This window comes from Battus philenor, unplaced genomic scaffold (assembly GCF_028537555.1).
Source record: "Battus philenor isolate CCGP_79_NKW_IND1 unplaced genomic scaffold, ilBatPhil1.0.hap1 SCAF_17, whole genome shotgun sequence".
NCBI lineage: Eukaryota > Metazoa > Arthropoda > Insecta > Lepidoptera > Papilionidae > Battus > Battus philenor.
Window position 1 is genome coordinate 8,111,994 of NW_027181679.1, and position 125,753 is coordinate 8,237,746.

The 125,753-nt window shown below is 34.4% G+C and overlaps 6 protein-coding genes across 8 annotated transcripts; 3 read left to right on the forward strand and 3 right to left on the reverse strand.

Annotated features, from left to right (window-relative positions):
• Nucleotides 1-208: 208 nt before the first annotated feature.
• On the reverse strand, nucleotides 209-20,835 carry Naa40 (N-alpha-acetyltransferase 40). Its single transcript, XM_068763044.1, has 5 exons — nucleotides 20,602-20,835; nucleotides 20,190-20,446; nucleotides 19,647-19,802; nucleotides 2,711-2,869; nucleotides 209-1,225 (listed from the first exon to the last, which is right to left on the reverse strand). Exons 1-5 carry the CDS (start codon nucleotides 20,605-20,607, stop codon nucleotides 1,087-1,089), a joined length of 717 nt encoding a protein of 238 aa, XP_068619145.1. The 5' UTR covers nucleotides 20,608-20,835; the 3' UTR covers nucleotides 209-1,086.
• LOC137919836 (UDP-glycosyltransferase UGT5-like) lies at nucleotides 6,823-18,919 on the forward strand. The gene is made up of 6 exons (XM_068763043.1): nucleotides 6,823-7,031; nucleotides 13,055-13,522; nucleotides 13,998-14,168; nucleotides 15,382-15,613; nucleotides 15,771-15,990; nucleotides 18,526-18,919. The coding sequence occupies exons 1-6, from the start codon at nucleotides 6,858-6,860 to the stop codon at nucleotides 18,878-18,880; spliced, it is 1,620 nt and encodes a 539-aa protein (XP_068619144.1). The 5' UTR covers nucleotides 6,823-6,857; the 3' UTR covers nucleotides 18,881-18,919.
• A 480-nt stretch (nucleotides 20,836-21,315) lies between the features above and the next one.
• LOC137920079 (1,5-anhydro-D-fructose reductase-like) lies at nucleotides 21,316-24,653 on the forward strand. 3 transcript variants are annotated; one of them, XM_068763312.1, is made up of 7 exons: nucleotides 21,316-21,428; nucleotides 21,498-21,665; nucleotides 21,958-22,161; nucleotides 22,634-22,884; nucleotides 22,964-23,114; nucleotides 23,769-23,951; nucleotides 24,289-24,653. In XM_068763312.1, exons 1-6 carry the CDS (start codon nucleotides 21,363-21,365, stop codon nucleotides 23,940-23,942), a joined length of 1,014 nt encoding a protein of 337 aa, XP_068619413.1. In that variant the 5' UTR covers nucleotides 21,316-21,362; the 3' UTR covers nucleotides 23,943-23,951; nucleotides 24,289-24,653. The 3 variants fall into 3 exon arrangements, with proteins under 3 accessions (XP_068619413.1, XP_068619412.1, XP_068619414.1); XM_068763311.1 differs by having other exon boundaries at nucleotides 23,769-24,653; XM_068763313.1 differs by having other exon boundaries at nucleotides 22,964-23,042; nucleotides 23,769-24,653.
• Mcm5 (Minichromosome maintenance 5) lies at nucleotides 24,489-33,330 on the reverse strand. Its single transcript, XM_068763310.1, has 13 exons — nucleotides 33,113-33,330; nucleotides 32,883-33,030; nucleotides 32,404-32,511; nucleotides 31,328-31,500; nucleotides 30,701-30,779; nucleotides 30,021-30,179; nucleotides 29,113-29,350; nucleotides 28,847-29,040; nucleotides 28,317-28,457; nucleotides 27,480-27,656; nucleotides 26,302-26,546; nucleotides 25,512-25,654; nucleotides 24,489-24,981 (listed from the first exon to the last, which is right to left on the reverse strand). The coding sequence occupies exons 1-13, from the start codon at nucleotides 33,265-33,267 to the stop codon at nucleotides 24,752-24,754; spliced, it is 2,190 nt and encodes a 729-aa protein (XP_068619411.1). The 5' UTR covers nucleotides 33,268-33,330; the 3' UTR covers nucleotides 24,489-24,751.
• Nucleotides 33,331-33,785: 455 nt separating this feature from the next.
• LOC137919923 (dynein beta chain, ciliary-like) lies at nucleotides 33,786-98,788 on the forward strand. Its single transcript, XM_068763145.1, has 82 exons — nucleotides 33,786-33,794; nucleotides 34,069-34,173; nucleotides 37,101-37,271; nucleotides 38,526-38,696; nucleotides 39,054-39,142; nucleotides 39,642-39,745; nucleotides 40,524-40,712; nucleotides 41,724-41,897; nucleotides 42,677-42,812; nucleotides 43,515-43,743; nucleotides 43,825-44,016; nucleotides 44,511-44,645; nucleotides 44,754-44,887; nucleotides 45,201-45,390; nucleotides 45,919-46,020; nucleotides 47,903-48,056; nucleotides 48,743-48,938; nucleotides 49,712-49,802; nucleotides 50,377-50,626; nucleotides 51,004-51,149; nucleotides 51,764-51,884; nucleotides 52,547-52,687; nucleotides 52,764-52,858; nucleotides 53,139-53,306; nucleotides 53,755-53,924; nucleotides 54,209-54,428; nucleotides 55,135-55,299; nucleotides 55,748-55,921; nucleotides 56,017-56,165; nucleotides 56,960-57,083; nucleotides 57,801-57,931; nucleotides 58,758-58,872; nucleotides 59,798-60,022; nucleotides 61,014-61,200; nucleotides 62,285-62,463; nucleotides 62,970-63,165; nucleotides 63,844-64,054; nucleotides 64,394-64,535; nucleotides 65,653-65,809; nucleotides 66,308-66,548; nucleotides 67,289-67,490; nucleotides 68,134-68,358; nucleotides 68,570-68,908; nucleotides 69,896-70,044; nucleotides 70,778-70,996; nucleotides 71,704-71,941; nucleotides 72,624-72,816; nucleotides 73,330-73,507; nucleotides 73,590-73,718; nucleotides 74,077-74,296; nucleotides 75,193-75,354; nucleotides 75,889-76,088; nucleotides 76,616-76,782; nucleotides 77,328-77,506; nucleotides 77,692-77,769; nucleotides 78,559-78,720; nucleotides 79,834-80,082; nucleotides 80,766-80,877; nucleotides 81,585-81,847; nucleotides 82,450-82,530; nucleotides 83,029-83,244; nucleotides 83,660-83,808; nucleotides 84,272-84,431; nucleotides 85,104-85,270; nucleotides 85,949-86,150; nucleotides 86,538-86,668; nucleotides 87,129-87,413; nucleotides 88,048-88,303; nucleotides 89,135-89,316; nucleotides 89,846-89,977; nucleotides 90,448-90,580; nucleotides 90,810-91,036; nucleotides 91,340-91,463; nucleotides 92,265-92,401; nucleotides 92,604-92,799; nucleotides 94,393-94,566; nucleotides 95,284-95,352; nucleotides 95,619-95,801; nucleotides 96,101-96,274; nucleotides 96,848-96,996; nucleotides 97,561-97,755; nucleotides 98,673-98,788. Exons 1-82 carry the CDS (start codon nucleotides 33,786-33,788, stop codon nucleotides 98,770-98,772), a joined length of 13,764 nt encoding a protein of 4,587 aa, XP_068619246.1. The 3' UTR covers nucleotides 98,773-98,788.
• A 2,105-nt stretch (nucleotides 98,789-100,893) lies between these two features.
• LOC137919939 (uncharacterized) lies at nucleotides 100,894-117,307 on the reverse strand. The gene is made up of 8 exons (XM_068763162.1): nucleotides 117,080-117,307; nucleotides 113,221-113,500; nucleotides 107,663-107,796; nucleotides 106,580-106,752; nucleotides 104,826-105,091; nucleotides 101,768-104,474; nucleotides 101,305-101,699; nucleotides 100,894-101,212 (listed from the first exon to the last, which is right to left on the reverse strand). Exons 1-8 carry the CDS (start codon nucleotides 117,305-117,307, stop codon nucleotides 100,917-100,919), a joined length of 4,479 nt encoding a protein of 1,492 aa, XP_068619263.1. The 3' UTR covers nucleotides 100,894-100,916.
• Nucleotides 117,308-125,753: the final 8,446 nt, after the last annotated feature.

A 125,753-nucleotide genomic window follows, 5' to 3' on the forward strand; every position in this document is an offset into this window, starting at 1 on the left:
CCTTGCTACCTCGCTCGCCTCATCTTTACGGTTTAAACAAATACATAATAAATACATGATTTGTATTAAATAGCTAGTTATTAATGCTATAACTATAACTCTCCCAGTGAGATATGCGATCGCATGATATGTGCTATGAAACCTTGTTTGTAAAGATACTTTTCTATTTAAAATTTAATATTCAGAAGAAAAAAGAAAGCCATTTATTAAAAAAATGTTTATTATTCAATAAAGTACATTATCTTTGTTTCTTTTCAATAATATTATAATAAAAATGTCCGCCTTAAATAAAAATAATTTGATTCCGTCTACCGCCACAGAATAGGGACATTCTAGATGCAGGCTGTTTAATGAGGAATATTTTTATACTAACGTGTCAGAGAAACCGATTTATTAGCCCAAAATTTACAAATATAAAATCTGAATGAGAAATATTAATTACATAAAATGTGTACTGGAAGAAGCAAATTAAAAATAAACAAGAATAGAGATTAAAAGATAAAACATATACCGCAATCGCGCTGTAAAATCACACAATTGAAAAAAGAATTGTGGAGGGTAGAAATAAAAATGCCCCAACACCAACCGCACAGACTGACAGTGTTGCGGGAACTGCCGGAGAGTTCTGATTTCTTAAGACATTGCTACTCAGTTAGTCGAATATACATAAGATTTTCCGGAAGTGCGCTGAATTGAAAGTATATTATAATCACCCAAATTGTTAGTGATTTGGGCAAATCTGACATCTCGTTTAAAAACACTACTTAGACTCTCTGACATATAAATAATAATTATTTCAACAAATTAACTAGTAAATTAAAGTAATAATATCATAGAATGAACAGTTTGAATTGGTAATTGACATGATATTAAAATAGGAAAACTTTTATGAGGTGTTTTATATTTGTTAATATCCATTGAAAGCATGTAACTCGATTTCAATTGTAAAATGTAAAATAAAATCTAAGCTCAAAAAAATTTGAAATCGATTTTTTAATTTAATTCTATTAACATCAATATTTCTAACATTAAAAGTTTTGGTGTTGTTAAAAAGGAATTTTAGAGTTATTTATAATCTATATTTAATTAGGAAACTTCCATCTGTACTCGGGTCTCGGTAGGCTCCTTCGTATTAATCGCTGTTTCATGCTGTGCTGTCGCCTTACTGAGGATCTCGTAGTGAACAGCTTCTTCTTTAGGAGGACTGGTTTCATCAAGACTATACCTGAAGAAACCATACAACATATTGAAAAAGGAAAAAAACATATAACATAATAGTAATGTTGCCCGGGATTTAGAAATAAAATTCTGCGCATGCGCATATTAAACATTACGATGTCACGTCTCTAGTCCAATAACTTAACCACTTATCGGCAAAAATATTCTAACTTGTAATATATTGTGTTTATTAAAAATAGATAATTAGCGCAGTATATATATATATATATATATATATATATAGTGTTTTTTTTTTATATTTAAAGGTTACTTGTTAAGCCTGTACCATTCTAGGTTGACTAGCAGAGAATGCCTTTAAGGCAATAAGTTCGCCAATAAACAATGTTTAAAAAAAGTAAATAATTGAAGTAAAGTAAAAAAAAAGTTATCGTTATCTAAAGGGACGCGATAGTCGTGGAGATTATTGAATTTTTATAATAATAGGTTTAAGTAATTCTCGCTAAAATTGCGAATCCGATGTTGTATCATAATTGTACTGATCCAATTGTAGAACTTGTTCAAGCCTAATTTCAACAAACTCATCAAAGAAATCATGTTTTTTTGGTCGTTAATTTTTTTTAATTTTCATTCTTTCCTCTAAATTTTATCACATTACCTTTCATTACTTTACATGCTTTCCTTCTATTTATCGCCTTACTCCTTTCGCCTTTCATCCGAGGTTCTACCATTTTACATTTATTATTGTTATTTGTTTATTCTTATTATTATCTAAATCATGTTGAAAGGGTTGTGGGCAAGTGGACTAATGGCATATTTTCAGCAAGCCATAGACTATCCCCAAAGATGGGGGATAATCCACATTCGCCACGCCTTGCGAGTTGGCGATTACAGTGTGGTATTATGGGACGCAGAGGCCACTGCCGTCAATCTTCAGAAAACTCGTTTGTGAGTTGTGACAATCCTATATAATTAATGCACAAATTAATGCATAAATAAATTGTATCCTGGGAATCGAACCCCCGTCCTATGATCACAAGTCTCAGTCCTCTACCGCTGTTCTACCATTGCTCAAGTAATGGTAGTGGTAGCGTGCTATTTTAAATCCAATGGTTTTGTAAAAGCGTCTATTCCCGGTAGAAGCGCATATCAAGCCAATAACGTATTATTTACTTTTGTGGTAGACAAGGGAGTTAACTGCACTCCTTACCTACTATTTAACTATATTTGGTTGCAGAACTATAAATGATATATATGTGACTGGTTGCCATCGTATGCTTTACCGAACTTAATGAGCGGTTCCTCATCCCCACATGCAGGTGGAATTTCGAAAAAATTTTGTTTTTACATACCCAGACTTTTTTTTTGACTTTTACATACCCAGAGGAGTATTCCTACTAAATTTCAAGTCTGTTAATTTTAGGGTTCCAGATAATTAGTGATCAGTCACCACATAGTTAGAAATCTCTGATTCCTTCGTTGTTGACAATTGAATTGCTAATGATTATTATTACGAAATTAATAATTAAATTACCCGCAAGCCTTAAAGAATGCTGAGGCGGACGGATTGTGCGTCAAAGCCGTGAGCCTCACGCATCGCATACGCGTCGCCTGCGCGAGCTTCTCCAGAACTTTCAGAACGCGCTGACCCAACCCACGGCGGCGTCCCTCCGCCTCCACCTGCACCTCGTAACTGTAACATAACAGCAAAAATGGAACAAACAGTCGCGTACATCTTTGCTGAGTGTCCCGCATACAAGACACACGATTTAAAAAATAAAATTTACTGAATTAAACGATGTTTTTGCAGAATTATTTACAGATAAGGAAACTAGTAAGTAATTTGTAAAGTTTTATATTGTAGTAGCAGAAAACTCAAGAAAAAAAATCAATATTTAATCGTATTGAGGAACATATTGTAATAGAAATATAAAGTATAATATAAAGAGAAATAATCAGAATCCAAGTTGGTTATAAAAATAAACAAAACGTTGTCAGATAATTAATATATAAGAGTAGAAAAACGAGATAGACTTTTAGAAAAAGGAATGTATAGTAAAGGGGTGGCCAAGCTCCTTGTTTGATTGCACGAAATTTGAAAATTTTCGTGAGCCGCAATTTAATATGAATTTAAGACACGCAAACAAATATTGCGCTTACAAAAACTGTATATCAAAAGTTCAAAACATGTGTATCCAGCACTCCTAGTAATACTAATGATGCCGGTTAGTTAATTATGATCAGTGTTTTTATTCCGCTAATTTTATGGTGGAAAAATAATAATTATTTTCACCAGTAATTTGTTTCTATTTCCCAGGAGCTGACATAGGTTATATAAATTTTAATATTGAAATAATTCCACAAACAATCGAAGCCATAAAATAATCGTTCAAAGAGCCGCAGTTTATCCACACCTGGTATAATAGAATAGTAAATATAGTAAATATACAGAACGTAAAAGTAGAAGTCACGATGCAGCAGATACATCAAGTGTACTGTGGAAACTGATACTACACTAAACAACACATCTAAACAGAGAAATTAATTTATTTGTAGATTGCAATTGTAATATAGTCTCTTAGCGAATGTACAAGTAAAAATGTATATATACAAGATCCGGTTAAATGTCATAGTTGTTAACAGTAGGGTAGTGATTTCAATGGTTAATGTTCTTAGTAATCTAAACCAGGAAAAACATAGCGTAAATATAGTTCTCGATAGTTGCGTATATTAAACGAATTATCTTATTCCAGTAATAAATTAAACAGTTTGTTGATTGTGTAAAGGAACATTGCGTAATGAGATTGCATTAGTACTTTACGAGTATGCCAATGTTAGATATAGTTTATATATTAGATTGTGATTTTGTATAAATAAAATTTAAATAAAAACTTTACAAATATTATTGTATGTAGTACAAGCATGAAAATCTAGGTTCAACGGTGACGCAGCCTGAAGCCTGCTGGTCGGAATGCTAGGCAGGTATTACCGACGAATGAAATAGCTTAGCAACCTAAAAACAGTTATTTAGTTGCGGCTCTCACTGCACCCTGCCGTTTCTAATCTATGAAATCTACGAATGCCATCTGGGCAGCAGTAAGTCTGGTTCAAAATTAAAATTAAAAAAACTAATGCCTTAGTTAATATTGCACCGTTTTGGTAACTTAACTATAAGTAAATTAATTACTTAGTTTGTGGAGCTCAACTTTTCTCAAAATACGCCATAAAAATAAAATTCCAAAAATAATATGAACGCCCCATGGTTCATGCGTACGTTAAAAGAGGACATCATCAGACATGTCAAGTCATATAAAAATAGAATCTTCATCTATTTGACCATACTTGCGTTAAAACTAATGTACAACCGTCAAGTATGACGCCGACTGACACGTGATATTTCACAAGATAGGCTAAAAAATAAAGAATTAAAAGCGCATATGTCAAATTGGAACGGAAGAGTAATCATGCTTCTAATAATGACCTGATATAACGTTATACATACCGCAGAATGTCCCATAGTGGCGATAGATCGTAGTATTTAAAATGATTGGTTATAGGTGTAAAACTATAAATGGGCGAATGTATCGTTTGCTATTGATTAATGTAAACACTATCCAAAATCAATGGTTTTAGAAATAATAATGATAACATAGTGCAAAATTGTTGTAATATCTCCAGCAAACTTTGTACTTACTTACTTAGAAGATATTGGCTAGTCATATTAAAATTGAGAAAATAAATTAATGTAGCAAATTCCGGAGTGGTGGTAGCTTTATAAATGGTGTTTGAAAATAGGTGTAAAAGTTTAAAACTTATTGCTAAAATGAGTAATACATTAACCCCTTTTAAACATATAATTAATAAAACAATTTATACTAAAAAAAAATGTACAACATCGTTAGTGCCAGGTGTAATCTGGACCGTTTCTTTTTAATGAAATAATGTATATAAATCATTTATTGTCATCGATTACCGCTTGCGATAAATTATTCTTTAACATAAATTATTTACCGGATAATAAGGCCGCATAGCATTTAGTCGATCGGGCGGGCGCTTTATGGAAGGACAAGTCTCCAGGGAGGACCTCGGCTTAGACAGCTACTCAATACGCGGTTGGAATTATGATTTTAAGGATTTTATAATCCGTTATACTCCCAAAACGTTTTTCTCAATTGTATTGGACTCTTTCTATGACTTTTTTACATGTAAATAAAATTTTCAATTCATTTTTAACTATATATCACAAAGAATTGATCTCGGCAGAGTCATTATTAATTTCGCTTTCTACTCAAAGTCAAACGTGTACCCAGCATTTGAGAGTAATAATATTATACTTTATATTTGTGAAAATTATATAAATTAATAATATTATGTATTTGTGAAAACACTATTGTATAACATTAAAATGTATTTATCTCAAATCATATGAAATGTCACAGGGCAATGAACAATAGAAAATGTTTAAAAAGCGTATATATATTCCGTTCTTAGCATACACTTAACACGTTGACTGGCACGACAATTTTCAGAAATTTGACCTTAAATGACAATTTGATTTAATAATATTATATTATTAAAAACTCTAATTCTTGTGTATGGTTATCATGAAAAAGTATAAAAAATGTCTTTTTTTTAAAAAAAGGTCTTGCAAATTATCTGGTTAATTTATTTTATGTTCGTCTTTTAATAAATTTTCTGTTCGTGAAAGCCAGCATTGTTTTTAGTTCTTTTCCCATAAGCCGTCTATCGATATTGGCACTGATATACTTTGTGTATAATCGTAGCTGCACAAAAATGGCAAGTAAACACAGGACGAGATAACTCGCAGTTGACGTCCTAGAAAAGAACTAAGTCAACGTCAGTAAACTGCGATGTAATATAGCCAAATATCGCTCGTTTCATAATAAATATTTTAATCTATTTTATTTTATATAATCGACTTTGATTCTACATAAATCGATAAAAAATTAAAATTATGAATAAATTAGACGATAAATTATAAAATGGCATAATAAATATTACGTAAATTTAAAAACTCTATTATATAATTACAATAACTTTATTTTAAATTTTTGGATAACTGTATAATGTCAGGTCTGCCTTTATATTGAAGTACATACATTACGAATTTAATACAAGAAGTGTTTCTATTCTGGAGCTGTGAATATATATCCTTGACTGAATATGAATTTATAAACCAACTACGGTTACTTATATGTAATATAAAAATTCGCAATTTAGTTAGCATATTGTAAAGTTATTAAGATTTTTGTACTTACATTATTTATAACTATTTAGACATTAAAAGTTAAACTTCACTTATAAGTACAAATCAATATGATCCGCGCTCTACGCAGTTTGATTAGGTCAACGCAATAATTTATTGTCACTATCGTACGTTTATTTAACTAAACAAATATCGATTAAACATACATCCAATTAATTAATATGTACATCGTCAGTTCATAAAGAATTAAGCTCGGACATCAACTAAATGTAAGGAACGGAAAATAGGGTATACTACTAGCCTACACTTTTTAAGATCGTTGGAAGTTAAATGTTAGGGGTTGTTACAACAGGTTAAGGAGCGTGTGGCACGTCTCCGGGGTGACGTCAGCCCTTATCGTTACTAGCGTTTGTGGGTATCGCGAGGCGTGCAATCTGCGACAGACGGCAGTGAGATGCAGGCGCGGTTGCTCTGGCTGGTGGCTTTCTGTGTGGCGGCAGCGCATGCTGCTCGGCTTCTTGCAGTATTGCCCACCAACACAAGAAGTCACTACGCAATGTATGGCCGTCTCATCGAAGCCCTCGCTAAGCGGCAACATCACATTACAGTTTTGTCCCATTTTCCAATGGTATGTAAATTTTTATTTTATTGCATATAATTTAGATATTAATACAGCATTGTGTTCTACGGGTAACTAGTATAGGATTATGCTGTCGATTCCTATACTATTTTTCTGCAAGATAAGATACCTGTTTGTAAGTAAAATCTCTAACATGAGAGCTAGATTCGCAGAGAAAGTTTTAGTAAATAAAATATTGTCACAGTATATAGTCGACATATATACATAACACTCTGGTCTGTGTGCATATAAATAAATATAAGAAAAATAGGGCTGTATATAAGGTTAGCACGCGAAATGATGATAAGTTTGTTATATCTTTCTTTACGTTTCAGAAAATCAGTCATTCATTTTTGGGCAACTGTGTACGATATTACAATATACTCTCTCATGTGACGGATGCATGATTAAAACTTGTTAAAAATCTTAAGATAGTATGAAGAATTTTTAAGTGATAATAAAGCTTGGAAATGAATTGCTCCGCCACTATATCAAGGAAATTATAATAATGACCACAAAAAAACCTTTTTGAGTTTGTAGAAATCTAGATGAAGGCACTTTTGGAACATTCGTACCTCTAAGTTGATATTAGTAAGGTGCTATTTATATGGGAACTAAATCTAACTCTAGTTTTGGCCAAATTGGGTTTTTTTAGGATTTCTTCTCATGACATAAAAACATGGATATATGAATAAAAATAAAACTTTACTTTAAATAAATGCACTACAGTAAAATGCCATCAAATTTCAGTTTTGCTTTCGTCATGTCAGCCGATGCCCTCTGTAAGGCATAAGATCGCTACAATGATTGGTAATGCGCTGATCATTCAACCACATCCCGGGATTCCCCTTAACTTTGACTATGTCGTCGGTTAAAAAAAAAAGGTTTTAACAATTAATAGTTTAATGAAGTGAAATTGAGTTTATTATCAACAGTCGATATTTTTCAAAATTACTTAATTAATGTATATTTATGTTTTTTCTCTACGCTGTGGTGTTCAAATATATTAAACTTTTTTAAATGACAGTAAACCGCTGGATACATTTGAAACATAAATGCAATATTTACTTAAACGTCAATAAATAGAAAACTAATGTCATTTATTGTGTTTTAAAAATTCTAATTCAATTCATGATCTATGAGATCGTGAATGTGTGCAGCGCGCTAATGCAGCTACCATAAATGCTTGTATGGCAAGACTTTGGAACTATCGAAGATATCTGGTTAATGAGGAAACGTCTAATTATTACCCAATTGTCGAACTTTGAGGGTGTCTAGCAAGGGGTTGCCACGAGGTTAATTGCCTGGCAATGAATTCGTCAATCAACAATGAAAAAATCAGTTTATAATTTGACGAAAATAGGTCCGTGTTTTATACACCTTTAGTACCGTTTACCTACCAAAGCCACTGTGATCTAAATTTCATAATGACGGATCATTATGAAAGTCTTTACCTGTTGGGAGAATGCGCTGACTTTTAACTTTTATAAAATGTCGAAGGTCTAGTAGGGTTTTCAAGCTCTTGCTCTATTATATTTAAGAACAGCAGTTAGTTGCCTTTATTAGTTTCAAAGAGAAAAGTTGGACTTGGGGTTACACCGATTAGTGTAACATAACTCCTGAAGATGCCCCGTGGAGGGGTGAAACACGTGTTGAGTAATTTGGCGGTGGCGGTTGTGTGATTCGCATTGTTTGCCGCATACGCGTTTATCAGCGGGCTGGCGGGCGGTGCATTTCATTGCACGACTACCACTGCATGTGCGGAAGTGGCTAAATATTGGTCCTTTTCTTACTCCTTGGGGAATGTCCTTGGGCGTTGACCCTGTGTATACGTCAAGGAAAAATCCCAAAAACCAAAAAAACATGTCTAACTTTAACGTGGTTTACTGTAGATATATGTGAAAGTAGTACAGAATAAACGTCAATGCGTTTATTGGTATGGTATTTTGACAAAATCGTCATCAGATGTTATAGCATAATTACCAAGGTAAATAGGATCAATCGCCCGGAAATTATTATTGTGAAATAATTAAATTCGTAGTCATTGTTCTTGTTATCGAATGAGTGTTTATTTAATCCATATTCCACGGAAAATGTATAATAACATTTTTAAACGAATTTTGCACTGTAATCACGTCAGTCCGGTAGATATAAAATATGATTTAATTATGATACGGATATGTCTTATGTTACAAGTATATTACGGTTATGCTATAATCATATACGGAACCAATGCTGCATACATTTTTTATAAGAATGAATTAGAAGCTACATGTAACTATATATCTTAATTTTAATCTATCAAATGAGTTTTGTAATTCTGTTTACCCGTTTACGCGTTGCTGTGTGATACATCTAATTAAAATTCTGAACAAAAAGACAATTTTTATACCTCAAACGTAAACTGACAATTTTTTTTTTGCCAAAAAAGTTTTCACGGCGATTGGGTATATCGTTTTTAAATCCATCGAGTACAGGCAGATGCGCATTTATATATATATATATAGATTATGACGCTCTGATCAGTTGATCAGTTGTAAAAATAGGCATGCTTCTTTAATTAGTCAGCTATTCGGGATGATTGGTACTAGATGGAAAAATTTTAAAATGGTGAATGAATGCATGGATCATTAACCAGCAACAAGCTTTAAAGCTTTTACACCTATTTCCAATGAACCAATGTAAAGATATTTTTTGGATAAGATGCATCGTACATTATTTGATAGCAAACGAGTTATACACTCAGCCCTTAGAAGTTTTTACACCTATTATCTATCATCTTTTATACGAAGGATGTAATCTATATCAAGTTTAATATTTAAAATAACATAAAAAATTGTTCTTTTTTTTCGGAATTCAGAGTTACAAGGTTAATCTTGAGCAAAAATATAAATTTAGTGCAAACGCAAGTTATTCTACTGCTTTCTCTCTCACATTGGTCCATGTTGTAAACGCAACTGTATTATCATCAGCGCAGGAGTATGTCCCGGCTCCGTTTTGGTTGCACAAACCATTGGTCTATTTTAAACATTAATGTACACCAAGAATATAACAGGACCAAGGACACTACTTTGCGGAACCCCAAAAAATCTGTACTTCACTAAATCTTGATATTTGTGTAGTTAACAATTCTATCAATTAATGTTAAGATAAACGTTACACTTGGGGATAATTATTATGTTTATTTTCACACAGTATGAAATAGTCAATGTCAAGTTAACAATAATCAGAGTTCTCGTTTGCTAACCACAGAAACTATAGCCGATAGACAGTGGTATAGGCATGGACGTTACACGGACGAGCCGACCCTTGCTGCATAATCACACTAAGATAAATCTATCTGCCTATAATACATATGTAAATAGCGTGATGATTGCTAACCTTGCATATAGTTGGAGGTTATTGCAGAACAATCAATAAGATGACGATTCTATTATTAATACAACATATATTATATATACAACTACAAAATTACATTAACAAGTATCGTCAAGATGTAAATATATATTGATTTAGTAATAAAATGATATTAATCACATAATCGGGCGTATAGTAGCGGAGTAGAACGTCCATTCATTTGGTGGACATCCGACCTTGCTAAGGTCGGAAGACGCTGGATGTGGGGCTTACAATACAAGATTCCGGAAGATTTTTGTCCGTTATTAAAAATCGGTATTTTTATATAAATACCGGTATTTTGGTATAACATTAGTTGATCAAAATTTAATTTATGCACAATATAAATCTAAATAAAAATAATATTAGTTAATAAAAATATTTTTTTTGATCATATACAAACAATTTCATTGTATTAAAATGTATATTGAAAGATGAGCCGAGTATGGCACCATCAAGAAGCGGCGGTGTCGGCAATACAAAGCGATTGTTTGTTTTACGTCTACTGCCCAATGAATAGGTCCCGTTTATACAAATATATAAAGTACTAGCTGATCCCGCAAACGTTGTTTTGCAAAAAAAATTAAAGTTTTTAATTAACAAATGTAAGATAAGGCTTGATCGTAGAGGGGTGAAAATTTAGGTTTGTATGTATTTTTGTATGATGTATCATAATAAAATAAAAACCAAAAAAATTGTCTAAAAAATTAAAAATAAAATTTAGGGGTGGACCACTCTTATAGAGACAGACATACTGAATACGCATGTAAAATTTGGTAAAAATCGGTCAAGCCGTTTCGGAGGAGTTCAAGTTCGAACACCGTGACACGAGAATTTTATATATTAGAAGATGTAACACAAAAATTATTAAACAGTTTAGATTAGACTGTTTAACTTTGCTAATACCGGTATCCGGTATTAAATGGGTTTAAGTTCGGTAAATTTAAGTTCGGTATTGTACACCCTAGCTGGATGCAAGCCTTATCTGTAGAAGACGTTTATATCCAGCAGTGGACTTTCTATTGCTGAAATAATAACGTTAAATCATATAACTAATTTTTGTTAGTCGTTAGAGTAATCCTGTATTATCTATTAAAATGTTTAAGTTGAAGGGCCGAACTACACAATATTTATATTAAGATCGTATAAATAAAATTGCGTTTTTTTTTAATTAACATTTCGATGTAGACGAATTAAATATACGATGAAGTTTAATGTCCATTAATCACGTTTCAACTCTATTGCTGTAAAAATAATCTCCTTTCGTTATAGCTGATAATAGAGACCGCGACTTATTACTTCTTCAAAATTATTTTTTTCGCGATTTAAGTTTTTTTGCAATTTGCTTGTTTCTTAGACTTGAATAGAAGAATGAATGAACGAACGCATGATTATATTGCGTAGCCATTCGTTACGATTATTAGACGATGCAATAGGAATTATAGTCGTGATAAAAGTGATATAACGATAGCAATCAGCCGCACATGCAGCGGTGACCCGGGCAGCATGTGCGGCTCCCATGACACGCGTCCTTTAACCCTTTGTCTGCGGACCGCTTATCACTCGGCACGCGCTGCGTAAGTTCTACACTGTCTGCCTATTACAATTACGACGTATTATTATACATACAAAGTTCTATTCATACATTGCTCTGACTTTTATTAAAAACTAAGTTATCATTAGAACACCTGATTACATCATCATGTCAGCCGATGTAAGCCCAATACTGATACAGATACCGGTCAAGCGCCACAAGCATCCATTAACTTCCACCACGTCCACCTATTGGAGAATCTACTGACACTGCGTCTACCGGTTCCAAGTCGCCACACAAGAACAATTCGGTTCCAACGGCCTTCGGTTAATATAAACATAATAAAACAAAACATTGTTTTTATTGTTATTTGGCGGAATTCCATTCTGATTTAAAAAAAAATTGGTAGTCATTTATCTTTGTATACGTATTTGAGTCTATTAAAGCTCGAGCAAGGGCTTGGATTTCGAAGATCTCTTCTTATTTAAAAGCACTTCGAGTAACAGCTCCCATCTCTCGGCATTTGCATCTAGTTACATCATGAAGCATCCGCCCAAGCGACTTTGAGTCTGACCATTCTCCAAGTCTAGACTCGAAGGAGCTTTCGTACTCAGTTTTATATATATATGTATATATGTATATATATATATATATATATATATATATATATATATATATGTATGTATATATATATACACATAGATATTTGAAACTAAACTAATATATATATATATATATATATGCGCTAGCAGTATATTGTATCTCGTTATCTTTTGACGTCGGTAAGGCACATGTAAGGGCATCGCTCGATTATGTCAGAATTAACTAATCAATGATGATACAATATATATATATATACACATATATATATAAAAGTCTTCAGGGTTCTGCCATTACAAACCCATGCAAAAATAGCTAATTATTATATTGCTACCAAAACCGCTGTACCATATCGCACAAAAAGAGTATGAGCGCCGTCGGCGCGAGCGTTAGTGGCAGACTGTTGGAACGGAACATGTCTCTACGAATATACCCAAGGTGCGATACCGCGGTTTCTATTGCACTATAGTACAAATTAAAAAAAAAATGTTTTTTGTTTCAGAAAAATCAACCACCGAACATAGAAGAGATAAGCCTAGCCGGAACGATACCAGAAATAACCAACAATCTAACGAAACAACATAACAACTTTATGCCGGACTTTATAAGCAACTTGGAACAGATCATGAAGGAATGCGTGCACGCATGTGAGACGGTGTCACAGCTGCCCGCTGTGAAAGCTCTTACAAATTCAACACTCCGCTTCGATCTGGTTATTGTAGAAGTGTTCGGAAGCGAATGTTTTCTTCCTTTTGGTACAATATTTCGAGCGCCGATAGTTGGCATCCTGTCAAGTGTTCCACTGCCGTGGGTCAACGAACAGTTAGGAAACCCAGAGGCCACTGCTTACGTGCCAGCGTATATGATGGGATACGGACAGCATATGACAATATGGGAACGACTTGTGAATACAATTGCAGTGATATGGGCAAAGGTTCTGTACAAGTACAAGTCACAAATACCATCACAGGTAATTGATTTAACTTTATTGAGAAATACTATTGAATAACAGCCTATAGATTAATTGTAAAATATTATTTATACATGAATAATATTATTTGACTGAAGGGTAACTATTTTCGTCTTGAGGCTCTAGAAATATGAATTTTTTATTTTCCTTTTATTTATTGTGTATGGTGTACAAAAAAGTGTTAATAAATAAATAAACAATGGAGACCAAAGATCGGTGATCAGAGGATAAGACGTCCAATCGTAAAGTGGACAGAAATTAAGGTCATCGGAAGACGATGGATGCAGGCCTGTTCCAACCTGTCCTAAAAAAGTCGGTCTGTCCTGTAAATCTTTGGGGAAAGCCTACGTCCAGCACTAGTCGTTCTAAAGCTGAAATTATGATGATGATGAAACATACATGATTACAGTTGTTCACTGAAAAATTTTAATAGTATTTAATTAAAACCATTTTCATAATGAACCATCTTTCACAGGCTATATCGGATCGTCTATTTGGACCGGGACCTAAACTGGATATCCTAGCTAAGAATTACAGTTTAGTTTTGTCAAACAGTCATTTTAGTATAAACGACGTGCGGCCGTTAGTGCCCGCCCTCGTGGAAGTCGGAGGATTGCATTTAGATAGCTCGCAGACAATTTCAAGGGTGAGAGTTTTTTCTTCAAGATTACTTAATTATTTTTGTCAATAAGGCATGAAATTTTAAATTTTTATTATTTTGGTAATGGAAATGGACACGATGTGTTTATAGTGGGATGAGAACAGGCACCGCAATAGAGCGCATTCCAAAACAAGAAATAAACGTGTGACAACTCTATATAGGTAGATTGGAAATAGAATTAAAAACTTTAAAGTTTTTTGCTATGTATACCTATACATTCACTCCTTTAAAGTTCACCCTTATAACTAAGCATCATGTTTAAAGAAACTCTGAAACCATAAGGCATAAGGATTTGAAATTTGGTACGAATATTTTTTTCAACAAGTAGAAATCACCTAAAACCGTAAAAAAATTGGCCAGAATATTTTATGCAGATTAAAAATTACAAAGAATGAATTTTATGAAATTTCAGCCATAAAAGGCAGTGCGGGCCTCGCGAAGCGGATGGGGGACAGATAGTTTACGTTATATCATGATATTGGTGTAGGAATCGTAATTAATTTAATTATTTACATTAGGAATTATCTAATTGTACAAAATAACTATTAACCCACATAAAACATGCAGTAGAAGGGAATCCGACTATCGCATTGACCTACGACCTTTGTGCCCATCGCAAAGAGATAATGCAAAATGAATTCTATTGTTACACCCAAATTGCATTGTTTACTTCGAGATTTTCGCAATAATATACCCTGACCTACTTTTAAATTCATCAATGTCAGTCCAAATGAGGTTTTATACTTACATAGAAACACAACCATAGGAATTTTCCTGAATATTTAATACATTCGAAAAACTTTTGACTTTTTTCTGATTAATTTTTATGGGCGTTCGGAGTAACAAGATACGCATATTCAGATTGATCGGTTATAAGAGTAAAAGTTTTAAATGGGATGCATATATAGCTTATTTCTTTTCAATCAATGTATAGTATACTCTACACAAAAATTAAGTTTCAGAAATAATAAATAACGTAATGATAATGTAGTTATAAAACGTCTGTAAAATTCTGATTACTATATATTAAAATGAATTATTGTTTACTATCTCCCCCTGCGTATGTTTTACTGCCAGAAGTAATTAGCCTGACGCATTCTTATATTAATAAATTAATGTAATATATTTTTTTGCTGACAAACAAGCTATGTAACCAACTTTTCTGTATATTAGTAATGACGATACATTTATTTACCAGGAGCTGAAGTCTCTTCTGGACGAATCCAGCAATGGTGTTATTTATTGGAGTTTCGGATCGATGTCGCGGATAGAAACTATCCCTTACGATCAGTTGGTGCAAATTTTTGAAGCCATGTCCGAGCTTCCACAGACGGTGTTGGTAAAAATGAATAGAAGATTGCTTCCTGGAAATCTAACTGTGCCTAAAAATCTTTACGCATTGGATTGGATCCCGCAATATAAAACTTTATGTAAGACCTTATATGAACATAATCAAACGTCATTTTATCCATCGATTTTAATTTATCAAAAATTATTTGTTTCATAGTTGTATCATAATTTCAATAAAGCTTGTAGGTAAATAGGTAAATATATAAAAGGTATATGTTGTGGTTACGTGTCTTATAGGTCATCCAAACGTCGAATTATTTATTTCGCATGGTGGTCTGTTGGGAACCCAAGAAGCTGTGGCATGTGGCGTGCCCATGCTAACTGTGCCCCTGTATGCTGATCAGGCCCTGAACGGTAGAGCCATGCAGGATCGCGGCGTGGCCCGTACGTTGACTTTAAAGGATACAAACAAAGAACATTGGAGGGACGCACTTCGAGACTTACTACAAAACCCTATGTAAGTACTGCAGTTTTAAACACAATTTTTTTATGAATTGAAGATGGCGGATGTCAGAATAGCCAAGAATTTAATTATAATTGTTTTATGAGGATTTTGTAGATCTGCGAATATTTTTATATACTATTTGCCTAAATATTCTGAGTTTCTTGTGACTCGATTCTTTTTTTAATTTAATCATTTCTAAATTATACTATTTATACAGAAAAATCTTTAGACATGATCTATAAAGGTGTTTAATTACGTATAAAATAATTAAATGAAGAGTAAAGAGGCGTCCATATCTTTATAAAAGGTGATAAATAAAATGAACAGTGGTAGTTAAATAGAATAGGATTGAGAATTGTCATCGCAGGTTGCAGGTTCTATTCCCGGAATTCATACTTTGTACATTAATTATATAGAATGGCCACAGCTCACAAACAAGTTTCGAGAGGACGGGCAGTAGCGTTCTTTGCGTACCATAATAACACACGGCCATCGTCAACCCACGTGGTCAAGCATAGCTATTATGGTATATCCCCCCATATTTGAGAGGCTTATGCCTTGCAGTAGGCGTCTATGGCATGAAAAATAATAAACAAATCGTCGTTAAAGGGACTTAAGTTTCATTACTCGTAGACTTTTTGTTTAAAAAACAACGAACACTATTGATATTTTATAAGCTGATTTTGGAACTTTATCTAATGGAGAGCGCCCCCTTTTTAGTCTGAGCTAGAACTCTGGTGAGGACTGATTACCTTACGTTAAAACTACAGCAATCATCATCCGATGTCCGTCGGGTTATTAATTTGTTCTCGGATAGGACGTCGGATATTTATACAATCTTATAAACAGCTTATTCGATAAACCGAAGTCTAAGAAATATATTATCTCAAACATTAAACTTTAATATGTTTTATTATCTAATATATAAAATTCTCGTGTCACGGTGTGCGTGATTGAACTCCTCCGAAACGGCTCGACCGATTTTCGTGAATGTTAGCGTGCATATCGGCCAGGGTGGAGAATCGGACAATATCTATTTTTCATCACCTTAAATGTTAAGGGTGGTTCACCCCTAAATGTTTTATTTTTATTTCATAGACAAAATTTTTTATTTTTATTTTTTTATGATACAGCATACAAATATACATACAACCTTAAATTTTCACCCCTCTACAATCAACCCTTATTTTTTATTTGCTATTCGAAGACATTAATTTTTTTGCAAGAATTTCGTATATAATTTTGTCATGACTTAAAATAAAAAAAAATATTTTGACAAAACAACGTTTGCGGGATCAGCTAGTATACTATAAATTTAGGATTTTAAAGGCGCTACCAGGCCGAAAATGACAGTTTTGTGATAGCCTATTGTTACTGTGGAAGCTTCGTATAATACCTTATGGCAATCAATCATGCGAGAATAGACCGCTTTTGATCTGTATTAGAGGAATGCCTCTAATACATAACGATGTGCCGTATCGTTCCTAATACGGCCATGGTATGGTACGTTGTAGTGGATAGACTTTTTAGTTACAATCGTAGATACCCACTTCGATTCCTAGCAAGCACACATTGGGTGTTTTATTACTGTCTTTGTATATGGAGAAGTAAAACTTAGTAAGGAAACCCTCGTATACCTGGACTCATATGTAATAGATGTGACATTCAATGACTAGCATTAGTTACATGTTGTTGATTATATTAGGTAATCTATTTGTGATAGAAGGTCGGTGTATGAACATTACGAGGCCAGTTTACTCTTACTTCATTAGCCAGTGATACTTCACATATTATACTTATATAATACTTCACATATATTAATATTTACATTTAAAGTAATATAATATAATATAGTACGAAATTATTTTCTCTATACGTTAAAATGCCTTTATTCTACAACAGAAAAAGAAAGTGAGTTTGTTTGGTTTCAGTCCTGTGTCACCTAAAATGCGGAGAAGCTGTAACTGCAAATGTGCAAGCAGCATTAGTGAATGACAAAATCTTGTAATGAACCACTGTACCGCGTCTATGGTAAGCGCGGGGAGGTGAGGGCCGAGGAAAAAGAGCATGAGCGGGAACAGAGCGGCTTACTACAACCGTCTCACCTATAATGCGGTACAGACGTTCACTACGAGATTTTTTTGTCGTTGACAAGTGCTGCTTGCTTTTTACAGCTTTCCCAGCTTTTAGTTTGCAGTGTACTAAAGGTACTGCAAAGAGCACACAAGCTTAGACTTCTTTGCAGTATTTAGAATGAAAGATTCCCTTTAGAGAATCGGTATAGGCCGCTATGATAAATAATTCGCCAAATTTGAAGGCAGTCAAACACTTAAGTCACTTAGATGCATCCTTCGTTCCAAAATTCTATAATCCAACTTTGGATATTTAAGTGGTCAGTCCACACCAAAAATATAATGTCTAACAAATAATCAACTGATATTTAACTAAATTTGATATTCAATTAAACTAAGTATACTGTCTCTTTTATAATACTTATAGTAATTTATTCACTGTTACTGTGCCTGAAACCAATTTTTTGTTTTACAGGTACAAACAAAATGCAATAAAGTTGAAGGAGATGTTCCTCGATCGGCCACTACCACCACTAGAAACAGGGGTGTACTGGATTGAATATGTATTAAGACATCAAGGCGCGAGTCATTTGCGTTCACCAGCCATAGATTTATCATATCCTCAATACTTATTACTAGACATTGTAGCAATCAGTATAGCAATAACATTACTAACAACATTTATTCTACACTTGATGTTCAGATATCTTTGCACAAGATGTATTCGGTGGTGGCCAAAAGAGAAACTTGTCTTTGAGAAAAAATTGTTCAAAAGAAATAGGAGTTTACTTGATTGTTTTATCTGGATACACAAATTTAAGAGTAATTAGTATATGTGTAATATATAATATTTGTTATTATTAAATGTAAATAATAAATGTGTAAGATATTTATTACGTTTGTTATTACTTGACTTTAAAATTTACCATACTAACAAAATTTCTGAAACTGTTTATTTATTACGTCTTCACTATTTTAATTTCAAGGATCAAGAGTTTCATAGTAACATCATTAGGTTTTTATCAAATATAGTTCAAGAAAAGATTTGGCAGAATACTTTAAGTTAGGCTACAACATGCTGTGTCATATAAAAAGGTTGATTATAAACACTTTTATACATAGGCCCTAAATTAATTGTTCAATATCTATAAACTGTAATGAAAAATTTTAATACTGCATTTAGCAATATTTATACAAACTTAAATTCATTAATGGATGTTAGTGTATAAATTGTGAAAAGAGCTTTATCACTTAGATGTGCACAAGATATGCTGCTCTAAGGTTATATGGGATTCCAAGCCACTAAATTTTGGACACAATTTTAGCACAGAGGATAAGACATTGGACATGCTCTGTGCCCTTTGCAGTGGCACCACGATTTCCTATGAAATATGTTGGTGCTTCTAAATAATACTGAGTAAAGTATATCTCCCTGGCGCCCACACTTTGGAAGCCAGCAATACAATACGACTCAGTATTGCTGCCTCAGCCATGTTCACTTTTAACTGTTTACATAAACATCTAATTTAGTTATAGATGTTTTATATTACTACATTTTATAATCATAATAGAACTGATGATCTTACAAAAACTTACCAGTATAAAACAGGTTCTCCAAAATCCATGTCAAACCTAAAGTGTGAGAATGCAAGAAGTTTATCTTTTTCTTTTGCAATCAAATACCAAGCAGAATCATCTGTCATTTCTTCAACCTTTCGGTCACGATTCCATCCCCAAGCACATGTTTCATATCTGTGAATTAAAAATAAGTATAGTTTATCACAATGTTAAAGATGTTAATATGTCATAATATATTTGCAAATTAATTTACTATTTTCCAACTTTGAAGATTTTTCATAATTTGATTTATTTGTCACATATTTTATTGTGGAAGGTGGCAACAAGATTTTATCAATTCATTCACAAAATATTGGATATTTAATTATACATCATGTTCTTATTCATATTACAGTTAGTTGTCAAGTTATATTAAGTATATAATAATTAGCTTTACACTATTTATTTCCAACAGTTCCTTTGAATTTAAATCAGGAACATGTTAAAAATTACTGTTTCTATAAGTTGTACAAGTTAGCCATGTGAGAAACCAAACAGTTAATAAGTCATTAAAATTCTTACAATTTCTTCATATTTCTCTCTGTTAAATTAATAGCCCATTCTAGCACATTCTTTTCAAGTTCAGTTACCCTTTGTATGTACATGTCCACTTCTATCTGTTTACTTCGGAAAACCAAAAGCTCTTTACACAATGATGCTAAATCTGTCAACTTATTTGCTGAAGTCACGTAATTCATTCCGTCTGCTATTCGCCGTTGTTCTAGCTTCCTGGCCTGTCTTTTCTCTTTGTTTTTGGTGGCAGACGCTGATGATTTTTTCTGAAACACATGATGAGCATCGTTTTCGTTTAAATAGCATGTTGTACATATGTATAACTGATATTTTATTCTCAAAAGCTTCTCAAATAATGTGCAATAAAGTTTAAGTATGATTTAACATTCGGGTGGTATTTTTGTACAAAACCAAAACTTACCCCCATTTTTTAGACTTTAAAGTTGATTAGAAGTTTTCAGTAAGGATTTAAGTAAATATATATTTATATTTACTACACAGAATTTTATTAAGTATCGGCGGGAAATAATCCAAACAATACAATATTTGTAAATCTTCTATGGTTATGGACGTGTTTGACATTACAGCAGAATTATGATTGGCTAATTAATGACTGTTATTGTTTAATTCACACAATTCGACCAATAAAAATATGTATCTGAATTCAATTACTCAGTGAGAACATATGGAATGTATCGACTTATCAACGCGTTTTTTCGTTTATAAACTTACTCTGCGCATTTTTTAACAGTTACAATATCATTTAATCTAAATTTTACTAAAATAATTATAAGAGTAATAGTAATTGATAAGCATTAAAAAAATAAATAAATTAAAAAATTAAATTAAACCTATAATTTATTTTAATTTCTAAACGAAATAATAGCGCGAAGTTTAAAAAATCACATTGTTACATCATAAAAATCAATATACGATAGCAAACCATTGGGTGCAATATTTACAACTTGTAATGTGATTTCCGACTTAGATTGGAAATAGTAAACATTAGATGTTGGTTTGCTTTTATATTTTAAAGAGTGTTTTGTAAAAAAGTATCTTTGGCTGGTTTCCAAAAAATCAATGTTTGACAGATTGCCCTTGAACAAAAAGGTTTATAGCAAAGCAAAGGAGTGGTACAAGTATAAAGTTCAGTTCAGGCAAACTTATAGAAACCTGAAAACCATGAAATATGCTACACTTTCTCAAACTGGCGATTTAATGCCTACATTAGGTTTAGGCACGTGGCAGGTTTGTATTGAAACAAATGAAGTCTGTATTCATGGACAAGAATTATAACTACAGGGGTGATTTTTTCAGGCCCCTCCAGATGTTATAGAATCTACTGTTTATAAAGCTCTGGATTTAGGGTACAGGCATATAGATACAGCCTTTAACTATAATAATGAAGAAGCAATTGGCAATGCTATAAAACAATGGATAACAGATGGGAAAGGAACCAGAAGAGACTTATTTATCACCACAAAGGTAAGTTATAACCGATAGTAGTGAATCTGCGAATTACTGAACGCATTTCATCAAAATTATTTAATAGATTTTGCTCTTAAATATGAGGAATAGTTCAAGGTGAAATTTTGATCGATTAAGAGTAGTTAATAATAATAAACGTAATAAATGCCTACATATTTTCGTAAATAATTTGGGTTTTGTTACTCTATCAAATATTTGTTTCTAACCATGAAATATATAAAAACTGTTTTAAATTTGTTGGACTATACCACATTGAACGTAAATTATTTTTAAATCTTAATATTTCCAGCTTCCGCATGTTGGAAATAGAGCATCTGATGTGAAAAAATTCCTTAATTTACAATTGAGTCGATTGCAAATGGATTATGTCGATCTTTATTTAATACATGTTCCATTTGGTTTCCATTGCAATCTCGACACTTTGACGCCGGTAGTTAAAGAAAATGGGGAATATGAACTTGATATGGACACCAATCACGTTAGTACTTGGCGGGTGAGTGAGAATTTAGTGCATTATTAGATGTGCTTTATATAATTTAAATAGATAAATATGAAGCTTCAGTCTCTCATCATTTCTGCCGTAGGAAGGCCGCTGCTAGACGCAGGTATCCCCTGTATATTTCTAAAGAGGCCAATTAGGCATCCAGTGTTTTCGACGACCTTAACAAGGTTACGTTTACATAGTGGGTGGACAGCCTAAGCTGCGCTTGCTGATCTGTGGTCTCCACTTCAGAATCTTAAAGCTACAGCAGACATCTGTTCTGCGAGCCGTATTTTCTGCTCTCTGTTATTTCAATTTATTAACCCGCCGGTCTATATCGCTTATTTTAGTTCGCCTACGTGGCTCGATAAACAACTGTAAGCATGCCAATGATGCCCGAAGTTTCGATATTTTTTTGGTAAGATGTATAAAACCAGTGTATAGCAATAATAAATAGATAATTTATAAACTATTATATTTTCAGGTAATGGAGCAGTGCCAAAAAGAAGGTCGGATCCGTAATTTGGGTTTATCAAATTTCAATGAAGCTCAAATATCAAAAATAATTAAGAATGCTACACTTAAACCGCAAGTGTTGCAAGTGGAGCTCCACGCTTATTTTCAGCAACTGGAACTTCGGAAGTTCTGCGCCGAGAATAATATAGTGGTGACAGCATACGCGCCATTAGGAAGCCCCGGTGCTAAGGACCATTTTGTTAACAAATATAATTACAAGTACGCACCTTCCATGTCTAGTCTTCTTGCGTTGGGCAAACGTAAAATGTATCTTTAATTGTACGCGTACATTTTTCAGCCCAGATACTTTTCCGGATTTGTTAGGCCACACCGAAGTGATGGAGATTGCGGAGAAGCGCAACAAAACACCAGCACAAGTACTGTTAAATTTTTTAGTAACTCAAAAAGTTGTAGTCATACCAAAGAGTACTAGTGAAAAAAGATTAAAGGTGTGTACACATTATATTTACTTTGCCTTTTAGTGGCCACTTTTGAAGTACCTAGTGTATTAGTTTTTTTAGGTTTTTAGCAGCTTTCCTGAAGCTTTCATTACACTTTGTCGTATTCGTGCTACGGTGTTGGCGTCGGTAATGGTGATTACAATCTTTAGTCGCGCGTCCACGGCTCGTAGAATTCATTATATTTGTGATCTATCGTGTAGGTGATCTATTCTTATAGGAAAACTCCTTTATCATATTTTCTCTTTTAAAAGCCTCGCGCTCAAATTGATCTCTATTGTTTCGCCTCGGTTCCTGAATTTAAATGTGTATTCATCCGGAAACAGTACTTTGTTCAAATGAAACGTGTCTGATGGTCGACAATTCATGGACTAATTTTAATACAAAAAAAAATAATTTCTAAAAAATATTTATCCTTTGTGTTGTGAGTCTGACAATTACCACAAACAAAAAAAAATCACTATAGGAAATTATTTTTTAATATATATATCATGCCAACTAATTTTGTCAAATGGTTTTGTTATAGGTATATAACCTTATACATATAAAATTAGGTCAATTCAATAAGACCGCTAAGGATAAATATTATTTTACAATATGAAAACTTTCTTAAGTCAATGTGAAGAAAAAAATATTTTGTTTCAGGAAAACTCCGATATATACGATTTTGAATTAACACCAGCAGAATTGAATCGCTTGAAGAAGTTAGATAAAGGGGAGGACGGACGTATCTTCAATTTCCTTTTCTGGAAGGGTGTGGAGAAGCATCCGGAATACCCTTTCAATTTTCCTGACACATCAGAAAAAACTGCAGAATAATTTCTAAAGGTTGCTTAATATATTCAAGCTGTTTTCGATACATGCAGACCTTGTGATAAACTTTTATGCCTATAACATTTAAATTACGATAGAAGGGTTTGCAACTGATTTCATCACATTAACCGTTTGACAGCTATCAATAAAAATACATTGCGAAAGTGCTATTTATATATAGATGTAGCATGCTATATACCTATATATAGATAATTTCGGTATCATGAAACAATGTCTTTTTTAACCCCTAAAATTTTGAAAACTATGTGTTTAATTTGGCTGATTTTATGGAAAAGAAGAAAATTTATGATTTAAGATTCATTTTCGTTAATTTTTTAATTTCGTTATACAGAATCGTAAATGACAACGCGATGGCGCCGCTTAGCCGTCAAACGGTTAAGAAGCAAAATGATGCAGTAATGTGTGGCAGGCACTGCGAATAACTTCCTGATGCAATGTCTCTCTCCTGCTAAAAGCGATTTTAATAAACATTTAAATTCATGCATAGAAGAGTGAGAGACTTAGTATTAAATTTTAAACTCGAGGGTTAATAAACAGTTGAATATGACCTTTGCCTGATTTTTAATGTTTTACGCTTATACCTAATGACCACCGAGTAGCTTTAATTCTATGAGTCAGTGTGACTGACTAATAAACGATTCTAGTAGTGCCCTGTGCATCTTTAATGTATTTATTTGCCAAGATTAGACTAGCTAATGAATGTAATTATGAATAATTGATAACTCAATAAATGTTATAAAAAAACTTTTTTTCTTTTATTTATTGAATCCCGCTATTTATTGTTGTTGAAGGATTTAGGAAAGTCTGTAGAGCATTTTCCTTTGTAATCGGTGTTGAAGCTCGCCACGCCTTATCATTGTGTGTATAACTTTGAGTATAGCCCGCTCTGGGTACTTTTGTCGTACGAAGTCTTGTATAATAGTTTGTTCAGACACTTGAGATCCGACTGCAAATCTACGCTTAAGTTGTTTCTCAATGCGGGACAACATCTCATGGTCTTCTTCGGTGGTGAAACCTTCGGCACCTAAAGAGAAAATGATATCAAATGAAAAAGTCAAATTATTTAATAAAACTATTAAAACGCGAAGCAGAATTTTAATAAATACATTTTTAAAACTAATAACAATTAAATTTGGGACGTTCAAAATTAGAATAATTTAATTTATTATTAGCATTTCGGTTGTAAGAAGTTCACTGCTGGACATAGGCCACCTCTATAAATTTCCACTAAGATCGGTTAGAAGCGACCTACATCCTGTGTTATATGGCGACCTTAATAAGGTCATCTTGTGTAAATTATTATGGACATTTTGGATAAATAAAATTGTTTTTATGAATTAGCAATACCATCAATAAAGGAATTAAAGAAATTTGATATTAATTGAATGTTGTATATTATTCTTTTTAACTACATGACCTAGCAGACTAAATATAGTCATTGTGCTCATTTTCATGTCCTTGTCTGCCACCATCTTTGCTTCACTGAGGAACTTTACACACAGTCTTGGGTTTGGATTTCATTAGCTTTGTATAAAGATGTAAAAAAATGATTACCTGCAAGGCTGCCAGTCATAGCAGCGTCCAATGTTGACACTTGGAACAAACGCAATGCTTCTGTAACATGAACTTCTGTTGCAAATGGCTGCAGTTGCATTTTGGCCAGGGACTCTGATATTCTGACGATGGCTTCGAGTTGTCTGTAAATTCAACACATGTATAATTAGCGTGTTTTATTGAGATATTTTGTATGAACTAAGCAACACCAGATTTAAATGAAAAGAGAGAGACCTTAAACAATTTAATTAAAATTAAAAAACAAATATTGGCTTTAATTTATATATATTCAATACATTGGTAGAATAAACCAAATAATTTGCATTTAAACTTAAAATCAAGATCACAAAAATTATATTATAAAAGAACTGATATGGTGAAAGTGTATATTTTAAACTGAATAGTAGTAATCTTTTTACATAGAATGCTTCAATAAGTTCATCAAAACCTATATATGTTAAGGTCTCATTTTCAAACAGCTTAAAGATTGACTACAAAGAGTAACAAAATACACCTAATGAACAATTTTTATCCTAACCAATATATTCTTATGTTTGTTTATTACATGCATAGAATTTATTCTTATTTTTGGTTCATAGTTTTAGTCTCACTACTTTTAGAATATCACTGTCGTTCAACGAAATATTTTATTTGGGATGTCTCTATAAGATGAAATCTGTAATGAAGATATCCATAAAGGAACAAAAGTAATCAACAGCCTCGAGGATTGATAAGCCCAGTAAGTATATAGCAAAATCCGTCCCTGGAAAAAGAACAGGTATTTATTTACCTCACAGTTATTGGTATGGAGAGTCGTTTGTCCGTATGCCGCTCATGTTCCAATGTTCCGGTGCGCATGAGCACATACCGCGCTTGAAGGCGCTCCGCGGCTGCCGCGGATAGGCGTGGCCCGCAGCGAGCCCGGCAGTAAGCGCTGTAGCGTCGCAGCAGAGCTAGCGGCAGCTCCCCGGCCACTGTCTCCCTTTCCACGCTGTCGCCGCCCATGTGCACGGATATTATGTGCTTCGCGAGAGTCTATACATAAGATTAATTAATTGACATTTATGTAATGGTCTATCCATCTTTATGTATCAAGAGAAGAATCCTCTGAAAGCCCTGACTCCCCCTGCAAAGCATATCTTCCAGAGATCGCCAAAATGTTGCAACTAGCCTTGCGCTGCCTGCATACATCGATATTGGCTGTTTTTTTTGTTGGCCCCCGTTATTGTGGATCTACTTTGACTATGTTGTTGGTCCACCTTTAGTCTATTCTTTATATTATTTTAGAGAATAATACTGGTATAGCTAAATTTAATAATTAACAATTATCAAATTTATTACTTTAATAATGACATCCTAACATAAATAAATCCATGTGTGTTGCTATCTCAAACAAAAGTTAGTAAACAACTATTTTCCTTAGTAGCTTAGCATCCTAAACCTAGTTTGTAATGTACTTCTGGGTACCCGTCGGAAGCCACGGCACAGGCTATTAGATAAATCTTTTATCAGATAGAGAAACCAACAAGCGGTCTCATTTGAAATGGTTCCTATTCTGAGACGAATTTACATCAAACTCGGATCAGGGTTTTATCATTTTCACGAACATCGTTAATTTAAGTTTAAAAGCATTACACTCTATGGTGTAAATATTACTATTAAATTAATTTTAGTTCAATAAATTTTTAATATTTGTTATATAATAATTCACAAATTTAGAATATTGCACATAAATGTGTAATTAAATTTTCAAAAAAAGAAAAAATTAATATTAAATATATTCAATCAATTCGAATCAATAATAATACTATAAAGTGTTATTTAATAATGAAAATTTGATAAATCAATTTTGATATTAATTATAAAATTATGACTTCTTTTTTGTGTGCAATGATAATAATGATGACTAACGTTATGTAACGCCGCTTATAGTAATAAATAACTAGAAATATGCGTTATTATACTTACAATATCTCTGTTCTGGTCATGTTCATCCTTTACTATGAAGATCATATCAAATCTCGAAAGGATGGTGGGCATAAAGTCAATGTTGTCATCAGCTTTCGTATCATCCCAGCGTCCAAATACTGAATTTGCGGCCGCTAATACTGAACAACGCGAATTCAAAGTCGTTGTTATGCCTGCCTGGAATATTTGATAAAATATTTTTCATTAATTTTATAACTCTAGTGCTACCGAAACCGCTGTACCGCGCTTTAGGTATGTGCGAGGGAGGAGGGGGAGGGTGTTTACTGAATGCTCTGTTCCGTCAGGCCATTGTCAACACGTTGTCGCACTATGATTAAAAATTGTAAAGTATCTTGTATAAAGGACAGACTGAATAATCAACGTAAATGGTTACAACGTAATGCTCTAAATCGGACTAACTAATTTTTCTGGATGTCATTCAACAAGAAGTCATTATTTATTGTGAAATCATATCAATTTGATGTAGCAATTATAATTTGTTAAAACATATTTAATAAAATAAGGTAAAATAATATGTAAATACACAACTATAGAGAAAATTGCGACATTACAAACTTAAATATAAACTTTCATTTTTAGGATTATATAAAATGCAAATAGATAATATAAGACTACACATACAGTTAAAACTGCTTGATTGGTTATGAGAAATCCTTACAGGAGACATGACAAAAGCAACAAAAATTATTAAATAAAATGCAGCTGAATAAAACCCAGAGAGGAGCCATAGAATCATGAGTGCTGATCACTAGAGGTATGGTATGTAACGGCAGGTAAAAGGAAGCAATTAAAGTTAATAATAAAAATGTTGTTTACCTTAGCAATGGAGATGGTCTGTTGTTCCATAGCCTCGTGTATAGCGACGCGATCGTCTTCACGCATTTTGTCGAATTCGTCGATGCACACCACACCGCCGTCCGCAAGTACCATAGCGCCGCCTTCCATTACGAAGTTCCGCTATATTTTTAAAAAATTAGTATACACTCATATTTTTTTATTTATAATGTCGGATAGTGAATGAGTTTTTCTTAAATATATATAAACATTAGCTAATACGAAATGAATGATATAGGTCAGCAGATTGGCTAGTTAAAGAGGCAGTAGCCGCATGATGAGCAGAACAGATTGCCGCCGAGGTTGTAAGTTTCTGGTGGGGAGACTACAGACCAGCAAGCGCAGTGTAGGACATCCATGTACAAGGTGGACAGATCTTAATAAAATCATCGGAAAACACTAAATGCAGTCCACTTCCAAATATTTTTATTGGAAAACTATGTGTATTGCCATATGTTCAGGAATGGACCTCCTAAGACAGAAATGATGACGGTCAGCCAATAATTACTTACGCTTCCCGGGTCTCTAATAACAGATGCTGTAAGTCCTGCAGCACTGGAGCCCTTGCCAGAGGTGTAGACACCAATAGGTGCGGCTTTTTCTACAAATTTCAACAGTTGGGACTTGGCAGTTCCAGGGTCACCGAGTAGCAAGATGTTGATGTCACCACGTCGTGTAAGGCCATCAGGTAGTCTCTTGCGTGATCCTATAAATTAATTTTATTATTAACACAAAACAATACAAGATTGAAGGAATGATGATTAGATATTATATATACCTCCAAATAACAAGCTGGCAATAGCTTTTTTCATATCAACAGCACCGAAAACACTGGGTGCAATTGATTTGGAAATTCTTTCATATATGTCAGGGGATGCAGCTAATCTGCGGAACTGTTCCTCTTCATCGGCGGTGAACGGACGGAGGCCTCCCGTGACGCCCTCTTCCGCTGTCAGTCCAACAGCGCGCAGGTAAGATGAGCGCACACCCACCGAACCTTTGTCGCGTCCCTCTCTCTGAAGAAAAACATGTGTTATTACATACAAAATACTTTTAATCATAGGTAATAACAGCATTTGGTGAATAAAGTGATTTCTTTTTAAGTAGTCTAAATATTAGAGCATTAGAGACCAACATAAAGGTTACTAAAAAACTAGGCTAGCTCTCATATCCAGCTCAGTTATTAGCATAATAATTATAGCAATGAAACAACATAATAATTAAAATATTAGGCAAAACATATTTCCAAGTAGAAGTGGAAGAACAAGCCAGGTTTTTGTACAGCCACCCATTGGCTGTACTTTTGCTACTTGTATTAATTTCCATTCTGTACATGCTCGCTTGCATAAAAATAACTAAATATATTTATTACTTATTAATTAATATTTTGAATATATTTAATTATAACAAGTAGTAACTTTCTTTTTGCATAAGTTTTATTATTAACGCACAGACATTTTTAGCCAGTGAATGTTTGTTGAGCAGCGGAGGCAAAGTAAAGAATCAATTCCTCTATTAGAAACTGGTATGACTTTGGCAGTTCCAATCGACATGTTGGTTTTTGTTGCGTACATACCAAGCCCAGTGCAGTGAGGTAAAAGGTAAAAGCGAAGAGTTCTACCCCAACCTAGTTTTTTATGTATTATAAAAAGATGAATATATTAAAATAAATGGTTAGGTACCCACTCCAATTTTGGCTATCTTCTTAATGGAATATATGCCCAGAACGGTGACGCGGGCGCCTGGCGCAACGCGCTCGCATAGCACCCGTTCGCAGTACACCGTCAGGTGACGCGGCATCTCACCCTGCGGGATACTCTCTGGGCTCTCTTGCAGCTTTAAAACCTAAAAAACATTAAATATGTAGTATTTAAAGAGATAGAAATGTTCAACCCTCTCTGGCGTCGTTTAATTGGAATCCTAAATGCTTTGAGTGACAGACCAAGTGGTAGTATGACTAAAAGGGACTTCTGTACTCAGTAATTTCATGAAGGTTCCATCATAAGGTGAAACAAATAATATGGTAACGTAAGCAAAGGCTCTTGTTGGAATTGTCTGGCTTAAATACTGCAAATAGCTCTATACTAAACATTATTAACAGACTAACAAGATCATCTGTGGACCTTGTGGGTGGATACCCTAAATTTTAATACTTATATATGAATATATATACATTTGCTGATTAACAAGAAAATTAGAGTGCAAATATAAAGATTAAAGTGAAGTTTCATATTTTTACCATATTAAAGATAAAAAAAAGCGCCATGGTTAGCAGAATTATATTGTTTAATTACTAGTACTAAAGTAACAAAAGTTAACATGGAATATTTTAATCATTTGAGTAAAGTATTAAAAATTTTTATTACCTGATAATCAATACATTTACATTTGTCTGGGATAATGAAGTATGGGTCCAAAGGGCATTTTGGACGACCAGCCTGTTCTCTGAAAATATAAAGATTAATTTAAAAGTCATTTTTGAGTAATAAGGTACACACTTTATTTATTTTAGACCAAGATCTAACAACTCTTTATAAACTGTTAAGTGTATTATATATTAAAGTGAAATGAAGTTATGCATTATATCTATAAACTAAAATAACCAACTTCGCCCAGCAGATTAGCAAGTTGTAGTGGCAAGCAAGTAAATGGACCTCAAGGTCCTGGAGTGACCACAGACAAGTAAGTATAGTTTGGGTTGTTCACTCACAACTCCATCACAAGGTTGTCAAATGATACCAGATTGCAACTGTTCCTATTGGAAATCTGTGCGGAAGACCTATGTAAAGTACCTTCCTCCCACACAGCTGAAATAATCGTGATGATAATGACTATGGTCATTACATTCTCAACCTCCAATAAATAGATGTATGTGAATTGAAATGTGATAATCTTTTTAAATAATAATAATACATGAAATTTTGTATTTTATTTTATATTACTACTTTGATGTATGCAGCGATAAATTTTTACCAGCAGTATTATATACTTACGTATTACATTTCCTTGGCATTACATAGCCTTCAAGTCCAGGCTTCACTGGTAAATTTGGTATGACATTACGGCACGAACGGCATTGTATTGATATTTTTGTAGCTTTTGCTTTTATTGCTGAAGTTGATATAACAATACCTGGTATCTTCACTAGCCTTGATACAGTTTCAGACTAGAAAATAAATGAGTAAAAATAATTTCTTTGTACACTAGGAGTGAGCAATCTTTTTAACCAACATGCCAATTTAAATTTTTATTTTTTTTTGTAGGCCACACATAATGTAACAGTTATTAATAATTTACAAAATTATATTTTTATCTTTAATAAACATTAGAATAAGAAAACATACTAATTTTAATGTAAAATCAAAATAAACAGGATAACAAAAAACAAATGTACTTGAAAGTTTTGATGGACCATTTTTTTCAATACAATCATACATATATAGCTTTTTAATTATGCATCACATAGTTTTATCAATGGCTACTATTAATTAATCGTTTCGGTTTAGCATGTACCACTATTTTAGTATATTTTATTTATAACAATATATTGATAAAAGAAAATCAATTTAAGAATTCAATTTCAGAAATGCCTGGTAGGCTGCATAAACATGTTTATGTTTAATGGGCCATGTGTTGCTCATTCCTGTTGTACACTATATGTTACTTTTATTTCTATACAAAGTTCTAGTATGATAGATATGTTTGATGAAACCTCAAACAAAATTTAAATCTATTGTCAAAGAGCAAGTTCTCCATCATGATTATGATAGATGGCTACTTTTAATTTTATAAGAAAATTATCTTTAATTTTGTTCACTAATTACTTCCACTCCTTTAAGTAATACATTAAAATGTTTGAAAAAAATAAACTAATTTAATTACATTTGATAATTTTAGTATTACAGTGATTTTATATTTAATATAGCATAGGAAATAAGTTTCTCCTAAGACAAAATTATTGATGTATAAACACATAGGTAGTATTGCTCCTATTGGGACTCCATTAGTTGATCAATCAAATGAATTCAAACAATAGGATTTTTGGTACCATTTTTCTATTTCAGCTTACCTTAAGTTCTCTTAGATTGGATGGGTTTGCATCTGATGACAATAAAACCTGGATATCTTCAACTTTTTCCTCCCCCTCAGGTCGAGGGGCAGTCAGTTCATCTGCTAACTAAATGAAAACATTTATTTTTGTACACATTTGCAGTTGAATTTTAAATATGTAAACACATCTTTTATAAAAATCAAACAATAGGAAGGGTAAGTTATGTACTTATAAAATACATAAAAACAATATCAAATGTTTTATTTGGAATAACTTATATTAAATTAATCACTAAAATACTGTGAAGCCATGATATATGGTTAGTTAAAACAATGACAGAAAATGCATAGAAAGCCGAAGCAAAATTTAATATATTTTTTTTAAATTTGTGACTAAAGAATTAAGCTAGCTAACTAAGTAATTAAATTATAGATGATTGAAAAGTACAAATATAAACTAACAACATTGTAAATATTTGTATTTAAAAAACAACTTGCCTCTTTAGCTGCTTCTTCCAAGATGGGTAAATGTTCGGTTGGTTTTTTATATAATTTCTCTGCCAAAATCTCATCAAAACTTGACAAATCTTCTATGTTTATTTCAACCCAATATTGGTTAAGGTTATAATTACGTTTGAGAGCATCCCTAAAATTATCAAATAACAATTTAATACGCACATTATAATGTATCTTTCAGTAAAGATTTTGAACGAAATGATTCTAGGTACCTGTATTTAAAGTTAAAATTGCCGGTGTGAAATTGTCGAATAAATTCCTTAAACTTTTTTTTTACTGCTTGTAGATTAACATTTTCTTGAGATTCATTTTCATCAACGCCAAAATTGTCGGAAAAAAAGACTCCAGGATCATCAAAACCTTCCATTGCGATTCTCTAAGCACTGGTGGAAAAGATAAATTAACTTTTTTAAAACACACTGAGAGTTGATCAACAAATTTTGGCGCGTAATTTGACAAATGACGTACATATCTTGCCAGTATTAAACTTACTACCATAATTATTTAATTTTTGATGTTAAATCACTATTGTAGCTTTTTATTCTCATTTTCTTAACACTGTTATTTTCAATTAGCAATGTGTAGTTAGCTATTTTGGCAGTATTTTATTTAACATCTTAACCATGTGTAACTTTTTTTTCAGGTATTCTAAACTCAAAGAATTGGTTGCTATGCAACATGTATCACATTCGTCAAGCTTATTTAATAACGATCGAAATGAATAATAAATTTATCAAATAAAGGCAAAAGTTATCGTTTTGCTTTGATAAAATTATAATCCTTAATATCATAATAACTTTCAAGGACATTAAAGTTGTAATATATATTTTAAGAATGGTTATTAAATATTTTTTGCACTAAACTGTCCAGTGGTATATTAACGAAATGGGCGATGTAAGTATATTCAAATTTATTAAAGTTGTTTTTTTTGTTTATTAGTATTATTTAATATTTTTATAATTACAGCGTAGCTCCTTTAAAAAATTACTTTATGTAACATTATGTTTTTAGACCTTAAAGTTACAAAATTTTATTACTTGGGGTGTAATTAGCCATGGCGCTTTCCGAAATAGAACGCCATAATAGCTACAGAATAGAATTTTGCGAATAATAGTAGGATCCTCATTTATGTTACCTTAATTTTATTGTTTTGATTTATTGTTTTCAGAAAGAAGATGTTGATACTAGGCTCGAGTTTCTGAGTGAATATATAATGAAGAGTTTAAAAATAAAGTCCGAAAAATGGTCAAAGTTTATAACTGGTGATGAACGGGTACTAAAGTTGTAGTTTTAATTTTTTCCCCATTAATTTGAATCTTAAGACCATATTTCTAGAATTTTGTTTATAAGTTTCCTAGACATATATACTTAGTCTGGCCGTAAACACTGTTATAATTAAAAATAAACATTATATTACTTTTGTACCTTTAGAATCTGTAATTTTTTAATAAACAGCGCAGTGTTTTTTAATATTCACGCAAATATGTTGTAGAATATTTTGTGATTTTAAAATGGAGTGGGGTGATAAAGATAACCGAATCGCTGTGCATTACAGATTGCATTACAGAAAGCAGGTATGGTGCGCAATAAAACATTTAAAATCCTCCATACGCCTGATATTACTGAAATGTTTCTGTACCGGGCTATTGATAGGTACGTACGAAAAAGGTGGTCAAATCATTAATAGAAAGAATACGAAGATATTATGTCCAAAAGCACAAGATTTTCACTCGTGTGAAGACGATAGCACCTGGAACCATGTCGCGCATATATTAAAAGTTGACTTTGGACTTAGTCTTTGGGAGATGCTCTCGTCATTTCTTAACAGATAAATTAAAAAATAATTGGGTAGTAAAATCGAAATATCTAATGAAGCGATACGGAAAGAGAGTGAATATAAAAAAAATGTTTTTGAATAAGAAATTTTTACAATATGTTGTGCAACATGACAAACAAAATGGCCATATTTATGGACTCCACTTCAAGCTTCATATATTTTTAATCCTTTATACGTGTTAATGTATTAAACTGACACTCTGCTTTAGTAACAAATGATTCATACAGCGAGACCCGCTTAACGCTGTTTCGTTTAGCGCTATATCGGTTAAGCGCTCTTTTATTTCAACTTGGGGCTTCCCCGAAGTTGTGCATAGCGTTAGCGTGCGTAGGTTTCCAAACATGTACATAACATTTTCAAACCAGAGGTTGTGTTTCTTGTTTTATGCGGTGCTGTGTAGACGCATTTTTATCATTCGAAGTTTTTATTGACATTATTGTAAGTATAAATTTATAATAGTATATTGATATAGTACAGTACTATTGATACAGTTACGAATATTATGATCTTTTGTTTTATATCGTGGGTGACAATGAAAAATAAGAAAACAAAGCAACCATAAAAAGCATTTCAAGATTCTTGGGAACGTCAGTTTTAAATTTGTGCTGCATTGAATTTCATGCTCTGCACCTAGAAATACCTGTTCTGGAGAAAACATTATAGAAGATGAAAAAACGACAATATGGGATAGGGGACGAAATAGAACCCAATATGCCTTTAAGTCGTAATGGAAAACGATTGAATGAAGACATTTTAATTAAATTATGGCTGCGGTAAGTGACATAAGTAAAACTTTCGTTTCTAGTCGGGAATGGTTTAAATACCGAAATAATCTTTACGACACAAAGATTACAGGAGATGCAGCAAGTGGTGATACGAAATCGGTTGTTGTATTCCCAGCGATATTAAAAACCATAATCAAACAAGGAAACTATCCTCCAGAATAGTTTTTAAAGTTGAGGAAACAGATGTTTTTTTTTTGGAAAAAATGCCAAAATGAACATTTCTATCTCGTAAAGAACAACGGGCACCAAGTATTAAAGCTACAAAAGATCAAATAACATTGCTACTGGTTGGTAACGCAGGCGCAGGATTTTAAATTAAAACCGCCATTAGTTTATCACTCCAAGAACAATGAAATGCATGTCTATAATCAACTGTACCTGTGATTTGAAAGGCTAGTAAAAAATCATGGATAAATATGAAAATTTTTCGGGTAGGTTTACTGAATATAGTTTTTCCGTCTGTTAAACGTTATTGCAAAATAACTAAACTCAAAATAAAATAAACTTGAATAAAAAGCACTAGTATTAATTGGTAACACTCCAAGCTACCCAACAAATTTATCAGAACTAGTAACGCATTCCAGTTGAGGTGGTGTTTTTGCCATCTATCACCAACTCAATACATGGATCAAGGCGTTATATCAATGATAGACGATGAAGATAAGCAATTAATAAGAGAATTTTGCAAAAACTACGTCATGAATGCTGTTGACCGATTTGACATTGATTGACGATATAGATGAAATTCTGGAAAATATAGCGGAAATAGCGAAACAAACCCGCTTTGATGAAGTATATGTGGAAGATTTCGAAGAAAAAGTTCAAGAAACAGCGGCTAGTCTTTCTTATGATGAACTCAAGGAATTAACTAACAAAAAGAAAACAAACATATTGATAGTAGTGATTTTGAAGAACAGCTAAAGTTTTGGAATTCGATGGCATTTAAGAAATAAGAGTTTGACCACTATAACTAAAATTATGGATCATTTTGTTGAAAATGATCCAAATTTCGACAGAAGGTCAAGACGAGACAGGTTGTCTCTTTTCGTATCTGCGTTATCTACTTAACAACTTCTAACAGAACGCAAAAGGAAAACGTGAGTTACATTAGGTGTCTTCTTGACCAAAAGCCTAAAAATTGGAGACACAGAATAGACTGAATAATCTGACTTGGAATTTTATTTTTTCTAATAAGTATATTCATTTAAATAGTTTTTTTTTGTAAACAATAAATGTTTGGTTTTAGTTTTATTAAAAAAAACATCATTTTGAAATTTAATACTTAAAAAATTGTCTATCTATTTTTCCTAACTCCACTATTTACATGCGTAGTTTCGCATAGCTCTCTACTTTGATGGAACGTATTTTACGCGTCAAGCATCTTACTGTACTATACAAAGTTTTTTGTTTGTAACAATATTTATGGCAAGACTAAGTAATGTTCGGTTATATATTGCTGTCGACGATTGTTATTTTTTTCTGATAAGATTTGCATATACATTTTAAATAAACCGATCAATTAATTCTAAGGAATTTAATAATATAATACATATTTGCTATATTTTATTGTCATTACAGCATGTCTTATTTAGATTCTTCGATTTACCTAAATACGACATAATTGTATTCCGGATGAATACCGCAGGCCAACTTACTTGTGCAACTCAATTTCCCCCAATAAGCAGAGGAAAAATGGTATATTTCTTAAGAAATGAAAGCCATAAAGTAACGCAGGCTAATGCACGTCAGGTCTGTTTTCAATTGATATTACATATTCATCATGTTAACTGTAGTTCATGAAAATAAATTACGAGACAATGAAATTTTTGTACCTGACAAATATTCCTTTGATATTTACAATTTTACGAGGTTGGTGGTAGTAGCGAACTGGAGTAATTTAGCCTAGAGGAGATCGACCTTTGCGGTGTACCATAATATGACTTTAAAACCGTAGCAGGGACGTAAAATGTATAGTAGCAGAAGGCATTTCTTTTTCTCGATTGATGATGATCTTTTTCTATACAATTCTATTTTCTACTTTCTTCAAGAAAGTAATAACAGAGAGTCTAGTCATTGATTTCACTTATCAGACAAGAGAGTAGGTGATCGCTCACGTGGTCTTTTACCGTCTACTTTTCCTATAACCAGTAGTTTGTTGAAGTCGTCCAGTTGTCTGCGGACGATGTGTGCAAAATAACTTAATATTATGGAGAGCCTGGTCTTAATCTTGAACCGGTCTAGGATGGACGTATAGTTCCCCTATGTATTAATTCATCATGCTGTTCATTGTCGAGATGTTACTATAATCATTAAAATGCTACTCGTATGACCGTAAGCGGAGTTGCGCGCTATCAAAACAGGAATAATTTACTACGGTATATTTTGTTGATTTTATCGCCCTATATCGCCTAATTTTAAAACTAGTTAAAAAGTGAAGAAATCTGCAAAATTCAAATTTTTTAAGCTACTAAGCACTAGCTACAGCTTGCAATAAAAAAAGAAAAATATCTGTCGTTCCATGAGTAAAAACCTTATCCCTTCCGTTTCCGTTAGGGAAGAGGTATTAACAGGCGTAACAAAAAGTGTTAATCGAGTTCGAAGCGGTCTAGCGCATATGGTTTCATTTCTGTACAAGAAATATGTTTTGGTTTGCTTGCTGTTAGTTTGAATAAAAGCTTGTTCAAGTAGAGTATATTTTATTTTAAATAAAACAAAAACGTTCTGTGCTACCTAGTAAAAATGGTCAAAATATGTTATTGGGGATTAATATCAGTCTTGCTGTTTTACGGCTAACATAATTATGAATTCAAAAAGGTTTTATTAACATTTTATTTCTAAATATTTAGTTGACGTTACACCGAAGAAGTTAAAATTTCTTCGGGGAGGTATTTAGTTGTTTCGTAGGTTCTTAAAGCGCCATCTATTGTCTTTTCTAGTTGCAGTGACGTGGTCAATATTCCAGATGACGTAATGGTATTCGTTATGCTATATTTTTAATTTTAGATTTTGACTATCGGGGAGATATCGGGGAACGTGCTGATGGATCTCACCGTAATGGCAAATGACGTTATTGGTCCGTTACTCTGTAATCCGGAGAATCAGAAGGGTTGGCCGAAAGTTGTGCAGCAAGACATGCGTCGACACGTTAATGACTTGAGGAACTTGATGCATCAGGTTTATAGAATTTTCAGTTTATTTTGTTATCGAAATCTTTTAGTTTTATTTTCACATGTTGAACAAGAATAGAAATAACACAATTGTTTACACTGGTTTTATATAATTTAAAATATTACTGTTAATTACAATTTTGTATTCTCCATTCGTATTTTAATTTAAACGGTTATTATCCATCATTTAAAAAGTGTATCAAGAGTAAATAGATTATTTTGAATAAAGAATAACGCGCTGCGATTTATTTTGTGACAAAAAGAAGTATCGTAAACATTTTAAAAAAGTATATTTGCTTGTACAAGTTTTATCATAATATTTTAAATTAATGGAATATACTTTAATTTAAATGTTTTTTTGTAGCTTAAAGGTGAGATGTCTAGTCAAGTAATGTTGCCGATGCCGTCCGGCGTGGAGAACATTTACTACGCGGAAACCAAGATAAAGGAAAGGTTTGAATTATATATTTTTCATGCAAAAAACAATCTACAAAATAAATAATATAGCTTTATATTATATTTAATATATTATATATATTAAAATAAATAATATAGCTACAAAATATAGTATGAGGGGCGACTCTAACATTACTGTATGTATGAACTTATCAGAAATTTATAGGGTCTATGTCCTGCTGTGGATGTTATATGGCTGAAAAGGTAACCAATACTTACTGTAAAAAAAATATGATAATAAATGAAGTAAAGGACTTAAAGTGATATATATATATATATATATATATATATATATATATATATATATATATATAAATATTATAAATGGGATGGAATGGAATTTACATTAATACTTTAATTAATCTCACTTGTATAATGTTTACACTAGTCCTTAAATGAACATAACTGCATTTTAATAAAAACCTTTTTGTTTATTGTAGTGTAAATAGTGAATACGTATAAATATAATCAATTCGGAATCCATTCCTATTTTTAGTGACGGTGAAGACGTTGATTTAGCCTTAAAGACAAATATAGAAGGGGCTGTAATTAAATGGGCGCAGCAGGTTCACGACCTGCTCCAAGAGGATTCGTACATCGGTATGTTTGCAATACTTGGCTTTATTGTAGTTTTTTTACTATTGTAAATATTTACTTGTACGTTATTACTATTGTAAATTCCATTTTTTAGCCATTATTACTGACAGAAGCACTATAAAAATTCATATTGCTTTTGTCAGAATAATATTTGCTATTTGCGAAAGGTAACTTTGCAATTTATGTATATATTGGTAACAATTTTAAAAAACATAAAAAAATGAAAAAAGAACTCTTCAATTTTTTCACGTTCATTATCACGTCTTCTAAGATTATATAAATGTCCTTGTTAAAAAACAAAACGAATAAATAAAAATATTCACTCGTATCCACATTTAATTTTTTCGTATCTATTTACTCGTAATATTGGATTCCGAAAAACGTAAAAACAAAAACCAAAGTTCCAGGCAAACTGACAGTACGAAGTCTGTCCAAGCAACTAGATCTAAATAAAAACGTTGCATTGAATATGTGAAACATTTTTAATCGAACAGTAATATAGTTATTTATTTTAGCGATCACAGTATATCGGTTAATATGTAGAATTACATAGTTTTGATATGAAAATTTGAATTAACATGAAAAAAATAAAAATGTCAAAATATTTACGTGCACATAGCAAAGGAGTAAAAACTGTTGTAACTAAAATGTTATAAGTAAATGTTACTTTGATTTTATCACCTTAGTTTTACTTTACTTTTTTTGCACTGTAGATAACTCATAACGAGAACTGCAAATAAGGGTGGATGTTACGTGGAAATAAACATTTTTTCGCTTGTAGTGTTTAAGAAAACGAAGCTGCCGCTACCGATCGCCGATCTCGAGTTCTATTCGCACCGACTCCGAAACCTGGAGGGTATCTACGCGCAGCTACGCGACCCACGGGTCAAGCGCATGGCTCATTATCTCGAAATGACGAAAAGCGTGTACTTAGATTGCTTCAAAAGCATGCTCACTAATGTCGTCGCTGGTAAGAGAAAATTTTATATGCCTTTAACATTTTGTTAGCAATCGTTAACATTACGCGGTAATTATATATTTAATACACAAATCGCTAATACAAGGTTCCGCGGGTTAGAAGTAGCAGGGCTCAGAGGGCGCCGAAAGGAGCCTGAGTTCGGGCCGCTACATACTACTATTTTACCATTATTGTAAGGTTATCAGGATGCGCCATGTAGTGATTAGGATCAATGGCCTCCACAAGAGTATCTCAGTTTGGACAGTCGTTCGTCGATAATACCTGCTTAGCATTCCGATACAAGGGCACCCATGGAGTCCGAACCTCGATTTGGTCGGTTGCTATTGCTTAGCTAATAATACGACTACCACTTCGGAAACCCTTAGTTCAGGGTGAAGTGGCGGAACAATCTCTAGCACCTGTTCTATCTAGTATATCAGGCATTGGCGTCCCCTGTGGTACACGATTATGCCTTGTTTTCAATGAGACCGGTCTTATCAAATGGCGGTGACTATTTTATATGAATAGAGCGGCTTGTTTGCGTAAGCGAGTATAATAAGTAAAAAAAAGTTTTGTCAGTTTTAATGATTTACTAACGGTATGAAAGTGATGATTGAAAAATATATCTATTTGTCATTGTGCCATAACAATAATTTAAAATTAATTTTACTGAGGAGTTTAGTCTTTTTAATGAACTATGGTTTATTATTTTTTTGTATTCAGGAACTGAAAGGATTTTGATTTAGATTTCCGAAAGAGTACCCTTGAATGGCATTCCTAAATCCAGCCCAAGCTGTGGTCCTTTCTCATGCGCTTTTCGCCCCACCACTTATGGAGTTTTCGCCTAAGTGATTTAAGAACTCTCAGGTTCACTAACAGCGAGCTTAGTTACTGTAAAGATATTTAAGCTTAACAATTTCAAGGTTCCGTCTTAAGAGATGCTTTGAATGCGAATCAGCTAATGTTTGTTAAAGGCAAAAACAAATTGTGTTTTATTTTAACAATAAACTTTTTCATACACAGCTATAGTAGAATGTCGAGACATATACGTCTATCAGAAGCCTCTACAAGAGCAGTTTGAAGGATTTGAAGGCACCGACTTTATTGACGCAAAGCCTTTAATTCGGCCGATGTTCCATTGTATCGGCCTGCTTTGGGGCAACTCTAGATATTATTGCAACGTTGAGAAACTAATACGTGAGTAACTATAAAATAGGATACAATTTCAATTAAAATGTCTAGAATATATTTATATATTAGGTCAGGAAAAGCATTTTTGCAAAAAATGTATGTATAATTATGTAAAAAGTAGTATTATTTATACTTGGCTGGTTTCGATAACATTACAATTGTGTTGAAAATTATATTACATTTGTTTTTCTGTCAAAATGAGTGAATCTAACGAATAAATGTTAATTTATCAAAAAAGTTTTGTAACGCTTATTCAGTTAGAGTAGCATAAAGTTTATTTGGGCGTTTTCATGCCGAATTTTTTATGTAAAACATGCACCTTGTTCTGGTCGCTCAATTTTCAATTTTAAATTTACCACAAAACCGTTCAGCCATTGGAAAAAATCTCGTTATTTGGGTACGCCACGAGCTCATTGCAAAAAACTTTGTGTATTGTGATAACCGAACAGTTTATGAACAAATTGATAACTGTTGAATCTCGAAGGACAAGAACGGCAAGAAGAATGATTTGTTGTTTTCAATTTGCAATGGCGTGTCGCTTTATTCCAATAATCTCAATCGTTAATATCTTATCAGCTAACCCACTGCAAAACATAAGCATTGTCCGTATCCAGTTACTTCCGGTGATCCTTACTATGCTGTCGGTCTTTTTAGTGAGGACCTACCCACGCTGCAGTAGTAATCTAACACACACATTTGATTCTAAGTGATAAAGGCTTATCCTTTACCCTTACCGACAATACGGTCTTCTGCAACCTCCATCTACTTAATCATTATTTTTGTAGCATTGCTTCGAGAAGTTTGTAACTTAGTGATCCAGCAGTGTACGAATTCCATCGACCCAATGTCTATTTTCCAAGGGGATCCAGATGAACAGTTATTAAAAATAAGAAAGGCACTTGATATCCTTAATCATTTTATGTAAGTTTTGTTATAACGAATAATTTATTTCTTGGAAAGTAACACAATAGAAATTACTCATACGAGACATATTTTTCAAGAATTTTCGATAATATAAAATGATGGTAATAGTCGAGACTAGTAATACCTATGGAATTACAATAATTATTTCGCTACACTTTTTGTAAATGTCGGTGCCTTAGCATGTCAGCTGTTTGACGCCAACTGCATGACATAGGTCTCGACTTAAGAATGTGACAATGACACTGGTCGAGCTGCCCGCATCTATCTGGTGACCTTTACTATGTCGACGGTCTACCTATCGGGGGCTTACCTAGGCACATACCAAATGTAAATGTAGAGGTATTTTTTCGATGCCAACTAGCCATACCTACAAATTGTGTGGAAGGATCTAATTTAAAGTTTATATTGAAAACCATGAAAAACAATAGCCTCCATTTTTTCACATATCGTCTGTCGTATCATTTTTGTAATATTTTCATATCTTAAAAGTAAAATGATATGCCAGTAGCCACAATGAATAAAATAAATTACTTGAAAATTTAACTGTATTTATTCATAATGACCAGATACTGATATTGTTAATTTAGGACAATTAAATTTTAATTTTTTGTTGATCTTTATGCTGTTTAACTCAGTTCTATTACACAAGTTGAGTTCTATTACACAAGTTGCGTAGTAAATAAATCGTAATTATTTCAGTGAAACATACTCTATGAACCGCGAGAAAGTCAATTCGTTCTTCCCGGGAGGAGTGATGGCAGTGCCGTGGTCTTTTGACTTTGACCGCGTGTTCATGCGTTTTATAGCCTATATGAAACGCCTCACAATGATCGAATCTATATTGGAAGCCACGGTGGAGATTTTCAAGTTGGAGAAAGTTGAGTTTTTTGGTTTGCGAGGCAAAAACCTTAGCAATGAATGCATGAAGGTATGAATTTCTGTGTACTGTAATATGTATTTATATGTCATTCGTTACACGTTCAATTCTTATAATCCTTCGGTGTTTTAGGTTCTTGATGAGTACACGATAAAGTATCAAAATATTGGCAACATCACATATGATCCAGCTGATCCGGAAGATCCCTCGTTCTTAGCAGATTATGATAAGCATATGCTGGTGCTTGAAGATGTTGATAAGAGACTAGCGTCACTTTTTTCACAGAGCATGGACGAAATCGAAAATTTGTCACATTTCTTTAAAGTATGTTTCTTGTTTTACCACATTTATTTTGTTTCATTTTTTATCTACTTTATTTTATGAAATATAGAATTTGGCACTTCTATTTAGCTATTAGACTATTGTAGCCCTACAAAACTATGAGAGTAACACAAGTCTGTTCTCATCATGACTGACTTTATTATTAACAAGATGGCCCAGAAGGGGACAGAATGATTATGTGAGACTAATACTCACTTAAGCCTCCTCAGTAGTCGTTCGCTGATAAGGGGTTGACAATATGTCTAGTATCCTCATGTTATACCTCAGCCGGTTGACGCTAGTGAGAGTTAGGGCCTAGAGCCTAAACACTTGCGACTCGGAAGGTCTTGTTTTTGGTAGGGGAACGCAATTCTAAAAGTGACGTCCTAGATGCGCTTCGTAAGCTGGCGATAGCATCTCCGAGCGGGATCCGTTCTGTATTTACTTTTTAACTTTTGATACAATTGTAATGAAAAATGTTGGTACAATTATTTCAGTTTTTTCAAATAATCGGCGACCTTTTTCATCGGCCAGTCATTAAAAATGAGTTAAAACCTAAGCTGCCGAAGGTTCTGGACATGATGCATGCTAATTTAGATGATGTTAAAGAAATCTTTGATGAAGAGATGTCGGTATGCTTTCTTTAGTCACTGGAAACATAAATTCATTAAACTTACTTTACTCATATTATTAGATTTATTAAATTAAACTTAGTATGAGTATATTATTTGTTATTTCAGAAATTGACAAAGGGTCCACAAAGGCCGATGGTAGATCCATTTCTCCCTCCAGTTAGTGGAATGATATGGTGGGTTTACAAATTAAGGAGAAGAATTCAAGTACCGATGGAGGATTTCATTATGTTTGAAGATCCGTACGTATTTCTTAAACTATTGAGGTTTATAAGCGCATTAATCATACTCAAACTTTTAAAAAATACCATGACAAGTTATTTTGATAATTCGACAAACTATACCCAAGTAAGAACAATGGAACACACCGTAATTGTAGATGTGTAGCAAATGGCATCAAGTCTACACACATAATAAAAATAAGTCTTTTACATAGGCTTTTTAAAAACAATATTAGTAAATGGCACAAAAATAGACACGTAGTGACCATAGCCGTGTTATAAATCGGGAAGTTTTGCTTCGTTTAATAAAGAGCTTATTACATATATTATCCAGGATTATTACCAGTGACTACGCTACTTACATGAAACAGAAGCACAACGAGATGCTTGGCTACCTGAATGTTGTAGAAGACAGACAGTTCAAGCAGTGGTCAGCCACAGTCCCCAACATTTGTAAAGTACATTTGGTTAAGAACCTCATCTACCGTGATCCGCCCTTTGTGAGGAATAATTTCAGTCCTGAGGTACGTTTCAACGATATAACAGCCGATCAGGTATACTTAAAATCCAATATTTTAGAAGTCAATTATTACAGCGGTAATTTAATTCATTTGCATAAAGAGTACATAGAGTACAGTTTGTAATACTCGTACCGTTTCTGTAGATTTGTAAAAACATGTCTAAAAGATGTGTGTTTGATGTGTGTTTGTTGTGATGTGTGTTTTATTGTAATACTTTTAATAAAAAACCCGTTGTTATGAGCTCTTCTCAGATTAAGACGCGTTTGGTATCCTCGTAGCTTTAACGCAATGGATGCCAGTATAGGAGAGCTTAATCTGATTGTACTTTCTATCAAAATAAGCTCTTCTAGCATTCTTCTTATTAGGCACAAATGGCCAGTGTAAATGAATAAATTGTGGAAACTGTGGATACAGAAAAGATAAATTTTCTGTTCTAATTTATGAATTGAATTTCTATTTATATAACGTTGTACAAGTTTATTTTATTATGTTACGAGTGTAAAGTATAACAAGTCTGCTCTTTTGTCCCAGTTGGTGTTGTTACTGCGCGAGATCCGGTACTTGAAGTATTTAGATAAGCAAGGCATCCCGGCCGACGGCTTGGAGTTATACGCGCGTAATGAAAAGCTTCAGGTGGGTGCACTACTTTTTTACTTAGTCTGGCCACAAATACTGGTATAATTAAAAATAAACTAAATATTACCTTTGAAAACTGTCATTTTAACATGATTGTTCATACTTTTATTATTTTCGTGACAAAATTTTGTGAAATATTTTGTAATATTAAAATGAAGTGCGTGATAAAGAGAACCTGCGCTAAAAGCTGTGATTGATTGCATTACGTAAGGTAAGTATGGTGTCAAATATAATTTTTAAAATCCTCCACACTCTCGATATTAATTAAACGTGTGTGTACTCCGAGCTATTGACATGTTCATTGAAACTTCCTCTATTTGGGACAGAAGAAGATCTGGTTGTCCACGTAGTATTCGCAAGAAAAAGGCGTTTAATGCGGAAAGAGAAAGAATTCGAAGAATCCTGCTGAAAGCAAAAGCACCTAGAATCATGTCGCGTAGGTAATTTAAAAGATGACTAAAAAATTGCCGCCTATAAGAGAACCACTGTTTATTTCTTAACAGATAATTTTAAAAGAATATGGTGGTAAAACCAAAACAACTACTTGAGCGATACACATTGGGAAGTAAATAGAAAAATTCGGATGATTTTTTTTTTAAACTGAGCAATACTTTGACAAACAAAAAAAACCGTATTTATGATGAAAGCTCTAAAGAAGTTTCCCAGTGTACAACGTGTTTAGTGACGTGTTTAGTCAACAGTGTACAACGTGGGCATTATCCGACGTCGATGATGGTTTGGTGGAGTGTTAACATTGAAGGAGTAATAGCCATACTTTCGTGAAAAAGTTATCAAAACACTTGCAAAATTGTATCAAGGGACCATTCTTGTTGTGCCCCATAACAACACCATGTTGTATAACGAAGAATGGTACTTTCATCAGGACTCGGCGCCGGGTCATAAAGCTTTATTCACCCAATCTTGGTTAGCAACGAAGGTTACGGATTTCATCAGAGCTGAAGACTGGCCGTCATCTAGTCTTGGTCTTAATCCACTGGATTATAAAAACATGGAGCCCCTGAAGCAATATGCACGATTGGCAGTGAAGAATTTTCTCATAGAATAATAATTTAATAATAGCAATAGCGGTACGCACTCTTACCGCTATTGCTAACGGGCCTCAACGTTTAAAGGAATGTATTGCAGCCAATGGAGAACACATCGGATAAGCTTTGCATTTTTTTGATAGTTTTATATTAATGTATTAAATTAACACATTGTAATTGTAAAAAAATTTACGTACAATCAAAAATATATTGTTTTTGTTGGTAACAATGTTTACAATTTAATTTTTATTATTTAACAGTCCAGATTTTTTTAAGTATTAAAGCATTATATTTATCACTGGAACAAAATTATCATTGAAAACATCAGTCAATCCATGTAGAAATTTAACTTAGGATTTTCAAATTCACACAATCATTTCATTAATTGAATGTTCAACTGTCAACTAAGTATGAGTCAAAAGTCAAAGTAGCTTTATTGTAACATCATTACAATTCTTTACAATCGTCAGCTTTAAGTGTTAAGTTCGTAACGCGCCACCTACTAAGAAGAACTGACAAGGCAACAACGGTGGGGACGCTCATACTCATTTTTTTCGGTTGCATCCTCCCCTCTCTTTCCTAAATCGTGGTACAGCGGTTGCGGTAGCACTTAAATAAAGATTCATTTTCACTATATACAAGAGATTACAAAATCATAGTAATAGGTTCTCTATGTTCTAAATGTGTATTTCCATACCTTGTTATTAGAAAAGTTGTAACCTTTTGAAACATGCATAAGCTATACCACGTTTCTTAATAACTAGATGCTTCTTTAAAAAAAAAACTGTGTCTCTAATTTGAATTTGTTTGTAATTGTAAATAATATGATACAGTACGACCTAAATCGACTGAATCGGGCGATCGCCTGGTATAACGCGATTCGTGAAGGCAGCCATGAAACTGAGGTGGCACTCATCGAAAAGGAGATTTCAGCCATTGACCTTTTGCTGGGTAGGGGAGTGGAGGAATATACCTGGAACGATGATTGTAAGTATTCATTCCTTTAGGTCATGGATTCCCATATTCCTGGTGTAGAAATAAACGTGGACTATTATTATGTAAACAAGGCCCGAAGTATCGACCCCTCTTAATTATAATTAGTATAAGTGGTGTTATTACGAGTTGTAAGAATAAATAATATTTTAGTATGAAGTATTATATACCTTTAAAATGATGATTTACCGCACTGTAGCGCTGTCTTTTATTTTTGGCCTAATTTGTGATTTCTCTACTAATTTTGTGTAAAGTAATTTGGCTATAGAGGATTACTTCAGTCCTCTTTCATTGGTTAGTTAAGGAACATTAGTTCGAAGATATCTGCTGTAGGGCAGGTAAAGGTTCTCAATATTTAATGGATAACCGTGTCCTTAACAAGGAAAACAATTGCAAAGCCTAAATTAGTTATAAGTATAGCAATAAAATATACATATTAGATTACATGTTATATTGATTACATATTAGAATTTTAAATAGAAAGAACTGCACACGCCAAGCGTGCTAATCGACACATACCTCTCATACGGATGTCATTTGTTTGATATGATTTGTTAAACACTATTTGATATATGTTCTGCGTTAGACGTTGTTTTTAGTGCGATTAAAATTAAATAATGATATCATTTTAAAAGGATAATTAGATATAGTTACTGACATTAGCAAAATTGTCCCTTCAGTCACAGATTGGATGGCGGAGGTGTACACCGCAATCAACACTCTGCAGGAGCGCGTGTTGGCCGCTCAGCAGAATGTGCGTCGCGGGCTGGACAACATCGCGGCGTGGGGCGACCAGCCGCTTCACTCGCGCAAAGAGAACCCGGAACGACTCGAGCTGCTCGCCATTAACGAGCGACATCGTCGTTTATTAAAGCGGTACTAATCCTACACATTTCATTTTCTGACCTCATTGGCAAGGACATAGTTGCTCAACGATCATCCATGGAGAGGTTTATGCTTGGGATTTCTTTACGAGATCGAATCGAAAATGATATCTGTAGACAAACAAAAGTACATACTCCAGCGGATTATTCAGTTGAAGTAGCATTGAGCAGAACACATAACATGCAGAATAGACTAATGAATCTATGACTCAAATGATGATAGATTTTTTTCAGTTCTCTTGGTAAAGTTGCCGTGATTATAGCGGTGCGTTGCGATCCTTTGCGGCGTTTCTCATATTCCACCATATTTTTCTCTCCAATATACTTAGTAAATATAGATTAAGGCGCAATTTTTTGGTCATCACCGTCATAAGGTGGACAGACCAGCCTACTAGAGTGAGTTGCAAGACACTGGATGAATGTAGCTTCCAACAGATACCATTAAAAAATATAGGCAAAGCCCTATGACCGGCAGTGATCTTTGGCTGAAATAAATGAAATGTTTTTGATCGATTTTCTTAATTTTGCAGAAGTTATTAACAGTATACGTTTTCAACGAATGTAATCAGTCAGTGCTAACTAATTATAATATTTCTTTTAGTATACTGCGTGTTTGGAAATAAGCGTTATAGATTTAAAGCTTTTCACTGACAAATAAGCTAAATATTCATCCCTTTTGCATTTATTTATGTTCAATTTAAATGACGTCGTTCTTTGTTAGCAACTTAACTAGATTAAACATATTTTAAATTTCTCTTGTTATAGGCGAGATAGAATTCTTGCAAGTCATGATGAATTTGAAAAAATTCTGGTCGACAATTATAAATTATTTTTCAACATTCAAGAAGAAGAAGAGGTAAGTAATGATGTTTTTTTCCGACTACATATGTACACTAATGTAACATCATGTTGAACTATACAATGACATGCGCAATTAATATTATTACTACTAACATAGTTAACTAAGACCGAGTCGACAAAACAATTGAATATTTTAAGATAAATTAAATACCTAGATTATTTAAGATATAACTATAGAAAGACCTTAAAGTGTAACAAAATTAAATCGACTATCAGTGGTTTTTAAAGTATGCGAGCCACTGTACATTAGTAACGGAAAATTGATGAAAATAATTTATGCCGATTTCAATGCAAATGAATATTTGGTATTCATGGATGTTTTGTTAAAATATATTTTGAAATTACTATTGTGATCTGTAAGTCGCAAAGGAAGTGGTAATTCTAATTCTATTGTTATAAATACTTGATGTGTATTATTAAACACGTAAAAATTGTTTTAATACATTTTTGAACTGTCTTTCAAAACTATCTACTGATCATGCAATTGCCTATCTTGAGCATAACGGGCTCCTTTATTAATTTATTCTTATAAAAGAAAATAATTGTTATTTTCTTCGGAACCTCTTTAGTCTGAATCCGAGGAAGAGGAGTTAGAGGAAGTTGACGAAACTCTACTCGACGAAGACGAAAAGTTAGCAAGGCTAAAGAAAATGGAAGAAATAATGGAAAGACGCGAAGAAAAGCGTTTAATAAGAGAAGAAAAAAGACAAGAGAAAGAGGAAATTGAAAGAGTGAAGTTTGAAAGAAGAGAGGCCCGTCGATTGAAACGAGAAGAAAAAGAGGCGGCTAAAAGAGAACGGCAGGAATTGAGAGATGCAGGTAATTGTTGATATTTAGTATTTAATTACCCAAGGTGTAATCTATTTCACGTCTATGACTCAGCGATATACCATATATGTGTTATTAAATCATATTAGTAGCTATGCCTTAATTCGAACATAGTATCCCCTAACGATGCTTCACATATTGGTGGAGCCATGGTACCATTCCGCGCAACCTCTAGCAAAAGGGATCAATGAAGAAATCCAATAAAATTATGTCTGATATAATGATTTATAGGAGAGAAATTCTATTGGAGATGCAAAGAAATGGTTATAATTGTATTTAATTAATATATTGGTTGGACAAAATTGGTAACTTAACGTAATCGTGTCAACTTATTAGTGTAGACGTATTTAAAGTGTAAATTGGTTCAGGTGAAGAAGTTGAGTCTCCAGCGGAGGAAGAAGAAGAGGTGGACCCGGAGGAGCTGGCCGACATAGAAGCTGAAAGAATTGAAATGGAGGAGGAGGCGTTTAGATCGGCACGCTGGCCAGCTTATGTAAAATACGTCGATAGTCTTGTGAGTTTCAAATTAGTTCGTTCCTTACATTTAAGATAGATTTTTGATACGAAAGTGCAAACTTGGGTCTATAGATATCAATAATGGCTGGCAAACGCTCGTAATTTAATTATGCATAAAACAAAGAATATTTCTTATGAATGGTTGCTGCGTAATTTGGTTTAAAATAATGAACTTTTAAGCAATATTTTGTTAAATTCTTTTTTATATTTTCTGCAGAACAATACAAGTCAAATCTAGTTATTTCTACGCTTAAACTAGCAATTAGTATGTAACTCATGCTAGCCATAACATATAAAATTCAAGTTATTGGAAATGTTTGTCATTTATGAGAAAATAAAATACATACAGATTTATTTACTTATCAGTTTTATCTACCCTGAGTTTTACAATAAAATTAAGTATCATTTAATGATGGATTTGATTTAAAATATGTTGCTAATTTGTGTTTATTAAGTTAAATGTACAAAATGTTCAGGTATATTAAATTCAGTAATCAGAATATTGTTTAAAAATTTTTGGCCAATTTTAGGAAGTAAAAGAAAAATAGGTTTAATTTTGGAATCGGTGTATCTTAACGTATAGTTTTTTAATGTATTATAATTACATTATAGGTTTCGGCACAAGTAATGAAAGCAATACAAGCGAGCTTGGATCTTTTCGAGAAGCAAACTGATTTGGAAAAAGGTCCACGAGTTGCCTTTGTACAGGTCATAGCGGAGCTTAAAGATCCAGGTACTATTACCTTCATTTTTCACTAATTTGAACATTACCAACATCTAAGACAACCGGGTGGTAATTTTTAACATTGTTAAAAATCGATACAGTGATTAGAGATAGGTGTTATAAGCTTTGATGGGTGAAAGTATAACTAAAAATCTATGGTATCAGAAATAATGAAAAACGAAATTACGTAAAGGAAAAGCGTTTTTAAACTTCGAATTACGAAATATTAAAATTAAAGATTATTTTTTATCAATCTCTGTAGACTTTTTACTGCAAGAAATTATAGTCTTATCGCATTCCAATTGAAAAAAACGCATGTCACATATTTTCAAAATGAACATAATATACAGGTGATTAGAGATATTGATATAAGCTTCAAAGCTTTTTATTGAAATCAAATGAAGTATACAATCACATCTTCAAAGGTTTTACACCTGTTTTAATTTACCCAATAATGCGCACAAGCGCAAGAAAAATTTTTACCGAAATCGTTGTTGCTATTATAATAATACACCAATCTTGTTATAATGTAACCGTTGAAAATATTTATTTTTTAATGTTTTGACACTGAGTGGTCTTATTTTATTGGTGAGTCGGTTTTGTCACGTTCTCTCTGTCACTGTTCATGAGTAGTCATAATAGTATACAGTTCATGCTTTTTTAAATTACAGACATAGTCTTCTCTCCGTCGCTGGAAATCGAAGATAATTACGGAGTTTATGATACTCTTAACGAAATGATGAAAGACATGTTTCTGCAAGCCACGCTGTTTCCTCGAATTGACCCAATTGTACCTATTGCATCTTATGAAGGTAAATAATTTAGTAACTCGCAGTTTCATAATGGTTTCATCGACTATTCAATTTCTCACAATGTTTGAATTTCTAGATGATATAGCAAATGAAGATGCCATGATCGATCTTTATCATGATATTTTGAAGAGAATTGAAAATAGCATCACTGACGTTTTGCAGTATGCAGGGGTTAGTGGTTTTAAAAATGTATATATTGATTTAGTGTCTATTCATTTACCGTTTACCTTTAGTTAGTTTACAAGATCGAATTATTGGTATATGAATTAGAATGCACGACGCTGTTCTTTTTTTAACTTTAAAAATATTAATTTTTTTTTCGCATTCACCTCGTTACTATGTACAATACAAATTTAGGTACAGACCACTTTGCAATACAACTTTTTATAACGAGAAATTTTAGTTATTCGCAATTGTTTATTTTAATACTTAAGTTTTAACGTATTATCAGAAATATGAAAAGTACACGCCTCTCTGGATGGAAGATAGACAAGAAGTGCTAAATAACTTCCTTATGTATGGACGAGTTATTCCACCGGAGGAATTCGATAAATATAGGTTTGAAAATGGTGAAGACCCGCCTACAGCGAAACCTACTCTCGAAGAGTATCAAAAGGAGGTACGAATGGTTGTTACGAGTAAATTAAATTAGTCTTATTATCCCCGAGAACTGACGTAGATCGATGTAATACCGCTACTAGAAATTTTATTATATTTTGTACAAATATAATTTAACATCTGCAATTTGTCGTATTCTTGATTGGCATCGGTAGTTTTTGCCTCTTTGTTTTTTACTTAGTTGCAACCGGATGTCTTGGCACTTTACTGAGTCTACACTTCGTAGGAGAACCGGCCGCTTCTCATCAAGGGGTTTTAGTATAGGTATCCCATATAACCTTGTACAGGATATTTTATGTATATATAGAAGCCTTCTTTGTCGAAATTTAAAAGGCCTTTGTTGCAATGCAAAACAAACGACATATTTTGTGTACTTATTTTTACGCTCATTACTTTATGTAACATTTGAAACAATTACCTTAAACATTTCTACTGTTGTGGTTTCTCAGATTGATAAATTTAACGCAATGTATGACGAAGTGGCCGCTCTCCCTAGCGAGTACCTTTGCAATGGATGGCTGAAGCTTGATCTCAAACGTCTTAATCAAGCAATAATGAACATAATCTGCAAATGGAGTAATCTATACAAACAGAATTTGAAAGATCATGTACACACCAGGTTGCTATTTAAATTTTTTGATATTAATTTTATTTTTAGTTGAGACATACAATCTTGAACTAATAATAATAATGTTTTATTATTATATTTAACCCATAATTAAAGATATTTCAAAAGTTACGACAAAAAAATCAGATTTTGTTGTGGGATAAATCAGAACAAGAGCAGAAATCTGTTAATAGTGAACATAATATAAATATGAACTAATAATTATGGGGCTGAATAAATAGTTCCTTATTCACTAAGTTTTGGTGATATTGACTCTAATAGCCTTGCGCTTGTAGCTTGGATGAGCTGGAGAAATTCATTGAATACGCTGTAAAGGAGTTATCAGTGGAGTTGGGCGAAGACGATTATGAAGGTTTGCTAAAAGTAATGCAAGTACTTAACGAGGTTAAAGCAAAACAGGATGCCGGCACAGAACAAATGTTCGAACCGTTACGCGACATTATCTACATGCTCAAAGAGTACGGTGTTGAATTCTCCGAGGAGGCCTATGATCAAGTAATTGCACTTGTGTACTATTTTTTTATTTTTGTAATAATATGATCTATACGATGGATTTTTTAAACAATCTACTAGCTATCTTCATAGGTGTTGCAAAAACGAAATGTCGAGAATGTAGAAAACAATTTACTAATACATACTTTTAATATGAGTAATATTGGACTATCGCTTCCTACCGATGCTATTGGAGTATGGAGGAACTGCTGAAATGATTATGATGATTAGCGTAAATATAAGAATGTAAATTATGTTCTTTATAATTATCTATTTATGACCCAAAAATTTCTAAATAATGTTTAAATTTTCTGAGTTTGCTTTGCCTGTTATTATGAAGTTTGAGGTATTTGTTAGCACTGAGGTGATATCTTTTGAATTTGACTATGAATTTAGGTTATTTTTTAAATTCTTACGGCGGCCATTCTTATAAACCTTTAACCACTATTTAGAAATTAATTTAATTTATTTATGTAATTGTATATGCCTTAAATAATGCATGCTTTCGGACGTCTAAGGACGACTTAGCACGGCGTCACTACACTGTGTACACATTGGTAAGTTTTTATGGTCAGAGATATCCTCGATATCTTGCCTTTTTAATTGACGTAATGTTAGATAAATGCCACGTATCACCTGCCAGTATTACAAAGAAAATATAAATAAAAAGTATAGTGCAGTATATGGTGAATTTGTATTTGAATTTTAGCTGGACATGCTGCCGGAGAAATGGCGTAATCTGGTGAAACTTGCTACGGTGATGAAGAATAACGTAGCTCCGTTACAAGCGGCGCAGGCGGCATTGATTGCCAAACGTGTCGCTTTGCTCAATTTGAGACTGAATATGTACCGCGACCAGTTCTGCAAAAAGGAGGTTAGTTAGTTAGTTAGTTAATAATCTGTTAAAGTTATCAAATTGCTATTTTTTCTTCAATATGGCGGCGTCGTATTAATATTTTTTTTTACAATAGAGCTATTTAAAAGTAAAGATTTGTAGCTATATTAACAGAAAGAACAAGACAGGGGTGTATAAAATACATTAACTTTTTTTTAATATTAACAATTTTTGATGTAATATATAACACTATATAAATATATTATAACACCTATATAAATATGAAAACGAATACACAATACAGACGGGTTTAGTTAAAATACAAGATATTAAATAATTTTTTAACATTTAAAGATGATTTTGATGGAAGACTAAAGTATTCATTAAAGCTTTGATTGGTAATCTTTGTAGAAGTAGTATAATATGTTAATACGAGTAGTTCACTTCATTATAAATGGTTGTGAAAATCTAATTTCGAAACGTACAGATGTTCCTCGAGTTGTGCAAGGATCCGTACAAAGAGATTGACTCAGTACATAAAGAGCTTGTCGGCTTTGAGAACAGTATGCACCATTTGAAGATTTCTTGTGGATTGTTTGATATTCAACCCCCAGACGAGAAGAATTTAAAACAGTGTCGTCGTGAACTGAAACTAATCAAGGTATGCAGTGACGATATTTTCTATATTCTAACGTAAATCAATAATTTATGTCGGCTGTTATTACCATTTTCATTGTGAAATCATATATTTTTTAGCAACTCTGGGATTATTATAACCTAGTAATGGGAACCATTGAGTTCTGGAAGAAATCACCGTGGAAGAAGATAGATGCCGATGGCATGGATCAAGAGTGTAAGCGTTTCTCAAAGGATCTTCGACAATTAGATAAAGATATGAGAACATGGTGCGTATATGGTATTTTTGATGTGGTTGTTTGTAGTATAGATGACGATTTTCTAAACATGATACAAAATAAGTTAAGATAACTATCATAACTGAAATGAAACACGCAAAATAAACCGTATGGCCCCACACAGAATGCTTGTCTTTGACAAAATTACAAGGCTATTAATACACCCAGGGGAATAAAACCACGAAAAGTTTTTAAGGCGGCATATCAAGTCGCACGACGTTTGTTGTGGCGACGTTGGCGAACACGGTATTACCTTGCAGTGGTAATCCTCAAAATACGTCGTTTGTTAAGGAGCTTTCTTGATACCGTGTTAAACAAGACGGTTATTCAACGGGAGTCGATTTCATTCAAAGTTGGTCAAGGCCTTGCGTGTTGATCTTAGTGTGGGTGCTACAATACTTTAATTGGTGATTTCACATATCTATCTACGTATTAAAGTTAACATGTTCACTGCGGGCCCAATTTTGAAGAACTTTCAGCTGGTGCGGTTGAGGCCTTTTCTGCCTCATGTTCATCAAAATTTTTTTACAATATTGAGTCAATGCTTCGCAGACATAAAAAAAGCTATATTTGTTTTTGTCATACCTTATACGGTTGAGTGTAAACAGCCGCCGCACTAGAGAGAAAACACGAGTTTTACGCGCCGCACCAGTGCAAAGTTTACCATGAGGCTGAATCGACCTCAAGCCGCAGTGAACGTGTTAAGCATGAAACAGTTCCTTAAAAATTATTTCCTATGTTTAAAACATGTATGCATACGTCATATTAATTTTAATTATTGCTAGGGATCCATATTTAGCCATTGAATCAACTATAAAGAATTTGATGACATCGTTACGTGCTGTGACGGACTTGCAGAACCCGGCGATTAAAGACAGGCATTGGATCGAATTAATGATGGCAACAAAAGTAATTATTTTTAGAAGATTCTTCATTATTTTTGTAAATATATAGTGTAAATATACATTAACATTTTTTTTTATTTAGAGAGCTGCGCACTCTTTTATCATGTCCATCAACACAAAGCATCATCCCATTTCATTTTCTACTACAGTATCATGTGAATTAAAGAAATTTGTTACTATTGAAGAGATTTTAAATGACTTTAAATCTATAGAAGATTTTGATGACTCTACCGTTTTTTCTGAAGACGACATTAATAAGGAGATTAATGGAAAATCAGAAGATAAAGGACAGTATTCACAAGATTTCAGAAGACACAAGATAGATGAAACACAGATCAATTCATATAAGTTCTTAAAGCTGAATAAGACGTATTCACTGAAAGAAATCAAAGAACAGGGTCTTCAGTTAAAACCATGTACTAAGGATTCATCGCCTCAAAAATTATCAAAACAGTCAATAATATTATCAGAATTTATCTTTTAAACTCACATATATTTTAATTAGTACATTTTTAGTTTAATTAGGAATATAATTTTTGACACAAGGAAGTAGAGCTTAAAGTAGTTTAATATGATCGCCTGAAGGTACGTTACAATGATTCAGAAATAATGTAAATAATTATTTTGCTTCAAATTTTGTTTTTTTAGAAGTGTCGAGAATAAACTATATATTATACCGTTTTTTAAAGTTGAAGCTTTTAAAGTTTATCCTTTATTATAGGTGAAATTCCATATAGACGATGACACAACATTAGCAGATCTTCTAGCACTGAGTCTTCATAAATACGAAGAAGAAGTTAAAACTATTGTCGATAAATCTGTCAAAGAAGCTGCTATGGAGAAAACTCTTAAGTATGTACTTGTTTAGAATTTGTTTTTTAAAAACAGGCTGCTAATTAACTTTTTCACGTCATTAAATATCTATAGATTTCATTCACCCACGTAGGATCTTTTATTTTAGAGCTCTGGATATCATGTTATTATATTACTACGGGTAGAACATGGTACGAAAATGAAAGCATGATTGATTTGGTCATTAAATTTGTTTGTTCATGCGATACATATAAAATAATTTAGTGTCCACTTATGTCATAAGAACAATGCTAAAAGAGTCCAATTTGGTAGAACTGGAATCGGATTGTGGTCATTAATAAAGACATCCTTCGGACTAGGTACCAGGATTCCAAACCCGCCCTGATCTAAGAGCGTACAAAAAACTCGGATAGCTTTTATTGTGTTCGTCGTCGTCGTTTCAGCCCATAGCTGATTACTGAAAGGCATAGGATAAACAATAATCGCCACGCTTTGCAGACTGGTTAGCGTTTACTTATCGTGGTCACTTAAGGTTTATTATCACTTAGAAATCTTTTACGCTTTCATAGGAGTGGTTGTAAAAAAAACTTCTCAAACTTATTAAACGATAATACTGAGATATGAAATGGAAGTGTCTTGTAATACCGTAAAAAGTTGCTCACAACAGAATTTCTAATTAACCATGTGTATCGAGCTGTTCTTCTTATATTTATTAATATTGTTAGGCACATATTATATATGATATTTATATGTATCGACCATGTACCGCGATATTGTCTTCACGAAATTTTCTTTCTAAGAAAGTTTGTAGCTTTTATATCACATATTTATGAATACTAGTGAAATGGTTATATTTAATTTCTAGAGAGTTGGAAGCGACTTGGGCTATTATGGAATTCGATTACACGTTGCACGATCGAACTGGGCTTAAACTGCCAAAGGCTAGTGAAGAGCTTATCGAAACATTGGAAGATAATCAAGTACGTATCACCTCCATGACTTCATCAATGTTCTTATGAGAACTATTTTCCATCATACATAATTGCTTGAAAGGCACCATTTCTTTTTTTTTAATATTTCGTCATATTTCCGTCACGGGTAATATGTATTGATACCAGTTACAATGAGGGTTTGTTTTGTATTAAGAAACAATGATTGTACTCACAGTTCCTTATATAAGGCAATTTGACCATCGTCCATTACAATATATTAGGTGATTGGTTACAGGTGTAAAAGCTCGATAGGGGTGAATATATAAGTGCGCCTTCGTCGTCAATTAATATATATAGTAACGTAATAATAAATTGTGTAGTAGAAAAAGCACTTCCAAAATTAATATAAAATTAGTTGTTGTTTACTATATGTCCCTGCAGTTTTTATACAATCGCTAGTTATTGGACTGTTGCATTCGAAAAAATAAATCAATGAAACATGTTACAAACCTATACGTTTAAACAGGTCGAGGGAAAATACTCGTATGTGTATAAGTTACAAAGTTTTTTGACGAGTAATGGATAAAGCTTTCACACCCACCACTCTGTACATGTATACAATTCTGGTTGTTGCCATGTTTCTGTTTTTATGATTGTTTTCTATCTGTCCCTGCAGACTTTCTACAGCTAGAAATTATCGACCTGTCGCATAGCAAAAGAAAAAAAATATGTTACAGATTGTTAAAGCTTTAAACCTTTTTGCTGAAAAATGATCTTCTCACTAATGAACTAAATTGAAATACGTTAATCCCTTTTTTCACAACTTTTTTACACAAGCTTTTACAACTATAAGCAATCGCTCTGTATGCAAATAAAAACTTTCAAAGGACGATTGTTAAAAAGTAGCTACTTTTCAACGTTTAATTTGAAATAAAAACAAGATAAAGTAAACTTAATGAAATACTTGTTACAGAACCAAGTGCAGACGATGATGTCATCAAAGTTCATCGGATATTATGAAGCTGAGGCATCAATATGGCAAAAGCGACTCGGTACTGCGGATGCGGTCATTGCCCTGTGGTTCGATGTTCAGCGCAAGTGGCAGTATCTTGAGAGCATTTTCGTAGGCTCCGATGATATCCGCGCTCAGCTGCCGGAAGATTCTAAACGATTTGATGGAATAGATAAGACGTTCAAGGTTTGATCTGAGAGTGTTTTTTTTTTTAATTTAGATCAGAGCTCCCCAAACTTTTTTGTGTCGTAGACCCCTTGTCATGTTTTTCCGTGTTTGGTAGACCCCCTCTTACTTGATATTGATTTCCTGTAAATTTCTAACTGTAGTGAAGTTAAGTGTTAAAAACTTAAAGTAAAAACATGTTAATTTATAAATTTATTAATTAAATTTAAATCAAAACTACTCAAAATAAAATTTTGTATCTGTTATGTAAAATATACGTAACATTAAATAAACATAAAATAAACTATAAATAAAATAACATAAAATATATACTTCATAGGTACTTTAATAAATATTGTGAATGTTTTGATGTTATAAGATAGTATGATGTAAGTAAAAAGGTACTATCAGTGTATTTGTTGAGATCCACTATCGTGGACCCTTGTTTTCATTTCATGGACCCCCAAATTTTTTTTCGCTGACGTAGACCCCTTGCAGGTTGTCACAGACCCCTAGGTGTCGATATAGACTACTTTGGAAATCACTGATTTAGATAATTGCAAAGCATTAAAAGTTATTCCCGCTATTAATTTTTTTTTAAATTAGCACAAACTAAAGCTTTCCCAAATTGTTAAATCGTTTGATTTAGTTAAGTTTAGTTAAAGTTAGTTGAAAGTAGCATAGTTTCTTTGTTGAAATATACTTTTACGTTAACTTTTTTGTAGAAAACAGATATTTTTATACTAGAAGAAACTATTTTAGAATTTTAAATATCTCTGCAGTATAAATGAATAGAAGTCTATCCACATTATATTATCCACATATACTAGCATAGATAAAAATTTCTTTGTTGTAGTGCTACCGAAACCGCTATACCGCGCCTTAGGTCAAACCGGGGGAGCATCGGTCGCTCCGTTTCGATTACTCTCCACGTTCTCCCGTGGTCTCTATGACACTATTATTTATTATTATTATTATTATTAATGGATAATAAAAAACAGATACGTTTCAGGAATTATTAAAAGACATTGGTAACACGCCGAATGTAGTGGAAGCAACTAACAAGCCGGGGCTACTTGACAAGCTTGAAGAACTGATGAAACAACTGAACCTCTGCGAGAAAGCTCTTAACGACTATCTCGAAACGAAACGTTTGGCTTACCCGCGATTTTACTTCGTGTCTTCAGCTGATTTACTCGGTATATTTTTTAAAAATTAACGTCTTGTTCTTAATGTACGAGTATTAATTCTTTGTAAACTTTTTATTATTACTTAAGGTTAGGTTCATTATAAGTTATATTTTTATTTCGTAATAAATGGAATAAAAATTTAAATTTTCTTGTAAACCAAAATTGACGAGACCATAATGGCTATGGCCTGCTGATAAAAAGCTGCAGACGTTTGGGATTTTATGGGACTACATGGGATTTTAAATTATATATATTCTTTAAGCTTGCATGTGCCTGTTACCTTATTTTCCAGTGTAGTAGTTTTTGAAATATATGTTTTCACTTAGTATGGCTTTAATCCTCATCAACATAAGGAAGGAGACATACTAGGTCAATATTTTACTAGCTAAGACGCTCCCAGTAATGAAACGAAGAATAGTCCATTTTGGCGCCGCGGTTGTATGTCTAATTGCAAAAGAATATCATCATGCAATCATAACAAAAAATACATAAATTTATTAAAGCATGGCACGCTAAAAGAGATCTATATGTGTAGAGGGTAATTGATTACAGGTATAAATGCTTTAAAGGGTGAATGTATTGTATATGAATTTGCTGTTTAAATGGATTCTAAATTTGGTCGATTATTTATTAGATTAGTACAGTTGGACAATAACAGATGGCATCACTAGTCTTTTGGATCGATGTCGGGTTTCCTTCCCTGTGGCTAATATAGGCTAATCGTTTTTTGTATCAATATATTAATTTGTCAGTAAAAAGTAATGTTATTTCGACATCCAAAGCGACATTTGCTGTTAATTAATCAATGATACACCCTATCAAAAATCAATGGTTTCAGAAAGAACAAATTAAACAATGACATTGTATTATGTATTAAGAAAAGGCGTTTTTCAAATTAAGTTGAATTAAATATTATTATTAATTGTTGTTATCTTTTCCTACTGCCAGTATTTCAGAGCGGTAACTTTATACAGCGTGATTGGAAATAGGTGTATAAGTTTCAAAGCTGACTACAAATAAGCTTTACTTTGATCCCTCAAAGCTTTTACACCAATCATCATGTTCAGATGTACAATTTTTGTGTTGTTTCCAGATATTCTATCGAATGGTAACAATCCGCCAGCTGTGTGCCGTCACCTCACCAAACTGTACGACAATCTTGCTAAACTAGTGTTTCCCAACACTAAGAGTAAGTTGGCTTTCGAAATGATCTCCAAAGAGAACGAGGAACACGTACCGTTTAAGGCACCGTGCTGCGATTGCTCTGGGAAGGTACGATTATTAAGTTATCAAGTTAACGACTCAATTACTGCTCTACTTAGAATTTTTTTAACTTTTTTCGATTAGTATGGATAGGTCTCACTACACGGATCTACAGGGTGTTTGATTATAAATCTAAAAGTTATAAAGGGTGAATGTATTGCTCGTTTATCAGAAAATGCTTCAAATCTTTTGTGCCTATTACCAATCACCTATATAAAGTGATCACTCTGAAATATGTTAAATTAATTTATTTTTCCTCCTGGAATGCGATGAGCCATTACCTTTTGTCAGTAGGTTAAGAACGGGACTGTTAGTAAATAATAATGAAATATAATAAATATTAATGAAAATTTTGAAAACATTTATTCTTATTATATCATTTTTTTTATCTCCGAAATTTTGGATAAGATAATGTATTGTATATACATTAATTGACAGCAAATAAGAATTAGTGTGCTATATAAATACATATATAAAATACATTAACACTTTTAAATCTGTTGCTCATGTACCAGGTGGAAGTGTGGTTGAATCGTGTGACAGACTGCATGCGACTGACGCTGCGCGACATTTTTGAGCACAGCGTCAAGTCGTATGAGGAGAAATCGCGTGACGAATGGGTTTTCGACTGGCCAGCACAACCCGCCCTTGTTGGCACGCAGATTTGGTGGACCACGGAGACCAACCAGGCCTTTGAGAAACTTGAAGAAGGTAATAATGAACGAGGACATTTATTATTTCCAGAATTTCTAAAAAAGTATTGATATCTACTAAAGTATTGTTATTAAAATAATCAAGGTCAGGGGAAGTCGCTGGATAGTGGCAGCGCAATACCAGTCGCCGTGGCAACATTTGCGGACTCTTGTCTTGCAGTAGGCGGCTGACATAATAATGATAATGTTATAAAAAAAACTAATAATTTTTTATTTATTTATTAACACTCTTATTGTACACCATACACAATAAATGGAGGGAAGAAAAGAAATTATTTCCAGAGAAAAAAGCCAATTTGATTTTGCTTGTTTACCTAACATCGACTTTATTGTGACTAAAAATCTTTCTATGGGCAAAGTGTACACTTTTACCATTGGCATATTAAAAAAATTAAAGAATGTTTGTGTGTCTACATTGTCATTTACCTCATAGAAGATGCACGCACACCTTGAGAATAATTTATTCGAATTCGGGCTGTTAAATGTTCATTAAATATGTAATTTCATATCCCTTTAATGTATATAGTTCGGCTGAGTCTTTTTCGCCTGTTTTTCTTAAATCTGTGGCATTTATTATCCGAACAGATGATAGACTCGTCATGAAGTAAATATAAAACGTCACCCACTCTGCAATTTTTAAGTGATTTTTTTCTTCAAAATTATCTTTCTTTATCAGGTTACGAAAACGCTCTTAAAGACTATCAGAAAAAGCAGATAGCGCAGTTGAATGCGCTCATTGTACTTCTACTAGGCGATTTAACTGTTGGAGATCGACAGAAGATCATGACGATTTGCACTATCGACGTGCACTCTCGGGACGTCGTTGCGAAACTAATAGTGGCGAAAGTGGAGAACTCTAATGCCTTTCAGTGGCAGAGTCAACTACGGTTCGTTCGTTTTTTAATTTTATATATATGTATATATATTTCTAATTTTATATAATTAATAGTGGCAGTTAAACGATAGTGGGCTCTTAACATGGTGCAAACAAGGAGACATTGCAGTCTTAAGGTTCTAGAGTGGAGACTACAGACCGGCAAGCACTGTGTAGGGCGTCCAACCACAAGGTGGGACAGATGAGCTCGTTTTGGTCATTGGAAGACGCTGGGAGCAGGCCGATGTTCAGCAGGAGACGTCTTATGGCTGAAATGATGATAATGAACATTTGTACTAATTGTGTATTTATGGGTTTTAAATACAAATATTTATGAGGAATATATTTCCAGACATCGTTGGGATCTGAACCTGAACAATTGTTTTGCCAATATCTGTGACGCGCAGTTTCTGTACGACTACGAGTACCTCGGTAACACACCGCGTCTCGTGATCACGCCGCTTACCGATCGCTGCTACATAACCCTAACACAGGTACTCATTTTCTTAACATGGATAAACGCTCTTTGGAATTTGCAGCTTCATCGGATTTCATTCAGGTACTCAAGATCATGGACTTCTTTGGGAGCGACAGTTTTTACCATCACACTATGAAATTGTTGTACCAAGTCTCAGTAAAGCGCGGAGAGATGGACTGAGGAACAAACAGACTGACGGAACGGAGCGGCTATACTCCACCACCGTCTCGTTACGTACATATTTAAAGGCGGGAAATCGATTTTGGTAGCACTATAGTTATTTCGTCGTATTAACACGTTCACTGCGGGCCCAATTTTGAAGAACTTTCAGCTGGTGCGGCTGAGGTCGAATCAGCCTCAAGCTGAACTTCCTAGTAGTGCGGTTGAGGCCTTTTCTGCCTCATGTTTCGGTTGAGTGTAAACAGCCGCCGCACTAGAGAGAAAACACAAGTTTTACGCGCCGCACCAGTGCAAAGTCTACCATGAGGCTGAATCGGCCTCAAGCCGCAGTGAACGTGTTAAGAAGATAGTGAGTTCTTGCAATCGCTTAGGCAGACCCTGCATAAGTTTCAAATCCTCTTAATTGTAGAATGCCGTCACGCTTAAACCAATTCGAGCAAATACTCAAATGTCCCATCCTGAGATCGAGATGCGTTCTTGACTCGCTGGACGACGCTATGACATTAGCACAAGCAAAACAAATGAAATTGATTGCCCGCACCATACAGGGAAAACGTTACGTTACGGCTTATATGTTCCAAAAGATATCTTAGGCTTTCCCTTTCTTAGTTTTAAATATAAAATAAAAATATATAAAATTAATCTTACTATAGCATTCAAGAGTTTTTAGTTAATCGATATTTCTGGAATTTGGTGTGTTGATTCAATTACATAATTAATATTATATTACATTATAATATCAACCATTTATTTTATTAAATAGGGGTTACTGTTGAGTTTCTGGCCAGCTGTTGTCATCAGATCAGCTTTCCGGGCCGGTGATGGAACTATTTCTAACGGCAACAAACTTGACATTTCTAAAGTGCTTGTAAAAGTTTACTTGAATAAAGAAAAATTGTGTTTAAATTAATTTACCTGATGTAATTTTTGATGTTTAATTAACTCATGTCTAGAGTCTTCACTTAATAATGGGTGGCGCTCCCGCGGGCCCGGCCGGCACGGGTAAAACGGAAACGACCAAAGATCTCGGACGCGCGCTGGGCATCATGGTCTATGTATTCAATTGCTCCGAGCAAATGGATTACAAGTCTTGCGGCAATATTTATAAAGGTAAACACATACGATGTCATAATTTGATCAAAAGTCATTAAACAGTATTTTGATTCAGAAAAGATAGTGATCATCTTCATCGATATTATTTAATTATACCCATGTTATAAATTATAATTAATTGTGTAATATATCTACTATGAATAAAAAATTGTTTTACTTTAACTTATTATTCGTACCATATATTTGATTCAATAATTTGAGTAGTAGTGTCTTTAAGACAAAAATTTTATAAAATCACGGTATTAACCGTTGCTTCTCGATACGTTTATGAAAATATCTAAATACGGTTTAAATGTAGACTAATAATCAAACGTCCATAAAACATGACCTATTTTCCCTGAATGAAAAAAGTCCAGTCCTTCCGAGTTTCTTTCACACGATCTACTCCTGACAGTCACCTGAATTGTTTGCAGGACCCGTCTTGACGACAATGAGAGATGCAAGTCATCCTATGTTGTATAACAAATGTTTGAATTTTAAGTTATAATTCCATAGGTCTGGCTCAAACTGGTGCATGGGGCTGTTTCGATGAGTTTAACCGTATCTCAGTGGAGGTGCTCTCTGTGGTGTCGGTGCAAGTAAAGTCCGTGCTGGACGCTATAAAAGCCAAGAAGAAGAAGTTTGATTTCATGGGCGAGACGATCGCGCTCATCCCCACCATTGGAATGTTCATCACCATGAATCCAGGCTACGCAGGCAGAACTGAACTGCCGGAGAATTTGAAAGCTCTGTTTCGGTAAGCTTGCACAAAATATTGTTTTGACCGGACACGTATAGAACATGAAAATAAATGCCTTATCTCGTAGATATAAAATGAGTTCAAGATGCGCACTCAGTGCCAAATTTTCAGGCAACATCGGTCATTTGCATTTGCAGACACGTTCTCTGGCTCATGTTATTTATACCTGTTTATCCTATGACTTGACTTATCTAACTAGTTCCTATCTAATTTATGATTTAAACATGTTGAATTTGTTGAACCAAAATCAAATACTAAACAGTTTATGAAAATTTATTAAACAATGTATGTCTGACTAATATAGTAATATACCAACAAGATGGAGTCAAACGCCTAATATGAGGGAAAAACGAGTTTCTGATAGGCAAGTTTATTAAAAAGCGCGAAGTTTTCATTTGCAGTTCAAGTGTCATATGCGATCTTAATCCTGATCAAATCGCTGAAACCTTTTTTGGTTCAATGCATACATCTTTGCTATATCATAAATGCATAACGAGTTAGTATGGGTGAATTAAATTCAAAGGTCATTAGATGATCAGATTATACTGACCTTTTCTTTCTTTTCTTTGGTTTATTTGCCCTTTATGTGTGAATTATTCATAATGACAAATTTTGTGGGAAGGGTCATGTTGGCATAACTACATTCATTTGTACAGTACTTAATAAGTCATAATCTTAATATCAGTGTAACTGTTGTTGATTGACAATAAATTGATTTGATGTATTGGTTTACACAGCCCTTGCGCCATGGTAGTTCCAGACTTTGAGTTGATCTGCGAAATCATGTTGGTTGCCGAGGGCTTCCAGGACGCGCGTCTCCTGGCGCGCAAGTTCATCACGCTGTACACGCTGTGCCGAGAGCTTCTGTCCAAACAGGATCACTATGATTGGGGCTTGCGTGCCATTAAGTCAGTGCTCGTCGTTGCAGGATCGCTAAAGGTTTGCTTTCAAACTAAACTAGGAATTATAGATATTATAGTACTGTAAGATTTGGGTATTAACCGATTAAATAAATGTTCTCTCTCTTGATCATCAACGTATCAAGGTAATAAAATGGATTTTCCAGTCAGGTTTCTCTCTCACGATCTCTAACGGCCCAGTCACTCCATTAAGCGACGCAAGGAGCATTACGAAAGCACTTGATTTTAGTTACTGTAATAAGATTTAAGTTAAATACTTTCAGTGCACTACTACCCATAAATTGGTGATTACAGGCGACCAGTTTTTCAAATGACGTAAATTATATTCAAGTCAGTTAGCTTTTCTCTTTTCCGTCTTCTAAAATGAGTCTTTTACGAATTAGTATCTTCAAACTGTCCAATACATCACCTCATTCCTATAATCTTACTTATCATCGTTTCAAACGTCGATCGTTCTTTGCTAGACGAAGGCCTCTCTCGTATATTTCCAATAGGACCAGTTGACTAAAATGCCAAATGACTTGCATCCAACGCCTTCAGGCGACCTTAATAATGTCTTCTATACATACTGTGTGCAGGCGTTCTACGTTACGCTAGCTAATCTGTGGGTCTCTCCACTCCAGAACCGTAATCTAATACAAAACATTTCTTACGATTATTAGAGAGGAGATCGACAAAGACCAGAAGACCAAGTGCTAATGCGAGCATTGCGAGATTTTAACATCCCAAAAATAGTAACGGAAGACTTGCCCGTGTTCATGGGGCTGATCGGAGATCTGTTCCCTGCATTGGATGTGCCACGAAAGAGAGACTTTGACTTTGAGAAAAATTTGTTCGACGGTGCGGTCTCTATGAAGCTACAGCCAGAAGCGGGATTTATATTAAAGGTGCGAAATGTTAATGTGTTTTTTTTTCTATTCTGGAGAATCTAGAATTTTCTAGGACTATCATGAATAAGATAATTGTAATCGAATGAATAGGTACAAACATAAAGACATTAACTTTTGACGTGTATCTGTATGAAAGTTTTTTAGCCTGTTAAGAATTTATATATTTTTTGATTACAATATGGTTTGAATATGATATAAAAAATTTCAGATGGTCCAACTGGTAGAACTATTCGCAGTCCGTCACTCCGTATTTATAGTAGGATTCGCAGGCACTGGCAAGTCTATGGTGTGGCAATGTCTGCATAAAACGTATCAGATGTTGAAGCTGAAGCCGTTCTATAACGATCTGGACCCGAAAGCGGTCACCAACGATGAACTATTTGGAGTCATCAACCCGGCTACCAGGGAGTGGCGCGACGGTTTGTTCTCGACCATAATGCGGGACATGGCCAATATGCCTGGCGACGGGCCCAAGTGGATTGTACTCGATGGTGATATTGATCCTATGTGGATCGAAAGTCTTAATACATTGATGGATGATAATAAGGTATATAACATGAGCACATTTTACTTTACATTCAAATTAAATTCTTTATTTATTCAATTTATTCTGTTCGAGTGATTTTAGGCAGTTTTTATTGTAATTTGTTTTATTGAGATGGACACCTTTCTTGACCTGGGCTCTCACTTTTGGCCGCATTGGCAAGCTAGTAGTAGCTCTACGATCTATGGAGAGAATTTCTCTACGAAATAGATACACATAGAAATAGGATTAGAACAGATGTAAATAGGATTAGAAATGGAGTTATCTGTAGATGAAAGATGGTCCAACAGCATACGTCTTACTGCTGAAATAAGGGAAACAAAGAATACGTTGAATATGATGGTACGTAGTGTTAAAAATATACAAGATAATATAATAATAAAAAACTGGAAGTAATCACTATGAAAGATCCGTAGTTGATAATATAATGGATATATACATAAATGTTTGCATAACTTACGCTTTGTAATACGTGAGATTGGATTGTAAAAGTAATAATTATATAAATTCAAAAGAAGAATTTTAGCATACATTATCTCACCATTTACTCTAAAATGATAATGATAACCTGGTACAAAAAGAATAATTTAGTATAAATATATTAATGAAAGTAATAAGAATAAATGTGTTGCGATCACAATAGATAGGGGATAGAGGAGCATTGCTGTAAAATAATAAGAAAGAAGATTTTTATTGTTGGCTTAGCTTAAAATTAATACAGGCAACATATTATAAGACTAACAATGCAGCTTAACCCGTTTTACAGCGCTAATTTTTAGTAAGGGACACAGTTATTTGTATTTTTGTATTTTTATGGACGGACGTTACTTCTTGCAATCGTAACTAATAATGGAATTTGTTAATAAAACACATAAAACCAAATACAAAGCAACAATCAAGTATTCCTAACAAAACTCGATAGTAAATTGAGGTAAAGAGTATATAAACTATTCATTTAGACGTTGTAACATGTCTAAATTGTATCTGTAGGTGCTCACACTGGCCAGTAACGAACGCATAGCCCTGACGAAATCAATGCGGCTTTTATTCGAGATCGCATCGCTACGCACCGCAACGCCTGCTACTGTCTCACGCGCTGGTATACTCTACATCAATCCGCAGGATCTTGGATGGAATCCGTACGTACTTACACAGGCCGTAAATAGTGCTATAATTAAAAATAAACAAGATATTACTTTTAAATTAGGAATCTGTCATTTTATATAATTGTTTGTTGTGTGTTCTTATTTTAGCGCCAATATATTGTAAAATATTTTGTATTAAATAATAGATTTGGGTGATAAAGAGAACCGAATCGCTGTGATTGCATTACAAAAAAGAGGTATAGTGCCAAACATAAGAGTGAGAACATGAGATTTTTTTTACGATTAAGCCATATTTTTAGAAACAAAATGACCGTATTTATGCGATAAGTTTTAAAGAAGCTTACCAATTAGTCAACATTAGGCATTATCCGACTTCGGTGATGGTTTGGTCGGGAGCTATGAAGGAATGACTGAGCTAAATTTTTGTGAAAAAGGTATCAAAATATCCGCACAAGTTTATTTTGAGAAGGTAGTCAAACTCCTTGAAAACTTGGGAATCGTGTATACGTAAATCGTTCATACATTTTCAATATCATCATTTTAGCCATAAGTCATTCACTGCTAGACATAAGCTTCTTCCATGGATTTCCAGTAGAACCGGTTGGAAGTGATCTGTATCTAGATTCTTCCGACGATCTTGGCGGGATCGTCAGTTCACCTTGTGGTAACATTTTACCAATTTGGCAATCCAAGTGCGTAAGTTTGTATCATTTATTTATTACGCGAATTTTTCTCTCTCGACTGTCAATTTATTTTTACTTTAAAGATTTGTGGCGTCGTGGATCGAAACTAATCGTGACGACGAATCGGAGAAGGCGATGCTGACGGTGATGTTCGACAAATACATCCCTCCACTGCTGGAGACCAGCAAGAAGTACAAGCGCATCACACCACTTACCGACTTGCAGCAAATACAGCTCACTTGCTACCTCCTAGAGTGCTTCCTCAACAAGACTCTGCTGCCTTCCGAATGCCCAAAAGAATGGTTAGCTGATACATTTCCATGTTTTTGTATCTAGTTCTACTTTAAGTAATTTTGTTAATTAAGAGGAACGTTTCGACGTTCGCAAGAGCACACATCTTTAAATTTTACCACAGAATACCCTTAGTTAAACAATACTAACAATTCTGAGTCTGAGTTAATTACCATAAAATTTTCTGTTGTGTTAAAAATATCCAGGTATAATGATTGTTATGAATACATCAGGCATATCGCAGTTTAGTTCTTTTGCTTAATTAAATAATAAACTTTATCATGCCAGAATTTCTGCATTATTTAAAATTTATATATAATTTTAATGCAAACCTCTAATAATCAATAAATGATCATTTCTATTTATAACATTATTTTTCACAGTAATGGGGTGATTCGTATCTACTTTACTGCTATTGATTATTTTTTTAAATGACTTAATATATGAATAAATAAATATAGAAAGCGAAAACTAAATTCGGTGTAATCGCATATTGTACTATTGCTTTAAATGCCAACGGGCAATTCGACAAAAATCATACCCTTAGAATATGGTATGTTCCATTGGTTCCGTAACATTTATTTTATAGTAAGGAATTACGGTAACGTTTTCACTGCTATTTTACAATAGAAATACACGGCCTTTGCTAATATATTAATTATGTAAAAACTGTTTTATATGTATTTAAAGCTAGTAAGATTCAATGATTAATTTTAAGGTACGAAACGTACTTCGTTTTCGCGGTGGTGTGGGGCTTCGGTTCCGCGCTGTTCCAAGACCAGCTGGTGGATTGGCGTAACGAATTCAGTAAATGGTTCTGCAACGAGTTCAAACAGATCAAGTTCCCGTTATCCGGCAATGTATTTAGTTTCTTCATAGACCCCGAGACTAAGAAGTTTTTGCCCTGGTCCGAGAAGGTGGAGTCTTTCGAATTGGACCCAGATTTACCTTTACAGGTGCATATTTTATATTTGGTAAAGTGCCTTAATTCATTTTCTTTAGCTCTGACACACAAGTCTCTTTTAGGTATGGTAATCTATTTAGAGGTACGGCTATAAATCACTCTCAGTATAGATAAAGCTCAAATATTGGATTTAAAATAAATATCCGATGGTGATGTCATGTAATTCACACAAGATACGTGACTGCCTGGAATCGAACCTGCGACCTATGCCACTGGGGTGTCATTGTACTTATTATTACTATTTATTAATTTCAAATAGGTAAACCAATAAAAATAAATGAGTAAAAAATAAATGTATTTGCATATTGTATATGTTATTATAATATATGACTTATGTTATTATAAATTTACGAGACGTTTTAAAACGTTTTAGGCTTTAAAAGATAGAAAAATTAAATCATCGAAATTATTCACAGCAATGAATTTCTATGACATATCCTTAGGGCTATTAAAACTTTAAATTATTACTATATTTATTGCTTTGATTGTGATTCTAAGTTGTTTAGTGTATGTTTTAGAGTATAACTATTCAAAATTTCTGTAGTATGTTTTATAAATATTACCCTCAACGCCCTATATATTTGAGTGCAAGACAATAATTGTTATTATTATTACAAAATTTATTACAGCAATTTTTATAATCTTAGGAATGTATTTGTATATTTTTAACGCAGTCGTGCCTCGTGTCCACTTCGGAGACGACTCGAATTAGGTTCTTCATGGATCTGCTAATTGCGAAGCAGAAGCCCCTGATGCTGGTGGGTGCGGCGGGCAGCGGCAAGACGGTCAGCGTTGCCGCCAAGTTAAACTCTTTGCCCGACTCCTATGCGCTCACCAGTGTGCCGCTCAACTTCTACACCACTTCTGGTCAGTGTAATTTAAAAAAAAGGTTTGACTGTTTTGATAACAAAAGAATTGTTTTATAATTTTTTATTTATTTGTTACAAAAATACATTTTTACTGGTAATAACTTAATGTAATATTATATCTATTAATTAAAGTAACTATTAGAATATATCTCCATTGAAAGTATAGAATGATACCATATATAAATAGTAAAAGTTTTAAAGGGGCGAGTCTATAGTTAATTTAAGCACCACCTATTTACAATCACCCTGTATAAAGCGATCACTTTGAAACGTGTTGGTAAACATTAAAAAAAAAATTAAAACGAAGTAATCCCAATTTTTTAAAAAAATTCTTACTATTTTATCATTGCGTTTTTTATTATTTCTCTATTTATTTTCGAATGGGTGGGACACGGTTTATTATGCATATTTTATTAATTGACAGTAAATGAGTTGTACATTAACCACTTAAGCTTTTACACCTATTTGTAATCACCGTGTAAAAACAACTTTTGTTGTTGATTCTTAACAGAAATGATTCAGAAAGTTCTGGAGAAGCCATTAGAGAAAAAGTCTGGCCGCAACTTCGGTCCGCCGGGCAGCAAGTTTATGATCTACTTCGTTGATGACATGAACATGCCCGAAGTGGACACGTACGGCACGGTGCAGCCACACACGCTCATCCGCCAGTTCATGGACTACAAACATTGGTCTCGTGCTATTACACTAAATTTAAAAATTAGATGCTAATTGTGTAAATAAATGATTTAATTAAAATATTTAAATCTTCAGGTACGACAGACAGAAGTTGTCGCTGAAAGAGATATCGAATTGCATGTTCGTGTCGTGTATGAATCCAACGGCCGGTTCTTTCACAATCGATTCTCGTTTACAGAGACATTTTTGTACTTTCGCTGTCAGGTAAACTATATTCAAATTAAAAATATATTTATTTAAAAAGACGTTAGTGCGCACTTTTGAATCGACAATTGTTATAGCATTGTTAGTAGTAAGCTACCATCTGCTCGAAATGTTGATCTGCTGAGAAGAGACAACCAAAAACTCAACAGTTGCTCTTTATAGATGAAATTTAACAGTGTTTGATGTATATATTATAATGTCATCCATGTAAATGAGTCAATGATGAAGGGCTTTCTTAAAAGATTACCCTAGATGTCTGGTCTCGCACGACCTTAACTATGTCGTCAACAATATATAATTATAATAAACTGATTACGAGTGAATTAACCATTATATGGTTATTTTCTAATATCTGCAGCTTTCCAGCACTCGAGGCGTGTTTCCATATCTACAAGCAGATCTTGTCGCAGCATCTTGCAAACCCACTCAATAAGTTTGGTCCCGGCGTGCAACGTTTCGTAGACACAATCGTCAACACGGCCCTCAGTCTTCATAACAAACTCGCGTCCACATTCCTGCCAACCGCAGTCAAGTTCCACTACATTTTCAACTTGCGCGACCTGTCCAACATATTTCAAGTAAGTTTAAAATGTAAATTGTTATTTATACCAATTTATCAGGGACAACGCTCTGGTAGGTTTCATTTTTAGCCTTTGATAGTTTATTTGTATCTATTGGATTATGATTTTTGGTTTTATTCATGGAACTCATTCTCAAAGAGCAATTTTCAAGAGCCGCATGTTCTACTTGCAAGAATGTATTTATTTTACCATTTATTCGTGTTATTGTACCCATACAACAGTTTTAAACTATGTCCAATTTATAAGAAATAGATCATATTCGTCGTTATTCCGACCATAGGAGGTCTGCAGCTGGACATAGGCCTCGTCCTTAGATTTTCGATATAATCGGTTGAAAGCGGCCTTTGTAAAGTCGTCTAGCCCACCTTGTGGATGTTCTACGCCATGCTTGCCGGAAGTCTTCTATAAATGTAATAATTATCTACACAAACTTGTCAAAGACGTTGCTCTGGCGTTTAATTTTTAGCCTAAGACCGTTTGTTATATAGCACACTTTAGTTTCGGTTTACTTAATTTTTTTTTACTCTGCTTATACACTGTCCTAAACAGTGAGTCAGATAACTAGTTTTAACCATGAAAACTTATGCTAAACTTAAGTGACGCGAGCTCTACTTTCGAGAATGTATATATTTTAGCATTTATTCGTATTGCCACTGTTATCTACACAAAAAATTTCGGCCATTTACAAATATAAAAAATATTCAGTGATCATTACCTTCATCCTCACAGATGATAGATGGCCAATGCAAGGCATAGGCTTATCCAGAAGATCGCAATGATGACCAGTCTCGGATTGTCCGCTTACAGCGACTTATTACTTAGTGAAAAATTATTCTATACGAACATTTTATTAAATATTCTGATAATCGTATATCACGTTTAAAATTTTGTAGGGTATCCTGTTCACGACAGGCGATGTGATTAAAGCTTCGTCGGATTTGATTCGCTTGTGGATGCACGAGGCTACGCGCGTTTATTCTGACAAGTTGGTCGACGATGCAGACAATGATACCTTCAATAAGCTCATTGCAGAGGTTATTAAGAAGAACTGCGAGGTAAACTGTACATTATTTAAAACATATTAATCATTACTCTCTAACATATGATATTTGGTACAAGAATCTAGTTTCGATTTTGTCCATCTCCATATAAAGCAATATTGATACATACCTTTTCTATTGGTGGCAGATTTAGAACGATGTTAAGATATTTGATCAAACGTAGAAATCTAAACAGTACAAAAGCCTAAATTCGTATCTTTAAGTTGAAGGATGTCAATATAGAGTTGTTCAATCTAATTAGAGTTTTTTTGTGTCGAATTGGGTTATTCTAGCTGTCTTTCTTCTCATAATGTACACAAGTGGTCATTATAGATTATTCCATGTGAATAATAACACAAGAAAATTATTAAATGAATGAGTTGGAAACTTAAAAAAATTAAACAACATATTTATTCAAATACATTGGTATATCCACGAATTTTATTACACACATACATTTGTAAAGCCATTTACACGTATTGGGTTATTTTTATTTAAGTTTATAGCGTATTATAAAATTTTAGTATAACTGGATATTCTCTTGTCCAGGACTTGGACGAAAATGTTGTTTTTGCAAAGCCCTTGATTTATTGCCACTTTGCGGAAGGCATTGGTGATCCCAAATACAACCCCATCCGCGATTGGCCTCAAATTAAACGGCTGCTAGACGAGTCGCTCTCTTCGTACAACGACCTGGTTGCTACAATGAACCTCGTTCTCTTTGAAGATGCTATGTATCACATATGTCGGTAAGTAGTAATTAATATTGTAAAAGTTTCGTGCTTTTATTGATTTTGCTGCTGGCGAATAAAAAGTTTTAATATTAGAAACTACGCAGCCAGGCATAGGCTTTCCCAAAGATCGCCACAATGACAAATAAATAACATTAAACTGCTGTACTGCGCCGTAGGTATATTCGCGAGGCGAGAGTCACAATGCGGCTGCGGAGCTTATGTTCTTTTTTTCATCCTCTCCCATCCTCATGTTTTCACATTTTTTTACTTGTCATTAGGAACGTTTAGTTTTGCAAATTTCCTCAACGTTGAACATTAACTGGGCGAGCGAGTCGCCATAGATTCTTTCACTTCTTTACTAATCATGTAAAGTCATCATCATCATTTTAACCGTAAAACGTCCACTGTTGAAGCCATAGATTTCTTATGGGACCGGTTAAAAGCACCCTGCATCCAGCATCTTTCAACAGCCTATAGAAGATCATCTATACATTTTGCGTGTCTAATTAAGTTTAAAAGCAAGACATAAATTTCCTTGACAGTATAAATCGCATCTTGGAATCACCACGTGGCAACGCATTGCTGATCGGTGTAGGAGGGTCCGGCAAGCAATCTCTCTCTCGGCTGTCTGCATTTATCTCCTCACTCGAGGTGTTCCAGATCCAACTCCGAAAAGGCTACAGCAGCAACGACCTTAAAGTCGATCTGGGTAAGAAGTATTTTCGGTTGTTGAAATATTAATCTCAATTAGGGCAGGAAATAAAAATATTGATTATCGTGCATTTATTTTTAATTTAGATTTGCAGAGTATTCTTTGATTTTACGGAATTTTAGGATTCATTTTTATATATAAGTAGTCCAGGTATATTTAGCATTCGCAGCCTTTTCATATCTATCTATTTCTGTTTGTTTATAATTTTGGTATAAGTTATTTGGTCACGAATTATAAAACTAAATGGTTTAATGGCTTTAAATACCAACTACTGCCATATTTTCACAACGAGAGAATGCATTAAATAGATAAAAAACTAATTTGGTTTTGCGTTTCCAATGGCCCTTTCTCTGCATCAGCATTTAAACGACTATATTTTTATGCAGAAGTCACTAAAATTTTATTATAAATGGTTTTTAGATATTGTCGGATTTTCCAAACAAATTTTCTTAATAAATAGTAGCGGATTATTTATTAGATTTTACAACCACAATTATGCTGCTTCTATCCATATTTTCTAATTTTACTTTTTATTGTTTCAGCCGCACTGTATATTAAAGCAGGCTTGAAGAATATAGGAAACATGTTCCTCATGACAGACGCCCAGGTGGCAGAAGAAAGGTTTCTGGTTCTTATCAACGACTTACTTGCTTCCGGTGAAATACCCGAGCTTCTCGCTGACGATGAAATCGAAAATATTATTAATGGAGTCCGGGGAGAGGTGCACTTTTATCGAATATTTTCCAAAAAATTAAATTACGTTTTCGTCATTAGAAACATAATTTACAAATATAATGAAAATTATGTTAACTATGTATTATAATCCATAAAAGTTTTTAGACAGAGTAAAATTGATTTTATGATTAAGAGAAGATTGATACGATCACTCATTGTTCTGATTTACAGACGAAAGCCACCGGAATTCCAGATACACGTGAAAATTGTTGGAAATTTTTCATCAACCGCGTACGAACCATGTTGAAGGTACATTTTATCTAAAATTAAAGAAAAATTGGTCATACTTATAACTTGTTAGTGATTTCACTTAACTCAAAATAGATTCTGTAACACATAGTTTTTATCCTAAGTCTCTTTAGTCCAGTAATTCCATTATAGTGCTACGACGATTGGCTGACTGACGAAACAGAATAGCCGAGTCTTCTTCGTCTCGCCGCATGTTTACTTGAGATGCGGTACAGTGGTTTTAGTTGCACTAACTGGAGCGGTTTAACAAACAAACACCTTGCCCCTTGCATATTGTTTTACTTGAAGATACAAGAGTTGCTAGATAATATGCAGACGACCGATTGCGAAATAAAAGTTTTTTTTAAATCCATACTTCAAAGTCAAACAGTTTTTAAAAGGTCGTCGGTAAACGCTAATATATAGGCCGCTCCCAACCGGAACTATTAGACATATATGGGGAAGGTCTATCAAATTCAGATCAAAATCGAATTTCGAACAGTCAATCTTCAAGTATTATCTGTCCTTTAGGAAAATACCACCGGCTCTGAAAGCACTTCTGTTCAGAAGAGCCGGCGAGTATCTCAACTATTGTTCTTTTCAAATAAAGTTTTATAATGAGTCCATGGCAATAATTAGCTTCTCAGTGAGAATCATTAACTTTTAATTTCACACGTTAACATCACTTCTTGGATACGATTTTAAATTTCTCCAAAAGGTATGTCTCGCGGTGGACGTACTACGGCTGAAATAATGTTAAAAATAAAAACAAATTCTTGTGCATTCCGTGCAAATATTGTGTCAATGTAGGTGGTGTTGTGTTTCTCACCGGTGGGCGCGACACTGCGCGTGCGCGCACGCAAGTTCCCCTCCATAGTAAACTGCACCGCCATCAACTGGTTCCACGAGTGGCCGCAAGATGCGCTGCGTTCCGTCTCCAAACGCTTTATCTCCGAAGTTCGATCACTGCCGGTTAGATATTGCTATTATTTATTTCTGTTTTTAGATTGATTAAATGAAAGTTATTTTGAAAAAAAAAATGGTAGCCTCTCCAGTATAACTTTGAACCGTTTTTAAAATTTTTCGAAGATTTTAGCGCTATAATGTAAATAATAAACCTCGCTAATGAGTGTAATGATGGTACAAAAGTTTTTAAAAAGGCCGCGTTTGTATTCATCGCTATATGAAAAAACTTCATTTTTCATTTCATCAAATTTGGAAACTATTTGCGGCAAAAAATTGTTTCGATTGGAGAAAATTCTAATATTCAGTTTTAATATTCCTTTCATAAAACAAACATTATTGTACAGTCCATATGTTCCAAACTTGAATCAACAGTTTGGAACCCTTTTTATAAGTTACATATTAACTACATTAGACGTATATTTAACAAATTTATTAAATAGTCAAATAACGTATCATTCTCAGAAAACTTGAAATGAAAAAATTAACTTGTTTAAATTTTTCTTTTAATTTGCCGCTAAATTTTAAAATTAATTTTTAAAAATGTATTTTCTTCCTTTAGTTTAATAATTTTAATATATTAAAGAGCTACAGGTAATTCACCTGTATTAAATAACAATTAGTGAGATAAAAAAACTACTACTTTCGACTACGTTCCACAGACTAGACTTGTAATTATTCTCATTTAATATTGGAAACTTCATTGGTATTATGTTTCGAATAATTAAACGAACGTAGAATATACACAGAAAATATAAACAATTTTCTGTGTATATTCTACGTTCGTCCATAGGAGTTTTATATCCAGCAGTGAACGTCTTACAGCTGAAATTATGATGATTAATTAACAATGGTAGTTGTGTAATTCGCATTGTTTGCCGCATGCCCATTTATCAGCCGGCTGGCGGGCGGTGCACTTTATTGCACGGCTACTGCTGCATAGCGGAAGTAGCTATACATTAGTCCTTTTCTTACTCAGGATAGACTTCCGCAAAGTAGCGCCTGAATCTATTAGATATTGATGATGATTGTTACTATTTAATGTCAAAGAAGTAAGGGTATTGTATCTTTATGATTTATTCGGATCACAAATCATTTAAAGCTTAACGCCTTATGTTCCAGTCGCACCTCGTGGATCCAGTATCGGCGTTTATGTCGCATGTCCACCAGAGTGTAAACAAGATGTCGGCAGTGTACTTCCAGAACGAGCGCCGCTACAATTACACCACGCCCAAAACTTTCCTCGAGCAGATCGCTCTGTATAGCAAGTTGCTTGACAATAAGTACGAGGAGCTTGTCATGATGATATCCAGGCTGGAGAATGGTTTAGATAAGTTGGCTTCGTGCGCTGCGGACGTCGCTGTTTTGAAGGTCAGTGAAGCAAAAAGACAAAAAGAGGCAATTTGCTGTCGTACACACGAGCAATTAACTTTTATTAAATATAAAAGTATTTTAAGGTTTATTGCATTTATTCGCATACTTTGCATTATTGTATGGTAAGGTAAATTTTGAGATATTAGGTTTATTCAACTATTCATGCAAAACACTAAAATATTGAAAATATTAATCATTTAAATCTCAATAGAATAAACCAAGGAGAATAGTTCAAAAATCAGAAATTTAATATATGAAGTCTTTAATATTACTATCATCATCATTTCAGTCACACGACAAACCACTGCGAGGGCATAGACCTCTCCCATACATTTCCAAAAGAACCGGTTGGACATTAACAAGACTATCTAATCATCTTGTAATCCGTGGTCTCCACCCGTGGTGTAGCCTGCCCACTGTCCACACCACACCACAAATCGCCTACACTATGTCGGTTACTTTCGTTCATCCACGGACCTCTTCATTTATGATTGGATCTAGCTCTGGACCATTAAAGTAAAATAGTACAACATTGGAATTAGCTGAATGTCCTTTGTTTAACATTTCTATATTGATCTGGTTTGTAATTTTTTTGGCATAGTTTACAGCTATTTATTAGTACCCGACACGTACATCTTTGCCAAATAACATAAATGTAACCTATAAAATGTGTCAACTAGGTGACGTTAGCTGAACAGGAGCAAATATTAAAAGTAAAAAATAGAGCAGCCGAAGAATTGATTGAAGTAGTCGGCGCGGAAAGTGAAAAAGTATCCAAGGAAAAAGCGTTCGGTAAATTTTGTAATTTTTGCAATCTGTTGGCTATTGTTTGATAAAATAATTTTCGTGTGTTCATATATCTTTTAAGAAGTAGCGTTGAATATTTTCTTTTTGTTTTTTAGGATCTTAGATTTGATATCTAAGATCCTAAAAAACAAAAATATAAAGAAAAATACTTTATATAGTTGTAGTAAATAAATTGTTTTGGAGTATAGATTAATTAGCTTACTGTGGTGCAAGTGGTGTGGCGCGTAGATAGTAAGGTTCATCATCACTACTAGAAAACGTCCTCTTGTATACATTGGATTTCCACATAGATTTGTATTAAGACCCGTAGGAACAGGCCTAAATCCATTGTCTTCCGACGACCATAATTAAAAAGTCTTACTTAAGTTATATATGTAAATTTGAACTGGATGTTACATTTCTGTTTGATGTATCGTAATTGTGCTGTGTACTTTTAATTACTCGAAAGTAAATTTAATGGTGAAAACTAATTAGCAAATATTTTAGCATTATTGCTATTCAAATACTTTACAAACTACACAAATCTAAAAATAAAAGCATATTTACTCGGACTTGGGGAGAATGTTTCCAATGTAGCTTAAACCTTAACGTGCTGTTTCTCTTCCTGCCTTTTGAGTTAAAAGTAACTGATGATTAATATTACGTTTTTATTTTAATATATGAGATAGTTAATTTCTTATAAACCTGTTCAGCTGCCGAGGAGGAAAAGAAAGTAAAAGTAATTGAAGAAGATGTAACAATTAAAGCGAAGATTTGCGCCGATGACTTGGCCAAGGCCGAGCCTGCTCTAATCGCGGCTCAAGAAGCGCTCAACACCTTAAACAAGAACAACCTGACGGAGTTGAAATCATTCGGTTCACCTCCGGACGCTGTGGTCAATGTAACTGCGGCTGTGCTAGTACTGTTCTCCAAGAAAGGAAAGCTGCCCAAGGACAGATCATGGAAAGCTTGTAAAGTGAGTCAATACTTACATTGTACACGAATATACTCATAGATGTAAAGTTGGTAAATTTAAATATTTTCGTCAAGTCACAATTAAGTGATGGTTGTAGGCGCCGTGAGAGTATTATTCGTTTACAAAAGATAATCATTCAACAATAACGTTACATACGTTGATTTATTAATAGATAACACACTAAATGTGATCTATTTTTTCTAAATAAATATTCTACCTGATCAATGGTTTCAGAAGTAATAAATATCGTAATGATAATAGCCTAAGAAAAGGCGTTTTCAAAAATCGAATCACTGCATGTAATAATTAATTGTTTACTCTGTCCGTTAAGACTTTGTACTGCCAGAAGTCATTGGCCGGTCGCATTTCAATTGAAAAAATAAGTACATATAACATATTTCAGAGTGAGAACATATTTCAGAGAACCTGACAAATGTGATATACTATAAAATATTTTCATCTATATCTCATCCTGTGTAGATAGAGTATTCTTTCAGATCACAATTATAATGTGATTACATTTTAATAGCACTTCACGCCCTAAAAATATTAAATGATGAATTATGTGTATTGTGTGATGAAAAATGGCGATTTTATTTTAGCTCATGATGGCGAAAGTTGACCAGTTCTTGAATGATCTCGTCTATTATGATAAAGAGAATATACATCCTGACGTTGTTAAGGTAATTAATTTTATTTATCAACTGAATTTGATATAGTAATACTTATTCAGGAAAAAACATTTTTATGAGTCGAAAGGTTTTCTATGCTAAATGAAATAAAACACAGTTATTTGATGTAAACTGCATGGCTTTTTATACGGAGTGCTTGTATTGTCGACGCAGTGCATTTGTGACGTTAAATTTAGACGTTATTCGAAGTATATCGTCTCAATAAGAGGTTTATTCTTTCTTCGGTCGAAGTGTGTCGTCGGCCGGCACTCACGGCTTAGCAATTTGGGCGACAACATAGCTTTAAGTATGGCTGCTACATTTATTTCATTAACAACTTGACTCTTTGTGTATCTTGACAGCGATTAATGGCATCGTTTAGATGACTTGCATGCAATAGGCAAACATTGAATTTATTTTAGTACAATGTTATACGACACAAATGAAACTTGTTGTTTTAGCGTGCCTATTTAAAATAAATAAAAATAATACTTATTTTGTTGTGCCTAGGCGGTGCAGCCGTATATCAAAAACCCGGAGTTCAACGCCGAGTTCATAATGTCGAAGTCTGCGGCGGCGGCCGGCTTGTGCGCGTGGGTGATCAACATCATTAAGTTCTACGACGTGTACGTGGTGGTAGAGCCAAAGCGTCGAGCCCTTAACGCGGCGAACGCTGAGCTGCAGGCGGCGCGCGACAAACTCGCCTTCCTGACCGACAGGATCAAGGTGCCTTTCATTTTATTTTATTTATAAAAACTCTTACCTGTTACATAGTCTAACTTAGTAACATTCTATGAGCAAACTGAGTCCGTAATAAAAATTAAAATTTGTTATTAATATTGACGACAGTCAGAATCTCGTGAAGTGTAGTGATGCTGGCAGTGCAAGACCGGTTATACTGACGATCTTTGGGGGAGGCTTGTGCCTTGCAGTAGGCGTCTATCGGCCGACACGATGATGATGATAATCTTTGACTATTGCATAGATCAAAAAACATCCGTTATACCCTTATCCGAAATTAATAACAGAACAAAAGCGATTTTTTTTAAAACTTCAGGTGTTAAACATACCATAATTTTTACGAAACTCAGATTAATTTGTCTACGGTGTTCATAATATCTATAAATCTCTTTCTATTTAGGAATTGGAGGAAATGTTAGAGGAGTTGCTAAAAGCCTTCCAGGAAGCCGTCAACGAGAAAACAAAATGTCAAGCCGAAGCCGATGCGACCAACATGACCATAGATTTGGCTAATCGATTGGTGAATGGATTGGCTTCTGAGAAAATTCGGTATGGTTAACTCTCCGTCTTGTACTACCATCCTGCTTCCCGTACTAAATTCTAATTTCTATCAACCCATGTACTATATAACTATGTATGTATGATTATGTACATACGAATTTATACGTATGTCAGTATTTATTACATAGCATAAATTTATAGTAATCGATTAAAATTTTTGCCAGCAAGAGATCTGCCAGAAGCTTTTCCGCCTATTTCCAATCACCCTGTATAAAGTGATCACTTGGAAGTATGTTATATTAATTTATTGCAATGCAACTATCAAATAACAAATAGCAGTACAGCCTATGGGGACAGATAGTAATCAATGATTAGTTCAACATTAATCCGGATTTTGAAAATTTTAACTATATTATTGTTACATTATTTATTATTCTACTGTATATTCACCTCTTTAACGCTTTTACATCTATAACCAATCACCCTATGTATCTACGCTGTGTGATGCTAGATGGTCGGCGACCGTGGTAAATTTGAAGGAGTCGGGCGTGATGTTGCCGGGCGACGTGTTGCTGGTGACGGCGTTTATTTCGTACGTGGGCTGCTTTACCCGCCGATATCGACAGCAGCTGCTTCTGGATGACTGGATGCCTACACTCACCAAGTCGGACGTAAAATTACAAATTATAATTATGTCAAAACTAGCCGTTAAACTGTTTTCACCAAATATTTAGTAGCTCATATTTTGGTCTATATCTTGAAAATCTTTCCTCGGAATTATACCTTTACTTTTAAACAAAAATTCGACTTCTTCGTCGGTTACATATGATAGGGTCGTGGCCAATCATGTAAGTTACCGCTACCAATTGTTTCCAGACTATTCTGTTTTCGGAAGCTTTATGGCACCGTACGTGTTGTTGTTACATGCTTTATAACTGCATCAGTTCAGCGAGTAGGTGATAGCCATCTATCATTTTTACCTTTTACATTTCTCCTTTAAACAATGTCCATATTAATTAAATAAATTTGCAGTCATGGAAAGTGTCCATATTCATTTTATTAAGTATTAAGTGACAGCCCATGCCGATGGGAGACTTCGGATCTCAGACCTGGGATCTCTTGGAGACAATTGTGCCAGGTGACTCTATCCAAATTGCTGATACAGTCGCTTGCGTTTGCGTTTAGACTAAGCTTGCCCCCCCCCCCCCGGAACTCGCGGAAAGTACATGCTCCTTGGACAGCAATGTATTTCGGACCAAAAAAAACTTAAGTCGTAAATATTATACAAATACAGACTGTTTTCTGTTTTAAAGACACTGTATATTCTATAATATTTCCATTAGCCAAAAATTGAAATGACGGAGGACTTGGAGCCGCTGTCGATGTTGACAGACGACGCGCAGGTAGCGTGTTGGAACAACGAAGGGCTGCCAACGGACACAATGAGCACGGAAAACGCGACCATACTCACCAACTCGGCGCGCTGGCCGCTTATGATCGACCCGCAGCTGTAAATGAATATTATTATTATATCGACTATAATAATGGTGGTTCACTCTGTATCTAATTTGTTCATGCATTATCATTATCTCAGCGGTAGGACGACCATTGCTAGAAATTGGGGTGGTCACATAGATCTCCACCAGAACCGGTTGAAAGTGACCAGTATTCATCCACAGTCAATGAAGTTTCCACGCATTATGCTATTAAAAAACCGAAACTTTTTTTATTTAAACAGTAGAAAAGTTTTTTTTAGTTACTTTAAAATTTATTTTATATATATAGATTATATATAATTCAGTCTACGTACTGACAAATCACAATATCTCTGAAACTACAACGTTAGAGACTTTAAGTTTGGTAGGAATTTTCCATTCGCCGAGATGATGTCGTCTAAGAACGGATTATATGAAATTCCTCCCGCAAGAGGAGTTTAATTTGAATTAAATGCACTTTTTAAACTGCATGTCACAGGTATATAATGCTTAACCAAAATATTTTCTTTAACATGGTAAAATTTACCAAGAATTTTAATGGAATTACAGCAACAAAAGGAATTACGGGCAACGCGAAGTGGGCGATAATTAAGCATTGTAAAAACATTTAAACGTTTCTTGACATGACTAGTATAACCACTAAAGCGTATGAAGTAATCGCCGTGTTTATGTTCCTGTGTTATCCGTAACAGGCAAGGCATAAAATGGATAAAGTCTAAGTACGGCGATGCGCTGGTAGTGATCCGGCTGACGCAGCGTAACTACCTGGATCGTATCGAGCGCGCAGTCAACAACGGTGACGTGGTGCTGCTGGAGAACATCGGCGAGAGCGTGGACGCTGTACTGGAGCCGCTGCTCGGCCGCGTCCTCATACGAAAGGGCCGCGTGCTAAAGGTGCCCACGACTTTATTTTAGTCTTTATCCCACAGGACTGCGACTTTATTACAATTATTCATTTATCCATAGTGGTATCAACATGTAATTACATAATTTAAAATACCACTGGTGTACATCATGAAAAGAATGTCAGAAGACCCCAATTTAATAGAAACTAGAATCTCATTGAGCTTTCATATAATGAGATCCTTGAACATAAAACTACGATTACACCAAACACGTACTGATTTGAGAAAAACAAAATAAGTGTTATCCGTATCGGCCGGGTTTCATTCCCAAGCTTAATTGACCTTGTTACTACCTTACTACTAGCTACACCAAATATTGTTCAAAGGCGGTATCTCACTCTAATGTTAAATATATAGATTAAGCTCTCATTTTCAGATCGGTGACAGAGAAATCGACTATGATCCGCGGTTCCGACTTCTCTTGCAGACAAAACTGGCCAACCCTCATTATCAACCTGAAATGCAAGCGCAGTGCACTCTCATTAATTTTACTGTCACAAGAGATGGGTAAGCGATCATGCGCTTTTCGTAAATCTACATGTATGTATCTTAAAAAATCTCACTTAGATCTACTCAGTGTATTATAACGATTATTTTTAAATATCAACTGAAATAGAAATCTGTATCATTATTCATCTAAATTAGTGGTTTAATAAACTTTTGTATAAAAAGAATGCGACCTTCTAGTAAGTGAGATGACAAACAAATCCTAGTTTTGTGGCAAACTCTTAATATATATATTTAAATTAAAGTTACTTATGTTAATTTACATATTAACTCTTTGAATCCGCTTCCATAATTTCTTAGCTATAGGAAGTTTAGATAAATAGGCTACGAAACATACGATCAATGATTATCACTAACCTATTCCGTCACTATGGTTCATTACCAGCATTATCAGAATATTTTTAATATAGAAAGCTTCTTTTCTTACAAATTTATCTCTTTTCATACTTCCTATCTTCAGTTTGGAAGAACAATTACTCGGTGAAGTAGTAAAAGCTGAAAGACCAGACTTGGAAAGCTTAAGAGCTGGGCTCACGAAACAACAAAACGACTTCAAAATCACGCTGAAGACTCTAGAGGACGATCTGCTAAAACGTCTGTCTTCCGCCGGACCGGACATCTTGAGTGACTCTGCACTGGTGATAAATTTAGAAACGACGAAGAAAACTGCCGCTGACATTGAAATTAAGGTCGCGGAAGGTAAAATAACGGCAGTCAAAATTGATGACGCTAGAGAGAAATACAGGTAAGATTATTCAAAAAGTTAAAGCATATAACTTAAAATATAAAGACGAAACTGCTACACAGAGAGAAAGCAAAAATTTGCTACCCTGAAGTGACAGTGAGTGGTACACCGGATAACCATTAGAAACAAAGGCTTTCGATTGGCGACCACGAGCCGGTAAACGCGGCGTGGGTAGGTACTTCACCGGATCGACGACATAGTTGAGGTCACAGGAACTAGCTGGATGCGAGCACCGCAAGACTGGTCACCATGGCCCCCTTAGAGGAAGCCCATACCTTGCAATGGGTATTTATCAGCTGATATGATGATGATGACAAAGCAACTTGAACACATCTTAAATTGTCATAGTTATAGAAGTTGTTGTGCAATACGTTACATATTTTTACTACTTGTCTCTCTGTTTACACTTTAGATCGGCTTCTGGCAAAATCATGTTGTCTTTTATCTTTTATTATTTAAGTTGATTATAAATAATGATAATGTTTTGAATTATTCACTCAATCTAGGTTGTAGTGTCCTAAACCAGTTATAATCGCAGTCAAACCTTAGTAAAAATAAGATACGATATGAAAACCGAAAACGTGATTTAGTTTTTATGTAACAACCGCTTAAACTATTGTTAATCGTTTAACAGACGAGCCGCAACTCGAGCGTCCGTCCTATACTTCATTCTGAACGAACTGTACAAGATCAACCCGATGTATCAGTTCTCCCTGAAGGCGTACAGCGTAGTGTTCAAAGACGCATTGCAGAAGGCCGAACCGGGCGAAGACCTGGAAGCGCGAGTGCGCAACTTGCTGGACAGCATCACATTTGCTGTCTTCGTATACACCAGCCGAGGGTTGTTTGAAAGGGATAAGCTGATATTTTTATTCCTTATTACGCTACAGGTATTTTTTTACATTTTTGCTAAAATATTATCAAAAAATCATGTGTTAGTTTTTTCAAAAACAGACTAATCAATGTATTTTTTCTCAATCAATATATTTCCTTACTGCTATAATAAAGATAGTGGACAGGCCAACTACCGCGCATAAAATGGCCGTAAGGTTATAGTATGATTAATACAGACCGACAAGTGTAACCTAGGACGGCCATCTACAAGGTCGACAGACGATCTTGTTAAGACCATCAGAAGATACAGTATGCACGCTGCTTATGACTGGTCATACTTTAAATTTATGAGGGAGACCCCCGTCATGCTCTGGACGTTCTACCGCTGAAAAGACTATGATTTATTAGATACAAGACAGACATTTAGCTCCCAAAAATTACGAGTTAATTAAATACCTATTAATCTCATTTATACAACTAATATCATATTTCCACAAAAGAATACAACATAACCTCAAGCTTTAACTCTCACCAAACTCAGATCAAAAACACAACCAAAAAAATATTGGTAATTTATGAACAATTTTTCTTATTACTTTTACTCTTTATTCGTATATATTTATTAAGCGAAATAAATATCTTTCGATTATCTATAGTTGAGGATCTAGAGAAATTCTTTTTGCTGCTATGCAATTATCCAAAACATCATCCAAATAAGCTACATAAAAGTTTTGATTTTATTCTAGATTTTAAAATTTATCGCAATGCATAGACATCTTAGAATTTTTAATATTGCTTACTCGTACATGCGATTGGTCTTCTATACCTAATACTATAAAAATTAACAAACATTAGAATCCGTAGAAATTATATTATATCTCACGCAGGTTTTACAAGTGGAAGGCAGGGTAGATCCAAGAGAGTTGGACTTTCTCCTCAAATACGCTGTGGCCCCAGAGCCATCTCCATATTCGTGGCTATCTAACAATTCGTGGGGTGGCATCGTTGCACTGGCTAAAACAGACGCTTTCGAGAACCTCGATAAAGATATCGAAGGCGCCACTAAACGGTTAGTTCAAGCATCCTGCCAATGACCATTTTACATAAACAAGGCTAAAGATAGGAAATTGCAGTACTAGAATTACATAGTGGGCTTTCAGACTTATAATGCAAAAAACTACCTCTAAACCTAAAGATTTTGGTGAAATTTGATTCAAATCTAATTTTGGTTTAAATCTAATCAACCGCAACGTATAGATTAGATTAGAAAATAAAAAGATTATATAAGATAAACATGAAAACCTTTATCGGCCAGGTTTATTACGATTATTCTTTTATCAAAATTTTTAATCACATTTTTGCAAATCAGGGAGGCTTAGTTCGTTAATCACTTTATGCTTTGAGTTTTAAGGCTCCAACGGATTCAGTTTTCTTTGTTTATTAATATGATATTATAAATTTCGTGAATCGAGCTTTTCGGTCTGTAATAAAACGTTTCAACGGTGATAATCATACTTAACGGAAAACAAAGTACTTTAAAAAAAAAACTATTTATTGCACACATTTTAAAGTAAAATTTATTGTTATTCGATTTCCAGATGGCAGAAGTATACCGATGGCGAAGCACCAGAAAGAGACAAATTACCCGGAGAGTGGAAAAATAAGACCGCTCTGCAAAGGCTTTGTATAATGCGCGCTCTGCGACCTGATCGCATGTCTTACGCATGCGGGTAAGAAAGCTAACAAGTATTTGTCACGTTGACACTTACTAGACCAAAAACATATAAATCTGTAGTAACATAAACTTTATAAGTGCAATACATATTAATGTAATAGGATGGAGTAATAGTTCTTTGGCATTTCACATGAAAAGTCAAGACATGTATTTCCAATATTTATTTACATTTACTATGGTATATAGGTGCCATTTCTCTTTTTATTATTAGATTCAAATCACAGATTACAAAAAAGATAAAAGCAATAAACATATCTAAAAATCAAATGTTAATAATTTTCTTTTTAATGCAACCTATGTAAAGTAATTGAAAACAGCTAATAACAGTACAGCAAAGATATTTTTTTACAAGTTTATGCATACTATTTGCTAAAATACTTTTTCCTCGGCCTTATAACGATAATTATTCGGAGGGAAACCAGTATCTGTTAACGTAACATTTAACTATGTTAAAATTTGTTCTAGAGCCTTCTGTGAAGAGAACCTCGGCACAAAATATGTTGAAGCTCGAACGCCTCCGCTAGATAAGTCTTACGAAGAAAGCACATCCACGACAGCGATGTTCTTTATTCTCTCCCCTGGTGTTGATCCTTTAAAGGTTTATAACTTGTTATTATCTCTAACAGAATTCTGTATCCTTTGCGAGTAAATTAGATTTAATATAAAAGAAGGAAAAAGACCGATATGTATAGACACAAAAGAATTACGTGTTCATATGAGATTAATTTTGGAATGAAACTTATACTCGTATTGATTGCTTTTTACGTGATTTTGTAGTAGTGTTTTAAGAGGAAGTAAAATGAAATGAAAGGAAAATATATTTCCAGGATTTAGAAAAGCTGGGACGAAAACTAGGCTTCTCAACTGATAAGAAGACGTTCCATATAGTGTCCTTGGGCCAGGGTCAAGAGGTAGTGGCCGAAGAGGCAATGGGAATCTCAGCTGCCGTTGGTCATTGGGTCATTTTGCAGAACATCCATCTGGTAGCGAAATGGTTAGCAACGTTAGAAAAAAAGATGGAAGAGACTTTTGAAAACCCACAAGAAGATTACAGGTATAACATCATCATCACAATTATAAGTTAATATGGTAATAGTCATCCACAAGAGATTAACAATGTCAAACATTATATAAATGCTACATTGTTTTTTTTTTAATTGAGTGCTTTCCAACGTATACATTAATGGATAGCATAAGTAATTTGAGACCTGGATGGATCGATGACATTGTCAAGGTCGCCGGATGGTCGGAAAACCGGTCATTGTTTCGATCGTTGCGAGAGGCCAATGCCTTGCAGTGACAGTGGCGTCTACTAGCTGACATGATGATTAGTAAGTCAATGTTTGTTCTTTTCCAGGCTATTTCTTAGTGCAGAACCAGCAGCTGACGCGGCATATCATATAATTCCGCAGGGCATTTTAGAGTCTTCCATCAAGATCACCAACGAGCCGCCAATAGGCATGTGGGCCAACTTGCACAAAGTACGTTGTCCTTGAATCATTACTTTTTATTACTCTTATTGCGATTGGTATTTATAAACAGAAATAGAAAATAAAGCAACATGCTATAAATTTTGTTATAACCGATTGATGTTCAACAAATGAAATATACAGGATGTTTGGTTATAGGTATAAAATGTTTAAAGAGTTGAATGTATAGCTCATTTATCAGCAAAAAGCTTTAAAGCTCTTACACCTTTATCCAATGATCCTGAATGAAGTGATCACTCTGAAATGTTACATTTATTTATTTTTACTATTGGAATACGACAGACCAATAACTTCTATCAGTATTCAATCTGCAGGCACAGATAGTAATCAATAATTAATTTTAATATGCAGTAATCCGAATTTGGAAAACGTTTTTTCGTGCTGTAATATGATTACGTTATTTAGAATTTCTGAAATCGTTGTTTTTTTGTATATGGTGTACCATACATTAATTGACAGGAAATGAGCTATACTATCACCTGTTTGTAACTTTTACACCATAAACAATTATCTTGTTAATATACAATAAATATGATGTATAAAAAAAGTTAATTTATCAAATGCTGAACATTAACAACACTGTGTTGCCCGTATCCATGACATATATACGATGCTGCGTAACTTCATCCACAACAATGGGCAATGGCCGGAATAGTTTTTTTCGCTCTAATAATGATACCTATTTAGATAGAACTACATAATACATACAACAAAAATAATGATTCATAATGACATCCAATTAACAAAGAATAAATTTCACATTACATATTGTAATGTACATTTACTTTTAAGGCTCTCGATAACTTCAGCCAAGAAACACTTGAGATGTGCAGCAAGGAAGCAGAGTTTAAATCTGTTCTTTTCGCATTGTGCTATTTCCATGCGGTGGTAGCAGAAAGACGCAAATTCGGACCACAGGGATGGAACAGGTAAGACTTTCTTTTTATGTATCATATTTTCATTTGCTTTTAAATGAAATGTATCCGTCCCGAAGTCATTAATTAGCCTGTCGCTGTTTAGTAGAAAGAATACTTTAAAAGAAAACAGTTTTTTTTTCGATTTTGCTTGAAATCCAAAAAGGATAAAAAAGAAGTAATTAATATATAATATATTTTGCCGATGGTGGTCTAGAGTGTATCCATTCAACTTCGGAGACCTTACGATATGCGTTTACGTGCTGTTCAACTATCTGGAGGCGAACCCGCGCGTGCCGTGGGAGGACCTGCGCTACCTGTTCGGCGAGATAATGTACGGCGGCCACATCACCGATGACTGGGACCGCCGCCTGTGTCGCACCTTCCTGCTCGAGTACATGCAGCCCGAGCTGGTAACTCACTCTAAATGACATATCTTTTTGCTGAGCTCTTAGTTTGTTGTTGTAGAGGCCACACTTAAAGATTTTTTATAATTAATCGCCTTATTTCTAATTCGTGAGTCTGACTAACACCACACTACAAGCAAAAAGAGGATAATCCTTTCGTTAACAGAAGACGGACTTTGAGTAATGGCTAAAGTGCATCAAAACTATACAATACGTGCGCTTCGTGACTGTGGGAACCTTCATGATAATATTTCCACGGGTGTATAAATAGGCTTCCCCCAAAGATGTCTATGGGGGATTTTTGGGAGATTTATTGGAAGATATCTATGGACGGATTGGCGATCGCAGTAGGAGATTATTGTACGTAGGGGACGGTGGTGCCCATCATTTGGAAACTTGTTTGTGAGCATGGAAGTCTTATATAACTGCACAAAGTGTTAATTTTGTAACATTGTATCCCGAGATTCGAACCCGCGACGTATGTTAGCAAGTCTCAATCCTCTACAACTGGGTTACCACTACTCTAAATAGTAATGCAAATAATAATAAATAGCCACTTAACTTTATCAAATAAAAGCATTCAAGAAACTTAATTCGCACATGTGTATAATTTATGTTACGAAAGAGATTCTTGGCAGTTAAGAGAAAAAATAAAATAAAAACTTCAAGTGTGGCAGCTGCATTATTTATAAAAGTATGAACGTAATGTACAAAAAGTATATTCCAAAATACCTATATTCCGCTTGTATTTCCTGAGATACCATTCGCGTTCAGTGTTAACGATCGTCAGAAACTCTAGAACTATAAATTCCCAGAAATTAAAATAAGTCCTTGATTGTCCTTGACACGTAATTTACTATTCAGTCTGCACGCTAGTGAAACGAATTTTCTGTGCCGCTTAAAAAAGAAGTCTTAACTCGCTGCCAGTTTCTAATAGTCGGTAAATCTTTACTTCTTCGTATTTACTTACCTATTTTGAATATTACAATGATATAATGCTAATGTCGGGACATGTAGGCAATTTTCAAATACAACCTCAGTATGCAAATGCAAGGACAATTAACTGGTTGTGGACATGTAAGTTGTCCGAAATGTTATAGAAAAAGACATACATGAAATGTACACAAAAACACAAATGCTTACTTGCATTTTCAGCTTTGAAATTATGAAAGTAGAGCTTAATTGTAGTCAATTAATATAAATAAAAATCAATGGTTTTAGAATAATAAATAAAGTTTTGATAATATAGTAAGGATAAACGTTTATAAAATTTAGTTGCATTTATTTATACGTACTATTAATAAATACTTAATAATAAATTCAAAAATAAATGAAATATACCACTTAACCATTTTCTTGGAAATTGGTTGCGATTGCCACGTCTTAATTTACCGGTAACACATTCCACAACCAATCAACCTGTATGGTAAAAGATTTGGCTAAGTACCATGTAGAATTTGCCCTCAATTGAATCTTAAATGTGAATGATATATAGTGATAAATTAATAACTTTATAAAAGTATTATTGAAACGTGTGGTAATGATTTTTAACAAAAATGTTCATTTTTCTTCCGCGCTAATATTGGCATTGATTATCAGGTTGATGGTGAGGCTCAGCTCGCGCCGGGTTTCATCTCGCCCCCGAACTCTGACTACGTAGGCTACCACCAGTACATCGACGATTACTTGCCGGAGGAGACGCCGTACTTGTACGGGCTGCATCCAAACGCGGAAATTGGCTACTTGACTACCGTCTCTGAAAGGCTATTCAAGGTATTTAAAAACAGTTTTGTCTCTTCCAAGAAGCTTCCCTTGTGTAATATAAATAAACACAATTTTAAAGAGTTTCAATAAATTAGAGTTTTACTTAAATTCGTTAATACGAAGCTAATGAATGAAAAAGCTAATGCTTTATTGTTTAACACCAACCTCGTCATTTCACCCGTACGATGTTCACAACTGGACATATGCCTCACCATATGTTTACAATAAAACCGATTTTATGCCATATTTAGCATCATCAGCCGACCTTCCTTTCAACGTATATATTTTATGTATTATATAACATTCCGGGAATCGAACCCACGGTCTACGATAGTAAGTTTGTCATCTACTGCTGGGGTACCAGTGATCTCCTATCACGATATTACTTAGACACTTATTTGAAATTTGGGGGGAATATTACTTACGCTAAGAAGGGTTCAGCTAAGAATTTTGAGGAGCGTTCGTTAAAAATTGTTTTTTTAAATGTTATACAAGTAACTAGATACTTTTCTTAATATATATGGTACGCAAAGCAGGCAGTGGAAAACAACAAGACTAAATAATTATTTTTCTTACATTTTCTAACCATGTCGTACGTTTGTACTTACTTGCCTTATGATTTTGCGTCTTCTGTCTTGGGGCAAATGGCATCCATAGGGTATATTCAATAAGATCTCTTACTAAAATGATTTATTTTAGATTATTAAAAAGTTAATTTTCTTCAAGGTGGTCTTCGAGATGCAGCCCAGGGACACAGGCGCCCAAGCCGGTGGTGGGGCCACAAAGGAAGAAATAGTATGATTAATTATTGATTATTTTTAATTTTTACACAACTTAAGGCTATGGGCTATGTTTTTGTAAGTAACCGCTGCACCGCGCCTTAGGAAAGCGCGGTATGATGGCACGATGATGGCACGATTGTCGCCACCGCGAAAGTTCACAACCTACTGATGGACCTAAGCGGTAGATATTTCCCATGCCGCCGCGTCGCGTCTTGCCGCGCGCATACAATAGGCGCGGTACAGCGAATTCGGTAGCACTATAATTCATGTTTATTGTAGGTACGCTTCTTGCTGGACGACATCTTGGATAGAGTTCCCGAGCCTTTTAATCTTCAGGAGTTGATGGGAAAAGTAGAGGAGTTGACGCCATTTACTATAGTTGCTCTACAGGAGTGCGAACGAATGAACCGGCTCATGGGCGAGATTCGACGCTCTCTGAAGGAAGTGGAGCTTGGCCTTAAGGTAATTGTTTTGTTTACGAAATATCTATAATGTTTAGAAACATTTGTATGTCTATAGATACATTTTGTAGCTGTCAGAATTTCAATGTGATGTTATACGACGTATTAAAATACAAATCCTGGGTCCAAACCATATAATAATGCTGACGTAATGCTTTACACAGAATGCATAGACGTTAAAATAAATCTACTGCTTGTGAATGTACTGTATACTGCTATAAGTTAAGCAGAATCATTTACATGAATAGCCTGTGGTACAATAGTAAGTATACAATCTCTTAACTAAGGTTTTGTGTTCAGGGCGAGCTGACGATCAGCAGTGACATGGAAAACCTGATGGAGTCACTATTCATGGACCACGTGCCGGATTCGTGGACTAGCCTTGCGTACCCGAGCCTTCTGGGACTCGCCGCCTGGTTCTCGGACCTCTGTCTCCGTTTGACCGAACTGGAAAACTGGTCGGGTGACTTTAATGTAAGATGCTATAGTTGATATTTACTCACGAGTGCGTTCAAATGTTACTTTTGAACTCAATACATTTACAAACTCCCTACAAATCTTGCAAAACTTGTTTTATAATTTACTTATATATGCTTCGAAATTTAAATTACTTTTTCTTAATTTTGTACTTTTGGCAGAGCAGTCGTAGCATGGGGGTCATTCATCAACATATTCAATTTATAGGACATCCTTTGCTGGACGTACGTTTCTCCTCTAGCTTTCCAATAGGACCGGTAAACGGCGGCCTGCGTCCAACGTCACTCGACGACCTTGTTAAGGTTGTATACCTTGTGAGACGTCCTATACTGCGCTTGCCCATTCGTGGTCTCCTCTTCAGAAACATAAGGCCCCGGCGGCCATTTGTTCTGCGCAATACGTAACCTGTTGGGCTACGTCATTTACTTTAGTTCATACAGGTCGCTTTCAACCGGTCTTAACCTATGGTGGAGGCTGGACCTAGAGGCAGTGATGGACGTCCTACGACTGCAATGATAATGATGATAATTCATTTTCATCAGCTTTAATTAATATTATATGAATTTCCAGCTACCGCCAGCGGTGTGGTTAGCTGGCTTCTTCAACCCACAGTCATTCCTGACGGCCATCATGCAACAGACGGCGCGTAAGAACGAATGGCCGTTGGATAAGATGTGCCTCAATTGTGACGTCACTAAGAAGAGCAAACAGGACTTTAAGTAAGAGTGCGCCTACTAATAAATTACATTTATTTAGAGATTACATTTATTACCTGTGAAAGCACATCTGTAACAATTATTCGAAATAGAGCTTGAAAAGCGATCGATTATTTATTATCTATTTTAGAGACAGATTCAGAAAATAGTTAATTGAATACTAAAGTTATAGGAAATTATAAAGTGGACGTAAATTGTAATTGTAATTAAAATGAACAAAATTATAAATTACATTTTGTTTCATATTTATATTTTTTCATTATACTCTAACAATTGCGAACTGAAACCCATTGTATAGAAAATGAAACGGTGGTAATATTGCTGCCGAAGTTACTGTACCGGGCCTTATCCGCTTGGCGAGAGGGGGGGGGGGGGGACATTGGCCGCTTCATTCCGTTAGTCTGCCTTCAATGCGGAACTCGTGATCTTTTCTCTCGAACTCCACCTCCACTGTCAGTCCACTCCAGTCGCTCCACCGCGCTTTAAGCGCGGTAGAGCGACTTCGGTAGCACTATAATAAAGTCACGCAAACTGGTCGGTTGTTTGAACTATGCATATTATTTGCAGCGCACCGCCGCGAGAAGGTGCTAACGTACACGGGCTGTTCATGGAGGGAGCCCGCTGGGACACGATGACGGGCGGGATCGTGGAGTCCAACATGATGGAGCTGTTCCCGCTTATGCCCGTCATCTTTGTGCGCGCCGTCACGCAGGACAAGCAGGACACGCGCAATGTCTACGAGTGCCCGGTCTACAAGATCCGGTGCCTATTTACTACTTATCCTAGCCTTAATTTATTACGCCGGCATAGGTCAAGCATATTTCACCATCGATGTAAAGAAAAAAATTGCTAGTCATTTTCCTAATTCCGCTTTCAATTACGGTTGCGAACAGTAACGGCCCGTTAAAATACGAATAAATGGATTCCATACTAACAATCTGCATAATAGTACAGTTGCGTAAGGCTTGTAGTAGGTTCCCGTTGTTGGTACTTTATAACATCTTACCAGTATTAAGCTAATGATCAAAAAATTATCTTTCTTTTTTTTCTTGACTTACAAATATTTTAATTTAATTATTATTACTGAATACACTTAAATATAGTAATTTTATATTTCACTAGCAGCTTACATAATACAGATTACCATATTTAGTTAATGTCAATTATAAACAACGACAGCAAAAGTTTTATTATGTATAACACGCCTTTTTTGTTTTGTTTTATTGAAATTATATTATAACAAATATTATTGAAATACTTAAGTTTGAACCTTAGTTTTTACTGAAAAATTGATGTACCAAATTTCATTGAATTTTTTTCACTTTTTCTCTCCATAAGGACCCTTCCATATAATGTTAACGGAAATATAAAAGAAAAGAGCCTAATTTGTATGTTAACTTTTTATTAAGTTTTACAATGCAATCCCTCAAGAAACGCAGAAAACGTGATCTGATGGCAAACTAAGGCACCGGTTATTGTGATAAAGTAAACTTCCGCAATAGCAAACTGAGCCAAAATGGCCCATATTGGTAATAAACGTGGTAAAAGCTAATTACTTTGCCAAAACCGGCTACGTTTATTGATAATTGCTAATGTATAGGAAACCAAATTTGTGAGGTTGAAATTGATACAGTCTTTTCAGTCATGTCTCCTTTATTTTTTTTTATTTTTGTCCTCAGAATGCGCGGACCAACTTTTGTATGGACCTTTAACCTGAAAACCAAGGACAAGCCGACGCGCTGGACTTTGGCTGGTGTTGCCCTGCTTCTCGGTGTCTAAACTTCTGCTCCTTATAGTTTTTATAGTTAATTTTATTGATATTTACGTAGTTTCGTGTTAAAATAAATGACCAATTAAAGTCACAGTTTTTTATTTATATTCTTTCTTTACGTTTTAAGGTTGTTTTTAACAGGAATCCCGGAACTTTTTGTAGCAAGAGAACTCCTTTCCAAAATGAATAAGAATAAATAAATATAAAACGACCATGAAACGTAGTGTCTTACTCCGAGCCGCATTAGCAAGATTGTGATTTTTTAAGAGAACAAATCAGAGCTGAGATTGGTAGATGAACGAAAGTAACCGGAATAGCCCAGCAAATTGACAAAATTAAGTGGAATTGGGCAGGTCACATAGTGCGCAGAATTAATAGCCTATGGAGCCTGAGGTTACCGGAGTGATGACTACGAATCGGCAAGAGCATCGTTGCTCGTCCATCCACAGAGTGAATAGACGGTGTTACGGACGTCGTAAGACGCTTTACGCAGACTGCTTCCAATCGGTCTTATTGTAAATCTATGGGAGATGACTATGTCCAGCTTTAGACATCTTACAACTGAAATAGTTATTATGGGGAAACTTACACAGTATCTAGAAAGTTTTAAATAAGAACTTTTGTTAATAGCTGTCTAGGCTACGTCAACCAACAAAATCAGTTTTCATTTACGTCGAATCCTGGGATACCGATTACGACTCGTTGGGCTCGATATCGACCTCATTGGGAATCTCTGTTTTATTTAACGATTATTTTTGTAAAAATCAATTAAAATACGTAGCCCAAAGATCCATTGCGTATTCTTGTTTCAATTTTCATTATTAATTTACTACTCTATCGAAATTTATATCTCCATCATAATAACATATTGTCTCCTTCGTAGTAAGGGCTAGTTTTACGGGCTATATTGTGAAAAGCGATGTCATTAATCTATGACCAAATATTAATAAAATTAAAAACACTAAAATTTCTTATTTATTTTTAAACATTTAATTCGATATCGTTAATTTCATAAATAACAAACATTTATTTTATAAAATAAAATACTTCACAAGCATAAATTACGTACATGTAAACTAATGTATATATATTTATATTGACTTAATACTAACTTCTTTTAAAATTAAATAAATGTCCAACACTGAGTTCTCACAGACACTGCCAGCTTATTAAGGAAACCAAATTTTATTTATTATTTCACAATGGACGGATTTCATCAGTCAAGAATTTATTTCATTTCATTTAAAAAATGTAACTGCTGTATGTTTTCTATTACTTGTACAATAATTGAATTTTTACAGTAACTACTTCTTTAATTAAATGGGAAAATTATGATTATTTATTCACATTATTTACTCGAACTTGTGAAAAAAAGTGATCATATAGTAAATCCAAACAATAAAGATAATGTTTAGAGGCATTAAAAAGATCTTTAAATATATAATAATAATATGTACAATGTCATAATTGTTTATCGTTAACACAAAAACCAACTTAATTGCTCTTAGACAATTTTATAATAGGAATAATACATAATTCATTATATGTTTAAGCGTTATGCGAATACTGAAACAAATTTGCGCCCCTTGTATTCCAATATTAGCTTTGCTAGCTTCCTCTCATATAATAATTGTGATTGAAAATCCCAAAAAAATGTAGTGAATAATCAGAATAACTTTTACCAGAATTACCTATTAAATTGGTATTAATCAATTATATAACCAAAATTCAATTTATGGTGTTGTTGACTAGCACATAATTTTAAAAGATATAAATAACCTAATCGTGAAGAATTAAACTCGCCCAAAAAGAGAGACGGAAAGGTAAAAATAGGGGTAATAAAAATATTTAAAAACGTATAAATATTCCGCAGTCTTACTCCTATTGTCTTTTACTAACTCATCCAACTTAATAAAACATTTACAAGTCAATCTATCCTAAATTAAAATAATATTTGTAATCTCGTCGTAAAGTTTATAATCGTCGTAAATTTACTGCAAACTATTAACAAACAATTATTTAAAACCCTCACATTTTTATGTGATTTTATAATAATTTATAATAGCGAAATTTAATATTAATTTAAATAGTTTTCTAATTGTGAACCGAAGTATTAATAATAGCTTTACAGAAATTACATAGTCTTGAAATATCAACCGCTGCGAACGCATTTATTATTGGGGCTGGCCACAGCGTTGTCATTATCAGAAGTTGGTTCTGAACCTTTAACAGTAAACGTCACGTAATATCTTTTATTTTTATCCAATTTCTCAGCAGGCAACGCTATTAACTGCTTTTCCGTACCGTGTGACACTTCTAAAGTAACATGAGCTTTGCCAGCACCTGATGGTGGTTTCGAGTTGATCTTCGGTAGGAAGCCTTTAGACTTGGTGCTCGGACCAGCCGTCGAAGGTTTGGGCATTGTGTGATGATTCCATTTGTAGGGAACTTCAACATACAATTAAGTAATTTAGACAGTAATCTAACAGTTAAATATCTCTATACAAAAATATTTACATTTTTTTCTTCGATATACTTACTATAAGCAGAACACGGTATGCCAGTGTACGCATGTACGGCGTGGTAACATCGATGTGTCTTACTTGTACACAGGCATGGATTGTCGGGAATGCCGCTCATTTTGTAAAGTTCACTCTCTCCATAATCGAAATCTATTGGTTTCTCCGGTAATTTATCTAAATATTTCTTTCCGCTTTTTTGTAATTTTCTTAAGCTGTCATATAGAAACTTTTCAAAACTACTGAAAGAATATTCAGGATTGTTATATGGGCCCAATCCGACGTTTGCTAGACTCGATTTATTATATTCGTCGATCGCCCTTTTCACTAACACGGCCTCGTGTGCCTTGCTGGTCCTTATTTGCAAACGCTTAAGCTCTAGCAAATGTTGAAATATTTTTCGTTCGCAATAATACCTGAAATGATATTATGTTTAATATAAATGTATGGTTTTAATAAATTATTAAACTATCAATTACCTTACCGTCTCATATTAGTTTGTATTCTTTGTGTCACCGACCTCATATCTACAGCATTTTTATCTCCGGGTTTACGTATGGGTATTTTACTATCAGTCCGTCCAAAAAATTTACTACTTGCTTTCCTTTGTTGGTAATAAGCATTAAGACGTGGACTCATTATACAACGCTGAACTGGTCTCGGACTTGGTTCGAACCCTGAATCCATCAAACCACTTGACTCGTAACCTCTCTCCGAGTTTTCACTTTTAGATCTCATTGTTATGCGACTTTTTGTTCGACCTTTCTTACGAAATCTTTTTCGGCGTCCGTCAGCTTCAGAATGGCTATAATAAATTTCGTTATCACTAACGCTGGGCACTCTTCCAAAAAAATTATCTCTTAAAAGACTTAACCTATCTTCATTTAATTTATCTTCTATAGACCCATCATCCATCTTGCTAGGTTTTTTCAAAATACCTTCAACAGCATTAGTACCATCTGACAAAACTTTGTAGCTTTCAGTTTCGTAAATACTACTTTTACGACTACTTACTTGACTATCTCTTGAGCTTTTTCCGGTTTGTTTAGGGGATGTCGATGACAATGCCCCGTCCACTTCATACTCTTGTGATTCACCATGCATAATAATTTGTTGTACTGCACGATCACTTCCTGTAATTTCACTGCGCATTTGTTTTAGCTTACTTTTTCCTTTAATCTGAGCTACCTCGCTACTACTTGTTGTGGTGGATGCATATTGTGTTCTCTTTTGCAGCTGATTAATGTCTTTTTCCTCGCTGTCTTGATTAATATTATCTTCGTGTGTTATATTTTCAATGCGATCGTCTTTTTCACTCTGTAAATGATCAGAAGTGCTTTCAGAAACTTTTATCTTAAATATTTCATCTTTTTTAGCAAATGACACAGTTGGCGAGCTACTTTTGTCTTGAAACTCTTGATTATCACTACTAGCTACGTCCAAACTTTTTATACCCGGTAAAATATCTTCACTTTGACCCATATCGTCTGGCCCCGATAAGACTTGAAATGATCTTTTTCGGGGTGAATCTACACTAGAGTCTTCTCTGGAAAGAGATTCTTTATCTTTTTCTCCTGTACTTCGACCTTCATCTACTTTTTCTGAAGATAGTTGGCTTTTATTAGATTCTTCTATGTTTCCAATATTTTGTTGAACTTCGTTATTTAACACTGCTTCTTTGGATTCTTCTACTTCCCCTATACTAGTTTGTGCTAAGGTAGTTTGTTCTCCAGAAGTTTCATTTGATTTTACAACATTTTCATCTGACTTTTCAATAGCTTCATCCTGCGTGGCAGTATCTACTATTTTAGAAATATCAGGCTTATCATTATCAATACCTTCCGGAACTTCATTCACCTCAGTTTTAGTCTCATTTTTTTCCTCTTCGTTAATATTTTTATGAGTTACAGACAAATTTGAGGTTTCGATTGCAACATTGTTTGAAGAATCCATAGTGACAATTAGTTCAGAACTTCCATTAAGTGTAGACTCACGTTCCATGTGGATTTGTGCTTCTGTAACTACCATGTTAGTTTTTACCGAAATGGCGTCAGTCTCAGTTTCACTAAACGTTTTTTCTTTCACTGCGTTTTCTACTTTTTCGGTTTCTGTTTTAGTTGTAGATATATCTACGGCGTTGCTCTTCAATTCATTTTCATTGGACTCTATACTATGTTTGTAATCAACGTTTTTATATTTTACTATATTTACTTTTTGTTTTTCATCATCGTGTTCTATGTGGATTGATGTTTTTTTACCTTTTCTTTTAGAACTACGTCTTTCGCTTGAATCAGAAATGCTGTCCTCCGATGAAGTGCTAGATTTTCTTTTGCCTCGTTTACGATGTTTCCGTTTCTTTTTCTTTTCTGTATAACTTTCAGAATCTGAAGAACTTTCTGATGTGGAACGACAATGGCGACTATGTTTTGGTGTTCTGCGATGTCGTTTTGATGGTTCACTTTTAGATCTATTTTTTTTACTTCTAGAACATGACTTGTGCTTGGGTTGATAGTAATCTTTGACTTCATAGCCTTCAAATTCACTATCATAACCATCACTGAAACTTTTTTGAGGTCTCAAAGGGCGATTTCTTCGATTTATATATTTTTCTGAATGCTTGTCCTCAGATTTTTTTCGGGTTATCCTGTTATCAGAAGAAGAGTCATTAGTATAATAATCGTAGTTTCTATGTTTTGTACGTCGCCTTTCTAAAGAAGGGCTTGAAAGTTCAACTACTTCTCTTTTTTCTATTCTGATACGATCACGTACATCAATTTTTGTGCTGGTTATTTTACGTTGAGGAAGTGTAGTGATTGGAGCTCCATCAATCATTATTTGAGTGTTTGATAATTTAGATGCAGGTAATCCGCCCTGCATCTGTAAATACTTTGCAGTCGACCTATGTCCACGACCGGTTGCGCAATCCAAAGGTGTAATTGGGTCGTTTTTGGATGATCTTGCAACGGGGTTAACTTCAGCTCCGCGATCCAGAAGTAAGCGACAAAGATCAGCATTGTCAGTAGCCGCAGCAAGGTGCAACGGTGTGCGCCCCTCATGGTTAGTTGCATTGACTTGCGATGGCCGTCCGTCCAAAAGCCACTTAACTAATTCCCTGCGCCCTGATGTAACTGCTTCGTGTAAAGGCAAATCTCCCTTCGAGTTACGTAGCCATAAATTTGCTCCCCTTGCTCCTACAACGCAAAAAAGTATTATTGTTTTCCGCATTATTTTATAAAAAATATTTGTTAAAAAGTAATTATAGTCCAAAGTTAATCTATAAAAATATCATTTATGCATTTTTATAAACATTTCAAATACATTTAAAAATACACAAGCAATAACATATTATGGTATCTTCGCTTGCTTATCAATCTTTTGGATTATTGGTTGTACGGTCGCTCTCAATAGAGAATAAAAAGTGCTGTTTTGAGCACCACACACGAGTCGTATTGTGTTGTATTTCAAAGGGTATTGTTATCAGAGGTAGAACATATCACAAGCCAACATATTTTTGATTTTTCAAAATCAGTGGTAAGATTTACCGAGTATGCGGACGGTTTCAATTTGGCCTTTGGCGGCAGCCGTATGCGCAGGGCTACGTCCTCTTCTATCCTGACGATGAGCGTCGGCTCCATGGACGAGCAGCGCTGAAGTCGCATCGGCGTGGCCCAGAGCAGCAGCGTAGTGGAGAGGAGTACAACCATGGGAGTCTACTACATCAACTCTAGCGCCGCAGAGACCGACTAAAGTCTCTAAAGCTTCTGTGTGACCTCTTGCCGCTGCACAATGAAGTGCCGTTAGGCCATCCCTGAAATATTATGTATCAGTTCTACATTCGCAATAGACATGAAGAATGATTGTAATATTTAAAATAATTTGAACCAATTTTCTTTATAACGTATTATGTTTATTATGTTTTTAACGAGATTCCCTAACAGTTGTTACAGCTTATTTTAATGTTAAGCTTCCATATTAATTTAGAATAAATTGCACAACCCTCAAATAGCAAACAGTACAAAAAAATATAAGTATGGTAAGGAATCTGTAATACAAATGTGTGGCTGTAGATATAAATCTTCAACTATTTAGTTATCCCATGTGCAAAACAAAATGCATGCAATGCTGTGAATATCGTATCAAAATCATGTTCAAGATGGATAAGGTGCAGAAGAAAAATAAAAAAGTTAGGCTTTTAATAAATATTTATAAAATAGCAAAATAAAGTTATGTAATAATGACAAGTATTTACTACTTACGTAGTATTTACTGATTATATTCAAATAGTTAATAAATACTTTTCAATTATATTTTACTGTATTTATTATATAGACAATCTAATTCTATCTAGTAGTTATATCTAGTTTCAAGCATAATTATAATTATTATGATTGAAATTTTTATTTAAATCACCTTTTTTCTTTTTATAATCGGATTTATGTTATGTTATTATTATTTTATGGTGATTATTTTCTAATACAAAATGACCGAATATATTTTTAGTACCACCTGATGTCTTCCTCAAAATAGAAGAACATTTTATCGTATCACTTACGGCCAATACTCGCCAGTCTACCGTATGCCTTTCGTATAACATTGAAAACCATTATGATACTTTTATGTTTCCTTAGCGATGTTAAAAAATGTTTTATTATTTCATATTTATTAAGTTAATTTTTATATAAAACCGTTACTATATTTAAATTTTACCATATAACATGCTGTGAAATCATGAGTGAAATCTATCACTGTTTTGTAACTTTAATACATATCATGTACATAAAGAGCCCAGCGGTAGAAGATTGAGACTAGATCGTAGATCGCGGGTTCCATTCCCGGAAAACAACCATTTATAATTCACACTTTGTGAATTAACGATGAAGTATTGCCATTGTTAACATACAAATTACAAGGAGATGGACAGCAGCATTCTTTACTAATCAAATTACCCCAGTACGATCGCCAAGCGTGGTGATTATTTTATATTCTCCATAGATATCTTCAGGGGAAACCAATGTCTTGCATTGGGCGCTATGGTCTGAAACGACGTGTACACTACGAGCAGGTTTACACTTTATTTGTATATATGTGAAGATACTGTATTTTTAAGTGCTGCCGCTAGTTTGTATAAACTTAAAATTTAAAAAAATGACCACGTTATTGTATATCTTATTTTTATTATGTTTTTATCCTCTCATAATAATGGCGGACATAGTCCTTAGTTTTACATAAAGTTTTGTGTTTGATTATAATATTTGTGTTACTGAGATATTTAGATCCAAAGACATAAATATAATACCTATCGGAGTCATCCACCCTGGCTCCGGCCTGGTGTAATGCTAGCACAGCGGCAGCCGAGCCTGCAGAAGCTGCCCACAGCAGCGGCGTGCGCCCGTCAGCGTCACGAACTTCAACGCTCGCGCTGCCCTCACGCACCAGCGCCCGCAACACCTCCAACGCTGCTCCTCTGCTCTACGTTTCGTAACAAATGATTTTACAGAAACCCCTACCAACCGATGCTATCGACACCGCTACACAGCGCCTCCTGGGATATGCTGGTTTCATAAGTTTTGCTTCACCTTTTCAGATCAGATCAAAAACAGCGTAATGAAATTTAAAATTTGTGTTTTACTTATTTATACAAATCATTATCCGCAAAAAATAAATATCCATGTAAATAAACACCGCGCACCAGCCGCTCATAAACCATAATACAACCATCATTAATACGTACTTTTATAAAAAATAGTGATTGTTGTGTGACATTTAATAAATACAAGAAAACTGGTAACACCTCAATTTATTTTTCCTCTAAAATCTTTCATACAATATACATAAAACATTGTTAAATTTCATTTAAAAAGAGCAAGCGTTAAGTTTTCGGCCGACTTTTCTTAGCAGATTAACATTCGCTAGCCAGTGGTAACTTACCACTAATAATGTTAAAATAATTGAGGATCCAAAAGTGCTTGTAAATGCTCTCTTGAAAAAAATATTTTGAATTTGAACATAGTGCTACGCCTAGACGGGGCGGAAGAGTCAGCGTAAGTATCGGCTGCTCCTTTTCTATGGCACAATTCTGCTGTTTTAATAACTATACATATTATTGAAAATATTGTATGATATATAAACGACACTACAGGAAAACAACACTACGAGTACGCAGACCCTTGCAGAGGATAAACCATGTTTTTGAAGATCTTTGCTAAGCCACTAGCAAAAGGCACATGCTATAACACATAGTAGAAGAATTGTCTGGTGGTCATTATACAGTGGGAGATACGTTCCATGCATTTGACGAAGTCCTCATTTGCGAGGATCGTGACTCGAGCAGATGAATATCATAGGAACTATTTCTAGTTATTTGCTTAGAAGTCATTACCTGATGATCCGTGGCAGCGGGCGCACCGCACATCTGCGCGGCGTAGTGTAGGGGATAGCCGCCATGTTGGTCCGGTGTAGCGGCATCCGCGCCCGCCGCCAGCACCGCCCGCAGCGCCCCCACTTCGCCGCACACTGGCACACGGGAACTTCATTAACTAACAATAAGTATGAAGAGACAATTTTTGTTTTTATTACTAAATTTTATATTCTTTGCGAATATTGACAATTATTTTTCTCTTTTTTACCTTAGCAATGCATTAGCTAAATTTATGCTACAAAAGAGTTCGTGCAATCTATGATACGAAATCTAGAGACTGTCTTAGAGAAAAAGTTTAGTGATGATTTTATGACGGTAAATAGACCACATATACATGACAATTTGTACATAATCATATTAACAAATTTAAGAATAATAGTGATGTACGTAACGTTAGAACTGGAAATAAAGAAAAGCTTATTTCTTTCTTTGGGCTTCATAAAATTAGTAACTCTTTTGTAGGCAACTGTATACGCATTATACATACATTACAGTATACGCATATTACAGTACTCTCCCATGTAATATCTTTAAATCATCTAACAAATTTATGTAGTTCATTAAACAAAAATTGGTAGAAAAATCCTATGATAGTGTGAAGGATTACGTAAATGAAAAATAAGTTAGGTAATTAATCGTTTTAACTAAAATATTAAGAATTTTATAAAAGTGACAATAAAAACCCCGTCTGAGTTTATTGTAGGCATCTTTCAGATGAAGGCCCTTTTGGAACCTTCGTAACTTTAAGTGTAATGATTCCTTTCAGTGGCGTTCAATCTAATTAGATTGAACTCTTCTGGTTGTCTTCTCATAGTATGAATAAGCAGTCACTAAATTATCCTATGTGTATAATGATATCAATAAATAAATAAATAGTTTTCATAATATTATTAGCGGACTACACAACTTGTATTCTTATAAATGAAAGACGAAACGATACGAAAATTTAACCAAACGCTGTATTACCCGAAACAATTATTTTTCTCGAACTAACATTACACCCAAAATAACAATGAACACCTTGAAGCGAATGAACGTTTATAATTTATGACACGTTTTCAGTTTGCGGATCTGTAAGTGTTAAAGGCTATATTAGAAAAGATCCGTAGAAAAAATATATAACCTACAAAATCCATATATACCTTACCTATGTCCATAATAATATTAATAAATATGAATAAATACCTATAAACAAGTGCATAGGTAAACATATCTCTTTTCCAGTGTAAGTTCCATACACATAATAATTCTGTATAGTTTTACAATACACTCCCGTGCAATACCTCTAATTTATCTTTCAATAAATGAAATAAAAAGATTTCCTAAAGAAACGGTGGGAGCGAGCTCCAAACTACATAACATGATAAAATATTTATTAAATGAATATACTATTATACTACTGTAGTATCTAAAAAGTGACTTTATTGTGTTTTAATACATTTTGTTTACCAAATGTAATAAATAAATAATTTCTGCCGCATAAAATCTTAGATGTTATAAAAAATGATGTATAATCCTAGCAAAATATAAAACTATTACAGCAATAATACTTATTTAAAGATTTTTATTTTGTCCAAATTTTACCGTAGTTTAGTATTTGATACGCCTTAACATTTTCAAATTTTATATTTGTACAAGACTTAGTCCTAGTCAAGCTTGGGCAGGTCAAGGACCTGACCTTATGTGCCGCTCAATGCCGCTAGAAACCGGACAGCCCCTAGATTGAAATCGGGGGGAAGCCCCTTCCCCCTACGGCTACAAGTTATTACCGAACGTACAAACAACCGCAGTCCAAAACTATCCAACCGCAATTATAACACGATTTGCTATAAATCAATAATGTTTTAAACTTGTTCCGACTTTTTTATGTTTTGACTTACGAATTCATAATTATGCCACTCTACCAGTTATTCTATAATAAACGTCTATTATCAATCTTATGCGAAAAAAATATATTTTAGATACCAATGATATTTTACGATATGTAATATTTAAATTAATATAATAAATAAAATATAAATGCCACATAAAATTGATTACATTATTAACATATTTTCGACAACGATGTCAGTGTCTTGAAGTTTATTTTAATTTTGAAGAAATTTCTTAGTGAACTTTGGTCTATGCTGTGAGATTTTTACATGATATTTTAACCCTTGCACAAATTGTTTATGCCGACGTGAGCATTAGCCGGTTATTTTTATATTTAAGTACTATACATCACCCATGGTGGTTGGTGCCTTCTAAATGAATAATAATCGTGTACATATACAAGTCAAAACGAAAATAAACCATGATGTAATCCGTAGAAAACTTGTTTTATTTGATAGGAGAAAAATATTTCTATCTATCGCTTTGGTGAGTGAACATTTTTAACAGTGAATTTTAATGACAAAGTTCTTAATCTCTCCTTAAGTTTTATTTAATAAGTAATATTCGTGTAATTTGAAGAAGTCATTTTTCTCTTTTTTATATACACGTGGCTGGTCACTGTGACGTGTTATTGAAGCTGCAACAGTATAAGCAAGACAGATGTCGCAAAACTAATAATCCTCGAGCCATGACCGACGTCACGCTTTGAGCGAAGAAAGAATACCGTCTTTTTAATCACGCAACTCGTCTACAAGAACACCGTCACTTCATATCATTCATACGGTGGGCGACTGTTAAACCTAGAACTATGATATTATTGCCTCGCACTGTAGAAGCATTCCGTATGGAATAACTAAGCGGTTTACTTCACTCGACAGCGTATTATTTTAGCATAGAAAACCTTTTTACTTCTAAACTATCATTGGCAATTAGCCACACTTGAAACCATATGCGTGCATACACGCGAGTCCATAAAGCTTCCACACTCTATGTTGATATCGTCTTACTGACAGATTCATACATCGAGTTACCTCTCAAGCAGTATTTTCCAACCTTTTTTGTGCCAGACTCACCTAAGCCTTTTTAAAATTCTTACGCCTTCCTATGTAACATACATTATTTCAATACTAAAGCGATAATATAACTAATATGTAACAAGTGTCGAGTCCATTTTCCAATTGCCACCGGTTAACAACCAAATTGCCCCCCTGTGAGCCGTGGGCTCTACGCTGGGAAACACTGGCTTAACGTATTAGTAGATGCCACACTGGTTCTCTTTACCTACAGCAATTATTTTACCGGTACGTTTATATCCATGATGATGATTGATGCTCCGCTATCTTAACTGTCTTGAACATTGGTATGCACTAAGCTAGCTGACAAGTAATTGCCACTGAGCGGTAAGGATAAGTAATTGATGGCGTGCGAACGACGATTGTGGTTGACACAAGTCACCGAGTGAAGCCGCACGACACCAGCGCGATAACAACTCACTACAAGCGGCCAACTCGCAACACGATTTAGATCCGACCCGATATCAACCACCACATTTGAAAAACGCTTCTAACTACACTTAAATTTAACAACAATACCAGTCCATTAATCTTGACTAAACCGAGAAACAAATAGAATTTGAATTATTAAACAAAACAAAGGCTCTGCCTGATTTGGGAACCACTGGAATTTTTATATTTGTACCATAACTTAACTTTTATTGAAGATGTATTCTAGAATAGTTACTTTAGTTGATAGCGACAGTATTGTATTAGGTTTATGTTGCCTGTAAAAATATTGTAACTCACCGGCCGTTCACAAATGGTTAACCATAAAAATCATTTGTATAATTAATTTTAATCATCATCATTTCCGTCACAGGACGACCACTGTTGGACAAAGTGCTCTCCCATACATTTCCAAAAGAAATTATTAGGAGCGGCCTGCGTCTAACCGCTGATCCTATTCCTAGATCTTAACAAGACCTTCACGTCCTAAGCTGCGCTTAATGATTAGCGGTCTCCACTCTAACACCTTAAGACCCTAGCAACCAACAGTTCTGCGTGCTACGTGACCTGTAACGTCCAGGATATCGATAAAGGACGCTGGATGCAAACTGTTTCCTACTAGTCCTATTGGAAACATTCGCGAATGCCTATGTCCAGACGTGAACGTCCTGAACGTGGCATAGAATCATCCAAAGTTTTATGCTTATTGTTGTTAAAATGTTTTTTTAATTATTCGGGCCATAAAGGAAAATAAAAAAATAAAGAAACTTAAATCGGAAACGACTTATCACTGATCATTTAATTATTTAACTGTTTCGCCTCAAGTTTTATATTAAAGAAATTTATTTAATATCACCTAACAAAAAAAAAAGTAATCGTGATCGTATATTTACTGAGTCAGAAATGAACAAAAATATTTCTACGTCCTTCATCAACCTTTACCAAAATATATGGCTACGTGTCACGGGTAGACCTTTTTCGTAATCAGTTAGAAATTAGTCACAGCTGACCAAACGTGACCTTGCGTGACTAACTATAAACTAGATCTAATCCGAAAATGAAATAACAAATTTTAACGACGAGTTTTGGTACTACGTGTATGTTTTATTACGAGCACATGAAATCTTGGCCCCCGCGGGATCAAAGCATTATATTACGACTAAAGTAAACTTAGTAAAGTCATTAGCTCTACAAAAATAAAAGCAAGTAACAATGAATATTTTTCAATCACGGCATTATAAAATAAAACACAGCAATTATAAAAAAATACAACTATCATGACCGTTGAAAATAAATTCATGACAAATATATAGCTTGCCTGATCTTTATTAAAAATAGTCTGCAGCATCTATCAACATCCGCCGCTCACATGTGTTGGATGTGTCTCCGAGAAAAATGATTTAAATTATTTTTCTATGTTTTACATTAATTTTTTGTCCATTTCTCATAAATTTTCCTGTGTGGCAGGCAAAATTTAACTATCACTTTTCTAAATTAGTAACTAAACAAGAAATTCCTTGTCTTATCTTTGCTCCTGTTCTGCATTTTGCAAGATCCTAATGATCTTATAGTACCACATTGTGCTGCTGGTTCTTTTACTCCACACACTTTTATTTGACAGTTTCCTCGGTTGACAGGGAATATTTTTCCTCGACTAAAAGAAGGTATTTTATTGATCGGAGGCCTATAGCAGAAATCAATATCTCTAGCGATTCTGGACGAACCACAAATCGATGTGACGATCTCGAACACTCGTTATAGCACATCGTGGTCAACGATATCTAATTTTAAACAGTACAACGCAAGATAGGCGTTGAGAGTTCAGCACAGGATCTGTTCCCAATGTCAACCACCGAGGTGATTTGAGTGCGATTCTAACGCCTTCTAGCGCTCCAGTATCTACTGCTAATTTCCGGTCAGCATCATCATCATCATTTCAGCTATAAGACTTATGTTGCTGGACATAGGCCTCTCTCATAGGTTCTAAATAGAAACAGTTGGAAGCGGCCAACAGCGCCTTCATACGACCTTAACAAGGTTGTCGGTCCGTCTTGTGAGCGGACACTTCGCGGATAATAGTTTTGTCTATTGAAAACTGGCTTAAGTTCCTCACCTTCAAGTGCTGCTCTCAGATTTGACACTTACCTGTGGCCCAATGAACAACGGTGTGGTGCTCGTTGTCGCGGGCGTTGACGTCGGCACCTGCAGCCAGAAGCGTCTGCACTAGGGGCACGTTGCCGTGCACCACGGCCAGGTGGAGGGGAGTGAGGCCGTCAACGTCGCGCGCGTCCGCCAGCGCAGGCGCCGCCATCAGCACGCGGTCCGCGCACGCCGCCCGCGCTGCCGCTCGCCCGGCCGCCCCACTCGACGCGCAGTAATGCAACGCGCAGCGCTGGCCGCGGTCTCGCACCCGCGCCGACGACGGCTTGAGAAGTCACAATTACAAAGTTATTACATACAACTGACGATCGTGAAGAACGTGCATTTTTTCATTACTGTTAAATGTAGTTTCATCACTATGTTAGTCGATAGATGCTCACTACAAAGCATAAGCTTTCCCCAAAAATTGCCACAATGACCGGTATTGTACTGCTCGCATCCAACGGCTTCTCGCAATCTTGACTATATCGTCGGTCAACCTAGTGAGGGACGTACCCACGCAACGTCTACTGGCGCATGGTCGCCGCTGGAGAGCCTTTGGGACCGATGACCATCGGTTATATAGCGATATGCTATGTATAGCCGAGCTATGTCGGTGATCTTGATTTTTCATCTCATTTACGCATACAAACGCTATTGGCTGGGTTTGATAAGGAAGGGCGTCCACGATTTTTGGAAAATTTGTAAATTATTTACAAAAATTAATTCGTTCGAGCTAAATCTTTAACCTTTTAAAGAATGAAAGTAAGCCTCCATTCCCACGAGAAGGTTCTCACTACCAGTCGTCTAAATAACCTTAACTTGAAGGATGTTTCATCATCATTATTAGAACATCGACTATATAACATAGGCTTCTTTTACAAATTTTTAATAGCACCGATTTAAAGTGGTCTGCATCTTTGATCTTTCGATCCTTTATTAACACGTTCACTGCGGGCCCAATTTTGAAGAACTTTCAGCTGGTGCGGCTGAGGTCGAATCAGCCTCAAGCTGAACTTCCTAGTAGTGCGGTTGAGGCTTTTTCTGCCTTATGTTCATCAATATTTTTTACCATATTGAGTCAATGCTTTGCAGACATAAAGAAAGCTATATTTGTCTTTGTCATACCTCATACGGTTGAGTGTAAACAGCCGCCGCACTAGAGAGAAAACACGAGTTTTACGCGCCGCACCAGTGCAAAGTCTACCATGAGGCTGAATCGACCTCAAGCCGCAGTGAACGTGTTAATTTAATAGTTGCGATCTTATTTTTATTTCTCTCAATTACATTCTGTGTATTCTGGGTTCCGTTTAGCAATATACACAAGTGACGCTGTGATGCTCTTAAGCTTTGGTAATTATCGAAGTACGCGGGGCCAATTCGGACTGACGATCCGTCACCTTGAACAATAAAGTCCCGCCTCTGTCAAGTTCTAAAACACCACAATTCCCATAACTTTTAATAAATGAGATAAAAGTTTTATCGTTGACTTAATTATCGTTCACCTTAGTTATATGGTCTTTTGTTTTTTTTTTTCCACCGAGGAACAATAAGTTGCTTTAGTACTACACGTTTCAATGTTTTTGGAAATAGGGACAAGTCCGACATAGAAGAGATCACCGACAAATCATATAATTTTTCTCTCATCACAGGTGTCTTGATGAAGTGGCGATCGGATAGTCACATCGCATGTAGAAAATATCAAGAAGGCAAGATGATCGCAGTGTCAGACAGACACCGTTGATAAAATCGCTGGGAGACTGTGAAAGTAGGCTGTTTCCAACCGTTGCTACCGTTGGGGTGGGCCTACGTCCAGCAGTGGGCAACTTACGGCTGAAATGGTGGTGATGATGAGAAAAACCCTTGTAACAAGAGACTTTGTCCGCTTCGTTACTTTTGAATTGCAAATGAATTTCTTTCTAAAACACAATTTTTTTATATATATACTCGTATATCTAATAAATAAGATTCTCGTGTCACGGTGTGCGTAATTGAACTATTCCGAAACGGCTCGACCGATTTTCGTGAATCTTAGCGTGCATATCGGCCAGGTTGGAGAATCATACAACATCTATTTTTCATTCCCCTAAATGTTAAGGGTCCTCCCCTAAATTTTTTTTATGTTTTAGACAAAAAAATTTGTTTTTATTTTTTTATGATACAGCATACAAGAATACATACAACTATAAATTTTCATCCCTCTGCGATCAACTCTTATTTTTTATTTGTTTTTTAATGTTTCCTAGAAATAACATACATGGCAAAACGTTTGCGGGATCAGCTAGTTAAATATATTATTACAATTTAATACTATAAGCTGCAATCAAATCGAACAGAAAAAACGATAACGAAAACATAATGGATACACAAATATAACAAATAGATAACTCAAAATTATTAAAAAAAGATCCCAAGTTATTTTTACTTTTTTTTTATGAAAAGGTCATAATTTTTTGTCTAGTTTAGAGACTGATTTTTAATTATTTACTGAAAAAAATTCATTAAACCGCAAATAAGTAAACGAATAAATACAACAGTACTGGCGTAGTGGTTGAGATCTGTGACTTACGGTCGTTGATTTTGGGTTGAGTTTCCAGCAGGCCAGCCTTTTCGTGAATTATATAATATATGATACTGCTCACAAATGGTAAATTACAATATCGCAAATTAAGTGACATATATGGACTAAAAATCATGATAACCCGAACAATGTAGCCACGTAAACTATATCGGCCATTATTATATGAGAGAAGACGTGTCAATCATTTCATCACGTTAGCCGATAGATGCTCTCTGCAAGACGAGGACTTTCCTAAAGATCCCGCGATGACCAATCTTGTCTTGCGATATATAGTGTGAAATTAATAAAGGTAATAATAACATAACATGGAAAAAACATATAGGGCAAACCAAACAATAAAAGTAATAAATAAAGAATTCATCGTATTTCACTAGTTTGTACAAAAACAATTAAAATATTCATTTGACTAGTGCACTAAAAGACGAAATGTCGCGTATTTGGATATTAAATACTAAGGTTTAATTGCAGCACCAATTCTTTTATTTTTTGTTCGTAGATTTCAAAGTTTTTATTGTAAAATAGCAGCTCTTATTATTATATTATTATATTATATATATATACTACAATCGGTGTTATCCAAAAAATAAATCGACAAATATGTTCGTCTGTTGTCTGCGCTTAAGGATACACAAGCGACTACTTCGTTGTGGTTAAGGGTTTCAACGTGCTATCGATTGTGTATATACGCCGTACCTCGAACCTGAACTATGATGCATTTCCTTAACAAGAAACGCAATATTACTCGAGATATTATATATTTTAAAATGCCATTCTATAGTTACCGACTAGACTGAAATGTTTAATACAAAGACGTAAAAAATTATCTTCCTTGGAACCAGGTTTGTTTCGAAACTATAAGTTATTGATTGGTAACAACAATACGTGATGCCGCGGTGGAAATGTTGAGGGAAGGCCGAGAGCGCAGTTTGATGGGTCGTTCGCAAGGCGATGCCGGGTTGCTCGGCGCATAACATCGCGTGTGAAACATTGCACTCAAAACAATGTTTTGCATTTCGTATAACCACACCGCGGCCAACGTTTTACAACAAATCATTTCTATTTGTAAAGCTCTGACATCTTATTTATTTTAATGTAGCTTTTATGCGATTGTTACGAGTTGACTATCGATTTGTTAGTGTATATTAGTTATACAGCTAAAATTCCGATAACTTAAAATCATGCTAACAAAGACACTTATGTGTTTCTAATGACTATGAAGTTTAGTGTACATCGCTTATCGGTGTTGACGTGACTCAGGTTTCTTTTAGTTTTCGTCTTACTCACGTCCTTATTTAGAATGTCAACGACAGCCTTATAGTCCGCTTGCTGACAAGCGTACATGAGAGGCGTACACCCGTGCGACAGCGAATAGCTCACATCTCCGCTCTTCTTGGAAATGTTCTTCTCCCGTTTGATTTTGGTGCTCTTGTCGAGAAGATCTCCTCGCGGCTTGGGTTTTTTGAGTATGCTGGGGATGGGCTCGCCGCGGCCGCTGGCGCCGCGCTTTTCCATAACAACGTGCTACGTACTGCGAGGCATGCCGAGGCCGAGCGGCACGTCGCGGGGGCGAGCGGGCGCGAAGGGCGCGTGCCTCAGACTGGCCGATCAGAGTAGCGAGCGCCGGCCACAGCCGGACAAAGGCGGTGGGCGGAGGGCCACGCAACGGCCACCCTCACACGATTCACTTTCCACATTAAATCAGGTCACGATCTTATACAGTCTTATATTCGAATGTTCGAAAGACCTCGCTATTCACAAACGCTATCTATTCAGTAAATCATTGGCATTGAACCAGTTACATTTGATTTACAATACGGTATTGGGGAATAACCATAGCTTTGCCGACATACAAAACTATACTTAATAATAAATCACTATCCATCGATGCTCTGAATATCTTATTAGATAATATTTACTACCAGTTAGTCCTTCAAATATGAATTACTGTCATATGGCTATATGTGGCTGCATGGTGGTAATTTGAACAGTGGCAAAACAGTATATCAGAATAAACTTTGCCGTTACGTATGTTGCTAAAGTTGACCAGTATAACTAATTTGTAAACTTTACTGATTATTGAAGAACTTAAAGCGGCTTTGAAGGTTAAGGGGATGAAGTTTTAATGGGAGTCGAAACGGGTTATTAGGGTTATTAGGCGGGCGGCGATGCTAGTGCTACAATTCGCGTTATCGCGTCGCGGCTGTGCGGTGTGACGTCATCACGCCACGCGACCGCCGCCCCGCAAGCCCACTCCAACCGTGCCACGATTACGATACTTACTCATTCTGCTATTACTGCTTGATTTTATTACGCATGCTTTTTACTTAATATCAGTTGTATTACAGTACATACTCATATTTCTATTTTCATTATAGTTAAAGGACCATGTTAAGATAGAAGACGATGAATGCAGGCGGAGGCCTATCCAAGTCCATCGTATCATCACTATCATCGTATCATCGTATCATCGTATCATCGTATCATCGTCCATAAAAAAGGAGCCGGAAAGACAAGCGACTACCCGGGGCGCCAAATTTTGAAGATCGCCCATACAGATTTTTTTACATTAAATATTTTTAAAAGTTTATAAACTATCATTACTCATTTTTCATTAGACGTCATTCTTTTAGGAAAGCCATAAATTGTTTTTTTTTTCTTTAATAACACCTTTACTGTGTACTTTATATATTTTTTTTCCATTTTTACTATTTTTTTATTGGTGCATGAAACGGCGCTAAATTTTTTTTTCCTAATGCGCTGAAAACCCCACAAACGACCGTGTCTGTGTCATACAATTTGAAGTCCTGCTATAATATCCTTTTTTGCATAGGTTGTTTACCGTAGGTATCTACAGCTTTACCGGGTTTGAAAGAAAGATATAGGTCTTCGTCATAGATCTCTGCAAAAATTAAGCTCATGGATTGCCTCAGGAAGTTCAGTTCTTGCTATTACGTTGTTCAATTTAATTTTAGTACAAATTACGAAGCCACCAGCCTCTTTAGTTACTTGGCAAACGCTTCATGGAGTGATTGGGTATAAGGAGAGACATTGCTTTCGACTGTTAATAGGAACGCGTTAGCATTTTCATTTCTGTTTCACTATACGGATCCCAAAGATTTCAAATAGATTTTAAAATTTGGTACAGCATCTCAATTATTTTATTTAACACAGGTCTCTATTAACTTCTACAAACAAAAAAATAATACCTTTAATAGAGTTTAATTTAATTTGCAAGTTTTTAAACGAATTAGATAAATAGCCCGTAAATCATAAATCATTGGCTAAATTAGAGTCCTAAATGTTATATCGCGTAAGCATGTTGAGAGAAAAAAAATAAAAAACCCGCAGAATTAGAATAACATCGTTATAAACTGTTTTATTATTAACAACCTTCCTTTTGTTAGTTTTAAATTATCGCTCATGTATTCTATAATTTTTTACAACAGTTTTGGATTTTGATTCAGTTACTATTCGCAGTATACCATTCCATACTTATGATTATTTACATGGATAGAACACGTAAGTTTTCCTGTTACCAGCAAAAATATTAGTGATCATATTGTCATTTGGTAGTACACATTAACTAATGAAACTCAGAATTCAGAATTGTAAAGTAGTTTTTTTTCTTAATTTTCCGGTCTCGTTTTATTTCTTGGATTTTCTTAAAAAAACATAAAGGAAGACCGTTTTGGGAGGCTCCAAAATTTTTAAAGAATACATCATTATTTATTAACGTATATATGAACAAGCATCTTTGATCACAGGTCTCAGCGTAGTGGTAGAGGGCTGCGATCATAGATTGCGGGTTCGATTCCAGGGATACAATCTTATAAAAAAGTTTAAACATGTGTATTAATTAAATATGATTGCCACTGCTCAGAAAAAAAGTTTCCAGATGATGCGCAGTTGCGTCTTCTTCATACCAAAAGTCGTCTGCTTATAATAATACAACAACGTCAAGCATGGTGATAATAATTCCTCCATAGATCTTTGAGGGAGACCTATGCCTTGCGTGGGCGTCTATGAGTTGTAACGGCTGCCTGTCTACAATTTTCTATCATTAATAAAGGCGCTATGAAGATAAATTGTAATACCATTGACTTATTTTTTATTAAAAATAATTTACTTTTTAAGCGGCTTTCTGAAAAATATTCATTGCGTGTGCTCTTTAATCATATTTTCGATTTTTTGGGGAGTTACGGGTGTCAATGAAAAATTGTACTTCAATAAAAAGTTACTATTATATAAATAGGTTGTTTGAAAACTATAAGTTCAGTAATTAGATGTTTTTCTATTTTAATTTGTACGTTACCTACTAAGGAAGCAATAATAATAAGAACATTTATGGGTAACGTAATCTGTAATTATGAATAAATCAAACGAATTGAGTCCCAAGCAGCGCGATCGCGCTCTTCAGATTTTATGTCCATAAAACCCAGCACATTTCGTGCATTGTTGACAACTAACGGTACGTTACGTATTGTCAATTAGATCACACAGGTCCTTTTAACGTAAATAGTACTTTTACAGTAGATAATATAGTATTATAATAATGTAATAAAACATTACGAAATTAAAAAAAAATATTTTGGTGTTGTTTTTTCTATAATTTTTGAACAAACCTGAAATATTTATTAACAAACAATTTAAATAATGAAAAGAAGAAGAAGAAGAAGAGAAAGAATTATTTACTGAAGAATACGTCCGATCACTTCGCAAACTGCAATAGAAGTGTCGAAGCCATGAAAAAAACACGAGTGTCACACCCAAGAAGCGCTATCGCGTCGCTTGGTATTCCTCGACAAAAAATTAAACGAGCGCTATCGCGCTGCTTGGGTATTTTCGTACATATATAGGGAAAGCGCGAGCGCGCTGTCTAGGATTCTTCGGCGGTGTTTTTTCAATACCGTCTGGGACTCAAACGGTTAAATATACTTATTTTATAATAGAAAAAATAACGTGCAATTAGTCTTGAAAAACCAAAAGAAATATACGTAGAAGTTGCAGTAGGTGCCGAGCAGTGGTAGCCCGGCAGTAGAGGGCTGACATGGTTCGATTTCGGGGATCTAATCTTATATAATTCAAACTTTGTGCATTACTCATACAGGATTACCACTGCTCACAAACAAGCTTCCAAAGAGTGAGCAGCAGTCCTCTGCATATCAAAAAACCACACTGCGATCGCCAGCCCTCCTACCCAGTGTGGCAATTATGGTATATCCCCCATAGATAAATTTGGGGAGAGGCCCAGACCTTACAGTGGGCACATACGAGCTGAAAAGTAGAAGAAGCTGCCGCAGGTGATCTAATGAAGTTATTTTTTTTTAAGAAAAGTAGTGTAAAACGATGTCAATAAAGCATCAAATGTAGAAATAAACTTTGCCGGAGTATCATCAACAAATGCAAAACCGCATTATATGTAAATAATATTGGCAATGACGTATCAAAAGAGCATCATTGCCGTTAAAATATCAAAGAAAAAAATATTGCAAGTTATGCATTAAAGAAATGTAAAGTTATTATAATTTGTGTATTAAATCTTCGTAATATTACAACGAACGTAAAACGGTTATAACGTTTGCGTCACTGGAAATTCCATATATTTCCTCTACTCTTGTCTATTATTAGTTCCAACTTAGTGATAAAACAATAAACTCATAGTAATTACCGAGTTCGACCAGTTGGAAACTTTTGTAAAGTTTAATTATAAATCTTCAATAGTTTATTAGTATGACGAGCATGCATTTCTATCTAAAAAAAATAAATCAAATAATTATATACGCATTTTCTCCTTCGTCAATTGGTCAAATTGTTAACCCTTTATTTATTACTATTTTTAAATAAATTCTTGTACTCTTTATTTGTCATTAATTATTACTCCATGTAAATAATAAAAAAATAAAATAGGTAAAACTGTCGTGCACAATTAATGGTGTTGTAATATGTATATTCGCCAACTTTTTTATTTCACCATGGTTTATAAGCGCGGCATATTTCATAAATTAAATTTTTGCCAATGTTTCACTGTGACCCACTTAAATAATAAAAAACCTAATAAGTGTACTAATCAAAGTTACCCGTTTGATGTAAACCAAAGCTGACCCAGTTCCCTAGATTTCACAGGCTACGACTAAAGAAACTGTAATTTTATTATTGCGCGTGCTAATATTATTAATGTAAGGCTGGGATAAATTAAAACGAAAATTATGCGTTCAAAATAACTATTCCAGTTTCTAACACAACTCTTCTATACGTAAACGTGAAAATAGAAATATTTCGTATGTTTCCGTGTTACAGATAAAAACATATTGGTGTAACATTGACGTGAGAATGCTCCCTATTACTGGCCACTGTGGCCATCGATACTTTTTAGAATTAAATCAAATATGGCAAGATGGAATTCAAATTCGAACGCCGATTTGAATTCGGACGCTCACAGTGAGGCTGTGCATGTATATATAATATGCATATTTGTTATACACATCACACACATCTAACTTTTGCTCACAATTGGAGAAGAATCTAACACTTGCCACCCCTTTGAAGCTATTATAACCATAACCAACCACCCTGTATACGTTAAACATTAATAAAAAAAATATAGACTATTCTATACTGATTATGACAACATCAACAATCGTTTATTCTCTAATAGCCATTCTATTATTCATTTCGCTTTTTATAGTAACTAGTCTATGATTTTATTGTAACTCACTTTTAACTTCATTGTTACTGATTTACTTATTAAAAAAGCAAAGTGTAATGTCATTGTCAATGGCATTCAGAGGCCATCATAAATTAACATCATAGTGCTTTGATTAGATAAGACTGTCCAGCCGTCGGGTTATTTCATAAGCTAAACAATTGAATAAATTATTACACTAAATCGCCATTCCCATGAGTGTACGCTTGCTGCATTATTTATATTTTAAAATTGGTATTAAAATTTAGTTTTACTTTAAAAAAATCACATCTTTAACTTATAAATAAAAAATCATCATCACTTCAGCCGTCCCCGATCGCCTAAATCCAGTGTCTTCGACTGACCTTAAAAAATCATCTGTCCTTTTTAGCGAAAGTTCTCCGCTGCGTTTGTCGATCAGTAGTCTTCACTCCAGAACCTGAAGGACCCAGCGGCCATCTGTTCGCGCTGTGTTCTAACCACTGCCAAGTCAAATTGCCAATGCGCTGGACTGAATCAGTTACTTTTGTTCGTCTACGGATCTCCTCCTTTTTAGGTCGATTTTGCAGAGAAATCTAAATCACAGCCTACTCCATGGTCCGAGGAGCGATTGTAAACTTTCGACAAAAGTCACTGAGGGATATTGGACGGGGAGATATTTTGTAGTTTCCCGAACAATGTAACAATAATTGTACTTTTTTGTTTTTCTTTATATATATTATTTAGTTGACATCATAAACAGTTACCGGTAGGAATGAGGTTGAATGATATTTTAATGGAGTAAGAAATAAAAATTAATAATATGTGTAAACAAAAACATATTAAATGCATATTTGATAACTTGCCAATATTATATTTTAATTATACATAAGTCTTGTATAATATATACGATATAATTTTATATAAATATATACGACTTAATAAGCAGATATCATGTGTTTCCAATGAGTAAGGTAACAACAACAACCATAGCAGAAGATACGACAGTAATAATTGTTTATAATTATAACTAAAAAAATAATACTAAGATTTTCCTTAATTGATAAATGGCGCTCTAGACATTATGCCCTATCGAGTACCAACAAAAGCATTGACTATTCGATAACCCTTGACGCTTACGCGCGCGAAATCCCACCAACAAAACAGCAGCCGTTAATTATATTACGGTGAGATAATTATGAATTTCGAAGTGTATGCACGTATAAATTCTTGCGACAAATGTGTCTTGCTTAAAAACGACATTAAGAACCTGAAATATATATTTAGATTAAACGAATCACACAAATTACTTCTTTCGTGTTTTAGTATCCTCATAGTTCAATTGAAGCAACAAATTGAAAGAAATTAAAATCCAAGTAGGCCAAGTACTGACGTATATGGTCTCACACGATATTTGCCTTCCATCGTGTGCCAAGACCATGCTCTACGAGGGTGGAAGAGACATGCAACTCGATCAATCAATTAAGACATGATTAAGTTATCGATGTTCCTTTATAATTTACAGAAATAAAGAAATGCTAAAGAATCAATCCTGAATGCAAATAAAAGCAATCTGCTTAAAAAGAGTAGACGGTTAAAACTCACTTTGATTTACTCTAGAAGGCACCTTCTCTTTTAATTGCCTTAAGTTATTAAAAACTATTGTGCTTATATTCGTACTAATTAAAGACGTGTGAAATCCACAGCAGCATATAAATTAAAAAAAAATTACGAACAATTTTGTATCGTACCAGGTACTTACCCCTTCATCAGGTAAACATAGACCGCTATATCCTCTATAGAAAAAGAAGAAATGGGCCGACACATATAATAAACAGTTTTTTTGTTCTTTGTCAAAAATTTGCCCATTGAAATTCACAGTTCCTTTCATAAAGTGACAGGACCATGGAGAGAACTCCATTATCGGCTGTAGGGAAAATACAACATACACAAATATAACGAAGAAACACCGGCAACGCGTCATTAATAAGGGAAAACCTGCCTGCCACTAGGCGTTATCACAAATGTAATTAACATTTTATAATAAATTGTTTAAAAAACAATATATGATTGGCATGAAATGTAAAATTGGAAGTCCCATAATGAGTAAACCAGTTTTAATTTTTTTATTTATTTTGACGACAATTAGTATTAGTGAATATTATATATGTTATGTACCTACCACAATGTAAGCTACACACATATCGCTCAACTATTAAGCGAGCCGAAACCGACGGCACTTTTTAAGCGGAATCGGTTAAAACAACAGTTAAATTTGACATGCGATTCGCTTTCATGACCGCTACCACAGATGATGCACTTTGAGAGAAGTCGCCGCTACAAGACACCGCAATGACAAACTTCGTCCCAACAAACGTCGTTTTATTTATAAGCCGTGCAATTGTCGTAAACTTTTATTATATTATTCCGTACAGTGTATTAACAGCCATGTAAGTTTGCCAACACACGCATTATAATAAAAGGTTTTAGGTCGTCTGCTGCGCTTTGCTGCATTTAACATACGAAATCTGCAAATATCTATTGGGCATTAGTAAATTTTTGTATTGTGGTTACATTGGGTATGTCCACCACAATTACAATATTTATGTGGGTATTGTAATTGTGGTGGTTGGTGGTGTTGGTTTCATATGAAACTGCCATGCGGTTTATTTCACATACTATTTTTCATTTTAGTTAGGATAGTGAACATCTTTAGTCCAAAATATGTATTGCAATTCAAAGGAGAAGTTATTTTACTAAATGTAAGTAGATTCAGTGACCTGGGTAGAGGGACCGATAGCATAATTTCCATACAGCAAACAGGGGCAAGCTTGGCTTTATCGCAATTAATCTTTGACCCACTTCAGCCATCGACTGACCATCAGTATAGCCTGCTCTGATTAGTTAATGAATCCCCAGCGACCTTCGGTTTTATAGCAAGTTTTTCCGCTTTACTTATTTTCTACAGGCATTTATTTTGCTCTAATAATTTTATCGTTTGCACGTTTCATGTTAACGCTTTGCCTGCTCGAATAATAGCATAAAAACATTTAGTTTTAGTAAATAGTAATAATTGTCATTAACAAATATTGTCTGTTCATTGACATTTGTAGCTTTACCGGGTTTGAGGCGGTAAACCGCCGAAGGTGGCTTGGATCTTATTATAGTAACCAAAGTCGACAGCTCCCTGTGAGCCTCCGGAACATTACATTACTTTCGAAGATGTGGAACCTTCTAAGCTCTTATGTCCTTTTGGCGGTCGTTCCATGCAATTATTGTGTTCAAAGTCCTCTAAAA

Excerpts from the sequence above, each read along its gene's own strand:
- LOC137919836 (XM_068763043.1), top strand. The coding sequence starts at position 6,858 with ATGCAGGCGCGGTTGCTCTGGCTGGTGGCTTTCTGTGTGGCGGCAGCG. Across the intron at positions 13,523-13,997 it reads AGTCACAAATACCATCACAG|GCTATATCGGATCGTCTATT; the intron begins GTAATTGATTTA and ends CATCTTTCACAG. Across the intron at positions 15,991-18,525 it reads GACTTACTACAAAACCCTAT|GTACAAACAAAATGCAATAA; the intron begins GTAAGTACTGCA and ends TTTGTTTTACAG.
- Naa40 (XM_068763044.1), bottom strand. Across the intron at positions 2,870-19,646 it reads GGAGAACCTGTTTTATACTG|TTACGAGGTGCAGGTGGAGG; the intron begins GTAAGTTTTTGT and ends GTTATGTTACAG. Across the intron at positions 1,226-2,710 it reads GCATTCTTTAAGGCTTGCGG|GTATAGTCTTGATGAAACCA; the intron begins GTAATTTAATTA and ends TGGTTTCTTCAG.
- LOC137920079 (XM_068763311.1), top strand. The coding sequence starts at position 21,363 with ATGAAATATGCTACACTTTCTCAAACTGGCGATTTAATGCCTACATTA. Across the intron at positions 21,429-21,497 it reads TAGGTTTAGGCACGTGGCAG|GCCCCTCCAGATGTTATAGA; the intron begins GTTTGTATTGAA and ends TGATTTTTTCAG. Across the intron at positions 23,115-23,768 it reads CTAGTGAAAAAAGATTAAAG|GAAAACTCCGATATATACGA; the intron begins GTGTGTACACAT and ends ATTTTGTTTCAG.
- Mcm5 (XM_068763310.1), bottom strand. The coding sequence starts at position 33,267 with ATGGAAGGTTTTGATGATCCTGGAGTCTTTTTTTCCGACAATTTTGGC. Across the intron at positions 31,501-32,403 it reads CCAATCTAAGAGAACTTAAG|TCTGAAACTGTATCAAGGCT; the intron begins GTAAGCTGAAAT and ends TTTATTTTCTAG. Across the intron at positions 29,351-30,020 it reads AGAAGATAGCCAAAATTGGA|AGAGAGGGACGCGACAAAGG; the intron begins GTGGGTACCTAA and ends GTTTTTCTTCAG.
- LOC137919923 (XM_068763145.1), top strand. Across the intron at positions 39,143-39,641 it reads GAAACCAAGATAAAGGAAAG|TGACGGTGAAGACGTTGATT; the intron begins GTTTGAATTATA and ends TCCTATTTTTAG. Across the intron at positions 74,297-75,192 it reads ACCTGTCCAACATATTTCAA|GGTATCCTGTTCACGACAGG; the intron begins GTAAGTTTAAAA and ends AAAATTTTGTAG.
- LOC137919939 (XM_068763162.1), bottom strand. The coding sequence starts at position 117,307 with ATGGAAAAGCGCGGCGCCAGCGGCCGCGGCGAGCCCATCCCCAGCATA. Across the intron at positions 107,797-113,220 it reads CGTTGTTCATTGGGCCACAG|TGTGCGGCGAAGTGGGGGCG; the intron begins GTAAGTGTCAAA and ends CCCGTGTGCCAG. Across the intron at positions 105,092-106,579 it reads AGGGTGGATGACTCCGATAG|GGATGGCCTAACGGCACTTC; the intron begins GTATTATATTTA and ends ATAATATTTCAG.